Here is a 144,179-nt window from a genome sequence, read left to right on the forward strand (position 1 = left end):
GTGCTCGTTATCGCCTATCTGGTACCCGTGGTGTTGTACGTGGCTGGGGGGAAGAACATACCTTCAGTGAGATCACTGAGGACGAGGAACGGGACATGAGTAGCTCGGCATCCAACCTTGTGAAAATGGGGTCTTTCATGCTGTCGTGCCTGTTGATGGACCCTCGTATAAAAAGGCTGAAGGAGAACGACCTGTACTAGGAGTCCACGCTACTAGACCCCCGGTATAAGCAGAAAGTGCCTGAAATGTTACCGAATTACCGCAAGTCGGAAAGGATGCAGCAGTTCCAAAAGAAATTAAAAAGTATGCTTTACACAGCGTATAAGGGTGATGTCACAGCACATAGGGAATCTAACAGGGGAAGAGGTGAAAGTAATCCTCCTCCTCCCACGACCACGCCGGCAAGGACAGGACGCTTTACAGATGTTTTGTTGATGGAGGACATGCGGAGCTTTTTAACCCCTTAAGGACACATGTGTGACATGTCATGATTCCCTTTTATTCCAGAAGTTTGGTCCTTAAGGGGTTAAGTCCTACGCATCGCCACAGCCCTTCGGGGTCCACCCTCAGAGAACGACTCGACCGACAGGTAGCAGACTACCTCGCCTTAACTGCAGATATCGACACTCTGAGGAGCGATAAACCCCTTGACTACTGGGTGTGCAGGCTTGACCTGTGGCCTGAGCTATCCCAATTTGCGATAGAACTTCTGGCCTGGCCCGCTTCAAGTGTCCTGTCAGAAAGGACCTTCAGTGCAGCAGGAGGTATTGTCACTGAGAAGAGAAGTCACCTAGGTCAAAAAAGTCTAGATTACCTCACCTTTATTAAGATGAATGAGGGATGGATCCCGAAGGGACTGACAGTGGGCGATACATTCGACTAAAAAAGGCCTGATGAGGGGGACGTAACAGGGATTAAACTGATAAGAATAGTACTACTTAACACACCACTCCTATCTGGTGGCACATTAGATTGCATGCGCAGTGCCCCAAATTTGAAGTAGGAGGACCGACCAAGCATCTTTTTCCATCTCCCGCTTCCTAAAATCGATGCCTTATATACACGTCCCCTGATAGGGGACGTAACAGGGGTTAAACTGATAGGAATAGTACTACTTAACACACCTTATAATAACGCAGAGAGAGGCAACGCAGAGAGAGGAGTCTGAAGAAGAGGAGTCAGAGGAGGAAGGTGGCTTTGAGGAGGTGGAAGACCAAACACAGCAGGCGTCCCAGGGGGCTTGTTGTCACCTTTTGGGGACCCTTGGTGTTGTACGTGGCTGGGTGGAGGAAGAGACCTTCAATGACATCAGTGAGGACAAGGAACGGGACATGGCAAGCTTGGTATCCAACCTTGTGCAAATGGGGAGTTTGCAGTTGTGCAAATGGACTGTTTGCGGTTGTTTGCGGTGCGTTAAACTGGGAGTTTGGTCTGTCACTGTGAAGCGGGTGTAACCCTTACACTACCTGATCGATACAACATCATACCTGATGTTTTAAAGCAGGTTATTCCAAACAATTTAGGAATGTTAGGTGATTTATGCCCTTTATGGATTAAAACCAGACTCTGCATCAACTATGTAATTTTCCATGGGAGTTTTGCCATGGATCCCCCTCCGGCATGCCACAGTCCAGGTGTTAGTCCCCTTGAAACAACTTTTCCATCACTATTGTGGCCAGAAAGAGTCCCTGTGGGTTTTAAAATTCGCCTGCCCCTTGAAGTCTATGGCGGTTCGCAAACATTTGCGGAAGTTCGCGTTCGCCGTTCGCGAACCAAAAATTTAATGTCCGCGACATCACTAGTCTCAATATGTGCATATTAAATGTCTCCAATACTTTATTTGTACAGTGCCGTGGAATATGTTGGACCTATATGAATACAAAATCATATTAACAGGATCTGACCCATTTTCTATAATGTATAGGGTTATTGAATAAACATCTATATATAATGTAGATCTAGGACATTAAGCAGATGTAGATATTGGACGTTGTGTTTAATGACCAATTTTGGGGCAAAGTGTTAAATGTGAAAGAATCAGCAGTTACATTCCATGTAATTGTACATTTTTGGATGACATGAAGCTGTCATTGACTCACTAATCCACCTTAATAGGATATACAGCAAGGACAACCCAAATGAGGTAGAATCTTTATGGGCTGGAGAAGATTGTTTGCTCTGTATTGACGTAGGAAATTATTATTGAAGATTCTCATCCTGCATTGTGCCCATTTTGTCAGACCATTGGTGGAAAACATAAAACTAAGAAGGCTCCTTACTTTCTCTGCGTAATTTAAACTGAGTGCCAACATTTTTTTGACCTTTAATATAAGTATTTTCCCTCTTTCTAGTGACAGTTGAACTGTGCTTTGGACTGTGATCCCAGGTATAACATTGACTGGGACAGAGATAGATGTAGTATTACTTGGAGTAATAGGTTGTTTTTTTTTGTCATTAAGTCCAGTCTAGTGCAGACAGATACAAAATTTTAACCCTTACACCACCAAAAACACTTGGAGCAGGGTGCCTTTGTGACAGTTGCCATGTGTTTGTGGTACCCCTCGGTACTCGTAACTGTTCTCTACATCTCCTATTTGACCTTACGGTACTTTAACTCCTGATCTGATCATCCTGCCTCTTTTTGCTATCATACTCCCACACTTATCTAGTCCGAATGACATTCCTGTGTCCTTGCTGTATATCCTATTAAGGTGGATTAGCAAGAAAAGGTGGCTGATGATAGCTTCACTCTTGAACCTTTGTCTGTATCAACTCTTTCTGATCATCTGGCTTAGGGGGTTGAGGCCTATGCAGAACAGCATTGGCAATATTGTATTGGTACATGTCACATTTGATGTTTACTTGTGTTATTGTCCTGGAATTGGCTTCTAGAGTTGTTTTCCACTTGTCCATCGAGGTCTTGACGAAGGCTCTTAGTGTCTTGCTGACCTTGTATGGAGCCAAGTATTCCAGCATCCATGTGTGTGGCATTGTGTAAAATGCTTTCTTGTAGTCAATTCATGCTGTGCACAGACTGGTCTGTCTGGTCTTAGAGCCCTGTGTGGCTGTTGGCATTTTGGTCCTCTGGTGTTGTTTCCAATCCCGTTTTGAGTATTGCTCATGTACTGACTCATATACCCATCGATCTTGGAGGCTATAATGAATGACAGGACCTTCCATGTGTTGGAGAGGTAGGTGATTGGTCAGTAATTACATAGTGTTGTTCCCTTGTGATCATGACTTGCCTTGTGTTAGCCAGTCAAGGTGGGAGCCTGTTGCTAATAGCTGGTTCATTTGTGCTGCTAGTCTTTCATCAGCACTGTTAATTTATTTATCCAGAAGCTGGATCATGTCAGGTCCTTGGGCTGCCCAACAAATAGCCCATATTGCACTCCAGAGTTCAAATAATGATGCCCAGATGTCCCGTCAGTAAGTCCAACTTGGCCTCTGTCTTCTTTCCGACTACCTATAATGGCAAGACATAACCTCAGTTGTGTGGGTTCTCAATAATAAAAGGTAGACAGTACTGGATTGAACTGGTTTGCATGTCTGTTCAGTCTCATTTTCCCCCTTCTCACTCAGTATCCAGAGTTTTCAAAGACACTGTCACCACCTGTTCCATTCTGCGCATATGTCTGGCCTTGACTTCTGGTATCCAATACTCTTTTTTACAATTCTTGTTTAGTTTTTCTTGGTTTTTATGGTGTTCTATTATATGTTTGGTTTTCTTTATGCTGGGTTTTCTGGGTTCATTCCTTTATTCCGTTCCTGGAATTCCCAGTCTCCTGGATTCCTTTAAATGTCTTTCTGTTGCCACACCCATTCCTTTGCCATTAATCCTTTTTGTTTCAGTCTGTTCCTGCAGCCAGTGGTTTCATTTCATCTGCTCCTTTCCTTGCAGGTAAGTACTGTGTGTGTTTTATTGTTGTTTATTTAGTCATGCATATCTAGGCAGTAATGACCCACCGCAATTGCAGTACTTTGGCGCAGTGGTGGGCTGCATACATCTTGATCATTTATGTATGTCTAAATCTCCAATGTTTATTACACATATAGTACTTAGTTATGTCTCCTCTTGTTTTACCTTGTATCTCTTGTCTTGTTTTATTTTGTCTTATATTCCCAGTTCATGTACAGTCCTGTCCTGCCCATGTCGTGTTAATGTTTCCCTCAGGCATTGTGTACATGTTCTGGGTTCTGCTTTCTTTCCTGCTCAGGTTCTGGTTCTAGTCTTGTCTTATTATCTTGTGTGGTGCCTGTTCTAGTCTTACCCTGTTTCTAGTACTCGATACATATCTGCATAACATTCAGCTCCTGGCTTCTGCTAAGCTGCATCAGGGTTCTGGTATGTGGCCGCACAAATGTTGGTGCTCAGCACCAGGGGGCGTGTGGTTACCCTGCACCAGACCTTGATTGTCCACTTCCACGCTGAAACTCCTATCATCTACATCAGGAACTCGGGGGTCCAGGTCTTCGGACCGCCACCCGTGACAAACACAGAACTTGCCACTATTTAAGACAAAGCGGAGATAGAATGGGCTTGGGATTCTTTAGCAACATCTTCCTGGTGCAAAAGAAAGGAGGCCAAATTAGACTTAAATCGTTGGCCATGGGCATTTTTTCAGGTCCCTTGCCCCATCAGGCCTTAAACACCTGAAGATCGTGCATCTGCACAATGGAGCTTCTTAAGCAAATGTGGTGGTGCTAGATCACAAAACTAAGGACCAACTTCGTTTGTGGATCTTGTCAGCCCTCTTCCACTTACCTTATAGATCCGCCGACGCCCGGATCGGTCGGACCGCCGCTCCCACGCCGGGAGAGGCTCCACGCCTCAGGAACGCCAGCCCCTATGCACCCGCCCGTTTTAATGATACGGCGCATGCGTGCTGGTGTCATGAAGTCAGGAGAGCTCTATACAGCAGAGCTCAGCGCACACGGACCTTTTGGGGGCATGGCTATGCTAACCACTCCCCCAATCATATAAAAGCCCAGTCTGCCCTAAACACAGTGCCCTGTTGTGGTTCTTAGTGTGACTTGTGCCACTAGTGTCCATTTAGTGTGCTCTTGTAACCCATTTGTGATAGTTCTTTGGTTTTGACCCGGCTTGCTCTCGACTATTCTGATTTCTGGTTTCCCTGACTTGGCTTCGTTCCTCTTTTTGTGTATTTCTGGCTTCACTTGACCTTGACTTGTTTCTGACGCTTCTTGTAGTTATCTCTTTTATCTGACCATTCTAAGGACCGGCTTAGGGACTTTCTTTCTGTCTCTATTTCTACTGGTGGTTTTCACTCTGCGTGTTGGGTTAAGTATTACAGATCGACAACATGGCCACCCGGAATGGATGGGCTTTAATGCGGATTGGAACTCAAGGTATTTGTCAGACAACAGCGACTGGAAACTGGAGGTTGTGTTTCGGTTTTTTGTTTGATGGTGTCTCTTTGGGGTCCCTTCCAGATAGACCTCTTCACATTGAGATTCAATACTCAACTGCCCTGGTTCTTCAGCTGGTGTCCAGTCCAAAATACAGTGGATGCATGTCTCCAGGATGGTGTGGAAGTCTCCAGTCAATTCTGATTAATGACCTCTGGCTTTGGATTCCATCACAGAGCTCTTTGATGGTTTTACCATTGTAGCAAAGTATGCATTAGCATGAAATATCATAAGTCATGGAATTATTTGTTGTACCCTATAATTCTTTTGTCTCATATAGGCATTGCAGAAGGTTTTTCGATGTGAAATTTGACTAGATGTACATATTCAAGATGCTCTATCACTGGTCCTCTAATGCAAGTAAAAGTACACACTATTACTCACAATGGGTGCCCATTGATATGCGAAGCGCGTGAGCTGAGCCTTTTGTACCATCAAGTTGTGGTTGCTATAGTGACAACTTAGACGTGTGTACAGCATGCGTTTCTATGTTTTAGCAGCAAGTAGATAATCTTCAATTACTTATAGGGGCTTACATGATTTATTATTTTGTCATTTGGTTGAAGGACTCCTCATAAAGCCCTCCCTATTTTACAGCGATAGCCCTGTGAAGGCAATAGCGTAATAAAAGTTAAACATAAAGATATATAGTTCTTCAGAATACTTATTCCTGTCTTCATTTGTACCCTGATGTCAATAAAACTCAATAGCAGCTTAAATTATTAGTAGTATAACACTACGTAATCAGTGTAACTGATAACTAGTATGGCATTTCTGCAGAATTACCATTCCTTCCCTATTCAGAAGTTGTTACAAAGAACATCAGTTGCTAATTAACTTCAGTTATCTCGCTTATCTAAAAAGAGAAAGTTTATGAACTGCTATATAATACACTAAAAGTTTAGCCCATTAAGTATACACAGGTTCAGAAGCCCGTATTGCACTTAAACACAAGCAATTTTTTTATTTTTTTGCTGATTGTGTTAATTTGCAGTTTGTATTTTTCTTATTTATTGAACCAACATATATTATATACCTTTTTAAAACCTAATTTGATATATACATATATATATGAATAATTTATTGTAAAACAAAATGGTGAAAAAGGCAAAAAAAAATAAACATTTTGAAAATCCCCCATAATAATGTGTTGATAATATGTCCAGCTTAAGAATGGTTATTTAAAATCAATTAATGTATGTGTCCTGATTTACAGAGGACATAGTATGTCTAGGATTTCAGCTTGTTTTGAAACATACTGGTTACATACTGGAGTTAAATAAAATTTCAATGTGAAACAATTTGAGAAGTTGGTATATTTTTCTTGTAAGTTTAATAGCGATCACAGAAAACAAAATTGCCACACAAAAGTATATATTTATATAAAGTAGACATCATAGGCTATTTAAGGTTATTTTCACATTTTTGTACGTCGCCATTACACCACCAATCTCTGCAAAACAATGTAAACTTTTTTTTAATTCTTTATTTTTGTGTGCTGTTTAATATAGGGTAAAGTTACCACATGCAATAATGAACATTAAAATGTAAATATCAGCTTCAGAGTTTCAACGCATATGTTGTAATTTAGCACAATTTTTTTATTTTAGGAAACGTCGTAAGGCTTAGGAAGTGGGTTGGTATAATACTAGGTGTGGTGTTCTATTTGGTTTGTGAGCGTCCATTCCTAGGACCTAGATTAGTAAAGAAGGGGTGGTCCATATTGGGTGGTTTGTACCAAGTCAGCGTTAGGCTTGGAGTCGAGGATTTGTATGGAGGGAATGTCCCCTGAATGGATCTGTGGTTCTGGCAAGTGATCTGTGGTGACGGTCGGTTCGTCTTGGGAGTAGTTTGTCGAGAGGTTTCTGTTTGGTCTGTGTAAACTACTGTTGAGGTGTAGTAGCCCTAACCTAGGGGCTGTCGGGGGGGGGGGGGGAGGGTGTGTGCCTTGGTGCAGCACACATTCCTCTGGTGCACTAGCGTGCCGGCGCCATCCCTGGCGTGCTCTTAGGTCGTCACTAGAGTCGCGGTTCTTAAGTCGTGGAGAAATCAACAGAACGTTAACGTTAGAAGGTAAAAAGTAATAGGAGAAAAAGGAGAAAAACCATAGGTAAACAGCAAATTACAATATTTAGCCTGTGAGCAGGTTGGGGTAGGAGACTTCTCCCCCCCATCCTGTCAAGTGGCCTGAGTGTCCATTCTCTGTGTCCTCGGGATGAATGGTTCGATCGTCTCTGGGTCCCAAGCGGGAGAGGCGATCTGGGTGGTCTTGGTTGGTAGACCCAGTTTTGATAGTATCGCGGCAGCTTCGGCTCCGGAAGTGATTTTGTACGTGTGTCCTTGGTGTGTAACCAGGAGGTGGCGTGGGTTTCCCCATCGGTATGGTATTTCCACTGAGCGTAGCTGGCTGGTGAAGTCGTTGAGGGTTTTTCTCCATTGGAGAGTGGCTCTAGTTATGTCCTGGTAAAAAGTCAATTGGGACTCTTCAAAGTCGAGTGGCGTCTTGCCCTTGAGTGCCGACATTATGTGTCCCCTGTCTTGGGGAAGGGCGCAGCGGATTATAACATCTCCAGCGAGGAGTGTGGATGCCCGTGTTGGAGTGGGTAGTCGGTATATTCCGGCAAAGGTGAGTTTCCTTGCCACCCCGGGGGGAAGTATGGACTGCATGAGACGTCGCACATAGTGTGGTAGATCCTCCTTGGAGACTGATGCAGGGATACCACATATTTTGATGTTGTTGCTTCTGAGTTTGTCTTCTTGGGCTGCTATCTGTACCTCCAAGTTTCTTTGAGTATGTTGCATTTGGGAAAGGGATTCTTGCAGCGAGATGATTTCATTTTGGATCCCTTTTACTTCTCCCTCAGTGTGTAGTACTTTGTCAGTGATTTGTTGCATGCTGGTTTTGAGGGTGGGCAGATCTGCAGCCAGTAGGCTTTGTATTTCTTGCAGCATGTTTTGCATGTGCTGTAGGTCTTGTTTAGTGGCAAGTTCAGTGGTATCTTGCTGGGGTATGAGGTTTGACTGTTTAACCCCTTGAGGGCTATGTTCCACTGAGTGAGGCTCTGTAGGGGGAACAGGGCCTTGTACGGACGCCATTTTGGTGGGTGTTTGTTTTTGTAGCAGTGTGCTTATATCAGGCTGTGCTGTACCTGGTTGGGGTTTCTGCGATCTGCGCCCCATTCCGAAGGTTCCGTGATCGGAGTTGTGCTGGGACGTGTCCCACGCGTCGTCCAGGAAGTCCCCGTCAAACAAGTAATCCAGGCCGTGGTGGGCTGATGGGAGGTAGGCCTGGGCTCTAGATTTTGGCTTTGCCTGCTTCGGGGTGTACCGGAATGGCATCGGTCGGTTCCGGGGGTTCCCCTCCGTGCTATGGTGGTATTTGCGCTGGTGGATGGTGAGGGTGTTAGCCGATATTCGTTGGATTGAGCCCGTGGTTATCGGAGCTCGCGGCAATGGCGACCGGCCCGTTTTGCTGCCAGGCTCCGCCCCCCAGTTTGTTTGTTTTTTACATACATATAACAAGTTTTTTTAAGGGACATTAAAAGCATCAAAACAACTTTAGCTTAATGAAGCAGTTTCGGTGTATAGATCAGGCCTTGCAGTCCCACTGCTCAATTATCTGCCAACTAGTAGTTAAATCACTTTTGTTTCTGTTTATAAAGCCCTTGCCACACCTCCCCTGTTTTTGACTCACACAGCCTGCATTAAAAAATTGTTTAATTTTCAAAGAGATGCTAACTTGCTCTAAAAGATTTTATCTCTTGCTCTGTAAATCGAACTTTAATCACACACAGGAGACTTCTCCAGAGTCTAGAAGGCTATTAACATAGCAGGATATAAGGAATTCTAAATTAAACAGACTGTACAATAAAGAAAGTTTAAACATTAATGTATTTTTACAGGAAGTGTTTAGGAAAGCTGTGTGAGTCACATGCAGGGAGGTGTGACTAAGGTTGTGTAAACAAAGTGATTTAACTCCTAAATGGCAGATAATTGAGCAGAGAAACTGCAGTTGCATGATCTATACACCAAAACGACTTAATTAAGCTAAAGTTATTTTTGTGACTATAGTGTCCCTTGAATGTGTACTTCGAAAAACTGGTGTGTGCTATTCCTGTACAAAACCCCATATTGTGTTCTGCTGAATAATACCCCAATTGTATGCCTATGCCAATACGCTGTGAAGCTAATAATGTCATATAAGAGCCATGTTATTTCGTTTCTACGGTTAGAAATTTTCATAGATGGATTTGGTGGGCTTATGTCTCATTGTGGGGCATTATAGCCATGTGAGTGTTTAAATAACCCCAGGAAGGCCTAACATTTGTGAAAGTAGACACTCCAGGGTTTCTCATTTGGCATATACTGTGCTTTAACATGCTACTATTTTTTTCACCAATATATGTCAAAGTCTATGGTAAAAAAATATTTTTTGCATACGCATTACATATTTGCTAGGCATTTTTTATATTTGATATGTGCCACTATGATCAAACACCACAAATTATGCTCAGCTAACTTTTATGAGTAAAACACCCTCAATGTATGTCTTCGGCACTATTTCGTGAAGCTACAGTGTCAGGTAGGAGACCTTGACATTTCAATTTTCACAATAGAATTGTGATAAAATCCTCCAAATTATGCTCAGTTACATCTTCTGAGTTAATCAATATCCTCAATGTATGACCTGCACACTATTTTGTGATATTATAGTACTGCATGAAAGACCATTTCCGATTTTTAAGTGTGAATTTTCAAAGATGGTGGTGAGGGGTCCGTATTCCATTTTGGAGCATTTTAGAAGGTTGCTATTTGAAACTACCCCACAAAGACCTACCATTCCTTAAAGAAGACACTCCAGTGTATTTCAAAAGGCACATTTTGAACCTTAATGTGGGATAATTTTTTGCTAGTTTGTACCAAGTCTAGTAGTAATAAGCATTTTTTCTGCCTTTTTGACACACACTTTTACTGTATGTTTTGCAATCCTTATGTGTGCTACAACAGTATAACACTTCATATGTTGCTCAGTTATGTCGTCTGAGTAGATCAATACCATGTGTATTTTTGGCAGGTATATGTGGATGTTGACGGGGGAAATTTGAGACACGGCCATTTCAGTTTTTTCAAACTTTGAATTTTGACGCTGGTTCCATGTCCCATTTTGGAGCATTTTAGCAGGTTTCTAATTCAAACTACCCCGTAAAGGCTTACCATTTCTTAAAGAAGACACCTCAGGGTATTTCATAAGGCACATTTTGAACCTTGCTGTGGGATAATTTTTTCTCTAGTTTTCTCAGCTATGTCATTTGAGCACACCAATACTCACGAATTCAAGGGGCAAATGTGAGACACAGCCATTTCAGTTTTATTCAAACTTTGAATTTTGACGCTGGGTCCATGTCCCATTTTAGGACATTTTAGCAGATTGCTGTATAATCAGGCAAATATTAATCACTAAAAACAAGGGGGAAGGGTCAGCGCTAAATAACAAAATAATAAGCTTCCAGTATATTGGAATGACCACAAGTTGCTTAAAAACTAGATTAAGCAAACATTGCAGAATTATTAAAAATGGATACTTAAATCATTCCGTATCCAAATACTTTATTAATCACAACAAAGATCCAAAAATGTTGAAATGTATGGGGATAAAAAAATTATTTTACCTTGGAGAGGGGGCGATATAAAAAACGTACTAGGAAAAACAGAAATGGAATGGGTCTACAAGCTACAGACCCTCATAACCCAAGGTTTAAATGCAGACTTCGATCTGTACAATTACTGATTTCATGTAACCTTTTATTATTATTATTTTTACCATGCTGTATTTTAAAATGTCTAATTTTATGTGTATTTACTGTAAACAGCAAACCAATGCTCTAAAGTTATATATTTTTACTCTTAGGATATGCTTTTTAACATGCTATGTAATAATTAATATTACTCCCCTATTCTGTCTATAACTAGTTAGCTGCTTAATTCTCCTGTTCATATTCAATATGTTTTTATAGAATTTACATGTCTTTTAAATAGTGGATGGTCTTTTTAATAAGAGGATGATCCTTTTTTATATTCACCTATCTGCCCCATTTATTATCCCCCCTCCCCCCCCTCTATTTGGGCAGTATACAGAGCCCTTACTCTTCTCCCTATATGCAATTGCCCATTGACACTGACAGCACGAATATCACGTGCCGCCGTCAACCATCCCCATCCCATAGCGGCATAATCTATGTGTTCGCCGCTTCCCTCACAGCCCCTCCCCTTGTAAGTGCAGCTTACTATTATCGGCGAGAGCGAGCCGCTCACCACACCTCCACCCGCCCCCCTCTTGTTGGCTAAGCGCTGACCGAAGATACTACATTACTCAAGGAGCTTTGCTCCAAACAATGCCAGTCAATTGATGCCATGTTTCAACTAATACCTCATCATATAAGCTTTGTTTTAAAAATATAACTATATCACTTAGTCCATATTTGACTACTCTATCAAACTATGTAGGTATTATTTGTTTTGAATATGTTTTTTAAAATCCGTTTTCCATTGGCTGATCCAAGTTTTGGCGCCAATTTTAAATTTACATATCCTTATATGAACTCTCTATACCAGGAATAATGTAATATACCATTTTGAAAAAGCCTTAAAGGTGAAACGCGTTAATGGTTTTAAATTGTGTGGTTTTTTTTTATTTTATATTTTTATTGTGCAGGTAGGTACATGATATTTCCATACGCCACAACAGCGTTCATATAGATATACAGATTTATTCGTGGCATGAGTACGTGCACATTTTTTTTAAGTATAAACAAAGTCGATATAACAGGCTTAACATTAGTAAATAGTTACTGCACTGTAGTTTAGCATGCAAGTGAGTTAGGATTGAGTTGCTGTATACTACCGCAGTATAGTAAAAGCTTTAACATACAGGTCTGGGTGAAAACATGACTGAGGGATCATTCATAGGAAATGGCAGACATGTGAGTGGTAGTGAAAGATTAGGTAGGCAAGTGAGTAGTCAGGCGTTACTGAGTGGTTAATGTTACATGCTTATAATACAAGAGTGTAATAAAGGTTCTGTATCTCAAGATGGTGCCAGGCTGACAGGCTTATTAACATGAGAGTGGCATGTGGAAGGCCGTCAGGTGACATGACCCGTGTGTGTAGCACAGCATTACGTGAATGGAAGGGCATTGTTATACGGGCGCTGAGTCTAAAAGAAAAGGAGAAACATGCAGGCATTGTGGATGTTTGATGTGTATATAGGGTGAGATATTCATGGAGGTGTAGATAACTAGCAAATTAATAACAGGAGAAGAGAAGTGTCCGGCATACAGGGGTACACAAGCCTGACATTAGATTGCGGAGGCTGCAAGGGGGACTGGAAAGCGTCCGTTCTGGTGGGGGAGGGATATAAGCAAGTTCTGCTGGGCCTTCCCTGTCGCTGGGTTTCCCCTCAGCCTTTACCCAGCTGGGGAAATATCGGCATTATGTGGGCCTACAAGAGCTTTTCCAATAACACGCCCTAGCTCCCTGTGTTGCTTCTTGCCAGATATGGCTAAGCCTGTGTGGTTGCCAGACATGCTCTCCCAAATATGCCGTGTGGTGGCAGGTAAGTCTCAGAGTGTCATAGGTAGTCCAGCACATCTGAAGCTGTTCAAAGGGGGCTGCTGGTTTATCTTGGAGGGAATCCAGGGATGTTACCTGGGGGTCTGTGGCACGGGCACCCGGTTGTGGTCGTCTCGCCCTGCCATTACGCACGTGTCTGCGTGTTGTCGGCCATCTTAATAAGTGCTGCCTTCTCTGCACTTCACTGCTGGGCTGGTGCTTGGGCCTTGCGGTTTGTGCTGCTTTCGCCCGTGGGGACTGGGATATGCCCCCCAGTCCAGGGGGAGGGGAACAGGACCGGGTCTGCCATAATTTAAGGTGCCTGTCGGGTCACGTTTGGCAGGATAGTGGGGCAGTGGCCGTCTGCCCAACTCACCGCCGGATAGGGTCCCGCCTGAGTTAGCGGTAATCTCTCCCCCGAGGGACTAAAACTCCCTGAGCAAGCCTCTCCTCGGGTCCGGTGGCTCGTGGTCCTTGGTGGTCACGGCTGTAGGTTGTTAGATTTAGTATAAAACTGGTTTGTAAGCTTAATATGTTGAGAATTGCAGGAGCCGTTCTTTTCTGCGACCGTCCATCTTGGCGATCCGGCCCCGCCCCTAAAAAATTGTGTATTTTAACAATAAATGTCTTTTGGTAACCTTTTTTTTGGACCGATTTTCATTTTATTGGATTTTATTTGCACTTTTAATTTTTATTCTCCCTGGCATTATTATTGTATCCTGACTCAAGTAATCCTAGGTGGGGATCATTCCACCAACGCTGTATCGATAGAGCAGTACCTTCTGCTCTATACTTGTGAGTATATTTTATATATATATATATATATATTTTTTTTTTTTTCTTAATACATTTTTATTGAAACATTTTTCATAGTTACAAAAATTCAAAATACATACCAACACACAGAATATAATCGATTAATACAAGGGAAACATCCTCATGGGTGAGATAAACATCATATACAAACCAAATTCAATCGAATATATGGAAAGTAAAAAAAAAAAAAGAAGACATGGGCTCATCCACTCAAGGCCATTGGAGGTAACTAAAAGACCTCCATTTGTTTTAAAAATACATAGGGATAAAGGAGAGAGCGCAGGTAACTTGTTTTTCTTTGGTTTTTACTATATATTGGGGCTGATGTGTACTGTAGTCATTGCAGCCGCCCAGTAGTGATGGGAGTGAGCGCAGGACTTTTCTTTCTGCATTTATAAAAATTTATCAATATAGGTAAACGCACAGTTGTTTACAATCTATTATCCCTGGGCTATTTTCATCTAACCAGGAAAAAAGATATAAAGAAAATTAATAATTTCTATAGCCCTAATTAGTCTAAATGAATAAGACTGATAGGTTGACCATATAATTGAGATAATTTTTGAAGCCAGGTTGAGTACCGATCTCTTTTTTTTGACAAAACTGTCAATTTTTATGATTTATTTTATGATTATTTATGATATCTTTTTCCATTGTCAATTGGAATATAATTTGATTGATCAAGGAAGTTTTCTGAAATGGGTTAGAAGATTTCCACTGTCTGATTTTAACTGCAACAAAACAGTGGGTGGCTAAACAAATATATTTACGTGACTTAAACTGCCAATTCAGATGTATTTTATTGCTCATCCCTTATATACTGAGAGCACTATTGCTGTGTTTTATATACCATGGAGCACTGAACAAACCCGGCCGGAGTGATGGACGCACCTCTTCACTATATCCTCTAGCGGGGATTATACCGCTATACGCCCTCCACCCCAGAGCTGGTTAGAGCTCTCACAAATGTGAGTGTACTATCTTCCGTTTATCTATTTTACCATTGGATTTTACCATATCACACTATTGGCTGCCTGTCGTGTTCTCATTTTTGTCTTCGCATATACAGATATTTTAACAATCCGGACGTATCAACTCCCGAGGATTGTATCAGTGAGACTTTCATATGACTTTTTATTAATCTCCACATTATATATTTTATTATCCGGACGGATCCACCTTTATTTTTATTCTGTTGTCTTAAGTGAGACTTTTATTCTAAACAGTTTTTTATCATCTATATAGGCCTACTTGTTGTTGTTTATCCATTTAGACCATTTGGTCTGGTTTCTATTGTTATAGACTACTGCTACTAGCCCTTAGTGCAGCCCTTACACCCTTCACATCTTCTAAGTATTAATTACTGCATTAACCCTCATCAAAGTCCGAGGCATTGTTTGTCACCTCTGAGTCCCACTTTTAGAATTCACACTGAACTTCCTAAGCATGTTGAACTTTTTACACAAGAACTTGTTATAAACAATTGGATTTTTTTAAATGTATTTTGTCTTTTTATCCCTAACTAATGTAACACTAAACTCCCCACTCACTGAGTGTGCACTTCCTTTTAGTCCAGCTGGGTACAGGAAACAAAAGCTCCCTGTACCCGCGGCCCATACAGAGCTCGGCCACGCTACAACAGAGGTAGGGGAGGGGGGGAGGAAGAAATTGACAGGGGGGGGGGGATTGATGGGGGGAGGAAGAAATTGATGGGGGAGGAAGAAATTGATGGGGGAATTGATGGGGGGAGGAAGAAATTGATGGGGGAATTGATGGGGGAGGAAGAAATTGATGGGGAGAAATTGACAGGGGGGGGAAATTGATGGGGGGGAGAAATTGATAAGGAGAGAAATAAATTGACAGGGGGGGAGAAATTGATAAGGAGAGAAAGAAATTGACAGGGGGAGAAAGAAATTGACAGGGGGTGAGAGTGACTGGGGAGGGGAGAAGAGAGTGACAACGGGGGAGAAGAGAGGGGGGAGAAGAGAGTGACAAGGGAGGGAGGGAGAAGAGAGTGACAAGGGAGGGGGGAGAAGAGAGTGACAAGGGAGGGGGGAGAAGAGAGTGACAAGGGAGGGGGAGAGATTGACATCCATCACACACACACACAAACACACAATCACACACAATGCACCCCTTACACACAAAGACAATGCACCCCTTGCACACAGAAAAACACACAATGCATTATACACACAGACACACACACAACAGCAATGCAACCCTTACACACAATGCATCCCTTACACACACAGAAACACACAATGCATTCTTTACACACACTCAATGCACCCCTTACACACTTAATGCACCCCTTAGAGATGCACACACTGCATCCCGTACATACACAGAAACACACCTTGCAGCCCTTACACATACAAACACAGATTCACACAATGCATTCCTTACACACATATCAGGACATCCCCTACACACTCCACCCCCTGTGAACAAACTCATTGGTGGAACATGAAGGTGGACCCTGGGACCCAGACTTTGAGCTGTGTAAACGGCCCCCCAAAAAATGGAGCTGCTTCCCGTTCTCCCAGAACATTGATTTTTGTGACCACAGTTACAAACAGCCTCCAAAGAGCCTGTTCTACACCAGACCAGTGGAGCCAGACTGCAGCTAGAGCCCATCATCATCCTCATCTGGTTGTAAGTAGGCAATCTAGTATATTATTCGTGGCACTAATCTCTAATTTACCTTACATTAAAGAAAAAACAATTGTCCCCAGAACCACTGCAGCTAAATGTAGTGGTTCTGGTGTCTATAGCCTGTCCCTGCAGGCCTTTTAATGTAAACACGGCGGCACTGCAGCACTGGCGTTAGTTAACATGGCAGATCATATGGTTTGGGCATTGTAATGTCACATGGGGGGGGGGGGGGGGGGCGGCAAACTTTACTTTTGCCTAGGGCGGCAAAAATCCTTGCACCGGCCCTGGGTGCTGCTCTCCTCCTCCGTGACAGACGAAGTGGGACCAACTTTTTGCTGACCATTATCTTGGTAAGGCCTATAAGGAGAGGAGAATGAGCTTGTTGGCAAGTGGCTCCCCGATGTGGTCTGATCAGTCTCTGATTTCCCTCTTGTCATACCTCTTTCTGGGGCAGCATTTTTTGTACTTCCCCCCCTTTTTTCTCTCTTTTCTTGTAATATCGTTTATAAAAACAGTATACTTGTAAGATTTATAAGTTATAACATATGTGAACCAAATATTTCAACGTTTCTGATGTTGTTTATATAAATTATGTCTAAAATCTAATAAAGCTATATAAACTAAAAAATATAAATTTTCTGTTTACCTGGCCAACCACAGCAGCATCACTAATGGGTTAGATTCCCTATTACTGATGTTGCCGGGGAAATGACCAGGAAATTAAAATTCAGTTACGTATCAAATTTTCTATTATTGTCTCCTTGCACTTAATGGTTCCATAGTTCAAATGAAGATATGAAAACAAAAAACTGTTTTCTTGAGAACTCTAAATCTTTATTGTCACAGTAATCAAGAATTGGCTTTTGGGAAAACATCAGTAAATTGCTCAATGTGATGACATTACTGTTTTAAATAACACTAATATTTAAAGGGATGATATGAAAACAATAGGTGATCTTTGAAATGTAATAAGCGTTTGCTGTTCCAAGAAACCTCAAAGAAAAGATACAGCATTTTCAAAATTTATTATATGTAATATAATGCATGTCACAGGTGATTATAAAAAGTAAAATTTTTAATTTTAACCCACAGATTAGGGCAATGAGTAACTTTATTTTATCTCCTTCCAGACTACAAACAATAATATAATAAAGATATGGAACTATAGATGTTATTCGCATAGTTAGCACGAATTGACCTTTTGAAAAACAAAAGCAAGGGGCCCAATATGATGACGTTACAGTTTTTAATGAGAATGGTATAAAAGTGATGGGTGCACCTTCAAATGCAATCCATGTTTGCTGCTTCAAGACACTTCAGAGAGAAGGTAGAGAAGATCTTTCTATTTACATTTAATGCCAGCAGCTTCATTGTTCTATATTGTCTCGTGGGTTGCTTAAATACTTTGGGGTTTATTCAGTCAATAGTGAATTTCAATGTATTGAAAATCAAATTATTTATATATATTTTTTTCGAAATTCACCAGAATTCACTCTTTAGTGAATAGAATCTCCTGTATTGTTTATTTGTGTAAATAGTGCATATATTTAGTTATGTATGGAGGACAAGGGGTTTGGTTGTACTAAGTCCTTAATTCTAGGAGAAAGTGATATATTGCTTTGACAGTGCGTTTTTACCTGATAATGCCGCTGTCGGCACCATTTATTGTATCTAATTGTGAAGAATCACCCTCCATTCATTCGGTACTTTCCCTCCCTGCTACTTTATTCATGGATTTATTACTGTGACGAAGTGCCCTTCGCCACTTGTGCCTGGAGAGGATTGCTTGCCCGCATCTTGCCCTGTGACTATGGACCCTGGGAGATTTGGCCCGTTCAATTCAGTATGATAGGAGTTATGTATTTTTGTATCCTTTTGTGTTTTACTGGTAACATGTGCTCAATGGAGTCTGCCTCTATCCCTGGATATAATTGGATTATTTTCCCCATTGTCTCCAGGATAGAGGGTTCTGTAAAACCGGTTTGGGCCAGATAGCCATGCAGCCAGCCAGGCCCCAAAAGATACTTTACTAACTTCTGAACCCCTGGTCTGATTCATGCCATTTTTTGATATGTTGTTCCCCTGAATGGATTGGTCGTGAATATATAATTTATGTGAATGTGATGTATATTTGAGAAGTTATGAATATGCTGTAAAAACTGTATTTTTCCTGCCTGTGATAATTGCATCTTCTATAGTATAAGTGTCACGGTAATATACTCCAACACGCAAGAATAGTCCAGATAGTCTAGAGGCAGAAAACAAGATACGACTTACCGGACCTTAGAATGGCCGGACTTGACGAGGACAAGAAAAGAAAGAGTCCAGAACGAGCCGGGATCAAGGGGACAGAGAGACAGCGTAAACTAGAACAAGCCAAGGACTGTTGTTGTTGTTGTGTAGTGGATGATGTGTGTGTTTATGTGGTGGATGATGTGTATGGTTGTGTAGTGGATTATGTGTGTGTTTATGTAGTGGATGATGTGTATGGTTGTGTAGTGGATGATGTGGGATGGTTGTGTAGTGGATGCAGTTTGTCTGTTTGATGTATGTGTGTGGTGGATGTGTGACAAATGCTGCTGGGAGGTATTTTTTTTAATGTAGAATTTGTATAATAATTTTTTTTAAAAAATATGTATTCCCCCCTCCCTGCCTCTTCCCTGTAGCCAGGGAGGGGGTCACTGGATTCCCTGGTGGTCTGGTGGCTGTACTTGTTGGGCCAGCAAGGAGGAGCCCAGCAGACTCCCTCCATGTTCTCCCTCCTGCCAGCCACTGCTCTATGCGAGCCCAGCATGCATTGCGTGCAGCGGAGAGTTGTCATGACAACCTGCGGCAACGCTTTACTGCTGTGGCTCGCGAGAGTGTTGGAGGGGAAGGTAAGTATATCCTGGGCCCGCAGAGGCATATATACATAGCGGTACTTGCTATATATATATATGCAGATTGAAGGGCTGGGTGCCGGGCATGCAGAGGATTACCTGTGCAGTCCGGGCCCCCCAGGACCGCCAGGCCCGTGACAACCGTCATGGTTGTCACCACCTGATGGTGGCCCTGCTTCTAGGGGTACGCTTACAGGCATATCTGCCATGTCTTCTGGTTTTGGTCTGCTCCTGTCTCCCACTGGCAGTATATAGCAGCTGCATTTTGTGCGGTCTGGAAATCAACATGCCGCCGGCCCCTGGCACTTCATGGGCCTGTTACCTGCGCCCTTGGTTTTGGCTCTTTGCGACAAACAAGTCCTGCAGGAAGTGGTATGACCAGGTGTAGGGCTGTAGTCAGGGGCGGACTGAGAACCCTCAGGGCCCACGGGCAAAATAAATCAAGGGCCCCCTTACAGGCCCCACCCATGCTCCGCAGCAAGCCCCACCCTTGTCCCGCCTCCAGCCACACCCTACACAATCTTTAGACACAAGGAACAAAAGTGCAATAATCCCCTCGAGATTACACAAGGAACAAAAGTGCAATAATCCCCTAGAGACTACAATTGAGGGCTAATGGGCCATGGAGGGGGGTCTTTCTAGCAGAGGCTATCTCAGTGTCCTTTAGAGAGTGTGTTAGAAAGAATCCCCTCCAGGCCCCATTAGAGACTACAATGGAGTCTAATAGGCTTGGAAGGGGGTCTTTCTAGCAGAGGCCATCTCAGCGTCCATTAGATAGCCTCTGCTGGAAACAATCGCCTCCAGGCCCCAGTAGAGACTACAATTGAGGGCTAATGGGCCATGGAGGGGAGGTCTTTCTAGCAGAGGCTATCTCAGTGTCCTTTAGAGAGTGTTAGAAAGAATCTACTCCAGGCCCCATTAGAGACTACAATGGAGTGAGGACAGTGTGTGTGTATGGGGGGCAGTGTGTGAATGTGTATGGTGTGTGTGTGGGGGCAGTGAGTGAATGTGTATGGTGTGTGTGTGGGGGCAGTGTGTGTATGGGGCTAGAGTTCACTCTCACTACTGCGACCACCAGGAATCCCTGGTGGTCGCAGTGTTGAGAGTGAACTCTAGCCCGTAGCTCCAGGGCTAGAGTTCACTCTTGCGAGAGCCGGAGAGTGTGTCTCTCTCCTTTCTCCCTGTGTCTCTCGTCCCCTCTGTCTCTTTCTCCCCCCTCCCCTGTGTCTCTCTCTACCCCACATCTCTCTTCCCCTCTGTCTCTTTCTCCCCCCTCCACCATCTCTCTATTCCCCCTCTTTCTCCCCCTGTGTCTCACTCTTCCCCCTGTCTCTTTCTCCCTCCTTTCCCTGTGTCACTCTCTCCACCATCTCTTTCCTTCCCCTCCCCGTCTCTCTATTTCCCACTGTCTGTTTCTTCCCTCTTCCCCTGCCTCTATCTATTTCCCCCTCCCATTTACCAAGAGAAGACAGAGGGGGCCGGCCGCGGTACATGCTGGAGCCGGACTGGGTGGCAGCCTTGCCGGTCCGGCGGCACTCCTGTCACTAATGCTGAGGACGGAAGGAGGAGCATGTCTCTCTCTCATGCTCCCTTGCGGTTCCCACAATTCCCAGCACAGCATACTGTGCATCCTGTGCTGGGAATTGTGGGAACCGCAAGGGAGCATGAGAGAGAGACATGCTCCTCCCTCCTTCCGTCCTCAGCATTAGTGACAGGAGTGCCGCCGGACCGGCAAGGCTGCCACCCAGCCCGGCAGCTCCAGCATGTACCGCGGTCGGCCCCTCAGAGTGTGGCACCTACGTGCACAGTCCCCAGATGCCGCGGCCCCGGTGGGGGCCATGTCCGAAGTGCCCGACTGGTCAGTCCGCCCCTGGCCGTAGTGAAAGGGATTACCTCTGAGGGCCCCATGCCCAGGAAGGCAGCTACAGGTTCCAGCCCTGAACTGTGGGTAAGTGGGCAGGAGTTCAGAGGGGAGCCGTCACTTGTGTGTCACAGACAGGTATTTTCAGGATGCAGTCCTGTGGGCAGAGCTGCCTGCTTGTAGGCAAGGTTGTGTCACTCAGCATCAGTCATGTTGCCACCTTTTTGGCGCTCAGTCACGGAGTGCACAGTGCAAGGTAAGCCTGGTGATGGTAGGCGATGATTTCCCCCAGTGGGGACAGGGATAACCCCCCCCCCCCGGCCCAAGGGGGGGAACGGAACCCACGAGGCATGTCACAAGGTCACCGCATGGCAGCCAGGCTAACAAACAGTACGGCAACCAACTGCCCCGCTCTTCACCCTCACAGGCCGCAGGCCCCAAAGCCTTGTGTCGCCCCCAGGGGCTCTGAAACTCCCAATCTCTGGGACCGCAGTGCCACCGTCAGCTTCACCATTATACCCGGTGTCATTACAGTTTTACATGCTTAAAAATGGCTCACTATACACAATAGCAAATGCTCCAGGGTTTCTATTTCTACAGTTAAAGTGTAATTTGAATATGTGAGCTGCTAAAATGCCTCAGGATATTATAGAGACAAAAGATCGATTATGTTTGAAAACATTAAATGAACAGGCTGCTAATTTGGCCATGTATCTCCGCAAGTTTTGTCAAAGTTATACATGTGGGAGAGATGTAACTGAGCACAATTGTGTTTTCTCCCTTTTGGATTAACAGCAGTAATACACAGTAGAGGGATTCAGCTGGTTCACACCTATCACCCACTCAAACACAGTGTCATCCACTAAAACACACTGTTACCCACTCAAACACATTGTCATTCTCCCCACACACTTTCACTCTGCCACACACACAAATTCAACAGTATAAGAAGATAAAGTCAAGAAAAAACCCAAAATGAAAAGCAAAGATATATAATATTTGTAACTGCTAAGTCACCCGCAATTAACCTTTGTACTCATATTCCATAGAAATTTGGGATGTTTACACAAGTTATCTAAATGACTCTGGAATACATATGATACATATGAACAGATACTGGATTTGAGCAATTACACATTCTCCTTCCATGGGTTTGCCTATTTACAGCAATTGAGCCAAACGCCTTGTGTCTCTAGAAACACAGTTTAATAGAAAGAACTGTGTAAATATCCACTCCATCTTAATTTTGGGAACGCCAATTTTGGGTTATCATCCAAAAAGCATTTTATTCCAGATGAAAGTTGAGGGATTTTTTTTTTTGGGGGGGGGAGGGGGGTTTAGTGAAAAAGATTAATAAAAGATTTATGAAAATGCAATTGCACAATTACTTCACTCATAAAAGAAGCACTCTGGGCAACGTAGAAACTTAATCTTGGTTTTGTACCCCAAATACATATAGAGAGAACGAGAGGGAGAAAGAGTTGGAGTAGAGCTTACAGTTACCATATATACTCGAGTATAAGCCGACCCGAATATAAGCCGAGGCCCCTAATTTTACCCCAAAAAACTGGGAAAACTTATTGACTCGAGTATAAGACTAGGGTGGGAAATGCAGCAGCTACTGGTACATTTCTAAATAAAATTAGATCCTAAAAAAAATATATTAATTGAATATTTATTTACAGTGTGTGTATAATGAATGCAGTGTGTGTATAATGAATGCAGTGTGTGTATAATGAATGCAGTGTGTGTGTATGAGTGCAGCGTGTGTGTATGAGTGCAGCGTGTGTATGAGTGCAGCGTGTGTATGAGTGCAGTGTGTGTATGAATGCAGTGTGTGTGTATGAATGCAGTGTGTGTATGAATGCAGTGTGTGTATGAATGCAGTGTGTGTGTATGAATGCATTGTGTGTATGAGTGCAGTGTGTGTATGAGTGCAGTGTGTGTATGAATGCAGTGTGTGTGTGTATGAATGCAGTGTGTGTATGAATGCAGTGTGTGTATGAATGCAGTGTGTGTGTATGAATGCGGTGTGTGTATGAGTGCAGTGTGTGTGTATGAGTGCAGTGTGTGTATGAGTGTGTGTGTGTGTGTGTGTGTGTGTTGCAGAGCCTTGGTGGCGGGTGGGCAATTTTTTTTTTTTATTATTTTAATTTTTTTATTATTATTTATTATTATTTTTTTATTTAGTTTAATTATTATTATTTTTTTATTATTATTTATTATTTAATTTAATTATTATTATTTTTTTATTATTAATATATAATGTATTCGTCCCCCCTCCCTGCTTGATATATTGCATTGGTAGTTCAGTGGGGGAGAGGGGGGCTGTCAGAGCTGTAACTTACCTGTCCTGCAGCTCCTGTCAGCTCTCTCCTCCTCCGCGCCGTCCGGTCAGCTCTTCTGTCAGCTCACACTGTAAGTCTCGCGAGAGCTGCGGCTTTCGCGAGATTTACACTGGGAGCTGACCGAGGTGCTGAACGGACGGCGCGGAGGAGGAGAGAGCTGACAGGAGCTGCAGGACAGGTAAGTTACAGCTCTGACAGCCCCCACAGCCCCTGTCTGTATTATGGTAATGTAAATTGCCATAATCCAGACACTGACTCGAGTATAAGCCAAAAAATGTGCTGAAAAACTCGGCTTATACTCGAGTATATACGGTATATTAGTCCAGTGTTGCAGATGTCATATAACAGATGAAATGAGTATCTTGTAATACCTTTGACTTTTTTTATTGGACTAAGAGAACGTTGGAATGATAGGCTTTTATAAGATCCTCTCTTTCTCAAGTCTAAAGCATTTTCTAAAGGGAGGATCTCCGACATTCCCCACAAAAACAAGTATGTCACCTAAACATGCACACACAATCACTACATCCCCTATACACACCTTGTAGCCCATATACACGCACATTCATTACATCCCCTATACACACACTACATCCCCTATACACATACATACTACATACATACTACATACCCTATACACATACATACTACATACATACTATATCCCCTATACACATACATACTACATACATACTACATCCCCTATACACACCCTGCAGCCCATATACACACACATTCCTTACATCCCCTACACACACACTACATCCCCTACACACACACTACATCCCCTACACACATACATACCACATACATACTATATCCCCTATACACATACAACTTACATACATACTATATCCCCTATACACATACATGCTACATACATACTACATCCCCTATACACACCCTGCAGCCCATATACACACACATTAATTACATCCCCTATACACATACAACTTACATACATACTATATCCCCTATACACATACATGCTACATACATACTACATCCCCTATACACACACTACATCCCCTATACACATACATACTACATACATACTATATCCCCTATACACATACATGCTACATACATACTATATCCCATATACACATACATACTACATCCCCTATACACATACAATTTACATACATACTATATCCCCTATACACATACATGCTACATACATACTACATCCCCTATACACACACTACATCCCCTAGGCCTATACACATACATACTACATACATACTATATCCCCTATACACATACATGCTACATACATACTATATCCCCTATACACATACATACTACAAACATACTATATCCCCTATACACATACATACTACATACATACTATATCCCCTATACACATACATACTGCACACATACTTCATCCTCTAACACATCCCGCAGCCCATATACACACACACATTAATTACACCCCTATACACACACTACATGCCCTATACACATACATACTACATACATACTATATCCCCTATACACATACATACTACATACATACTATATCCCCTATACACATACATACTACATACATACTATATCCCCTATACACATACATACTATATCCCCTATACACATACATACTACATACATACTACATCCCCTATACTACATACATACTACATACATACATACTATATCCCCTATACACATACATACTACATACATACTATATCCCCTATACACATACATACTACATACATACTATATCCCCTATACACATACATACTACATCCCCTTTACACATACATACTACATACATACTACATTCCCTATACACATACATACTACATCCCCTATACACATACATACTACATCACCTATACACATACATACTACATACATACTATATCCCCTATACACATACATACTACATACATACTACACCCCCTATACTACATACATACTACATACATACATACATACTACATACATACTATATCCCCTATACACATACATACTACATACATACTATATCCCATATACACATACATACTACATACATACTATATCCCCTATACACATACATACTACATCCCCTTTACACATACATACTACATACATACTACATCCCCTATACTACATACATACTATATCCCCTATACACATACATACTACATCCCCTATACACATACATACTACATCACCTATACACATACATACTACATACATACTATATCCCCTATACACATACATACTACATACATACTACATCCCCTATACTACATACATACTACATACATACATACATACTACATACATACTATATCCCCTATACACATACATACTACATACATACTATATCCCCTATACACATACATACTACATCCCCTTTACACATACATACTACATACATACTACATCCCCTATACTACATACATACTATATCCCCTATACACATACATACTACATACATACTACATCCCCTATACACATACACACTACATACATACTATATCCCATATGCACATACATACTACATACATACTATATTCCCTATACACATACATACTACATCCCCTATACACATACATACTACATCACCTATACACATACATACTACATCCCCTATACACATACATACTACATCCCCTTTACACATACATACTACATACATACTACATCCCCTATACTACATACATACTATATCCCCTATACACATACATACTACATACATACTATATCCCCTATACACATACATACTACATCCCCTATACACATACATACTACATACATACTATATCCCCTATACACATACATACTACATACATACTATATCCCCTATACACATACATACTACATACATACCCCATCCCCCTATACACATAAGCTGCAATTTTACATGGTTGTTTAATTTTTTTCTTCTAAATTTCTAATTAAAATATGTGGGTGTGTTTTATATTTAAAAGATTTATATATATATAAATAAATATAATATATATATAATAAATTTACTATATATATATATATATAGATATATATATATTTATATTGTATAGAGAGAGAGATTAAATATTTATTAAAACTTCTAGATCATTTATCAAATCTCGTATTGGACTTTAGATGACATTAAAATGATGTGACTGAAAACCTGCACCTGCTATGTGGGGGCGCTAATCTCACAAGACCTGTCTGATATTGGTGGGAATTACATTTCTGGGCAGCAGTAACTATTGGCTTTTGCTGCCAATAATTAATTTCTTCTTGCATCGTATGATATGTTCATTATGTATCCAGAACCCTTAAGTGGGGTTATGCCCCCATAACAAAATGATGGCCTTTATGTATCCTCTCTCTCTCTCTCTCTCTGCTCTAAAATAATTTAAAAAATTAACAGGGACATCTGTGTATTTGTTGATAGTGTATGAATTTGTTTAATTAGATCAATATTTTCCCACAGGCCTTATCAGATACACTCTTTGTCACAAACACACACATCTACTTCTCTATTTATAAGTCAGCCTGTAGTCAAGAGGCCAGGATTAATGCAAATACAAAACAAGGAAGAAGGAAAAAGGAACTTAAAAAGATTTTAGAATTTTTGGTTTGAGATATGCTGATGCTGGCAGGACGTTTTCACTCATAGAATAATTAACCATGGTTAGAATTGTCTGTAATCTAAGTTAATTCCATATTTTAGACCAAGCTAACTCGAACTGGAAGCATAACTGACTTGACGAATACCTTTACATTTTAACTGTGTTGGCCTTAAATTTGAAATTCCCTTTGAATTCCTAATAATTCTCCCCTTGGTGAATACTTGTACGAGTGAAAACAAAAAGTGTTGCCAGAATCTTTACTGAATAACACTGCCAATAAATTATTTATCTCCCACTAACTCATCGTTGAATCTCAGTCCCCTGTGTTGATTCTATCTTGTCTTTCTCTGTACAGCATCACAACCAAGAGACACCAAACTGACTTGTATGTCAGTAATGAGTGCCACTTCCCCAGACAATGCGTGCATCATTCAGCTTCCATATTGAGACCCCGCTTTACCCCATCCTGGGACTGTGATTTATCTGTGTGTATACTTTATATAAACTGAGGGGTTTTCCGCTACCACATTACTTAGAAATGCATGTTAATCATTCAGCCGAGGGTTACTGTTTTAGTAAATAATTATCCAATTTTGATTGTCCTTCACGACATTACTGTAGTAATGTGCTATGGCTTAACTGGTTTAATTTATAACACATTTATTGAAGCCAATAATATAAAAATAAGAGTGATGACTGAAATGTAGGTATTTGATGTGAGGATATCAGTGAGCAGGTAGAAACCCTGTTGCTATAAAATATATTTATATAGATCAGGGGTAGGCGACATTTGGCACTCCAGATGTTGTGGACTACATATCCCATGATGCATTTCCATGATTATGGCTGTAGGACAATGCCAGATGTAGTCCACATCTGGAGTGCCAAAAGTTTCCTACTCCCGATATTGATGATGCATATTACTAGGAAAGAAATGCTATTGAGAGGTTCAAAATTTCCACTAATATATGTTTTATCCTGCTGTATGGTTTATATTAAATTTTTAGACTATGATTAGTGTGTTTAAAATTAGGGCTTGTGTTAGGACAGGGTTAGTGTTAGGTTAGTGGATGGGTTAAGAGTCAGGGCTAGTGTTAGCATAATGTAGAGGTTTAAGATTAGCAGGGGCGGACTGACCACTTATAGGGCCCTCGGTCAATAGGAGATCAAGGGCCCCCCTCCCGGTGCAAGGTCTTTGTGCAGCTGTCATACAGATATGTGCGCGCTACCCAGCATGGCTGTGTGAGTCATGGCGTCCCCCAAACAGGGCCAGGTATACTTTAAAGCAGGGCTCTCCAACCTGCGGCCCCCCAGATGTTGCTGAACTACAACTCCCAGTATTCTTTCAATTAAAAAGATAGCCAGGGAATCACGGGAGTTGTAGTTCAGCAACATCTGGGGAGCCGCAGGTTGGACAGCCCTGCTTTAAAGGGTTAATCCAACCAAACCCCCCCCCCCCCCCCCATTAAAATAAAGACATAAAGCAAATTTAATTAAACACTTCCTCTGTGTTTGTTGGTGACATCACAAGCAGCATCCCCCACATGTTCAACCATACAAGCAGCCTCCAAACACATGTGTTTGGAGGTTTGGAGGCTACTTGTGGTTGCATGTGTGGGATGCTGCTTGTGTTCCTATATGTCAACATGTTGAATTAGAATTAATTGTTTGACTTGTTTTACCTATTGTACTGCGCTGCAGAATATGTTGGTGCTATATAAGTAATTGTATTAATTGTGTTTGTATGTATGAGGAGGCTGTATGCAGTATTGCCATGCTGAGGATGCCTCTTGTGATGTTTGTGTAGGGAGGCTGCTTGTGGTATTGAATGTGTGGGAATGCTGTTTGTGGGATTACGTGTATACAGTGAGGTTCCTTGTGGGTTTGTGTGTGTGTATGGAGCTGTTTGCAGTGTTGTATGTTAGTGGAGAGGGCTGGTTGTGTTGCAGAGAGTGTGTGGCTAGGGGCTGTTGTGTGTGTGGGGGATAGGGGCTATAGTAGGCAGCTGGGGGATACTGGGACTGTAGTGTATGTTTGTATGATACTAGAGGCTCTACTGTGTGGGGGAGATACAGAGGCTACAGTATGTGTGTGGATAGTGACTGCAGTGCATGAAGGGGGATAGGGGCTATAGTAGGTGCAGGGGGCATACGGACGGTGGAGGGGATAGCGGCTGCAGTGGGAGCAGTGGGGGCTGTAGTGAGTGCAGGGAGGGATAGGGATGAGAGTGATGAAGACTGTAGTGGGTGCAGGAAGGCATAGAGGTGAGATGGTTACAGGGAGAGAGAGGCTGAGGAGTGTACAAAAAGGCACAGAGGCTGTGGTGGGTACAGGGAAGGATAGGAATGAGAGTGATAGGGCTGTAGTGGGTGAAGGGGGAGTGGGATCTGGGATGGTAAAGGGGCATAGGGGCTCAGATGGATAAAAAGGGCAGAGGGGCTATGAAAGGGGGCTCAGATGGATAAAGGGGCATAAAGACTGGGATGGGTGAAGGGGGCACAGGTGGTGTTATGGGTGAAGGGGGCACAGGGCCTGGGATGGGTAAAGGGCCTGGGATAGGAAAAGGGGGGCACAGGGGCTGGGATGGGAAAAGGTGGACACAGGGGCTGGGAGAGGAAAAGGTGGGTACAGGGGCTGGGATAGGAAAAGGTGGGTACAGGGGCTGGGATAGGAAAAGGTGGGTACAGGGGCTGGGATGGATAAAGGGGTACAGGGGCTGGGATGGATAAAGGGGTACATGGGCTGGGATGGGTGAAGGGGGCACAGGGGCTGGGATGGGTAAAGGGGCACAGGGACTGGGATGGGTGAAGGGGTACAGGGGCTGGGATGGGTGAATGGGTACAGGGGCTGGGATAGGAAAAGGGGGGCACAGGGCCTGGGATGGGTGATGGGGTACAGGGGCTGGGATAGGTAAAGGGAGCACAGGTACAGGGCTGGGTGAAGGGGCACAGGTACTGGGCTGGGTGAAGGGGCACATGTAATGGGGTGGGTGAAGCTGCACAGGTACTGGGATGCATGAAAGGGGGCACTGGAGCTGAGATGGGTTAAGGGGGTACTGAGATAGGTAAAGGGGGACTGGGGTTGGGATGGGTGAAAGGGGCACAGGGACTGGGATGGGTAAAGGGAGCACAGGGGCTGGAATGGATGAAGGGGGCAGAGGTGCTGGGCTGGGTGGGTAGGGCACTGGGGCTGGGATGGGTAAAGGGGCACACGGGCTGGGATGGGTAAAGGGGCACAGGGGCTGGGGTGGGTGAAAGGGGCACAGGGGCTGGGTGAAAGGGGCACAGGGGCTGGGATGGGTGAAAGGGGGCACAGGGGCTGGGATGGGTGAAAGGGGGCAGAGGGGCTGAGATGGGTGAAAGGGGCACAGGGGCTGGGATGGGTGAAGGGGTACAGGGGCTCGGATGGGTGAAGGGGTACAGGGGCTGGGATAGGAAAAGGGGGGCACAGGGCCTGGGATGGGTGAAGGGGTACAGGGGCTGGGATAGGTAAAGGGAGCACAGGTACAGGGCTGGGTGAAGGGGCACAGGTACTGGGCTGGGTGAAGGGGCACATGTAATGGGGTGGGTGAAGCTGCACAGGTACTGGGATGCATGAAAGGGGGCACTGGAGCTGAGATGGGTTAAGGGGGTACTGAGATAGGTAAAGGGGGACTGGGGTTGGGATGGGTGAAAGGGGCACAGGGACTGGGATGGGTAAAGGGAGCACAGGGGCTGGAATGGATGAAGGGGGCAGAGGTGCTGGGCTGGGTGGGTAGGGCACTGGGGCTGGGATGGGTAAAGGGGCACATGGGCTGGGATGGGTAAAGGGGCACAGGGGCTGGGGTGGGTGAAAGGGGCACAGGGGCTGGGTGAAAGGGGCACAGGGGCTGGGATGGGTGAAAGGGGGCACAGGGGCTGGGATGGGTGAAAGGGGGCAGAGGGGCTGAGATGGGTGAAAGGGGCACAGGGGCTGGGATGGGTGAAGGGGTACAGGGGCTCGGATGGGTGAAGGGGTACAGGGGCTGGGATAGGAAAAGGGGGGCACAGGGCCTGGGATGGGTGAAGGGGTACAGGGGCTGGGATAGGTAAAGGGAGCACAGGTACAGGGCTGGGTGAAGGGGCACAGGTACTGGGCTGGGTGAAGGGGCACATGTAATGGGGTGGGTGAAGCTGCACAGGTACTGGGATGCATGAAAGGGGGCACTGGAGCTGAGATGGGTTAAGGGGGCACTGAGATGGGTAAAGGGGCACTGGGGTTGGGATCGGTAAAAGGGGCACAGGGACTGGGATGGGTAAAGGGAGCACAAGGGCTGGTATGGATGAAGGGGGGCAGAGGTGCTGGGCTGGGTGGGTAGGGCACTGGGGCTGGGATGGGTAAAGGGGCACATGGGCTGGGATGGGTAAAGGGGCACATGGGATGGGTAAAGGGGCACAGGGACTGGGATGGGTGAAAGGGGCACAGGGGCTGGGATGGGTAAAGGGGGCACAGGGGCTGGGATGGGTGGAAGGGGGCACAGGGTCTGGGATGGGTGAAGGGGCACTGGAGCTGAGATGGGTGGAAGGGGACACAGGGTCTGGGATGGGTGAAAGGGGGCATAGGGTCTGGGATGGGTGAAAGGGGGTACAGGTGCTTTGATGGGTGAAGGGGGTACAGGGGCTGAGATGGGTGAACGGGGTACAGGGGCTGAGATGGGTGAAGGGGCACTGGAGCTGAGATGGGTGAAGGGGCACTGGAGCTGGGATGGGTGAAAGGGGGCACTGGGGCAAAAATGGGTGAAAGGGGGCACAAGGTCTGGGATGGGTGAAGGGGGAACTAGGGTGGGTTAAGGGGGTACAGGTGCTGGAATGGGTGAAGGGGGCACAGGACTGGGATGGGTGAAGGGGGCACAGGGGATGGGATGGGTGAAAGGGGGCACTGGTGCTGAGATGGTGAAGGGGCACTGGTGCTGAGATGGGTGAAGGGGGCACTGGTGCTGAGATGGTGAAGGGGCACTGGAGTGGGTTAAGGGGGTACAGGTGCTGGGGTGGGTAAGGGGGCACAGGGCTGGGATGGGTGAAGGGGGCACAGGGCTGAGTGAAGGGGGCACAGGGTCTGGGATGGGTGAAGGGGGCACAGGGCTGGGATGGGTGAAGGGGACAAGGGTCTGGGGTGGGTGAAGGGGGGCACAGGGTCTGGGATGGGTGAAGGGAGAACAGGTTCTGGGATGGGTGAAGGGGGGCACAGGGCTGGGATGGGTGAAGGGGGCACAGGGGCTGAGATGGGTGAAGGGGCTGGGCTGGGTAAGGGGGGATATTAGATTAAAAAAAAATATTTACTTACCTGCTGTTTGCCAGGGTTTAGCAGATTCTGCAGTAGAGGGCAGGACAGGAAGTGAGGTAACTTCCCCTCTTTCGGCCCCGCCTCTTCCCCTCACACGGAGCTCCGCAGACATTGCATGGAGGAGACCTGGCAGGAGCAGCAGGATCACTGCCAGGTCTCAGAAGGTGAGGGTGGAGGGGGGCAACAGAAAGAGATAGGTTGCAGGAGCAACCTATCCCTAGAATATGTTTGTTTCTGGCTGGGGAGAATCTGTGATCTGATCTCCCAGCCAGAGCATGGCTGTGCAACCTGCCGGGCCCCTGACTCCCTCGGGCCCTCGGTCCATGACCGATCTGCCCGAGTGGTCAGTCCGCCCCTGAAGATTAGGGATAGTGTAAGTGTTAGGGTAAAGCATGGATTAAGAAATTATGTGTGATCGATTGATCTGTCTGTTATATATTAGTATGTATTATGTTTGTATCATTAGTTGCATTATATATCACTATCATTTCATTGTGTAATTTTTCATTATGAATTTGAAATCACTCATATAATTTTTAAAGTGCAGAATAGATCTCTTTTGATTTATCCCATTCACTGCTGATTTCTTAGTTTTTACAAACCAGCATTTTATTGTACTGGTTTGATACCTGGGGTGAATAGACTGCTGTCTGTGAATAGTTGTAATTTGACATACTGTTCTATTTTCATTTATTTGTTTATGATTACAAGAGATAGTATGATAATCTAATTGTCTACAGATTATATGGTATTCCTTATTCTGTAATATTTTAGGCAGAGTCTAAACAGGGACAGGCAACCTTCAGCACCCCAGATGTTGAGGACTACATCTCCCTTGATGCTTTGCCAACATCATGGCAAAGCATTATGGGAGATGTAGTCCACAACATCTGGAGTGCAGAAGGTTGCCTTCCCCTGGTCTAAAATATTAGCAGCAATACAATTTGTTCACATCATTCCACTTTGTTCACATCATTCCAGCTACTCACTAGTGAGAATTGCAGGGAATTCAAAGTAAATTTTACATTTAAGGTTAAGATAGCTGAACCGGAAAAATTCTCCCAGTCAGTTCTGCTTCCAGTTCTGCTACTTTGGTCTTCAATTTGAAATTCCCTTTGAAATCACGAAAACGTCCCTGCCATTCTTACTTTAGTGAATAACTCTGTAAGATTGCAAGATGTACCGTGTTTTCCGAACCACAAATCAATTATTCAAGCTAATGGATAGTACAGGAAAAATGCTGCCCTAGACCATCTAGAATTCATACACTCAGGAATAAATGAATTGTAGCGGCGGTAACAGACAGCAAACAAAGTAGAACTTTTTATCTACAGCTGTTATAAAACCATAATGTTTTAACTCACTCAATAAGCTCAATCTATAGTAAACAATATATGTGTTTTAACTATAAGCTTATATTTGTTTTGATTTCATTATCATCTTGTAAATTTGCAAAAGAAGATAAAATAGTAGGGCGAGATAAACTTTAAAAGGCAGAAATCTTAAGATCAATGTAAAGGGACTTAGCAATATATTAAGGGTTTATTCATTAAACAGTAAATTGTGGGGAATTTGAAAAGAAATTGCTAAATTCATACTAATATAAAAAAGCTGTGACAAGAGGACATAGAAATATTTTGATATTTATGATTCACTACAACTCATTGTGTAGTAAGTAGGGCCACAATGTGTATTGTACATGTGAGCTTAAAGGGACACTCCAGGCACCCAGACCACTTCTGCCCATTGGAGTGGTCTGGGTGCCAACTCCCACTACCCTTAACCCTGCAAGTGTAATTATTGCAGTTTTTTATAAACTGCAATAATTATCTTGCAGGGTTAAGTCCTCCCCTAGTGGCTGTCTATTAGACAGCCACTAGAGGGAACTTCCTGGTCCCTAGCACAGATTATCTCTGCTAGAGCGTCGCTGGACGTCCTCACGCTGTGTGAGGACCTCCAGCGTCGCTCTATTCCCCATAGGGAAGCATTGAAATTCATTTTCAATGCTTTCCTATGGGGTGAGCCAATGCGCATGCGTGCCATTGCCGCGCATGCGCATTAGGTCTCCTCGGCCGGTGGGTGGGATCAGTCTCGCCCACCGGCCGACGGAGGAAGAAGGTGGAGCGGTGGGGGAGGAGCAGGCAGCGACGTGGGACATGTCGCTGCCTGAGGTAAGTGACTGAAGGGGTTTTCACCCCTTCAGCAACTGGGGATTGGGGGGTGGGAGGGAGAGGGACCCTCCAGTGCCAGTAAAACGGATCGTTTTCCTTGCACTGTAGATTCCCTTTAATGTGTTGCAAATCCTCTTCATATATACAGAATGTTTTATAGGTTGTTCTTTAAAGCAATACAAGTATTTTGTATCTTCAAAATCTAAAAAATATAATTGTTTCAGGGAAAATTTCCAGAATGGATGACGATCTTATAGCAATAGTGGGAATTGGCTGCAGTTTTCCTGGAGGTGAGTTTTTTCATTTCTTTTTTCAATTTGTATTTTATTGAAGGTTTTTTCATTGTATATTCGTTACATAGTTACAACTCTGTATATCTACAATTTGGTTACAAAATCATAGATACAGTATGATACTAAAACATGCAGAGTGAGTGAGAACTACATACAATTGGAGATTTTGGCTCTAGTGGAGGGACCACCAGAGTCTACTCCAAATACCTTCGAATGTTAATATGATAAAGCATAGAAAAGAAAAAAACAATGCATAGATAAAGGAAAATATAACGGTAACAAAAAGTGCAATCTAGTGGTCATGACATCCTATTTTTGGGTTGCGTCTCGACTCTGCACCCCATTGGTCATATCATAAAGTATGTTATCCCAACTATACAGGTCTTCTACATGAGCTCCAACACATGTTTCCCTATAGAATGTGTCTGTCTACTTTGCCCCATGCTTTCCCCCACCATGACCGTATAGTTGTTCCCACCTCTCCCACATCTGTTGGAACTTCTTCGTTGTGCGGGCAGAGTCTGTGGTCATACTTTCATAGACGTAGAATTGTTGGATTTTAACGGTAAGTTGCGAGAGAGACAGGCAATTATGTGATTTCCAGTTTAAGGCAATAAGGTTGCGCGCCGCCTGTATTATCAAGGCTATTAGTTGTTTGTTGCTATATTCTATTTTTGAAGGCAACAGTAGAAGGAGACAGGAGGCGACCAACATCTGGAAGTTTGAAATTCCCAGGGATTCCAATAGGTTCTGTACGTCTCCCCGCAACGGGCGGGTGCTGCTGCATGACCACCAAATGTGGAGCAGAGTCCTCTCACCTGACAAGCACCACCGACACTTAGGGGGCACGCTAGGAAAAAAAATTATGTAACCTATGTGGCGTCATATACCACCTGTACAACAATTTTCTGTGTGCTTCCACTTGTGAGTAGCATTTCGTCAACCTGTTTATCCCGTAACCAATCCTCATTGGACGATGTCACCCTACAGTCATCTTCCCAGTGAGTTCTGCAGACCAGGGTTCTATTCGGTACCAACTCCAACCAAGCTTTATAGCATAGAGATAGGGCCTTGAGCCTGGCTGGGGGCAACCAGCATCTAAGTGCTACTAATGGTGGGGATATGGCATCTGAGCTTGCTGGGGTGGGTGTAAATTGTATAAGGGAGGCAATTGTGTTTTTTAGCTGTAGGTATGGGAAAATGTCAAGTGCCGAGACATTCCATTTGTCCCTTAACTCCTGGAAGGGTAGGACGGTTTGTCTCTCACACAGTTGTTGAATGTGGGATATTCCTAGTTGTGTCGATCTGCTTATGGGAATTGTCATGTTTACTGCCCTAAGTGCTGTCAGTGGGGCTTTAGGATGAAATGTTGTCTTCCATCCTATAGAGGCCATGTAACCATCCCAGTGCTTTAAAGTTGCTGCTGTGGTGAGAAAAATGTTTTGCATTGGTTTACGAATGGAATGTGAAACGCGGCCGGCCCCCTCTGAGTGTGTGCCACTGGACCTGCCACCCGGTGGCACCTATATGCGCAGCCCCCAGATGCCGCGGCCCACTGGGAAATTTCCCGGTATCCCGGTGGGCCAGTCTGGCCCTGGCAACATGCCATCTGAGCTATGTGCGCTCTCACTCATATCAGAACAGGAGGCTGGGGATTCAGGCCTCTCAGTGCCATCTTGGTCCCTGTGTCTGATTTTCAGTGATGCTGTTAAATGCATTTGTAGCGTTTTTTGTCTTGGCTTTTTGCAGGTTTTTGCTGCCATCCCTACCTGTAGCCCGTCTGCAACTCGGGACATCGTGGGATTCAAATTAATCGCTGTTTCTTCACGCTGTGTACACCATAAGATGGGAGAGCTTGAGGCTCAGGCGACCGCTTCCATGTGCTAGGACACGCCCCCAATGAGTTTTTCTTTTTGTATTACAAAGTACAACAAAACATTTAATATCCATTATAAAAAATACATTTAGATAAGAGCTGCACCCATCTTTTTTTTTTTGAATAATCAGTTTTTATTGAGGTTCGTAGAGAATAAAGTTTAGGCTCGCAGGCCTGCATTAATAACAGAATGCAAGATTACAAAGTTAAAGCATCATATATCCAAACAGAAGATACATTCGGGCGGAGCCTGACAGCCAAGCAGCCCAGACGTGTTCAGTACAAGCTCCCACGTCTGGGGACGAAAAACGGGGTGTTTCACCCAGAAATTGGCACCTACGGGCCGCAGCTTATAAAGATTCAACCTGGGGGAGGCTGCTGCACCAGCCGGTACCTCTCCCGAACTTCTACCACACCGGACCGACCAAACGAGGCTTGCGGCCTACCAAGGGCTGAGTCCGGGAGAGGCGGCCGCTCTCCGGGATCTCAAGCAGAAGGTGGGCACCCTAAGCAACACACCCCCTCCCCCCACCCCGAACCGGCGGGTCATCCCGGTCCACATTCTTCAGCACAGGCACTCACCTTATGGACAACGGGCAGCCAAAACTGCGAGAGGCTGTCACACGGCATTCCTCCTCCAAAATGGTGGATACACCTTCCACAAGCGACACGAGGCAGGCCAAGCCAGACGGCTGCGCCACGATTGATCGCATGCTGCTACACCTCGACGGGATCTTCACCCGATTCTGGGAGCAGCTGGAACTACGCTCAGCACAGCTGACTGGGGGACAGAGGAGCGGACGGAGGCAATCGGGAGAAGGGGTACATGGGGCCCCGTCAGGCACAGCTGCACACCCAGCATCCAGCCTGCACACACATGGTCCGCCTGGGCAGAAAGCCAACAGGGAAACCATCCCGAAGCAACAACCGACGCACCGAAAAGCACCGCAGCAGCCGACAAAACACTCCCCTCTCAAGCGGAATATAACCCTGCAGCAGCAGCCCAAGGCCCCAGCACCGAGGAAGGCCCCAAAATGGCGGCGAGTAAAGAGGCATACTCCGCATCAGCAGCGGGCGCCACACGAGCGGGCATTTTCAAACTTTAGACCAGTCGACGCGCCAGAGGTAGGGGTGGAGGCATCGACCCCGGTGAGTGGCTTTCCCCTACAACCCACTCTGAAACCTGGAAGCGCAAGACATCTTTCCCAAAGACTGGACTGTGCTCTGCCCCTCGAGGGCATAGGCTAAGCTGAGCTGACAAGTGAAACTCACTGGGACTAATGACCAAATATTGTTTTTCTTTTAAGCTATGATTGTTTCCTATTATCTTTATTTTTCTTTTCAGTTGATTATCCCAGCAGTCCTGATAGCCGACATACTATTTTTCGGCTCTCAATTAATAATGCCTTTCTCTACCACCCCAAGGAGGTCTCCTAGGGGGATAATGCTGACAGACCAGCAATAAGTTTTATCGTTATCTTCATACACTGTTTCAATGTCCCAGCACTGCTTTAATGTGGTCATCTCACTGCAGCTCCAGACTACAGTGCTATATAAGCCCAAGAGTAACCTGCCCAGACACATTATGCTTTAGCCACATACAAGCCTAATTGAATGTATGACTCTCTACTGTAGTTATAACGCAAATTCCCTCATTTTACAGCACTCAAGCCTACACCAGTTTTATTAACCTCTCGCAACCGGTTTAGCCTGGGTTAGACCCGCAATTAGCTGTCCACCATTAAGTACCAGGATATATGCATGTCTCACTGTGAATGCCTCGGAATAAGCCAAGATCAACAGATACTACCCGCTACTAATCAAACTAATGTTGAACACGACTTCATCTCCTTACAAAAAATCTTAAACATCTAAGTTAGCATGTTACACAACACAACTATAACTACGTATTTATCTTGCAATACTTCTTGTTTAATTTGTGTTCCTACTCGACAAAAAAAAAAAAAGTGCAGCACCTCTTGACTATATAAACCAATTGTTTGCAATCATATTGTATACTAAACGTGTCACCGATTAAGCTTGTCATCATCTCTGCACTCAAAAATAAAGAATTAAAAAAAAAAAAAAAGAAGATACATTCGGAGACAGAATCAGTGACAGTTGCAATAACAGGTAACACGAGATCACAAGTATCAGTCACCACCGTGTTCCCTCTCAGGAGACTCATCGCTACGTCTCGTTAGGACCGTGGTTAACCAAACAAGTCCACCGAGGACTAGAGCGGTGCGGACAAATTAATATGCAGCAGTTCCTTAGAAATGCGTGTCAACTAATGGTTGGTGTCAAGATTTCTTGTCCAATAGTGTGAAAGTGTGATGTGATGTGTTGTGTTAGAGTATAGCATGACCCATAAGGGGTCCGGTGTTGGGTGGTGGTAGTAAAGTATGGCACTGGACAGCCATTGTAGATGGAAAGAGAAGAGAATGATACCGGTTCGATGAGGTCTCATTATAGTGTGAAAAAGTCCCTCCAGTGATATGAACTTCCAAACAGGTTGCCCTCATTTGTACCGTGGCTGCTCGTATTTGGCGTGATAGATCCAATGTAGGAAATCGCCGGGAGTGTCCCGTCGGGACCACCTCCCTCGCCTCCTCGTGGAGTTCCAAAGGGCCTAATTGGCTTTCTAACGACCGTGCTATGTCCCTTGTTGGTCTATGTGTTGTCAGGTTGTGCGTGTCGCAGATGGTGTGTGAAGAGAGCTGCTTAGCAGGTATCGTGCATTGGTGGAGGTGTGAGACTCATGCTGTCCAGGATTCCCCGTAGTATGAATAATGTCTCGTCGTTCGTGGGTAAGGCGTGTGGAGTTACGGGGTTCTTACATATGTTTGTCGGTGAGTTCAGCGTCACCCCTACTATCAAATGTTTTGTGTGTCCGATCAGTTCCCAGTCAGCCACTATTGTCCTATGTTGTATGGACAGAATCCCCACGGAGACTAGGCCAATTTGTCGGATGTCTAGCAACTGGCCGGGTGTGGATATCACGTAGTGTCAGGTCCGTCTCGGTTTGCCCCCTCCCATCCGTGAGGACAGTGGGAATCCGAAGTCCGCTACCTTTATCTGTGATGGCATGTGTCCCGTTACCTTAACGCGTAGCCTAAGTAGGGGCGGTGTTTGAGTTTATACTGGCTGATTAATTGTGTGTGTGTGTGTCCCCCGAGGGCATCTTTGTTAGTTTGAGCCATCCGTGGTAATGTCGTATCCAGTCGGGGTGGTGCGATCGGTTCGTGAGGTGTGGTGTCTGCGACCATTAGCGTCAAAGGGCGGTCATAGGTTGTAATGTATGAAATAGGTATGTCGCAAGGGCTGCACCGTCCCCCGGCCCCAAGCCCCCCCCCACCGGCACCCCCCTATGGCCTCGCGCGGAAGGTGAACCACGGCGCCCATGTATCCGCGTATTTTGCCTCTCTGCCCGTCAGTTCCGCTTGAAGCACCTCTGCCGCCCTGATATCCTCAACTCTATGAATCCACTCTTCCTTTGTGGGGATATCTGCTGTCTTCCAGTATACCGGAATGAGAGATTTGGCCGCGTTCAAGAGGTGGCGCAGGACAGATTTTTTGCATGCAGACAATGGTTGTGAGGAAATGTGTAGTAAGGCTAATTCTTCCGACCATTCGGTATCGTCACCGAGGATTAGGAGAACGTCTGATTTGATTTGATTCCAAAACGGTGCGATAAGCCTGCATTCCCACCAGATGTGCAATAGAGTCCCATTGTCTTCCTGGCATCTCCAGCACGTTGGTGGGGTAGTGGGGAAGATCCTGTGAAGTAATACTGGTGTTCTATACCACATGGAGATCAGTTTGTAATTTACCTCTTGATAGCGGGAGCTAGAGGAGCTTTTATGTTGCCATATCAGGGCTTTGTCCCATTGTGTCGGAGTGAATGTCTTGTCCATGGCCCATTCCCAGCGTCGCTGGAAGGTGTTGTTTTCCGATGTGGGATCGGTCAGCAGGTATTGATAGAGGTTCGAGATAGTTTTCCCAAGTGACGCGCCACGGGAGCAGAGGTCCTCAAACCACGTTAGTTCTCTCCGTAGTTTATCTTTATGAGGGAGAGAGTTGTAATAATGTTTTAGTTGCAAAACTACCATCGGAGACCGTGGTCGGTCCTCTAACAGCGTGTCTAGCGTCTTTAGAGTGCCTTCCCGGGTAACTTTGTATATTGTGATATATTCTGCGTCCAGGAATGTCCAGGCTTCCGCAGGCAGCCCGCCCCTTATACCGGGGTTGTGTGTAATCGGCAGCAAGGGGCTCGGGGCCGGGGAGACCCAAGGTGTCTCCCTGAGGCTCTCCCATGTGAGTAGTGTTTGTGCTACTGGGCCCTCAGCCTGTCTCCTGCTGTCCTTGGTTGCTCGCCTCCTCCACACCATCGCCTTTAGTTTTGCAGTGTCTCCGTCCCGGTCCAGAGTCACCCATTGCTTGCTTGTGTCTGTTTCATGCTATTCCAGAATTCGCTGTAGCGTCGCGGCTTGGTGATATTTTTTAAAGTCCGGCAGCGCTAAGCCCCCACGGTGCCTGGGCATGCATAATAAATCGTGGTGTATCCTGGATCTTTCCCCTCTCCATGTATATTGGATAACTGCCGTCTTGAGGGTCGAGAAAAATGTCATCGGCAGTGCTACCGGTATGGTCTGAAATAGGTAAAGAACCCTCGGGAGGATGTTCATTTTTTTTTTTTATATTCTTTATTTTATTCGTGCACAGGTTAGGCGAACAAAATTGTGCCGTCACAGCGGCTGGTACATGCTTAACATCAAATGGATTATAACAATTATGTGACATGAGGAACAGTGCACATTTTATATTTTTTGTGCATAAGATTACAAGCGTGGTTTTCATGAGTAAACTTGGCATGCAGATAACTTTCACGTTTTTTATATTGTGTATACCGCTTAAACTAGCTGGTCTAAGGAGTCTCCATGTGGAGGCTGACTCCGTATGTGTAGTACAGGTATAACTGTCTGTCGTGTGAGGGTAATTAACGTTTGATGCAGAGAGTGTAGGTCTCATTCCCGCTTCTATCTGACATGCAGTAGTTGAATGGCTTTGCCCAAGCGAAGCATACTAAGGGTACAGTGGTTGCCTAAATCCCGGCTATTCTTAGAGGGACTAGTACAGCGTATCAGGATAGTCTATCCGCTAATCATATTTCCCTGCATATTGGTGTATTATTTAGCTCTGCATGTCGGTATAACTTAAGCTAGACTGTAGATAGGCATGCTGTAGAGTAGGTGTGCCCCTGGTCGCATTATTATTAGCATGTTACATTGCAGCATCATAAGTTAGCATAAAGAGGGTCAGCAAAGATGAAAATCAAAATATAAAATACAGTATTTCAATAGTTTAGGTTCTCGTTTAAGTGGGTTAGCGAGGTGCACATGTCTGGTAAGGGTAAATAGAGGAGTGACATAGAGACAAATTATGACATGTGCAATCATTGATTGAACACGGCTTTACAATGTAGTATATGTTAGGTTGATTCTATCCTATCACTTGTCTGGCTAGGCTAGGAATAAGTGGTTGCATATTGCGCTAGACTTAAACCAGAAATAAACCTACATGAAGCATATAACAAGCATGTGTGAAGATACTACAGATGGTTATAGATTTGAGGTGTTCTAAGCAAGGGAAATAAAAATAAAAGTGGATGCATTCAAAGGTATAACATGTAAGCAAGGTAAAGCTGGCTGATACCCTGGCTACACTTGGTTTAGTATGATTCCACACAGGACATTTAGCCAATGCCACTTAGAGTCCAAGTCTGATGAGGTAGCTTGGTATCGGATTCTGCCCCACCTTCCTGCCCTTTCTGTACGCGGCGTCGAACCTGGAAAGATGGCGATCTCCATGGGCCGACATTCTTGTGTGCCAGGCAGCTTAAGGGGACTGCCTCTGGGTCATGCTGCTCCCGCTGAGGGAGTCCGGATCTCTGTGGTCGAGGTGGGTAGTAGCGTCCATGCTGCTGGGTTTGTCGGAGGAGCGGTGCCTGCCGCTGTGGCTTCTTGCGCCTTCTCGCTTTGTTAGCCGTGCAGGGGGGGTGGTGGTTGTGCATATGCTTGCCGCTTCGTTTAGTAGGATGACCCCCGGGAACCGCTTGGCTTTTAGCAGGCGTATAGTGAGACTCACTGGGTTGCTCTCCGTCCCGAGATTCATTTGGAGTCGCTTCAAGAAGAGCCTCCAGTTTGCCCCAGAAATCAGCAAAGGTTGCATCCAGTCGCTCCAGCACATACTCAGCCGCATCACCTCATGTCTCCATGGGCTGATGCAGACTCGGCTGGTGGAGCAGAGGCCCGGCCGCCATCTTGGGTAGGACAGCCGTGATCAGGCGTCGTGGTGTGATCGCTGTGTAGGGTCGACAGAGGTGCCAGCTAGTGGATACCGGGATAACCCCCGCCGGTCCAGAGGGGGGGGGAGAAGATAGCTTTGTTCACCGGGACCGCTTAGCAACTGACGGAGCTCTGAGAGCGGCCGTCTCTCCAGAGCTCAGGCTTGTGTATGCCGCTGGCCACTATCAGGCTGTACCGGGTCCAGAGAGGCTCACAACGAGTATCCTCCGGTGCACCGAAGGCCCCTTGGCAATATGAGTGCGTATTGCGGTCTGGTTGATGGGTGGCCCGGGTGTAAATCCTAATTTATTGGGGCCAGATGCAGGAGCTCTTGCAGAGCACGTCTGGCTTCCTTGGCAGTCAAGCTCCGCCCCCCGGGAGGATGTTCATTTTAAGTACCGCTATGCGGTTGTGCCACGTAATGTGCGGGTAGGCCCACCTTTTCAGATCTAATTTAATTTTCTGCAAGAGTGGTGCGAAGTTGAGCTGGTATATGTCTTGCGGGTTCGTGGAAATCCAGATGCCTAGATACTTCATCGCTCCTGCGCACCAACGAAATGGGAAGAGCGGGCCCAGGGTCTCGTATTCTACCGCGGGGACAGTGATATTCAGTGCCTCACATTTCGCCAGGTTTAGCTTAAACCCGGATATCTGCCCAAATTTGTCGATTTCTGAAAGTAGGCACGGTAGCGTGATCCGTGGCTGGGAAATAAAGAACAGGAGGTCGTCCGCATAAGCGGCCACCTTATGTTTCGTGCCTTGCCATGAATAACCGTGGATGTCTGGGCAATCCCGAATTGCTTGTAGGAGTGGCTCCAGGGAGAGAGCGAACAAGAGTGGCGACAGGGGACATCCCTGCATGGTGCCATTTGTGATTCCAAAGCTGGTAGTCAGAGCTCCATTAACACGTACCGACGCTCTCGGCGAGCTGTACAGGGCAGAGATCCACGCCATAGTCCTCTGTCCTATACCCATACACCGGAGCGTTTGGGTCATGTATGACCAATCAACCCGGTCAAATGCCTTTTCCACGTCTGTGGATAACAGCAGGAGGTGCTTCCGATATTTCCGTGCATGATGTTGTATAGAAAACAGGCGTAGCGTACTATCCCATGCTTCTCGGCTCGGGATAAATCCCGTCTGGTCCACATGAACTAGCCTCGGCAATATCCGTTGAAGTCTGGTCGCCAGAACTTTTGTCAGGAGCTTCGTGTCCACATTCAGTAGGGAAATCGGGCGGTAACTGCTGCATTGTTCCGGGTCCTTCCCGGGTTTGAGTATAACAGTTATAGTCGCTGTTAGGGATTCCACGCCAAATTGTCCCCCTTCCGTCACCCTGTTGACAGCTTTTGTCAGCCATGGTAGTAATATCTGGGCGAAGTGTTTGTAGTAGCCTGTGGAGAACCCGTCAGGTCCCGGAGCTTTCCCTGTTTTCGTGTTTTTAAGCGCTGCAGCGAGATCTTCAGTGGTAATCAGTTCGTCAAGCATAGACGCCGCCTCTGGGTTTACCCGCGTCCGTACAGTTTCTTGTAGGTACGTGCGCGTGTGTAGTGACGAGTCCCGCCTATGAGCCGGGTCCCCCGGTTGGCGAAGGTTATATAGGGAGTTATAGTATTCTCGGAATTCCCCTGCTATGTCCTCTGGGTACGGAGATATTCTGCCCGATGACAAGCGAATCTTTCGTACTTGTGTGCGCGTCATGTCTCCTCGGAGTAGGCGTGCGAGAAATTTCCCCCCCTTGTTCGCGTGTGTGTAGAAAATGTTTTTCGACCTTTGGAGCGAACGTAGGTGTCTTTGTGTGAGGAGGGCTGTCAAGTTACGCCTGGCTTCCAATAATTCGCCGTATATTTCGACTAGCTATGAGCGTTTGTGCTGGAGCTTGAGTCGCGATATGGTGCCGTATAATTCAGTCATCGTGTGGGTTGCTTCCTTTCTCTTGCGGGTCTCGATGCCAATAAGAGTGCCGCGTTTGACACTCTTGTGTGCTTCCCATACGGACACCGGGGATATTTCATCCGTCCCGTTTTCCTCAAAGTAGTGTTCCAGTGCTTGGGAGACCTTGCTCCTCACAGCGCGGTCTTGGAGCAGAAATTCGTTCAGGCACCAAGTCCAAGTTGCAGTTTTAAATAACAGGGATTCCAGTTCTATCTGGACCGAGCCATGGTCCGACCACGTTGCAGGCTCTATAGATGCCGTTCGAGATAGTCGTTCTTGTCTAATTAGCACATAGTCAATCCGGGAGTAACGATCATGTATTACTGAATAGTGCGTGTAGTCCCTGCTGGTGGGATGTATCGTCCTCCAGCTGTCAACTAGTGACAGCTCCCCCAGTGATTTGCGTATGGATCTAATGTGGTTTTGTGGGAGGCTGCTATAGCCAGTGGACGAGTCCAAAAGTGGGTCCAAAGGGGCGTTAAAGTCCCCTCCCACTATCAGTGCTCCCTCCGAGAATCCATGTAGTGTACATAATGCAACCCTTAGAAATTGTGCTTGTTTCGAATTGGGTACATAAATGGATGCGAGAGTGTTCACCCTGTCGGCTATCACCCTCTTGAGGAAGAGGTAACGTCCATGTTCGTCAGCCATCCTGTCCAGTTCCTGAAATCCTAAGTCTGCGGCAATCAGTATCGCAACTCCTGCTCGACGAGCCAGCGGGTGATTGTTGCAGTAACTTATAGGGTAGTAGGCATTACGGAGTTTGGGAGCTGCGCCTTCCCTAAAATGAGTCTCTTGTAGCATTGCTATCGATATGTGTTTCTGTCGCAGTACCCTCAGTAGTGAGTGCGGCGTTCCGGAATGTTCAGGCCTCTGCAATTGAGTGTCATGACGGTCATGGGAGTGCGGTGGTAAGCCATGGTCCAACCCGCAATGAGGTGTGTCCGTCCGCAGGAGGTACGCCCGCACGGTGCGAGGACCCGGGTCGACGGCGCAGCCCCGCGGATGCGTGCGTGTTATTTTGGTGTGTAGTTGCTCGTGTGTCCTATATAGGTCTATGTAGGATTAAGGAAGTTACAGGGTAACTCGTCCGTCGCCGTCCGTGGTCAGATGTGTATGGGGGTGTCACCCCTTGGTTCCAGTGCCAGGCCTAAGCGTGTGTGGCAGTAGCGGAGGGTGGTGTGTGTACGAATGAGTGTGTATGTGTGTGAGAGAGTGTATGGATGTAGAGTACGAGTATGGGGTAGGTAGTGTAGATAGAACAATTAAAATAAGGTTGGACAGGAAGAGCCCCCCTGCCGGGTGTTGTCCCCGTGTGGTAAAAGTTGGTATTACCCCGGGATCTCCTTCGAAAAGGAGGAGCACCTGCACCTCAGCAGGAGTGGCCAGGCGTCACCCCGATATCCAAATCGGTGTGTGAACGTGCCTGTGGCTCCGCCGAGAGTCTTGCGCAAGTGATTATGTAGAGCAGCGGTCGGTGTCTAAACGGGGAATAGTAAAGCGTATGTGTGTAGAATATAAGATATGGGACAGTCTGTCCCGCTCCAGCCCGGTCCTAGCCCAGGTGTGTTTGAACATGGGAGGTGCAAGTGTACCAGAAGTGAAGCATTACGACAACATGCAAAAAAGATTAAAGCATGAACAGAAATAACATCAATAACAGTAGGCAGTTATAAATCTCTCACTGTCCCCCTTTGCCCATCTCCGCCGCAGTTCTCCTCTTATTCCTATTCCCCATATTAGGTCCTGGTAGTTTATTCAACCTCCCACCATCCTTCCATTTGGTCTCTGAGACCTTACTGACTCATGGTGTTATGTGTAATCGGGCCAGTCACAGCAAGGAAGGGTAATAGCCCCATCCCCTTCACCCGCTCTCTCACTAGGGTGGGTTCTGGGTATGAGTGAGACCCAAGTATCACCTTATAGACGCGTCTCGGGGGTATAGGTCGTGACCTCCCGGTGACCACAGTAGTATTCTTTCTCATGTCGTGCGTCCCACGTATCACTAAAGTAATTTTAACGTTAATAATAATAATAGTAATAATTTTTTTTAATTATAAGCCCCCTTCTTCCTCCACTCCCCCCTTCCTCTCATAGCATATATACATGCCTGCCACCCCACCCCCCCTTCCTCAGCCCCTTCCCCCTGCTGTCATTCCATAGTGATCTGCAAGTCGTTACTAACATTCCTACCATGTCCCTTATCACGGTATGGCTGAATCTACTACACACCAATTGCTTCAACACTGTAATCAAATGCTATACATAACGATGACGTGTGATACTTATCGAGATGAGGGGATTCTAAGAGCTGAACTCCTTAGTGCAGTAGGCATCCAAAGTCTCGGTTTGCGGGTCAAAGGTTCTCATCCCATAGTGCTACTGCGTGCTCAGTTATAAGGGATCAGCCGTGTTCTCACGAGCGGTGAGGAGTGACAAGTCCACCGTATCCCTCAATCCCCCCCTCCCCAAGGTTTCAGCAGGGAGCCCCCTGTTGTGGATCAGAATGTTGATCTTTCTTATATTCAGAGGAAACCCAAAAATTGTTGTAACAAGTGCACTCGGAGAAGCAAGAATTAGACACCAGACACCTGTTGGTATTCAAAATAAGCCTCTGACGTTTTTTATTCATCAGCTGGGTTTTATACATTTAAAAAGTAAGTGCTTACGTGCAAATACTCTTAGAACAAAAATAGCAAGGGAATACAGGTAAGACATAGGAATAGGACATAGGATAAGACATAGGAATGAGCGCCATGTATACATAACAAATAAGTTTCTGAGTAAGAGAGAACAACAAGATTAGAGTAGAAACATCTTAGGTGGGGGCTCTCTGCTCCCGGGACTTAGACATATATGGTCTTAAGTGTTGTTCAAGCATCAAGCAATCAATCCTGATTCCAAGTTAGCCAATTTTAATATAGGATATCATTATATGACACCTATAAGCTTGAGCCTTGGAATCAAGATAAATTCTATCACAATCCCCTCTTTTGATCCAAGGGTCACCCAAATGTCCAAGGTATATCCAGGCCTGCTAGCCAAAGCCTGTGGGACTTTCATTTATTGCTTCACCACGGTTCCCTTGGACTGAGCGACCACCAGAATCAGCGGAGGAGAATTCCTTCATTTGTTAGGCGAGGTAACATCATAAAACCCTTCAGAAGTCGGAGCTGGAATGTAAGTTAAGGTACGACCAACAGTAGGTTTGCTTTTACATAGAGAGGTTAGTAGACATGAAAAAAATCTAAAGGTTAGAAAAATAGCCATAATGACAAATATAGCTAATAGCAAAAAGTACAAAATTTTCTTAATTAGTAAAGTCAACCATGTTCCTAGCCCAAATGTCCAATCCCAATCCTCAAAGAAGCCGTTATCTTGTTTGATATCCTGTACTAAGTCATGTAAATCTTTTATATGTTTATGGATCATAGTGCCATGGTCAGATAGGTTAAAACAGCACATACCTTCAATAGCTTCACATCCTAAGTCATGTTTCATTAGTAAGTAGTCAATGGCTGCTCTATTCTCAAGGATTGCCTTCTTATTTGCCTGGTTGTCCATAAGTAGCTCTTCTAGGGCCTGTGAAGTGGCATTTAAACCTTTTGCAAGGGAACAGGCTACAGCATTAACTACTCGGGTATTATACAGTGCTAAGCCTGGGACTCCTACCAAGGTGTACGCTAGGGCAGAGTATTCGGCTTTGGATAAGAGAGTGATTTCAGAGTTACAATCAGAAGTAAGGGTGTTTTTAACATCTCTCCTGTCTCTCAGCAGTTTGTGTAGCTGGGTAGTTTTAGTGATCAGGTCAGATTTGGAAAACATGGTCATGGTTAGTCGAGAAATTGCACAGGGACCTCCTGTAATGTTACCTGGGACATAAGCATAAGTAATATTTCCACAGGAGAAAGTCCATCCTTTAGGAAGATAGACATTGTAGTGGTAACTCATAACTTGGTGAGTTTTGGTACAATTCATAGTGGTGCTCAGGGCTCTACAATTCGTGATATTTTTCCACCATGTGGGGCAAAACAGGGATTCAGTATTAGGGTCTCTTGAACAATTACATGAAAAAGACCAACATAGTTCAGCGCCTGTCACATTAATTGTCTTCAGGGATAGGGGGGGCATGCCTATCAGTGGTTTGAAGGCATAAGAATATAGTTGTAGAGATTTATGGGGTCTATGGGTATGTAGGTACTTCCTCAACAGTGAGATTGGTGTGGGGACAGCTATAAGACAAGATTCTATGGCGTTTTCAGTACTAAGGAGAGGGTTGAGGCAAAAGGAGGTTAAATTGAAAGCCTTTGCTATCTGCAACCATATATTTTCCTGCCATGCATTATTATTTTCTGGTCTCAAGTCAGAGTAGCATATCTGAACAGAGCATAAAATGGTAAAGGATATGAACAGCTTCATGTTGGTGGATCAGTCGGAGAGACTTGTTTACAGTGACTGGCGTGTATCCACGTGGCTTTTCCTTCTAGTTTTACCGAGGTAGCCGTAGTCAAGAGCATTTGGAATGGACCGTCAAAGCGTGGTTCAAGTCCTTTCCTCACATGCCTCTTTATCACCACCCAATCACCAGGCTGCAGTTTGTGAGTTGCAGAGTCAGAGTCTGGATTCGCTGTGACCTTTGTTGTGGCTTTCGACACTGGGTAGGCCTCTGGCCAACCTTTCCTCCACATTTTGTCATCATCAGGTTCTGCATCTTGTTTCCTCCAGAGGTCATGTTCTTCCTTGCTTGCCTGTCTTTGTAAGCTCAACAGTATATTGTAGTCAACGGCGTCATCTGTAAGAACAACTTGTAGGAAGGTTTTACCTTTAGAGGGATGAACTTGAATTGCTGCTTGCTTGGCAGCTTCGTCTGCTCTGTGGTTTCCTCTTGAAATTTCATCTGTGATCTTCACGTGAGCTGCCACCTTGATGATGCCTACTTGAGTGGGTAACAGGATAGCGTCCATAAGTGCACTCACGGCTTCAGAGTTCTTGATTGGAGTTCCTGCTGAGGTGAGAAAATCACGAGCCCGCCAAATAGGGCCAAAATCATGGGCTATACCAAAAGCATAGCGAGAGTCTGTAAAAATATTAGCAGTCTTACCAGAAGCCATTTTACATGCTTCAGCGAGTGCCTTCAGCTCAGCCTCCTGTGCAGAGCAGTGAGGAGCGAGTGGTTCAGCTTTTATTATCTCATGTGCAGAGACTACAGCATATCCAGTGTGGAAATTACCCTTCTCATCAGCATATCTGGAACCATCTACAAAATAACTCAAAATCTGCATTAGATAATGGAGAATCAATTACATGCAAAAAACTGCTGTTTCTTGTGCCATTAGTGCTGCACAATCATGGGGTACCTGGGCATCAGCTAACTCATCTGGTGAAAGTGAATTTACAAAAAGATCAGAAGTACAAGTACCATTCCCACTCCCCTCTTTTAAATCCAGGGGAAGTAATGTAGATGGTTTTTTTACCATACACCTTTTAAGAGTAACATTAGGTGGCATAAGCAAGGCACATTGCATTCTGAGATGCCTTGCTGTATGTATGTGTTTTGGTTGAACTTGTATCAGTGGCTTTGTCCAGGAGGGCAGTAACAGCCGCCACTGCCCTAACACATGAGGGGGCACCCCTGGCAACAGGGTCCAATCTGGTGGAGTAGTAAGCTATTGGTCTTTGTTTACCACCATGGTCCTGTGTAAGGACAGATGTAGCATAACCTGATTGCTCAGTACAGAACAGGTTAAAATTCTTTCTGTAATCTGGGAGACCCAGTGCTGGAGCTGACGTTACCAGTATCTTAAGTGTATAGAAGGCATTTTCTGCCGCATGGTTTAATTTAAATGGTTTGTTTTCGTTGGCAAGACAATCATACAGTGGTTGCATGTAGATAGCTACTGAACGCAGCCAAGGACGACAGTAAGATATCAAACCGAGATACGTGCGAAGCTGGGCTAGGCTGCGGGGGGGTTTAATATTTTGAACTGCAGTCTTTCTACTCTCTGTGAGATGTTTTATGCCCTGGGAAATGCAATGTCCTAGGAAAATAACTTTCTCTACACAAGCTTGCAGTTTCGTTTTTGACGCTTTACAGCCTGCTTTTGCCAGGAATTTCAGCAAGGAGAGTGTATTATCGCAACATAGAAGTAGGTCATCGATATACTGCAATAAAATTACATTATTTGGCCTTTTCCATTCTTCAAGAATCTGGGCCATTGCCATGCTGTACATAGTGGGTGAGTTTTGTGCGCCCTGTGGCAATACTGTCCAAGTGTACTGTTTGTGTTTATGTGTAAATGCAAATAAAAACTGACTGTCGGGATCCAGGGGGACACTGAAAAATGCATTTGCCAAGTCACTAACAGTAAATACCTTAGAGGAAGGTGGTATTTGTGCCAACAAGGAGTGTGGGTTGGGAACATTAGGGGCAATCAGTTCAGTTACAGCATTAATTGCCCTCAAATCATGTACCATACAGTATACCACAGGTTTACCTTTCTCTTGCTTTTTCTTAATTGGGTACAATGGTGTGTTACAAGGGGAGGTGGTCTGGACAACTACCCCTGCCTGCAGAAACTCTTGCACAGATTGCGAAATAGCATCTTCCTGTGCTGGGCTTAGGGGGTATTGTTTTTGGTATGGAGGTTTGGCTCCGGGCAGGAGATTCACCTTGACTGGGGGCACAGAGAGTCTGCCTGTATCTGTCTTCCCTGTAGCCCATAAGGAATCAGGGACTGAGGACAAGTCAATGGTAGGTTCTGGCACATGGCTGGGCATAGTGAGAGTTGCCAGAACATTTGAAAGAGATATCATTTGTTTGTCCTCTAAAGGCACAGACAATGTTACTTTTCCAGTGGGGCTATACTGGATATTTGCACTAAGAGCAGACAGTATATCACTGCCTAGTAGATTAACAGGGGCATTAGGGCTGACAAGTAGCCTTGTCACAAGGGCAGTAGAGTCGTGTAGCTTCAATTTCAGCTTGTGGGTAAGGGGAATGTCATTTTTGATACCATCCACCCCTACACATGATAATACATCATTAGATTTCTCATACGGGAACACATATTTTTCCTGTAACATCGATTTAGCAGCGCCAGTGTCCAACAGGAAAGGGACTATTCGGCCCCCAGGTAGTGTAACATCGAAAATGGGTGAGGGTCCTGCAGAGTCAGGGATATTTATAATATGTAGGGACACTGGTTTGCCAATTTCCTATTGGGGAGGGGGAGGTGGTGGAGGTGGTTGGCTGTCTTGGGAGTTATCATTAGAATCCTGGGGTTTTCTATTTTTAGGAGGACACTTGCAGTTACGTTTAATGTGTCCTTTCCTGCCACAATTCCAGCATTCTACCTGCCTTCTGTCTCCGTCAGCTCTAGGGACAGTTACAGCCATTAGAGGTGTGCTCCTCTTTCTAGTATTTAGGTTAGCTTCCACTCCCCTAGCCACCTTCACCAGATCACCATAGGTTAAACTTCTCCACTCAGGTCTAGCATTTTGGAGACCAGTCCTTATGGGTATGTGGATACCATCCATGAAGCAGTTAATAAGCAGTCTGGTCGAAGTGGTTTCAATATCTGTGTAACCCAATGCCTCCCAAGCCATCTGTAGTCTGGTGAAAAATGTTTCTACAGGTTCATCTTTCCCTTGTAATATATCTCCTAATTTATGGGCTAGTTCCTCTGTCTTTACCTTAGCCCATTCTCTTATTGCAGTGACATAGCATGCTCCAGATGCAGACTTGGTTCTAAACCATTCATCTGTTTGCATGTTGCTTTTTCTGAGGTTATCTTCATGGGCATCAGTATATTTAGCAATTATTCTAGCCCAAATGGGGCCAGCTTTTAGTGCCACAATCTGTTTTAAATCCATCCAAGTACACTGGTAAGTAGCTTGAATTGTGGATAGAGACTGAACTAGAGCTAAGGGGGCCTTTTCAACATCTGCCAGCTGCTGTATTATTGCCAGTTGTTCACTGGGTGTCCAGGGCTTATTTTCTTCCCAGTATTGGATACTTGAGCTCGGCTGTCTGTTCTCATGGTACAAGCTCTCGACTTTTGGTATAATTGGAGTAGAAAATTGCTGAGCTAATGGCCCCACTGGGGTGTCTATGGGGGCAACTAGGGGTTCCTTTAAGTCTGGACTATCTGCCTGCTCTAATTAACCCATAGGTCTTACAGGGGCTGCTAGGGGACCATATGAAGTCCCACTGCGTAATATAACTGGAAAGAGAGGTTTTGATCTCCGTAAAAGGGAAAGCGCCTGGCCTTTAGGGACCAAAGGAGTCCCTGCATTATCCTGGTAAAGGGGTGGGTTTACAAGATTTTTCCCAGGATCCTGCCTACTCTGGGACCCTAGAGGTCCAAAACATTGATACTATGGTACACCTTTCCTGGTGGTTTCTCTACAACCACATTTAGTTAATTCAACAGCAGTATCATGCCATTTTTGTGCAACTTCTACTAAGTTATTATCTTCTAACCAACCTCTGTAATTTGCCATAAATTCACTCCATATATGTGGGTCTAGAGTGCCCTCTGAGGGCATGCCAGCTTTCTTAAGTAACCTCTTAACATTCTTAATTGCTCCTTGTCCTTTGTGATGCTTGACAATACTGGGTACTTTCAGAGCTACCCATCTTAAAACTTGTAAGGGTTAATTACTTCCTTACCAAGACAAACTGTACAAAAACAGTGTATTAAACACTTAGGACCGCTGCAGTGGAATTTTCACAGTTCTGTCTTCTAAACACAGATCAGGAGATCTGCCCTTGGAGGATTCTAACTCAAATTATAAAACAAATGACAAGGCAAACAATAAAAATAACTTACAACCCACAGTTCTATTCCACTATCTCAAGATTCCTTTCACAAGACATAACACAACCTCCACCTGAATATAACCATAATTCCACAGAAAACAAGTTCTTTAGATCAGACATTTTTAAAATCCTTACCCACCCGGACCGGGGTCTCAAAGAGCACCAGAGAGTCTAAATCATTTATAGGTAGAAAAATAAAAGCTTTTTCTTACCCGCTGCAGCTGATTAACCGTCTGGGCTCCGAGCCAACCCTTCTGGGTCCGGATGAACTGGATTCGTCTGATCCCGGGTTTCGGCACCAAATTGTTGTGGATCAGAATGTTGATCTTTCTTATATTCAGAGGAAACCCAAAAATTGTTGTAACAAGTGCACTCGGAGAAGCAAGAATTAGACACCAGACACCTGTTGGTATTCAAAATAAGCCTCTGACGTTTTTTATTCATCAGCTGGGTTTTATACATTTAAAAAGTAAGTGCTTACGTGCAAATACTCTTAGAACAAAAATAGCAAGGGAATACAGATAAGACATAGGAATAGGACATAGGATAAGACATAGGAATGAGCGCCATGTATACATAACAAATAAGTTTCTGAGTAAGAGAGAACAACAAGATTAGAGTAGAGACATCTTAGGTGGGGGCTCTCTGCTCCCGGGACTTAGACATATATGGTCTTAAGTGTTGTTCAAGCATCAAGCAATCAATCCTGATTCCAAGTTAGCCAATTTTAATATAGGATATCATTATATGACACCTATAAGCTTGAGCCTTGGAATCAAGATAAATTCTATCACACCCCTAGCGGACGTCTGGGGGAGGATTTTGCAACCAAAATAAAAAAAAAAAGAAAAATCAACAAGAAAAAATAAAAAGTGAAAGAGGTGGGTAGCAGCAGTCATCCATATCAATAGAGGAGCAGTACGTCCCGGTCTGTCCACTTCTTATGAGCGCTCCAAGCGTGCGTGTGGTATCTCGTCGTGGAACCCGGATAGCGGAAAGGGGTGTTGCAGTGCACCCGGTGTTGTTCCCAAGTTCCATACGCCCTGTACTCCCCCCTGTCCTGGCAGCCGCGTGAGACAAGGTTGGGGAATACTTCGGTCCAATAGAGATGATGGGTCAGTGTCAGGTCCCAAGCTGTTATGGGGTGGTGAGGACAGTACCTTGGTGGTGGGGACAGTACTTTGCTGGTGTGTCAGCAGCATCAGGGTGACGGTCACTAGTCTTGACCTTCTCGTGTCTCGCGGGGCGGGGGGCAGGTCCCGGTGGTGATCGTCCTCTGCGTCGGCGAGGTGCGCGTTGCAGCCTCTGGCCAGCCCCCAATGGCCCCAGGATCCAGTCTGGTATTGGTACAGGAGGGAACCCTAATTCTTCCAGGAAGCCGGGGGCCTCCTCCGGGCCGCGGAGCGACACCCATCCGTTCCGGTGTCTTGCCGATAAGGCGAACGGAAAGCCCCATTTGTAGGGAATGTTGCGGTCCCTGAGTAGAGTTGTGATAGGCCGCAATGCCCTCCTAGCTTCCAGGGTGGTTGGGGACAGGTCACTGTATAGCGAGACCTGCGCTCCACGGTAGTCCCATGTAGGTTGGGGCCTGGCTGCTTTCATGATGGCATCCTTCGTTCCAAATGAATGGATGCAGCAAATTATGTCTCTTGGGCCTTCCTCGAGTGATCGAGGTCGCAGGGCCCTGTGCGCTCTGTCATACCGGAGTGCCAGCTGGGTGTCGCTGGGCAAGATCAGGTGGAATAGTGCTGTCAGGATTTATTCTATGTCCTCCTCGCCTTCCGCCTTCGGCATGCCGCGGACCCTGATGCTGCACCTACGGCCGCGGTTGTCGAGGTCTTCGACCGACCTCCTTAGCTGCAGTAGTAAGTCACCTTGCCGCGCTAAAGCTGTGTCGGTTGCCGCCAACCTGGCCGTGTGGGCCTCGTGGGAGTGTTTGAGCTCCTGTACGCGGGTACCTTCTGCCGCCACCTCCGTTCGGATTCCGGCCATTTCTGCCCTCAATGCGTCCTGGATGGTGGTGGTAAGGACCAGGAGGTCTGCCTTCGTGGCCATAGAGGCCGCTATTGTACGGAGTTCTTCTCCGATTCCTTCTAACGTAGAGGCAGGGGTGTCTCCGGGCGCTGAGGAGTGTACCGCCATCTTGGGGCCTCCAGCCTTGTCGCGTGCGTCTGCCGGCATCTGCAGAAAGCCGTCCTTTGGACCGAAGGATTGGCTGGATTGGGATCCCCTGGGGGTCTCAGGGGGATCACCCCGTCGGTTCCGTCCCATGGATGTTAGTATTAGCTGAATATTAGGGCTTTTGAGGGACAGGCGGAACGGAGCACACGGCTTAAGCTTCCATCCCGGTCGACGTCCATGCCACGCCTCCCGAGCTGCACCCATCTTACACATATATATAGAATGCAATATATTTTTGAGCAAGCAATATGTGTGTTGGCAGAAGTCATTTTTCAGTATAGCCAAGGTGCTAGTATCAGCTTCATATACAGCCCATTTCAAAATACAGAAAACTTACTAATGATTTCGCACACTTAAATAATAAAAAAATAAATGTATTTGAGAAAAATATTCAAAATTTATAACCAAAATTACACCAAATTGCAAAAAAATATAAAAACAATTAGGGACTCAGTAATATAGGACTGCTCTCCTACATATTATCTACATGTGCATACAAAATGACAAAAGAATATATTTATTGAACTAGTACAGTTCCTTATGAATATCAAATTGTTTGGAAATGCATTGGACAATCCTTTGTAAAGGTTCCCAACAGAAAGGCAGAGAGTCTGCCATTTGCAGAGTATCCAACAACTGAAACTGCGAATATAGCTCCAAAAAAATGTATTACACACTATTGCTTTGCAGTAATTATATAGCAATTAGCCAGATTCCATTGTTTTCCCAGCTCCAAAAATAGAATAATGTAATAAATTAATTAATTAAAATAAAGAAATATAATAAAGATACTGATTTTGAAAACCACTATGGAAGCTTATTAATAAATGTTTCTAGATTAAAAAAAAAATAATAATAATAATAAGTTGCGCTTTGTTTCTCCATGTGGTTGTAAGCTATACTTTAGATATATTACATATAGCATATTTACCTCTCGTCTCTCGTCTGTAATTGCACAGAGCTGCAGAATATGTTGTAGCTATATAAATGCTAATAATAATACGAATTTCCCATATCATCTAAATAACGTTACTTATATTGAACAGGTGAAGGCATTGATAATTTCTGGAAAGTCATTGTCGAAGGAAGAAACTGTACAGTAGACATCCCCAGTGATAGGTTTGATAAAAAAAAATGGTATGATCCAGATTATAATAAAGCAGGAAAAACGTGGACCTGTCGAGCAGCCCTCATTGAAGGGTAAGTGTCTTATTGCACTCATCTATGTATTTAACATTTTTTCCTTTAGCGATATTAATTATGGCACTTCTGGGAAACTTGCAAAGATGCACAGGTAAGGGGTACAGTGAATTATACAGAGGAGTACTAAGTAGGGGCGGTCCACCACTGGTGACAAGCAACAGATGGTGCACAGCGCATCCCCACCCACCAGAATAGGCACTTGTCTACCCGTATGTTCCTTGTGTGGGTGCCATGTGGCAGGTGCCTACAGTGCCACTAACTTGGAGCTGGATGCGGTGCTGGCACCAATGGAGCTGCTGTAATCTTTCTGTACTGATTTCTCAGCTCACTTTGTATTGTTGCTGGAGCCAGGATATGGTGTCAATATGGTGTAAGAACAGAGAGGCTGGGTGGACAACAGCGTGTTTATATCCAAAAATACTTCATTTTTATTTTAATAATTGTGAGTGAGTATATGAATGTCTGTGTTCGTGTATTCATGGATGTACATGAATGTAAGTATGTGTGAATATTAATTGTGGGGATAATTGTGGAGCAGTATATGAATGCGTTTATGAATTACTTTTGTTTAATTTTATTTATTCATAAAATATTTTACCAAGAAGGATACTTTGAGATTTCTCTAGTTTTCAAGTATGTCCTATATTATGAATATATTATTATAATTTCCCTAGCAAAAGGGGGTTGGGGTTACAGAGGGAGACAACATTTTTTTTGTTTTTTACGGTGCGGGGCCACTGTACTGAATGTAGGTATTATATAGTTTTATTTTTACAATCTATGTAGACTGAAATAATTTGATAACAAGAGGTAGACACAAATTGTTTTTTTTTTTTTTACGGTGCGGGGGCACTGTACTGATAGCATTTATTATATAAGTTTATTTTTACAATCTATGTAGACTGGATGAATTTGATAACAAGCTCTTTGGAATTTCCAATTCGGAGACTGTGAACATGGATCCACAGCACAAATTACTTCTTGAATGTACCTATCGTGCATTGGAAGACGCAGGCTATCCAATGGAGAGTGTCAGTGGAAGCAACACTGGGGTCTTTATAGGTAAAATGATCATGACTGTAATAAATATAATATTTAGAAGTGTGCCCATTGCAGGGCCATTGCAAGGCAGCAAACAGACTAGGGGCTTCAACTGTTTTGGCTGCGTCTACGAATATCAATTTAAGGCCATCTTATAAACCCACCCTACTCTACTCCCCATGCACAACACTAAACCCTAAGGTGTTTATTCACTGAAATACAAATTATAACAAATTTAAATTGGAATGGCAAAATCCAGGCACAAATATAGCCAAGGTGGAGAATATAGCCAAAGAAATATAGCCAAGGTGGAGAATATAGCCAAAGAAATATAGCCAAGGTGGAGAATATAGCCAAAGAAATATAGCCAAGGTGGAGAATATTTCCAAATCTGAGATTTTGGCCAAAATTTTGCCATTCCAATTCACTAAGAAGCTTCCAGTGGCTGATATGTGCCTTGGTACCTTCTAGTTGGCCTTTTGTTCCCATCATGCTGTTTGTTGTATATTTCCCATTTTTGGAAGTGGCAACTTCTACACTTTGATTCAAAATACTGCAATCCACACTGCAGACAACGGCCTTGGACCTATGAACAAGTATGCCAACGTGTTTCCTGTGTGGCAGTAGAAATAGAGGGATAGAGGGACACATTGACCAGTGTGAATATCCCATTATTCTAAATTGTTTTCTTAATGCAATTTATAAAAGAAAATAGCAGGGCAACATGCATCGTGATTCCTAAACGTTGTTCCCTAAGCTTTACTTCTTGTCAATAAACTGATTGATTGTCTTACTTCAGGAATCAGGATTCCCGCTCTTTTTACAAACACAGTGTTCGCAGAGAACTTACTGTACATTATGTACTGTTCTAGAGCTAAAAACATGTTTCTCCATTTTGCTACAATTAACTTAGTGGCAATTATTTTCCATCACAAAGTGTTATGTGAATTTAGACGTGGATGGTTTATTACTCTGTATTTTTTAAAACTATTTTTCTTTTTGTAGGTCTCATGAACAGAGATTGTGAATCAATATTTAACGCTTATCCGGCCGGAATCAATCATTTTAATGGCACAGGAACATCAACAAGTTTAGCAGCAAACAGGATATCTTACTGCTTCAATCTGACGGGACCATCCCTGGCAATAGACACTGCATGCTCATCCTCCCTTGTAGCTCTGCATTACGCCTGTCAAGCCATCAAGCAAGGTACAGTTGTTATAGTAGTATACTGAACTTATAAATGGTATAGTTGTTTAGCTCAGCAGAATTCTGCCTTTTATTCCCCAAACGTCCATGCTAGTCCACACACTATTTTGTTTGAATTTTTGGGTAATGATTTTGCTCCTTAGATGGGCTACTTTCCATGTCCAAATAGCCTACCAGCATGGAAATAGATGGTTTTAACAGCAAGTCGCTAATCTCAACAATGGCTTTTCTCAATCCAATTCCTGTCACTATCTCCTGCATCTATCTTTAGCATTTGAAGTGCACATGTGCAGGGCGAGCCATCATAGCATCCAGATGTGGTTGATAGGTTGATGAATTAAAAAATATTCAATTTACTTTTCACATTCAAGTTGCTGATAGGTGAACACTGTGAAAGGGATGGATATAATGCCAGCGCAACAAGCAGTCAGAGCCCCCCAAAACCCCGTAGGCCGTCGCTCCAACATCAGGGTTAGCGGGGTGCCCGAGCCCGATGGTAGGGAGAATGTGGAGACAACCCTTACAGGGATTTTCCGCCTGATATTAGGAGATGACGGCAACTTCATACACATATTACCCATAGATATTTCAGGTCTATACAGAGATCGAAAGCCTTCTTCTATCAACACGCTAACAAGGGAGGGAAGCTACTAGCAAGGATGCTCAAGGGTCCCCAAACTCTAGCCCAAGTACACAAGTTGCGGACTTCGAACGGTACGGTTACCCAGTTCCCAGACAAGATTGCTGCGGAGTTTCACTCCTTCTACTCTACTCTACTCTACAATATCCCACAACCAACTTGGCCAGAAGACGCAAAAAGCAGGGTAGATAAGGTGTGACGCTACCTCGACAAATATGTGGCCAAGAGACTGCGACCAGAGGAAAATGAGGCCCTGGACAGGCTGATCACAAAAGAGGAAGTTGCGGGTGCAATCAAGTCCGCTAAAACTGGGCGGGTCCCGGGACCGAGGGCTTCACCTTCGACTATTATAAAAAGTTCAGGCATATCCTGCTGCCGAGGCTTACTCAAGCATTTAACGCTATCATAATGGATTCTCACTTTCACTCTGAGCTGCGAGCGACCACAATCACTGTCCTCTCGAAGTCGGGTAGGGACCCCGAACTATGTGGCAGCTACTGGCCGATCTCCCTACTCAATGTGGACATCAAGCTACTGACAAAGATACTGTCCAACAAAATCTGCGTGTTGCTGCCAAGGATAGCAGACATAAAGAATTGGGCTGACTCAATCCTACTCTGCCACTTCTGGCCTGCTCCCTTACACAGGAGGTCCTGGATACCCTACCCGCCATGTAGATCAATCCTGAGCACTTCGTAAGCCACAAACTCCCGGCACCTGGGCTGGCTCTTGACTTCTTTTTTCCCCCCTCACCCTCCTCCGCACTTCTCTTTTTTTTTCTTCCAGTCTCACTTTATCTTCTTTCACTCTTCATCACTTTACCAGATGCAATTTCATTATTTATCAGTACCCCCTGGTAAGATCATACTACCGCCTCCAGCAAAGACATTTGAGCTAGGACTCTTAACTTACGGACCGATTGTAACAGTCACCTGGGGACTTATGTAACAGTTTACCAGGAGTTGGAGCCCAGTTGCAGGATATGGCACAGGAAGGAGGCAAAACCAAAAATGCAGTACAGATTAAGGGGAAATCCAAAGGCAGGGTCAGACGAGAAGCAGAAGTCAGGGATGGCAGCGGAGTAACGTAGTTGGTTAAACAGGCAGAGGTCAGAGTCCAGGAAATCAATCAGTAGTGAAGCAGAGCTCCAGCAGGAAACACCAAACAGGCAAAATGACCAGATGCTAGGTTTCAGGATGGGCTGGCTTTTACAGGCTGCTAATTAGATGCAGATTACTCTAATTGGAAAAGGGCTGCAGGTGGATCAGCACTGCTTGATCCAGGCAAGGGGTCAGGAAGCAGAATAATGCATACAGATACTGAAGCCCCGTGGTGGATATCATGGCAGAAAACCTGACTGGGATGCTGGAGCTGTGAGTTCAAACCCAGCCAGGTCTCTTAAAGGGACGGCCACGCCTTGCTTTCTGCAGGGCTCAGGCTGTGCCGTGACACTGATGGCTAGCAGATACTCCACACACTTACTGATGCATTATGCCTATATTGATTGCGCTAGACCGATTAGGTGGTACCTATTGTTTTTTGTCGGATAGAATATGTGCAACGAAATGGTCTATCGATACCAAATGTTATTTCCGATACCACTTTGGTCCCCATACAGTTACAATATACGTTTCGCCAATTCCAGGTTCGTACTAAAGACATATAAACGGGGGAATAACACTGTATAACTCGATTGTACTAATACTGATATTCGGACCTGCGTGTCCAGATTGCTTGACACATCTATATCGCTTGTATTACCTCATGTTTGCAATGCTCAATTAAAAGCTTTTGAAACCCATAATTTAAATAAAACTGTTCCTAAATATTTGTGTGTCTTCAAATATCACATGATTATAGGGATAGTGTAAGTAGTAGGTAGGAACATGGGCGTCCGCAGGGGGCACTTGCCCCCCCCCCCCCCCCCCCCCCCCCCCCGGATTTTCAGCTTGTTTTGCCAATTTTCGTGTAAGATTTAAAATGAACTGCAATACCGGCGCCATCTATCCCTGCTTCTCTCTGACTGACTGAAACCGCAGGGGAGCAACACATGCAGGCAGAGACAGCCTACAGATCAGGTAAGTGAGGGATGGGGGGTTTAAAATAGCCTATAGATTAGTGGAGTGAGGGATGAGGGGAGATAGCCTATATATTAGGGGAGTAGGGCATGGGGGGGTCAGCCTATATATTAGGGGAGTAGGGCATGGGGGGGTCAGCCTATATATTAGGGGAGTAGGGCATGGGGGGGTCAGCCTATATATTAGGGGAGTAGGGCATGGGGGGGTCAGCCTATATATTAGGGGAGTAGGGCATGGGGGGTCAGCCTATATATTAGGGGAGTAGGGCATGGGGGGGTCAGCCTATATATTAGGGGAGTAGGGCATGGGGGGTCAGCCTATATATTAGGGGAGTAGGGCATGGGGGGGTCAGCCTATATATTAGGGGAGTAGGGCATGGGGGGGGTCAGCCTATATATTAGGGGAGTAGGGCATTGGGGGGTCAGCCTATATATTAGGGGAGTAGGGCATGGGGGGGTCAGCCTATATATTAGGGGAGTAGGGCATGGGGGGGTCAGCCTATATATTAGGGGAGTAGGGCATGGGGGGTCAGCCTATATATTAGGGGAGTAGGGCATGGGGGGGTCAGCCTATATATTAGGGGAGTAGGGCATGGGGGGGTCAGCCTATATATTAGGGGAGTAGGGCATGGGGGGGTCAGCCTATATATTAGGGGAGTAGGGCATGGGGGGGTCAGCCTATATATTAGGGGAGTAGGGCATGGGGGGGTCAGCCTATATATTAGGGGAGTAGTGCATGGGGGGGTCAGCCTATATATTAGGGGAGTAGGGCATGGGGGGGTCAGCCTATATATTAGGGGAGTAGGGCATGGGGGGGTCAGCCTATATATTAGGGGAGTAGGGCATGGGGGGTCAGCCTATATATTAGGGGAGTAGGGCATGGGGGGGTCAGCCTATATATTAGGGGAGTAGGGCATGGGGGGTCAGCCTATATATTAGGGGAGTAGGGCATGGGGGGTCAGCCTATATATTAGGGGAGTAGGGCATGGGGGGTCAGCCTATATATTAGGGGAGTAGGGCATGGGGGGGTCAGCCTATATATTAGGGGAGTAGGGCATGGGGGAGTCAGCCTATATATTAGGGGAGTAGGGCATGGGGGGGTCAGCCTATATATTAGGGGAGTAGGGCATGGGGGGGTCAGCCTATATATTAGGGGAGTAGGGCATGGGGGGGTCAGCCTATATATTAGGGGAGTAGGGCATGGGGGGGTCAGCCTATATATTAGGGGAGTAGGGCATGGGGGGTCAGCCTATATATTAGGGGAGTAGGGCATGAAGGGGTCAGCCTATATATTAGGGGAGTAGGGCATGGAGGGGTCAGCCTATATATTAGGGGAGTAGGGCATGGGGGGTCAGCCTATATATTAGGGGAGTAGGGCATGGGGGCGGGCAGCCTATATATTAGGGGAGTAAGGCATGGGGGGCAGCCTATATATTAGGGGAGTAAGGCATGGGGGGGCAGCCTATATATTAGGGGAGTAAGGAATGGGGGGGCAGCCTATATATTAGGGGAGTAAGGAATGGGGGGGCAGCCTATATATTAGGGGAGTAAGGCATGGGGGGCGCCTATATATTAGGGGAGTAAGGCATGGGGGGGCAGCCTATATATTAGGGGAGTAAGGCATTGGGGGGGCAGCCTATAGATTAGGCCAGTGAGGCATGGGGGGCAGCCTATAGATTAGGCCAGTGAGGCATGGGGGGAGACTATAGATTAGGCCAGTGAGGCATGGGGGGGCAGCCTATAGATTAGGCCAGTGAGGCATGGGGGGGCAGCCTATAGATTAGGCCAGTGAGGCATGGGGGGGAGGCTATAGATTAGGCAAGTGAGGCATGTGGGGTATAGATTAGGCAAGTGAGGCATGGGGGGGCAGCCTACAGATTAGGCAAGTGAGGCATGGGGGTGGGGGGGCCTAAATGAAGAGTTAGCAAGGAGCCGGAAGGGTCTGCAAGGAGCAGGGGCAGCAAGGAGCAGGAAGGGTCTGCAAGGAGCAGGGGCAGCAAGGAGCAGGAAGGGTATGCAAGGAGCAGGGGCAGAAAGGGACAGAATGAGCACAAAGGTAAAGGAGCAGAAAGAATCAGAAGGAGCACAAAGGTAAAGTTGAAGAAGGAGCAGAAAGGGACAGCAAGGAGCACAAACCTAAAGTAGGAGAAGGAGCAGAAAGGGTCTGCAAGGAGCAGAAAGGGCCTGCAAGGAGCAGAAAGGAATCAGAATGAGAAAGGAGCAGAAGGGCGCAAAATAAGCAGAAAGGTAAAGGAGCAGAAGGAGCCAAATATAGAAGTGAACCCTCCGGTTTATTCCGGACACCACATCATAAGGCTTTGGTACCTGGGCCTGGCAGGGAAACTCTGGACCTTCTCATCTCCCCAGGTAAAAAAAATATCAGTGTTAATGTGTTCACTTTTATTTACTGAGTGTCAGGAAGCACAGAGTGCCGCTGGGTAGGGGTGTTGCTGATTGGCTAGAGCAGTCAGCTGGCACTCTAAGCCAATCAGTAGCTCCCCATTCATAAAAAAGTCCAAAAAAATATGAACCGGGAACTAGCGATTGGCTTAGAGCGTCAACTGTCAACTCTAGCCAATCAGCGGCACCCATGCCTGACGTAAGTCTGCACTTCCTGACACTCCGTTTCAGATGCCGAATACCACTGAGGGACCTAGAGCTGGAGGAAGCCTTTGGGGTTAAACCATTTGAGAGCGGTTTAACCCCTTAAAGAAAAGAGCACCCAGGGGCTTCCTGGCATCATAGCATTTTCATTTAGATGAAGTTGTTATGGTGACCAGAATGTTCCTTTAATTTGCTTAAAGGAACACTATAGTGTCAGGAATACAAACATGTATTCCTGACACCATAGTTGTGAAAACGCTATTCACCCTGGCTTTATGTGATAATGACTATGCTCCTCCCCTTCATGACACTGTCAAAAAGGGGCCAAGCATAGATGTCATTACAATTATGCCCCCCCCCCCCCTGGAAAAATTTCTGTGGACGCCCATGGGTAGGAACAATGTAAAGGGAGGATTGCTATGATCTTGGGGACCCCTAACTGGGGGAGAAAGGTGGACCTTAATTCAAGGAGGACTCAACAATGGCATCTGGCACTCATGGTATTGTTAATCTGTTTGGAATCTGGTCATTGTCACTGAATTTTGACTATCCACACAAACATTGGTGTTTAGTGAATAAAAACCTCTGTAAACCTTTTAATTAAGCTTGCTGAAGAGTAGGGTTTGGCCGATTACCAGTCCGGCCAATATTCCAGAATTTGGCAAATATTGGTATCGCCACTATTGATACCGATATTGCCTATAATGTGAGAGGCAGCTGTGGCCCACCACACACAGGGCCAGCGCGTCCATAAGGCAGCACACTGAGTTAAAAGTAGAGGCTGGTGCCTTTTAATACTTATCAATAAACTATAGTTCTCAATTAGAAGCTTCTCATTGGTCAATGTGCAGCTATTGCAAGAAAACATGAAAAAAATAATACATGCATGTTTTCTTCAAATGAAATACAATTTGAAAATATTGTGTTTTAATATAAATATTTTCCACTGTTTCAAACAGGAGACTGTGAGATGGTGGTATGCGGAGGTGTGAACTCTATCATGGAACCTCGTATATTTATTGCTCTTTCCAAAGCAAAAATGATCTCTCCTGATGGAACCAGCAAACCGTTTTCAAAAAATGCAAATGGATATGGAAGAGGGGAAGGATGTGGAATCGTTGTTCTAAAAAAACTGAAGAAGGTAGATTCTTAACAATTTTTTATTTTAATTTTCTAAATGCTATATTGTGGCAAATTGACAAATAAACTGGACATTTTAGGCCAAAATTAGTGGGTTAAGAAAGTACCTTTGGAGAATTTTTGCATTCCTTATATCTACAAGTTATTTGTTGAAGATAGATATTCCAGCACTTTTCCCCAGCTCAGTTACTAGAGCAATCCACAATTGTGTGGCCTTTCTCCTGCCCAAACTACCACACTACAACCTATAATGACTTATAGAGTCAGGTTAGCTACATTGCCGGACACTCTTCAAACATCTCAATATTTACTTTAGATTGATTTCTCTATCATTTAGGATTAAACTTCAAATCTTAATTCTCATTAACAGTGCTCTTACACATCATTAATGAAAATACAACCCCTCTGAGTCCTTGTGTTCATCCAGTGACCATTTCCTGACATGTCTTTCCATCTTCAGCTCCAAATCTTGCTACATGACTTCCTTCGGAATACTTATGGAATGCTGTAGCTCACCTCATCCGATTTTCCACTAAAATTCAGACCTTTAAAAGATCCCTAGAAAGTCCATCATTACAGTTAAACAGCATCTGATCAACACATACACTACTCCCCAACTTTTGGGTGCAGTGGCCCTTTAGTTTTAACCCTGCAATATTAAACATTGGCGTTTAGTAGATACAGCAAAGTTTCCACTGCAGGACTAAATACACCACTAGTGCTGTCTTCTTGACAGCCACTAGAGTGTGCTTCTGCTATGAGAACCAAATCAAAATCTGTTCTCAGACGTCCCGTCCTCTGAATGCTTGTCATAGGGAGCATTTAATAGGAGGAGCTTGGTGCTTCTCATTCCCATTGCTCCTCTATGAGTCGCATTGGATTGGATGAGAAGACAAAGAAGTGAGTCAGCCGAATTACAATATAGAAGGAGGCGTGGGTAGTTGAAAAAAAGGTAAATGAAAACCTTTTTTTCCCTTTATTTTAACTATAAAATATCTGTATTGTAAACGCAATAGTGTTCCTTTAATTCTTACTCTACAACAACCTAAAGTATCTTATAACTTTTAAAAAATAGTTTACTCAGACACACACTTCACACCTGGCCATTTGTCCAAATTCAATGTCACAATTAGCCAAACTAGACCCATTGCTGATTTAGAGAATTTTTCTGGCTTTGCTAATTTGTTCTTAAATTTGAAATTCTCTTTGAATTCTCACTCTAGCGAATGACTCTGCTAATTTGAGCAGGGCACTCTTCATGTCTTGTGCCAGTGATCTACATTTGTCTTTCCCAGTTATCTATTAATGGTATAAACATATCAAAAATAGCAACCATTTATTGCATATTAAAATACCAGTTCACACAATTCAATAACACTATTCTATTACATATTGTAGGCAAAAGAAGATGGCAGCAAGATTTGGGGAGTTATATGTGCCAGTGCGGTAAATCAGGATGGAAAATCAGTGACACCAATAACCAGACCATCCCAAGACTTGCAGGAGGCTTTGCTGAAAACAATCTATTCTATCATTGACCCATCTACAGTGCAGTATGTGGAAGCTCATGGCACTGGAACCCCTGTTGGAGATCCTGTGGAAGCAGCCAGCATTGGAAAAATTATTGGGAAAAAACGTCCTACTGGATCACTTCTAAAGATCGGCTCAGTTAAAGGAAATATCGGTCACACAGAGTCTGCTTCTGGAATGGCTGGTTTAATTAAAGTTCTCCTAATGATGCACCATGAAGTGATTCCTCCATCATTGCATTATTCCAAAGAAACAGGTATTGCACAGGTGGAAGAATCCAACTTAACAATTCCAATAACTCCAGAGACATGGAAGGAAGATAGGAAACTTGGTAGAATAGCCAGCATTAACAGCTTTGGATTTGGAGGAACAAATGTTCATGCTGTGATTAAGCAAGTAAAACAACACAGATTAAATGACTTTAAACATTTATCTCAAAGGCCTGTTGAAATTTTTGTTGTATCTGCAGCTTCCAGTAAATCCCTTCAACTCACTATTGAAGACACAAAACAGCAGTTAAACAAAGTGGACTCTTTGTCTTTTGAGAACTTGGTCTACACATCTACCTGTAGAAGAAGCCACAAAAACTTCAAATTTAGAAAAACATTTCTGGCATCATCCTTAAAAGATTTACAAGAACAACTTGCATCGGCAAACACTGAATCATCTCCTGCACAAAAAAGCCCTGAAATTGTGTTCGTGTTCTGTGGTAATGGACTTCTATATAAAGGGATGTGCAAGATGTTACTGAGATCAGAACCGGTATTTAGAAAGAAATGCATTGAGATAGATGAGTTACTTCAGGTATATACATCTCTTTCCATGGTGAAGTTACTAGAGAATGAGTTTGATGATTTCTCCAGACCAGACATTGCACAGTTACTGCTCTTTACCATTCAGACTTCATTAGTGGCTCTACTGAGACATTGGGGAGTCAAACCAGACACTATCGTTGGACACTCAGTTGGAGAAGTTGCTGCCGCCCATTGTTCTGGACTTCTTTCACTTCAGGATGCTGTGAAAGTGATTTATTACAGGAGCACATTGCAATCCAAAGTCACTGGAGGGAAAATGCTGGTAGTGAGCAATATACCTGTGACCGAAATATCAAAAGATATCAGGTCATACGGACAAATAATAAACATGGCCGCTTATAACAGTCCTACCTCATGCACAGTGTCTGGCGATGCAGAATTAATAGTAAAGCTCCATGATCAATTAAACCAACAGTACAGCAAAAGGAACATATTTCTACATCAACTTGATGTTCCTGCTGCATATCACAGCCACATGATGGATCCTATTTTAGCGGAGATAGAAGACAAACTGCAAGATTTGGAAGCACAAACACTTGAAACTGACATTATCTCCACAGTGACTGGAGTGAAAGCTTCTAAAGGGGATTTTACAACTGGAGGATACTGGGCTAGAAATATCCGTGAACCAGTTGCTTTTGAGCAAGCAATAAAGTCTTCAATTACTGGCAAACAAAATGCAGTGTTTATTGAAATAGGGCCAAAGAGAGCTTTACAACGGAACATCACTGATGTTTTGGGTGAGAAAAATATCATTTTGCCTGCAGTTCATCCTAGTAAGGAATATGAGACAATATTTGCTGTCCTGGTTAAACTGTTCACAGAGGGATACAATCCTGACTGGTGTAGTATTTATGAAACATATAAATCTCCACCAGCTGTTCTTCCCAGGTATCAGTTTGACCATGTTAAACAAGGTGTGGATTTTGGCAAAATACAAGAAGGAAATAAGACCATTGCAACATCCAGTCATCCTTTGATCCACAATGTTAGTCAAGACTTCACAGACTTTCAATGCACTATTTCTAAAGAAAACACACCTTATGTCTATGAGCACAAATATAATGAAACTACACTTGTCCCTGGCACTTTTTATATAGAGCTTGGTTTGGCAGCTGCTATGACCAGATTGAAATCTAAAATGCCCTTGAGTTCCCTAAGTATCAGTGTAAACTTCTCTAGTCCCTGTGTTGTTAATCAAGACTCTCTAAACCTGAATATTAAACTTGAACATGGAAATATATTGACAGACTTTTCTATCCAGTCTTCACATGTTTATGCGACAGGCCAAATTCAGAAAAGCGGTGGAATTTTAGAGGAGAAAAAAATCTCCTTCCAGCACATCCTGAAACGGTGTAATTTAGTTTTGACCCAGGAAAAAGTTTACGAGTCACTGTCAAGGTTTGGATTTCAGTATGGGAAAGCATTCAGACAACTATCGGACATACATTACGGGGGAGAATTAATGGAAGGAATTGCTAGAGTCACAGTGAGTGAAGAGATTATAGAAACAATGTATGAATATAATGTGCATCCTGTTGTTCTAGATTGCTTTTTTCAAATGGGAGTCATTGCTGGGATAGAATTCATACAATCCTCGGCTCTTTTCCCTTCTCAGATAGGAAATATGACTGTATTCAGACCACTTCAAAAACAAATGTTCATCTATTTAAAAACAGTCCAGAAAGCAGAGAACCATGTCGTTCTCTGTGGATGTTTTACTGATGAAAATGGCTGTGTTTTAATTGAAATCAATCAAGCTAAAATATCATTTATACAGCAAGTAATAAGCAAGCAGAAAAACATTTTCTTCCACAATAACTGGGTGACATTGCCACCACAGTCACACAAAGGACTCCGCGTACCCAACATCTTAGTGTTTGCTGACAACTCTGGAATTGGACAAGAGTTATCTAAATACACTAATGATACTTTAAAATATGTGATGTTTAACAACTGGGAATTAGACATAGACTTAACTAAAATATTTAACAGTAAGTTTACAGAGATTTGGTTCATGTGGGGAATTCATACTCCAAGTGAAGAGTATCCAAACAATCTCCCACATTACTTAGCTAAGTGCTGTGAGATGTATCGACGAGTGATCTTGGCTGTGAGACAACTAAATTCTGGAGCTTCCATAAGAACAGTCACCTTCCGAACAGCTGAACCCACCGTGGATCACATTAACCCTGGATTTGCCCTGACTGGCATGACTAGAACTTGTGCAACTGAGATGCCTGACATTACATTTCAACTCATTGACATAAGTTCTTCAAACGTAGAAGACGTGAAAGCTCTAGCACGTGTTGCTTATCATTATACACCTAGGACCCATCCAGAAGTTTGGATACATAAGGGAGAAATATATACAAGTGAAGTCACTCCTACTGAAATAGACTTTGTAGAACAAAGGCATCATGCGGTAGCATTAAAAAAGTCCGACAATTTCACTTTGTATACTGCCAATCCATACATAATAACTGAACTGTCTGCTGAACTAGACCATTCTAAAGCCACCAAACTCACAGATAAATGTGTTGAGGTTCAAATTGATCAGATATGTTCACATACTGACGATTTCTTTCCTGTTAGTGCCTCAGGTTGGAAGTTCGGAAATACTCTGTACTGGAGCACATTGTCCACAGAAATACATAAACTCCTTGCTCTGGATTTCACTGGTACTGTAACAGCTGTTGGAAAACATGTAAAGAAGCTTAAAGTGGGGGATCGGGTTGCTACATGTTATCCAACACTTGCGTCATCCAAAGTGGGGCTCCCTGAGACTGTTTGCTGTTTAATACAGAAGGTCCCAATTCTAAAGAAGCTGCCTTGCATTTCCCAATTTATTTTAGCGTGGGAAGTTTTACATCATCTGCTTCCACCAGCAAAAAATAAGCCCAAGCTCATCATCATCTCTACTGAAAAAAAAACAGTTCTAAGTATGATCCTTGTGAGTGCAGCAAAAGGTAGAGGCTGGGAACCAATGGTATCTCCAGTAATTGATATAAATGCCAAACAGTGCAGCGCCATGATTATTCTGCCTCCATCCAAAAACATCTTAGAGGTAGACTTTTTGCAATTATCCCTACTTAAGGATTTAATTATAATAGCTGACCAGAAAAATCCAGAAAGTTTCCAATACCTGACCGAGCATTGTAGCGAGAATACACACATTCACTTACTTAATCCCGTTACCCTTTTCCAGAAAGCACATTTAAAAAAGTTTGCCAAAGACATATACAAGTGGCTGCAGTCAACACACGTAGACTTGTCGGTAAATCATTCAAAGTCCATGACCATGTCTGCCAGCAGGCATTGCCTTAATGATACAGAACCCAGTTACTTTACCATGCAAAATGTACCACTTATTGAAATTGAGAACAGCAACATTACATTTCCTGTCAAAGAGGAAACTCTTTTCAAGCATGACGCTATTTACATAGTTGCAGGTGGGCTGACTGGCCTTGGATTTGAAACAGTAAAGTTCATTGCTCAAAATGGTGGTGGGAATATCGTGATTTTGTCCAGGAGACGCCCCACCCCTGAAATGCAAGAAGATATAAAAAAGATTCAGAATGAACAGGTGAATATAAAAATAATGGCCATTCCATGTGATATAACCAGTTACTCGGAGGTAATAAAGACAGTGAATTCCATTCTGAAAATCTTTTCTAACATTCCAATTAAAGGTGTTTTTCACAGTGCTGTAGTTTTGCATGATGGGATCCTAGAGAGCCTAAACTTATCACTGTTTGAGAAGGTACTGAGTCCAAAGGTAGATGGAGCAGTGAACCTACACCGTGCTACAATTAAACAGGAGCTGGATTATTTTGTATGTTATTCATCTGTTGCCTCATTTTTGGGAAATGCAGGACAATCAAATTACGCAGCTGCCAACTCATTTCTAGATGTCTTCTGTCAATACAGGAGGAATATGGGACTTTCTGGACAATCGATCAGCTGGGGTGCCCTCAAATTAGGGGTTTTACAGGATCAAGACAACATACATGAAATTCTGAATGCAAAAGGAATACTTCTTTTTGACCCAGAGGAGATACACAGACATCTTAAAAAAGCTCTAAGACTTAATAAATCCCTACAAGCTGTTATCAAATTTGATTTTAAAGCCTTGTATGAAAAACTTTTGTCTCGAATTCCCACACTGAAGAAACGGCTAATTCAGGTGATAACTGAAGAATCCAAGCATCTTAATGGCAAAATCCAAGTTGACGAACCTTCCAAACATACTAACATGAAATCAACCGATTATGTGAAGATGTTGATTAGTGAACTGACAAGTGCCAGTGCAAGTGAAATTACAATGAATACTTTCTTAAGTTCTTTGGGAATTGACTCAATGTTGGGCATGAGCTTACAGAGTCGCATCTTGCACGAAAAGAACGTGAACATACCTGTTGTACAACTACTTGATCCCAGCACAACAATCTCAGTGGTTGTATCTCTGTTGAATGAAAACACTTCTGAAGGAGAAGATGTCACAACAAATGTGCAAGAGGAAACTCAGTTCTAGGTATCTGTGGCTACTATACCAGTTACTTGCAGGCGTAATTTGCAGTTTGTTATACAAATTACTTCTATAGAAGCACCTTTTCCTGAAAAACTACAAAACATCTGAACAAATAATATCTAAGGAAAATTGCAAAAACTTGTATGTAAGTAGTGTCGTGGACCACATGTTGTGCATGTCTCAAAGACTTTCCTGCGATATACTTTCATTAGTGGATCACATGCATCAGAGTCCTGATTTTCCATTGTTCTTGAATGTTCTGTCATCCCACACTCTTGACAACTGTATGACACCTATATATTGCACAACAACCCCCCTCGCCTATATTGGCTGCAATTGACGTTAGAGGCATATAAATCGGCACCTTCAGTAAACACACCACTCACACTGCACTCACTATACAATTAATTTTGCTCAGTTGTCCAGCAATGTGATTATAGAACCCATGTGCAAAACAAAAAAACTAGATTGGCTAATAATCGAATTGAGATGTATCTTACTCACTTACCTTGACTGATTCATAATCACTTTTCTAGCAAGCTTCCACACTATATAAAGAACCTGTTCATATCAACACTCAACAGACGCTAAAATGTAAGGTTCTCTTCTAGCACCTTATTTTGCAGTGTTTTCATATAGACCCATTAGAAGACATTAAATATTCCGCAAGCCAACAGTCTCTGAAAATGATGCTCTCGGCCCCGTAAAAACTGCTCCTTGATATCTAATTTTTTGTTTTGTGCAAAACAGATTGTATCGATTGCACATTCAGGACATATTTGAAAACAAGAGAAAGCTCAATGTATTTTCTTGCAGGTAAAACACTTTCTGAATAAAATCTCTACTTCTTTTTTAAGAGATTGGAAGGATAATAAATGTGTATGCGCCAACAGGTGATTCTCTTAGTTTATTTTTTTCATATTACATTTGTGCTCTTAAAAGCACTTGATAATTAGAGATTTTTGCTCCCTGAAAAGGTGATTTTATACAGATTGGCAATAGCTAAAACTAGCAGTGAACACTATTGATATATGTTATTACATTGTTGGATACGGGACCAAAAAGATTGATATTTTGTTATGTTTGCATCACCTGCTGCTAGAATGGGAAAGTTATAAGCATTATACTGTTGAAATAATTTAGCCATAAACAAATGCATGTATCTTTCTCAATGTTCAATGCAATTTTGTAAATAATAATGATATATCAACGCAGTGTATGTTATGCAAAAAACTATAAAAAATGTATAAATTGTAAAGCAGAATGAGAAAATAAAATCATTCATATGAATTGCTTGTGCAAAGTTATTTTCAAATTATATATCTGATATTAATATTCATCATTTGTGTCTGTAATACTCTATGGGTTTTTTTTGCCTAACAAAAATTAAATTAAGAGAAATCTACTTTATGGAGGGGATTCCCAGGCTAGTGTTGCTCAATTATAACAATGCTACATGTCAATACTCATATATAATAAGACACCTCTCAGTATAAAAGGAAGCTAAGTGTATACAATAATCTACAAACACCCTTATTGAATTACATATGTGTCTCTGAACACAGTAGAAATAAGCATATTGCTTTCTCAGGATTAATTGTGCACTGCCTCTATAGGAAAAATCACTGGTATGATTTTACATATACAACTACATAGGCGATGCCTCTCAGTGACCTGCCTATCAAGCTCAGCCAGAACGTGTAATATAGTCCTGAATATTTATAGGTATAATGTTTACACCAATTCTAAATATTTATAGCGCAGGATTTTTCATGGGTTTAGCCCCTTTCCAGTTCTACTGCTGGAATAACCAGGCACTTCAGATATACAGATTTATATACCTGTATGTATGTAATTTTGCATAATATTGCACATATATCAGTTTAAACAGAGCAGGGCTTTAGTGCATTGAACAGTAAATTGGACTGCCTGCTACTAAATGGATACGAATTAGCAAATGCTATCAGACTGTTATACAACTGCGACCTCTAGTGGATTATTTGTGTGATACTTTTGGGGAAATCTGCAATTTTTGAGAGTTTTATACATCTTTGACTTTTCTGCTATTAAAGTAAAACTTCCCAAAAACTTTTAAAAACTAACAACTAGATACATTAATAATCTGTTAAAAAATGCAAAATGTTTAAAAAAAAAATAAAGTTCATAAGTCCTACAATTGCAGCAATTATTAGCAATTAGTCTAAAGCAGGGCTCACAAATTCCACAAAACCCTTGCCCTAGCAAGTAGAAATTCTCCTGTTGTGAGTGAGACATTGACCCTACAGGTTGGCAGTGGCTTCTAATGTTTAGGCCTGGCCTATGAATTAAACGTTTCACCAGAACCTGCAGCATCCTGATATTTTGGAGGGTTTTTAGCACCCCCACAAATGTAAATTGCATGACACTTTTTTAGATAACAAAGACCACAAACTTGAGGTGAACCAAACACTACAGGAGACATCTGTGAGAATCAGGGCTCTGTCAATGCTAGCACAGCAATACACTGCAATACATATATCCAAAGTCACACATGTACAGTTAAAGGAACACTATAGTGTTAGGAATACAAAAGTGTATTCCTAACGCTATAGTGTCCACATGCATTAAAATGATTGTCAGCCCCTCTACCCAGTGTTGGAAGTTTTAAAAAACTGCTGATGCCTATCGGCATTGGCTCGTTCTCCGCATCCTCCAACATCTGAAAACAGGGTAGGGGGGACCTAATGTGTATTGCTTATAAGACCTTCTCCATGGAAGATTTCAACACATTGGATGTCTTCCTGCAAAGCGTGAGGACTTCCAGCGTTGTTTTCCAGAGTTAAAGCAGCACTGTCATGGCCAAATCCCGTTTTTTTTTTTAACCCCCCTCCCGCCTCCACTACATCTAACTGACCCCCTAGTCACCCCCAAATGCCCCTAAGCCCTCCATATTACCTATTTTCTGCCCCGATCTTTATTCAGGGCGCCGCCATCTTTGTGTGGGTAGAGGAAGTACAAGGAGGGAGCTACAGGTGTTCTATAATTGTGCTATATATAGCACAGTGATAGAAAACCGTCTTGCAGCTCCCTCCTTGTAATATGTACAGATAGAAGCGGCAGGGAGCAGTGCTCCCCGCCACTTCATAAGCCCCCCCAGGTCCCCCCCTCACTCTATGGGGGTCAATATGATCCCCATAATAGCACAAGGGAGATTAAAATCTCCCGAATGCCCCTACTCGCTATACCGCGAGTAGGGGCATGTCCACTAAACAGTGAGCAGCCTGTGGTTGCTCACTTTTTAAAAAATAACCTACTAAATAACAATAAGTTGGGGAGGACCTGAGCGGTGGGTGGGGGCCCTAAAAAACTAAAAACTAAAAAGTGGGTGGGGGCCCTATGTAAGAATGGGGGGGGGAACTACTGTCCTGCCCCCCCCCCCCTGGCCCCCACCCCTAAGCGGTGGGTGGGGGCCCTTAAAAACAATAAAGGGGGGGGACCTAGTAAACAATAAGGGGGGGGGACCTACTGTCCTCCCCCCCGGCCCCCACCCGTGAGCGGTGGGTGGGGGCCCTAGAAAAACAATAAGGGGGGGGACCTACTGTCCTTCCCCCCTGGCCCCCACCCCTGAGCGGTGGGTGGGGGCCCTAAAAAACAATAAGGGGCAAGTGCCAGTGCAAGTGAAATTACAATGAATACTTTCTTAAGTTCTTTGGGAATTGACTCAATGTTGGGCATGAGCTTACAGAGTCGCATCTTGCACGAAAAGAACGTGAACATACCTGTTGTACAACTACTTGATCCCAGCACAACAATCTCAACAATTTTTTTTTTTTTTTTTTTTACACAAAAAACATGCTCACAAGAAAGTATGATAGAAGCATTGGACAATTTATATTGTAAGATAAAACAAGACCTCCAAGCAACATCAATTGAACTAAAAAATGAAGTAATAGAAATAAAAGAGAAATTAGAAAACCAAAATCAAAACTTCATAAAATTACAAAATGAAATACAAACGCTCCAGGTACAAAATAATTTAATGAAATCTAAAATACTAACTCTCGAACAAAAACTAACGGAAATAGAGGATAGATCGAGAAGAAATAATATCCGTATAAAAGGTATACCAGAAAACATTAATCATGATGATCTGGAAAAATATCTGAAAGAATTTGTCGGTCAATTTCTCGATAATCAACATGAAATCATCATCCTTTTGAAAAGATGGCACAGGTTACCAAAACCAACGGGAATTAACCCCTCTGAACCTAGGGACGTTATTGTCCGATTTATGAACTGCCTCACAAAAGATAAGTTGCTACAGAAAATTAGATACCAGAGACCACATGATGAAAAATTTACACACGTATGTCTAGGAAAAAATTCCAAGAAATAACACTACAACTACAAAAAAATAATATTCATTACAGATGGGGTTTTCCTGTAAAATTAATTATTCTTCACAAAGGGAAAACTATAATTATTTTAGATCCACTAGAGGATGTGGGTAAACTGGGACTATTCTAAACGGAAACGCCACCATCAAATATATGGAAAAAGAGATGTAAAGGGGACTAGGTAGAGGAGAAGGAATTATTAGTTATTTTTTTTTTTTTTTTTTTTTGTCTTATCAATTATGGTCTATTTAGAAAGGATAAAATAATAGAAATGTCAACACAATATAGGAAATAACACTAGTAAGACTTCAAAGAAAGATGTGGAATATGATGAATGGTCGAACGTATACATATATTTTTAAAATCTACTCAAAGTAAATGTAAGTGAGTGTAAGTGTTTAATAGAGATTGTCAGGGTTTCCACATTCTTATAAAAAACATTTTTGGCACCTCTAATAGATACACATGTATAACACTGAAACTATGTTTAGGGAAAATTAATAATTAAAGGGGAGTATCTTTAAAGAAATTTGATTTAGTAGATATCCCAATGAAATGGGGTTATAATTTATATGGAATCTAGATTTAAAACACATATCACTTGATCCAAATAACAGACAATTTAAATCCACAATAGGATATCGACAATGGTGAATACTGTGAATTAGAGATATATTATCAAAATAAAAACGATGGTGAATCCCTAAGTAATCAATATAGAAGTAATTATATAAATCAAAGGGATTTGGATGGGATAGGTTTATTTAGGTATATATATGTATTTGTATGTGTTTTTTTATTTTTTTTATTTTAATCTTCTTCCCCCTCCCCCCTTTCCTTTCCCCACTTCCACACAACCACGTCAGCAACTGCGAACTAGCTAGTAGCTCAAATTAGAGTAGCTAGACAATGTATAATCCAGTGGAATACTACCCAGGGATTATTGTAAATTGGAGATCTTGTTTTTCTCAGAGGGACACAGACTCATTTGTTTGTATGAATGCGTGCATCAGGGGCATATGGAGAAGGAACTGGAGGGATGTTTCCAAAACTACTAATATAGACCATAAAGGACCAGTAAAGATCTATGAATATGGTTAGGATATTATCTATTAATGCCCAGGGTTTGAATACCCCTCAAAAAAGAGGATATTTATATGATACAATTAGAAAGAATAAAATAGATCTATGTTTCGTCCAGGAGACACATTGGCACAAACAGAATACCAATTACTGGAAATTTTCTAAATTTCCAGTAATTTTCACATCAGATTATAATAAAAAGAAGAGAGGAGTTGCAATAATAATCTCAGCATATACTAAATTCGAACTTATTATGGAAAAAAAAGACAATCAAGGTAGAAGTTTGATCCTGATCTGTAAATTAAATGAAGAATTATATACATTAGTAAACGTATACGCACCAAATATATATTCTAGTAAATTTTTTAAATCGCTGTTTAAAGAAATTGAGAAAATTAAAAAAGGAACTCTATTAATAGCTGGAGATATGAATGTTACACCAGATGTAAAAATGAATAGAACATTAACTAATAAGACCAATCATTATACTAGAAAAATAATTAATAATGCTAGATCATTTAGTAATACCATGATAGAACATGACCTTTATGATATCTGGAGGGTTCACCACTCTAATAACAGGGACTATTCGTATTTTTCTCATGTACATAAAACCTATTCTAGAATAGATATTTATTTAACAAATTCGTATAGTCTACAGAAGTTTGAGAATTCTAATATCGATAATATATCCTGGTCAGATCACGCACCGATAATAACCAACATTAAACAAAAAAATGACATCGACGTAACTATACCTTGGAGGATGAAGGATGAAATTCTAGACTCAGTGTAACAGATCCCTACCAACCTCTGGTGGATGTGAAGCAAACAAGGGAATTACAACTTACACATCCATTCGTTTCATTCCTCTGTTCGTCTGGTTCCGTGCGAATTTCGTGTGTAATATATAGGTGGCCGCCATTTCGGGACTTTGCACGTGTTCGCGGCCATCTTGTGTGCGAACAGCGGTGTTTGCCTGTAACCGCATGGAACTGAAAACGGATACGCAAACAGGCGAACACCGCTGAGTCCTCCAGACCTCCATAAGTTCGTACGGAAACTACCGAACGTCCCACCATTCGGTAGTTATACTCAATCATCTATGGGGATTCCAGCGAACCCCGCGATTCGAATGGATGGCAAGATTTTCGTACCTTTTTACCGTGCGAACGGAGACCGACCGCAAGGCCAAAACTCATGGAACTAATTTCGGCTAGTTGGTCTGTGCGGTCGGTCAAAACTTTGGAACGTTGTATCTCCCGAACTATACATCCGAATGGGTTGATTTTTGGATATATTGTCCCCCTGAAGGAGAGCTATCCAGCGCTACCGGATTTAAAGCTGTACCCCCTGTTTTTGGGGTACATCCAGAACTTGTGGAAAAATGTGGACATTTTAATTGTGTTATGTAGTTATCTGAGGGGAGGAGACGTGGGGGTGTTACCATCTGTATTATTGGTTGTTTTCATCCTCCCCCTGGGAGTGTTCTGTATGTATCTGTTTCTAATAAAAAGCAGGCTGGGTGTTCCAGTCCTCAGTTCATCTTGACCCTTCAAAACGTAGCCTCGTCTCGTTCTTGGAAGGGGATTATTTGGGAATATTATTCTGCTCCTGTTTACAGCTGAACCTGCCTCTCTCTCTGGATATCGTGGATGGGATTACACCAGCTCTACTTCTCCACAGCAGCCTGCCCCAAAAAGGACGTCTCCAACGGCTGATACCCTCTCTCTCACTGGGTAGCCGTTACATTGGTGGCAGCGGTGGGATGGTCCTTTTATCCAAGGAGCAAGTGCTGAATGGAGTCTCAGTATGCCAAGCTGAAAAGACCCACACTGAAAGATCTATTGGAGAATCGTGGTAGGAGTGCCAGTAACAGACCAAGGAGAGAGCTGATAGCTGACCTACTGGAGCTGGACGAAATGGATAGGTCCATGGAGGTAACTGAACCTATTGCACCGGTCAGCGAGGACGATGTACTCACTGCTATTGTACAGCGAAGATTAGCATTATATCCAGAAAAGACCACGGAGCTAATAGACAGACTGTTCAAGAACGCAAAAGAGGAGATCGAGACTAAGAGGAGGCAAGAAACGGAACATGTATTAGCTCAACAAGCCAGTACACATATAGTTCCTACTCCTCCTCCCGCTGCTGCAGGGAAGAAAATACCATTTACTGCATTTAAAGCTTTTGCAGAAAATGAGGAAGAAATTGATGGATATTTGGCAGATTTTGAGCGGCAGTGCTCACTGCACCAGGTACCCCCAGACCAATGGGTTACTATTCTGGCTGGAAAACTTTCCGGAAAAGCAAATGAGGCTTTTCGGGCACTCACGGCCGAAGATATAACACAGTATCAACGGGTGAAAGCCGCACTACTCACCCGATACGCAGTCACCCCAGAGGCGTATCGCCGTCGCTTCCGGGAGTCCAAAAAGAAGGCAGCGGACTCCCACATGGAATGGGCAAACAAGCTACAAAGGGTGGCATCACATTGGATGCAAGGGTGCAATGCTAACACCGGAGAAGAAGTGCTACAGTTGTTCTTGATGGAACATTTCTTCCAAGATTTGGCTGCGGATACACAGGATTGGGTGAGAGATCGCCGCCCAGCCAACTTAAATGAGGCAGCACGACTAGCGGACGAATATGTGGAAACAAGAAAAGTGAGCCAAGGTACTACACGACCAGCACCTAGAACAGAGGCCCGCACCCCAACCTACGCTGCACGCACAGAATTCCGGGCCCCAGTACCCCCAGGGCCTCCACGTCCTCAGGGGTCTAACAACCAGCCCCGGGAATCCTACAAAGGGACGTGTCATCGCTGCGGCAACCTGGGACATATTGCCCGTGTTTGCCCGTTGGGATCAGCCAATAATAACTGGAGGCGCACATCTAACACCGAAAGCCCATCTTCACGCCCCGCTGCTGCTCACTGCCTGGAAATTGAAGGGAGTCCTGAGGAATGCCTGGGAATATTATATGAGGCCAACCCCATACAAGCGGCTTCCCCAGATAATCGCCAGCACCACCGTCAGGAGGTGCGTGTAAATGGACAGATAGCACAAGGCCTAAGGGACACTGGCGCTACCATCACTTTAATACAAAAACATCTTGTGAAACCAGAACTTGTGTCTAATCGTACTGTTGCTGTTCGTGTCGCAGGGGGGGCTGTCTTTCGCTTACCCACCGCCCGGGTACACTTGGATTGGGGAGTCGGGTCAGGAAAGACCACGGTGGGCATTATGGACAATCTACCTGCTGAGGTCGTGTTGGGCAACGATATTGGCCCTCTAGCCTCGGCCTTTTTACCCACTACTGCTGCTGCTTGCCCCGTGACCACCCGCTCACAGACCCGTATCGAGGACGATCTTCCAACAGGTCGGGAGACCCAGGTAAGCCACCGACAGACACCTAGCAATAACACTACAGAGAGACCGCTAGCTTGGGACACCCCAGAAGAGTTTGGGAGGGAAACTAGACAGGACCCCACCCTCCGAAAGTACCGAGAACTAGCTGACAGTAGAGGGGATGAGCGGGAACGTTTTATATGGGAGGGGGACCGATTATACAGATTAACCGAAGGCAGGAAGAGAGGCTGTGCTCCTTCGCAGAAGCGCCAATTAGTGGTACCCAGAAAGTACCGGTTGGAGCTTCTCCGAATTGGCCACGACATTCCGTTAGCAGGACATCTAGGGGGTAACCGCACAACCTACAGGATCACTCAGACCTTCTTTTGGCCAGGAATCTCGAAGGACGTGCGCCGTTACTGCAGCACTTGTGATGTATGCCAGAGGGTGGGGAAGAGAGGGGATCATCCGAAAGCTCGACTGTCCCCTATGCCTGTGATCGAGGAACCATTTAGCAGGGTTGCAGTCGATCTAGTAGGACCCCTACCTAACCCCAGTCCCTCTGGTAAGAAATACATTCTTACAGTTGTGGACTATGCCACCAGCTACCCAGAAGCCGTCGCTCTGACGAATATCCAGGCTGACACTGTCGCCAGTGCTCTAGTCGGGATATTCACCAGAGTAGGATTTCCCCAGGAAATCTTGTCGGACAGAGGGACCCAGTTTACCGCAGACCTAACCCAGCAGTTGTGGAAGGTCTGTGGTATTAAGCCCTTGCTTAGTTCACCGTACCACCCCCAGACTAACGGTCTCTGTGAACGCTTTAATGGTACCCTAAAGCAATTGCTACGGACCTTTACGGCGGAATACAGAGACTGGGAGCGATTTTTGCCACACCTCCTGTTTGCTTACCGGGAGGTACCGCAGGAGTCCACCGGGTTCTCTCCCTTTGAACTGCTCTATGGACGGAGGGTACGAGGCCCTCTCGACCTCATCCGAGAGCACTGGGAGGGAGAGACAGAACACGAAGGTGTCCCCATCGTACCATATGTGCTAGAAATGCGGGACCATATGGAACAGTTAGCCCGGATGGCACGGGATCATCTCCATGCGGCACAGGGTCGGCAGAAACATTGGTACGATCGGAACGCTAGGCTGACAACATTCAAGGTAGGACAGAAAGTTCTAGTACTTAAACCCGTTCGAGGAAATAAATTACAGACCTCCTGGCAAGGTCCCTACAAAGTAGTAGCACAGGTCTGTGACACCACCTATGTAATTGCCAGTAGCAAGGACGAAAAGATACAGAAGTCCTTTCATATAAACCTATTAAAGGAATACCAAGAACGGCCCGAAGACATAGCAGCCATATGCATCCCCGCCACTGAGGACCCTGACAGTCTCCCCATCCCTGATCTGTTGGCCAACCCCGAGTCCAAAACTCTGCTTAATACAGTACAGCTAGGGGAGCGATTAACTCCCACAGAACGAGAACAACTCCAGCAACTACTAGTTGAAAAGAGATTGACCTTTTCCCAGGAGCCAGGTTACACACCTGTAGCGACACATTACGTAGAAACCCCAGGACAAGCCCCGCTCCGACAAACTCCCTATAGAATCCCCGAGGCTGTAAAAGAAGAGATGAGGAAGGAGATTCAGGAGATGTTAAAACTAGGAGTTATAGAGCCATCCGACAGTCCCTGGGCATCTCCCGTCGTCCTAGTCCCCAAAAAGGACGGGACGACCCGGTTCTGTGTCGATTACCGACGCCTCAACGACCGAACCGTGACAGACGCATACCCCATGCCCCGAGTAGACGAGCTATTGGATCGCATTGCCAGGGGACGCTATCTGACCACCATTGACTTGTGCAAAGGGTACTGGCAGATTCCCCTGGCCAAGGACGCTATCCCTAAGTCGGCGTTTGTCACCCCGTTTGGCCTGTACCAGTTTAAGGTCATGCCCTTCGGGATGAAAAACGCCCCAGCTACTTTTCAGCGCTTAGTGGACCGCCTCCTTGATGGCTTCCAGGACTTCGCTTGCGCATACCTGGATGACATTGCGATCTATAGCGAGACTTGGGGGGAACACCTACAACACATAGAGACTGTGTTGGATCAGATTAGGGCCGCCGGCCTAACTCTGAAGCCGGAGAAGTGTAACTTTGGCATGGCTGAAGTCCAGTATTTGGGACACAGGGTGGGGTGTGGGAAACAACGACCAGAACCCGCTAAAGTAGAGGCCGTAGCCAATTGGCCCACACCCCACACTAAGACACAAGTGTTAGCATTTCTAGGGACAGCAGGGTACTACAGGAGATTTGTCCCTGACTACAGCGCCATCACCAAACCCCTGACAGATTTAACAAAGAAAAATTTACCTAGGGTAGTCCTGTGGTCTCCCGCCTGTGAAACAGCATTCCAAACCCTGAAACAAGCCTTGATCAATGCACCTGTTTTGTCTGCCCCCGTCCCTAACAAAAGATTTGTCGTCCACACAGATGCGTCCATGTACGGACTGGGGGCAGTGCTAAGCCAGGTCGGCGAAGATGGGGGCGAACACCCTGTCGCGTATCTCAGCAGAAAACTGTTACCTAGAGAAGTGAGTTACGCGGCAGTGGAAAAAGAGTGCTTAGCCCTGGTCTGGGCCCTAAAGAAATTAACCCCATATCTGTATGGTCAAGAATTCACCTTAATTACTGATCATAATCCCCTTGTATGGCTGAACAGAGTAGCTGGAGATAATGGACGCTTACTGAGATGGAGTCTCGCACTACAGCCATACAATTTCTCCATCCAATACCGTCCTGGCAAGTTTAATGGGAACGCGGATGGTCTGTCCAGGCAAACAGAACTATTGCCCTAACAAAGGACCGGACAGCCCCAAGTTGACCCGAAAAGGATCAATCCGGGTCTGCCGGAGTGTTCCACAAAAGGGGAGCAGTGTAACAGATCCCTACCAACCTCTGGTGGATGTGAAGCAAACAAGGGAATTACAACTTACACATCCATTCGTTTCATTCCTCTGTTCGTCTGGTTCCGTGCGAATTTCGTGTGTAATATATAGGTGGCCGCCATTTCGGGACTTTGCACGTGTTCGCGGCCATCTTGTGTGCGAACAGCGGTGTTTGCCTGTAACCGCATGGAACTGAAAACGGATACGCAAACAGGCGAACACCGCTGAGTCCTCCAGACCTCCATAAGTTCGTACGGAAACTACCGAACGTCCCACCATTCGGTAGTTATACTCAATCATCTATGGGGATTCCAGCGAACCCCGCGATTCGAATGGATGGCAAGATTTTCGTACCTTTTTACCGTGCGAACGGAGACCGACCGCAAGGCCAAAACTCATGGAACTAATTTCGGCTAGTTGGTCTGTGCGGTCGGTCAAAACTTTGGAACGTTGTATCTCCCGAACTATACATCCGAATGGGTTGATTTTTGGATATATTGTCCCCCTGAAGGAGAGCTATCCAGCGCTACCGGATTTAAAGCTGTACCCCCTGTTTTTGGGGTACATCCAGAACTTGTGGAAAAATGTGGACATTTTAATTGTGTTATGTAGTTATCTGAGGGGAGGAGACGTGGGGGTGTTACCATCTGTATTATTGGTTGTTTTCATCCTCCCCCTGGGAGTGTTCTGTATGTATCTGTTTCTAATAAAAAGCAGGCTGGGTGTTCCAGTCCTCAGTTCATCTTGACCCTTCAAAACGTAGCCTCATCTCGTTCTTGGAAGGGGATTATTTGGGAATATTATTCTGCTCCTGTTTACAGCTGAACCTGCCTCTCTCTCTGGATATCGTGGATGGGATTACACCAGCTCTACTTCTCCACAGCAGCCTGCCCCAAAAAGGACGTCTCCAACGGCTGATACCCTCTCTCTCACTGGGTAGCCGTTACACTCAGTATCTGGCCTAAAATATTTGAAAGACCAAGCAGAAGAATTTATAAGATTCAATGATAACAAAGAAGTATCTAATAGCACTCTTTGGTGTACATATAAATGTTTTATGAGGGGAAACTTTAGAAAAATTGGAGCAAAACTGAAAAAAGATCGGGGGAAAAATTTAGCAGATCTTTATATAGAATTAGCCATATTGGAAAATACCAGCACAACAATCTCAGTGGTTGTATCTCTGTTGAATGAAAACACTTCTGAAGGAGAAGATATCACAACAAATGTGCAAGAGGAAACTCAGTTCTAGGTATCTGTGGCTACTATACCAGTTACTTGTAGCCGTAATTTGCAGTTTGTTATACAAATTACTTTTATAGAAGCACCTTTTCCTGAAAAACTACAAAACATCTGAGCAAATAAAATCTAAGGAAAATTGCAAAAACTTGTATGTAAGTAGTGTCAGATTTTAAAAGTATTAACTAGCCTGGAGCATTTGCCGTGGACCACATGTTGTGCATGTCTCAAAGACTTTCCTGCAATATACTTTCATTAGTGGATCACATGCATCAGAGTCCTGATATTCCATTGTTCTCGAATGTTCTGTCATCCCACACTCTTGACAACTGTATGACACCTATATATTGCACAACAACCCCCCTCGCCTATATTGGCTGCCATTGACGTTAGAGGCATATAAATCGGCACTTTCAGTAAACACACCACTCACACTGCACTCACAATACAATTAATTTTGCTCAGTTGTCCAGCAATGTGATTATAGAACCCATGATTGTGCAAAACAAAAAACTAGATTGGCTAATAATCGAATTGAGATGTAAGAATGGGGGGGGAACTACTGTCCTGCCCCCCCCCCCTGGCCCCCACCCCTAAGCGGTGGGTGGGGGCCCTTAAAAACAATAAAGGGGGGGACCTAGTAAACAATAAGGGGGGGACCTACTGTCCTCCCCCCCGGCCCCCACCCGTGAGCGGTGGGTGGGGGCCCTAGAAAAACAATAAGGGAGGGGACCTACTGTCCTCCCCCCCTGGCCCCCACCCCTGAGCGGTGGGTGGGGTCCCTAAAAAACAATAAGGGGGGGGACCTACTGTCCTCCCCCCGGCCCCCACCCCTGAGCGGCGGGTGGGGGCCCTAATAAACAATAAGGGGGGGGACCTACTGTCCTGCCCCCCCTGGTCCCACCCCTAAGCGGTGGGTGGGGGCCCTTAAAATCAACAAAAGGGGGGGGACCTTCTGTCCTCCCCCCTGGCCCCCACCCCTGAGCTGTGGTTGGGGGCCCTAAAAAACAATAAGTGGGGGGACCTACTGTCCTCCCCCCGACCCCCACCCCTGAGCGGTGGGTGGGTACCCTAATAAACAATAAGGGGGGGACCTACTGTCCTCCCCCCGGCCCCCACCCCTGAGCGATGGGTGGGGTCCCTAAAAAACAATCAGGGGGGGGACCTACTGTCCTCCCCCCGGCTCCCACCCCTGAGCGGCGGGTGGGGGCCCTAATAAACAATAAGGGGGGGGACCTACTGTCCTGCCCCCCCTGGTCCCACCCCTAAGCGGTGGGTGGGGGCCCTTAAAAACAACAAAAGGGGGGGGACCTTCTGTCCTCCCCCCCTGGCCCCCACCCCTGAGCTGTGGTTGGGGGCCCTAAAAAACAATAAGTGGGGGGACCTACTGTCCTCCCCCCGACACCCACCCCTGAGCGGTGGGTGGGGACTCTAATAAACAATAAGGGGGGGACCTACTGTCCTCCCCCCACGGCCCCCACCCCTGAGCGGTGGGTGGGGGCCCTAAAAAACAATAAGGGGGGGGACCTACTGTCCTCCCCCCGGCCCCCACCCCTGAGCGGTGGGTGAGGGCCCTAAAAAAAACAATTGGGGGGGACCTACTGTCCCCCCCCCCGGAGCGGCGGGTGGGGGCCCCAAATAAAAATCCCCCCCCGATCAAGGTGACTAGGGGTCCCAAGCCCCTAGTCACAACCCCCCACCCAAATAAAACTATCCCCTACCTACTCCCCTCACCCTAAAAATAATGAGGGGGTAATAAAATAACTAACCAAAAATTAAACTTACCATTTGGCGTCTTCTTTTTTCTAAAATCTTAATTTTTCAGCCCCAAAAAAGGGCAAATAAAAAGCCATCATACCCGTCGAACTTAAAATAAAATAAAAAACCTGAGCGCAAAAAAAAAATCCTGCCGCTAAAAAAATTTATCCATCTTCACCCATGGAGGGCTCCGTGCAGACTGAGCTCTGCAGGGCGGGGGAAAATGTGTAAAATGACAAAGAGCACTCTGATTGGTGGGCTTGAAATCCATCCAATCACAGTGCTCTGTGTCATTTTACACAGCGTGGGAAAGTTCTTTGGAATTTTCCAACGCTGTGTAAAATGACACAGAGCACTGTGATTGGTTAGATTCCAAGCCCACCAATCAGAGTGCTCTTTGTCATTTTACACAGCGTGGGAAAATTCCAAAGAACTTTCCCACGCTGTGTAAAATGACACAGAGCACTGTGATTGGATGGATTTCAAGCCACCCAATCAGAGTGCTCTGTGTCATTTTACACAGCGTGGGAAAATTCTTTGGAATTTTTCCACGCTCTGTAAAATGACAAAGAGCACTCTGATTGGCTTAAACCAACCAATCAGAGTGTTCTTAGCCTAATTGCAGGGCGGGGCAAGGCTTTATAAGCCTTCCCCCGCCCTGCAGAGCTCAGTCTGCGCGGAGACCTCCATGGGTGAAGATGGATTAATTTTTTTAGCGTCGTTTTTTTGTTTTTTTTGACGGGATTTTTTTGGGGCGCTCGGGTTTTTTATTTTATTTTAAGTTTGACGGGTATGATGGCTTTTTATTTGGCCTTTTTTGGGACTGAAAAATAAAGATTTTAGAAAAAAGAAGACGCCAAATGGTAAGTTTAATTTATGTTGACAGGTTAGTTATTTTATCCCCCCCCTCATTATTTTTAGGGTGAAGGGGGTAGGTAGGGGATAGTTTTATTTGGGTGGGGGGTGGTGACTAGGGGCTTGGGACCCCTAGTCACCTTGATTGGGGGTGGATTTTTATTTAGGGCCCCCACCCGCCGCTCAGGGGTGGGGGCCGGGGGGGGGGGGACAGTAGGTCCCCCTCCCTAATTGTCTTTTTTAGGGCCCCCACCCACCGCTCAGGGGTGGGGGCCGGGGGGAGGACATTAGGTCCCCCCCTTATTGTTTATTAGGGCCCCCACCCACCGCTCAGTGGTGGGGGCCGGGGGGAGGACAGTAGCCCCCCCCCTTATTGTTTATTAGGGCCCCCACCCACCGCTCAGGGGTGTGGGCCGGGGGGAGGACAGTAGGTCCCCCCCTTATTGTTTTTTAGGGCCCCCACCCACCGCTCAGGGGTGGGGGCCAGGGGGGGAGGACAGTTGGTCCCCCCTTTATTGTTTTTCTAGGGCCCCCACCCACCGCTCAGGGGTGGGGCCAGGGGGGGAGGACAGTAGGTCCCCCCCTTATTGTTTTTTAGGGCCCCCACCCACCGCTCAGGGGTGGGGGTCATGGGGGGAGGACAGTAGGCCCCCCCTTATTGTTTTTCTAGGGCCCCCACCCACCGCTCAGGGGTGGGGCCGGGGGGGGAGGACAGTAGGTCCCCCCCCTTATTGTTTTTTAGGGCCCCCACCCTCCGCTCAGGGGTGGGGGCCAGGGGGGAGGACAGTAGGTCCCCCCCTTTATTGTTTTTTAGGGCCCCCACCCACTGCTCAGGGGTGGGGGCCGGGGGGGAGGAAAGTAGGTCCCCCCCTTATTGGTTTTTAGGGCCCCCACCCACCGCTCAGGGGTGGGGGTGGGGGGTGGACAATAGGTCCCCCCCATTGTGATTTATAGCCCCCACCCACTGCGCAGGGGTGGGGCCCGGGGGTGGGGAGGACAGTAGCCCCCCTCATTGTCATTGTCATTTAGAGCCCCCACCCATCGCGTAGAGGGGGAGGGGGGGTGGTTAGTAGTTTTTTTTTTTTTTTTTTAAACAGTGAGCAGCCACAGGCTGCTCACTGTTTAATAGACATGCCCCTACTCGCGGTATAGCGAGTAGGGGCTGAATTTACTAATACTAAGTAATCTTTACTTAGCATTAGTAAATGTGGCTGAAAGACCAATTTAGGTCTTTCAGCCTTTTAATAGATAACTCCCTGATACCGTGGGAATTAGGGAGTTGTCTACTAAGCGGCTGCAAGATGCAGCCACAGCAATGAATAGGATCGGAGTTTCATTAATTCGAATGAAATTCTGATCCGAACAAAGTCCCGAATTGCGTCCTAACACGAATGGAGAAACTCTTCTCATTCTGTTAGGATGCAATTCGTCAGTTTTGCCAGTTCTGCTGGTCTAATCTGAGGTCTGAGACGGAGGTATGTGGGGTGCCTGTTATTTCCGTTAGTTATGTGGAGCTAACAGAAGAAGGGATCAAACCGCCCTTTCTGTTTGATTGACAGCAGGGATGAGGTGGGGGGTCATTATTTAATAATAAAATTGCCAATTTTTTCCTAGATATTAGTACTTCTATAATGTGTCTTTTAAACGGTATACTCCCCACCCATATAGCACTAAATTGCAAAAATAATAATTATCAAGAAGTGTGTACAGTTGAGATGAAGACCTTTTTAAAAACAACACATGTTGCTTAAAGTTTGCAATTAAGGAGTACATTTTTTTGTGAATAACTGGACTCTCTGGCAGTGGCAGATCCAGAGCCTGATCTCGGGAGGGGCACTTGTAGATTATTTAAAAAAAATAATCCTAGCACAATAACCACTACAGCTCAGTGTAGTAGTTATGGTGCCAGTAGTGCCAGGATCCCACCCCGGAGTAAGTAGTCATACCGTTTAAGAACAGTTTGACAACTTACCTGGGGTCTGCTGGGATATAGGGCATAGGAGAAGTGGTGTGTGTTAGGGGTGAAGTGTGTGTGAAAGGTGCAGTGTGTGTGTGAGCGGTGAAGTGAGTGTGAGTGCGTAAGGGTGGCAGTGTGTGTGTTAGGGGGCAGTGTGTGTATGGGGGCACTGTATGTCTGTGTGGGGCAGTGTGTGTATGGGGGGGCACTGTATGTATGTGTGGGGCAGTGTGTGTATGGGGGGCACTGTGTGTATGGGGGGGTCGTGTGTGTGTGTTTGGGGCAATGTGTGTATGGGGGGGGCAGCAGGGTGTGTAGGGCACTGTGTGTGTATAGGTGTGCAGTGTGTGCGGGGCAGTATGTGTATGGGGCAGTGTTTGTGGGGCAGTGTGTATGGGGACAGTGTTTGTGGGACAGTGTTGTATGGGGACAGTGTTTGTGGGACAGTGTTGTATGGGGACAGTGTTTGTGGGGCAGTGTGTGTATGGAGGCAGTGTTTGTGGGGGCAGTGTGTGTATGGGGGCAGTGTGTGTATGGGGTCAGTGTGTGTAGTGTTTGTATGTGGGGCAGTGTTTGTGGGTCAGTGTGTGTATGGGGTCAGTGTGTGTAAGGGGGAAGTGTGTGTATGGGGCAGTGTTTGTGGGGCAGTGTGTGTGTGGGGCAGTGTGTGTATGGGGACAGTGTGTGTATGGGGACAGTGTGTGTATGGGGACAGTGTGTGTATGGGGACAGTGTGTATATGGGGACAGTGTGTATATGGGGACAGTGTGTGTATGGGGGCAGTGTGTGTATGGGGACAGTGTGTGTATGGGGGCAGTGTGTGTATGGGGGCAGTGTGTGTAGTGTGTGTATGGGGTCAGTGTGTGTATGGGGGCAGTGTATGTTGGGCAGTGTGTATGGGGGCAGTGTATGTGGGGCAGTGTATATGGGGGCAGTGTGTATGGGGGGAGGGGAGGAGGGAAGGGAGGCTTTTTAATAAAAAAAAAAAAAAAAATGTATTTAATAAAATATATTATGTCCCCCCTCCCTTCTTACCTTTATTGAGGAGGAGGGGGGACATTTCTGGATCCCTGGTGGTCCCAGTGGGGAATCCCTGGTGGTCCAGTGGTTCCAGTGAACTCTAGCCCGCGCTCCAGGGCTAGAGTTCACTCTCGCGAGATTTGGAGCGTTGCCGTGGTAACCGCGGCAACGCTCCAAATCTCGCGAGAGGAGGACCCGGAGGAGCTGCTGGTAACAGCTCCCGGGTCCTCTCTCCCTCCCCTTCCGGTCGGCTGTCAGTAATGTGCCTGCGGACCGGGGAGGGAGATCACTGATCTCCCTCCCCGGTCCGCAGGCACATTGCAGGGCTGGCGCTTGGGCAATGCCAGCCCTGCACTAGCCGGCAGGGGAGAATCTCGGGGGGGGCAATTGCCCCGTTGCCCCCCCCCTGGATCCGCCAATGCTCTCTGGGCAGAGTTGCTCCCCCTCGGATCAGTGAATGAGAGAGGCAGGCAGGGAGATTCTAAAACTTCCTATCCCTGTCTCTCTCCAGACACACAGCGCCGGTTTTGCATCTAATCTCAGTTTATTCTGAGACTAAAACAATTCAGATAACTGAAATGGGACTAAAACTCAAATGTTTTTTTTAAGCCGATAGACTATGATTAAAACTATATTTAAATTTGCTGTCAAAATTAATACTGCAACATCCTGTGGAACTTCTGTTCCTGCTCCGTTAGACTCTCACCCAGTCTCAATTCCTTCAAAAAAATCATTAAAACCTCACTTATTTAGAAAAGCGTATCAACTAAACTGTTAATAACTTTCCCTCATTGGTATCCCTCCCTGATTCCTCTCCTGCAACTGGGTCATCCAAAAACAATCCCTTCATTGTAAACTATTCTTATATATATAACACTGGCCAAAGTTAGCGTTCAATTAAGTTTTTTGCATTTTTCACACACAAACAAATATGAACGCTAACTTTGGCCAGTGTTTGTGACTAAGTGGCTACTAGAAAAGACTGGACATACCCCATTTGCAATACATTGGGTTGTCTACTTTTGCAAATGGTATGCCATCATCAGGGTAATTCTTATTCCTGGGCTACCATACGGTCTCAAATGCAACATAACCAGTCTGGCAAATTTCAATGTGAAAAAAATGAAAAATTTAACATGCTATATTTGACCCTGTAACTTCCCAAAACACCATAAAATCTGTACATAGGGGGTACTGTTTTACACGTGAGACTTTGCTGAATACAAATATGTGTATTTTATTGCAGTAAAAGCAAACAGTATTATGACATTGGCAGTTAAAATGTCACATAGAACTAAAATAATTTAAAAAAATCTTATTTTCTCCCATTTTTTTATATTAAATTATGTTTCATTGCTAAATATTTTAAATGAAAGCCTGTTTCCCCTGAATAACATAATATATTATAAGAAGGGGTGCATTTAATATAAAAGGGGGGAATTACGGTTAAACAGACATATAGCGCAAATGCTAGGTTTTGTTTACGTTGGCTCAGACATTAAAGGGAAACTCCAGTGCCAGAAAAACAATCCGTTTTTCTGGCACTGGAGGGTCCCTCTCCCTCCCACCCCCCAACCCCCGGTTACTGAAGGGGTGAAAACCCCTTCAGTGACTTACCTGGGACAGCGGCGATGTCCCTCGCCGCTGTCTCCGCCTCCGCGACGCTCCTCCTTGTGATTACGTCGGCCGGTGGGCGAGACTAATCTCGCCCACCGGCCGAGAAGACCTAATGCGCATGCGCGGAAATGCCGTGCATGCGCATTAAGTCTCCCCATAGGAAAGCATTGAAAAATCATTTCAATGCTTTCCTATGGGGTTTTGAGCGACGCTGGAGGTCCTCACACAGCGTGAGGACGTCCAGCGACGCTCTAGCACAGGTTTCTAGTAGACAGCCACTAGAGGTGGAGTTAACCCTGCAAGGTAATTATTGCAGTTTATGAAAAACTGCAATAATTACACTTGCAGGGTTAAAGGACCACTCTAGGCACCCAGACCACTTCAGCTTAATGAAGTGGTCTGGGTGCCAGGTCCAGCTAGGGTTAACTATTTTTTTTATAAACATAGCAGTTTCAGAGAAACTGCTATGTTTATCAATTAGTTAAGCCTTCCCCTATTTCCTCTAGTGGCTGTCTCACTGACAGCCGCTAGAGGCGCTTGCGTGATTCTCACTGTGAAAATCACAGTGAGAGCACGCAAGCGTCCATAGGAAAGCATTATGAATGCTTTCCTATGTGACCGGCTGAATGCGCGCGCAGCTCTTGCCGCGCGTGCGCATTCAGCCGACGGGGAGGAACGGAGGCGGAGAGGAGGAGGAGAGCTCCCCGCCCAGCGCTGGAAAAAGGTAAGATTTAACCCCTTTCCCCTTTCCAGAGCCGGGCGGGAGGGGGTCCCTGAGGGTGGGGGCACCCTCAGGGCACTCTAGTGCCAGGAAAACGAGTATGCTTTCCTGGCACTAGAGTGGTCCTTTAAGGGTAGTGGGAGTTGGCACCCAGACCACTCCAATGAGCAGAAGTGGTCTGGGTGCCTGGAGTGCCCTTTAAGGGGTTAATTCCTGCCCATTCACACTTAGAGTCTAAACAGACTGTATTCAGCCTCACGGTTTGCACCCTCAGACAAAGCATTGTGCTCAGCTCTCGAGCGCCATCTAGCGGCAGACACTGCGCCAGCGTCCCTCACCGGATGTGTCCGTGTTCTACGCACAAGCCGAGCGCGCGCACGCGCACCCGGAAGCCGGAAGCTCTCCCTCAGCGTGCGCGCCCCCGTTGTTTTGATTCTGCAGGCCGAGCCGGGTACGATTAGGGTTGACGGGTCGCGGGAGCGCGCAGTGTCGGGCTGCGCACGAGCCCGAGTGGCGGCTGAAGAATGGAGGAAGATATTCTGACCACACTCAAGATCCTGATTATCGGGGAGAGCGGGGTCGGCAAGTCCAGGTGAGCAGTTAGTAAATGGAGTGCGTGTCCTCTCCAGGGGCCTAGTGACCGGGCTTCATCCACTCACAGACAGACAGCTGTCCTGCAATAGCTCCCCCCCCCCCACTGTATTATATTATGGCCTGCCCCCCCCCCCACTGTATTATATTATGGCCTGCCCCCCCACTGTATTATATTATGGCCTGCCCCCCCCACTGTATTATATTATGGCCTGCCCCCCCCCACACTGTATTATATTATGTCCTGTCCCCCCCACACTTTATTATATTATGTCCTGTCCCCCCCACACTGTATTATATTATGCCCTGTCCCCCACCACACTGTATTATATTATGTCCTGTCCCACCCCCCACTGTATTATATTATGTCCTGTCCCACTGTATTATATTATGTCCTGTCCCCCCCCACACTGTATTATATTATGGCCTCCCCCCCCCCACAATGTATTATAGTATGGCCTCCCCCCCAACACACACTGTATTATATTATGGCCTGCCCCCCCCACACTGTATTATATTATGGCCTGTCCCCCCCCCCCACACACTGTATTATATTATGGCCTGTCCGTCCGTCCCCACACACACACTGTATTATATTATGTCCTGTCCCCCCCACACTGTATTATATTATGTCCTGTCCCCCCCACACTGTATTATATTATGTCCTGTCCCCCCCACACTGTATTATATTATGTCCTGTCCCCCCACACTGTATTATATTATGCCCTGTCCCCCACCACACTGTATTATATTATGCCCTGTCCCCCACCACACTGTATTATATTATGCCCTGTCCCCCACCACACTGTATTATATTATGTCCTGTCCCACCCCACTGTATTATATTATGTCCTGTCCCACCCACACTGTGTCATATTATGTCCTGCCCCCCCCCCCCCCCACACTGTTTTATATTATATTATATTATGGCCTGTCCCCCCACACTGTTATATTATGTCTGCCCCCCCTGTATTATATTATGTCTGTCCCCCCACACTGTATTATATTATGTCCTGTCCCCCCAACTGTATTATACTATGTCCTGTAATAGATCCCCCCTATTATATTATGTCCTATAATAGCCCCCCTATTATATTATGTCCTATAATAGCCCCCCCTATTATATTATGTCCTATAATAGCCCCCCTATTATATTATGTCCTATAATAGCCCCCCCTATTATATTATGTCCTATAATAGCCCCCCCTATTATATTATGTCCTATAATAGCCTCCCCTATTATATTATGTCCTGGAATAGACTCTCCCCTCCCCCCCCAACTGTTTTATATTATGTCCTGGAATAGCTCCCCCCCACACTGTATTATATTATGTTATTATGTCCTATAATAGCTCCCCCCCATATTGTATTTGGTCCTGGAAACGATCCCCCCCCCCCCCCAACTGTATTATACTATGTCCTGTAATAGATCTCCCCTATTATATTATGTCCTATAATAGCCCCCCCTATTATATTATGTCCTATAATAGCCCCCCCTATTATATTATGTCCTATAATAGCCCCCCTATTATATTATGTCCTATAATAGCCCTCCCCCTCCATATTATATTATGTCCTGGTATAGCCCCACTACCACTACCACACTGTATTGTATTATGTCCTGGAATAGTCCCCACCCCTCCCCCCACCATACTGTATTGTATTTTGTCCTGGAATAGATCCCCTCCTCTCTCCCCCCAATTGTATTATGCCCTGGAATAGATCCCCCAACCCCGTGTATTATACTATGTCCTGGAATAGCTGCCCCTCCCCCCCACACTGTATTATATTATAGTATGTCCCACCCCCCATATCTATCCCCTTTTATATAAATGCACAGCCCAGTGATATCTACCCCTATTATCTAAATGGACAGCCCAGTGATATCTTCCCCTATTATCTAAATGGACAGCCCAGTGATATCTTCCCCTATTTTTAAATGGATAGCCCAGTGATATCTTCCCCTATTATATAAATGGACAGCCCAGTGATATCTACCCCTATTATCTAAATGGATAGCCCAGTGATATCTACCCCTATTATCTAAATGGACAGCCCAGTGATATCTTCCCCTATTATATAAATGGACAGCTCAGTGATATCTACCCCTATTATCTAAATGGACAGCCAAGTGATATCTACCCCTATTATCTAAATGGATAGCCCAGTGATATCTACCCATATTATCTAAATGGATAGCCCAGTGATATCTTCCCCTATTATCTAAATGGACAGCCCAGTGATATCTACCCTTATTATATAAATGGATAGCCCAGTGATATCTACCCCTATTATCTAAATGGATAGCCCAGTGATATCTACCCCTATTATCTAAATGGATAGCCCAGTTATATCTACCCCTATTATCTAAATGGATAGCCCAGTGATCTCTACCCCTATTGTCTAAATGGATAGCCCAGTGATATCTACCCCTATTATATAAATGAACAGCCCAGTGATATCTTCCTCCTATTATCTAAATTTATATTAAACAACATCATAATGCTTTATACATTCATATGAAGTCCCATAGTATCTAACTATCTAAAGTCACTCGTCATTGTTTGATGCTGTATAGACAGAGGTGGCTGAGAATCTTAAGAAACATAACCCACAATGATGGATTGGGTTTGTTGACAAAGGAAGAGTGTTCCTTTGAAGCACCCTGAAGCGTGTCCCCCCCTTGTTGCTGCTTAGGTCACGACCAGGTTTTACGTCCAGATTACCTGACAATTCTGGACTCCACTGCCAGGTCTGGGGCAGGTTGCTGAACAGCTCTAGCACTTTTCTTCCCCAATAACCACTTCATATTCCAGTTGTTGCTGACCTATAGCTCACATCATTCTCATCTGTTTGATTGTTACAATCCAATAATAACTGTATACTATAATTTGTTCTTCTCAATCTTTTATCTGGCAACTTGTTGCCTTTTGTCTTTTCCCCACATCTTATCAGTAGAGATCAGTGATTGCTAACCTTTGACGCTCAAATGTTTGAGGCCTACAGGCCCTATTATTATAGGGACCATAGTCCAAAAATAGTTGGAGTGCTAAAGGTTAGTCATCATTGCCCTTGATGTGAAACTCAATGGCATTCGTCTGTGAAACCGTTGGCACAATGTCCTACTGTCTTCTGTACAGAAAGGCAGGAACTAAACATACCACTGTTATATAGCATGGTTGGTCTATCTCTGCTAAACATCACACAGCTTTAGTAATTGGATTTTGTATGTACGCGTGTAGACTAGCCTTGTTTTATGTATGGATAATAACATATAATACACAGGTAGGCATTTTAATAACCTAGTACCATTAATGTACATTATTCCATTGTGATACACACTTTAGAGCTAATGTCCTTACAGAGCAGTATTTTGTCATTTTTACTTTGCTACAAACAATCTTTTATGTTTTTTTTTTCTCCTTCCTAAGTTCTAAGAATATTTCTTCCCATTCTCTCATCTCTGCTGATGTGGCAGTTTAGTAAAGTACTCTGGGTGGCAAAAGACATCTAAGTTTTATGTTAAACATCCTTTCTGTTCACGTTATTCACACTACAGAGCATGTATAGTTCACCCACAGAAATGAATAGAACTACTGTAAATGAAAAATCCATTTAAAGAGTCTATATGTTCACATGGGTAGAACATGTTTTTTCCGTAATATTTTGTAACGGGGGGGTGGGGGGGACTCCTTATCTGGCCTGCATGCTAACATAACTATTTGGGCGTGGATAGTGCTATGTAATGTTCTTTAATTCCCAGCAGCACTTGCTCATCTGTCAGTTATGCATACTGTCTTTTGAACAAAGGATAATTTATTAAATGGTTTGACCTAGGCAGGGAATGAGCTGTACTGTTAAGTGAGTGTATCAGTGATTCATATCTATAACTTAAATGGGGATAGCAACTGGGTTTTGTTTTTTGGGTTTTGTCCAGCGCAGTTATTGTAGGCTTGAAACGCCACTGAGGTTATTATAACACTTGAATTTTGAGGCATCTTACTTACGTTTTATAAGACATGGTGTATTGTCCATTGGTGGAGATACTGAATTGCTATGGTGACGCATCCCTATTTTAGACTTAATGAAAAAGTGGAGACAAATGTACAGCACTTTGATTATATGGTTTCCGTAAACATCTGTTTAAAAATAAACGCTCAAAGTTAATAGGATGCAGTTAAGCAGGGTTACATAATAGTAGCATTTTCATTTAGCAAGAAATACCGGTATCTCAGCTTTCCAAAGATAAGAAGAGGTTTTGTTCATCTCTAGAATTGGTCTGTGTATTTGCTTGTATCACATGAACACATTATAAGTGTTTTTTTTTTTTTAAATAACACTATTGATTATTGTTTTGGATTGCTGGTTACTTTTCACGTGTTATAATTACACAGGCATGTAATAACGTAAAAAAATATTTAACAACCGCCTTTGTCCTGCAGTAAAATACAATCCTTGTGATTTACTGCTACCATAAATCAATATCCCTCTTACTCTTCTAAAATTAAACTAAGAATGCTGTCAATGTATTTGGTTTTACCTTTCCAATAGGTAAAAAGCCAGCTTAAAAAGTTGATCCCTGTTCGCTGGAATGGGTACTTGAGATCTTTCAATTATTTCAGCTGACATTTTAATCTGAAGTCTGTTCTAAATATAGAACGTTTTGGAAGAGCGAGGTGATTTAGCAATAACCTTCTGATTACTTTGTGGTGTTGGAAATGCTTTCAACACTGTGTTGTTCATGCAAATATGTTTAAAAATACTATTCTAAGATTGCAGGAGTTTTTTGAAAGTATTGATCCATTGATACTTTTCCATGGATTTTCTAGACTAGTACAATTCACAGAACTGAGACAGCACCTGATCTATATACGGTAATTTAATGATCAGTTTATAACCTGTTATGCTTTTAAATGACTTGTAGATTGAAAGTGCCCAATAACTAAGCTATGCTATTCATCTTCAATTCAGAAATAGGTCAACTGTCAGAATTTTTCTGCAAAACAACAATGCGTTAATTATTACTCTATATCGAACAATAACATCATCTGTATCGCCTAAAAGTAATCCCTCAAACATGGTGATAGGCAACATTATGGTAAAAGTTCAAACTCAATAAAAAAACATGTTTTGCCAATTAATTAGCACTGAATTCAGATAAGTAGCAGAAGGGGTTTTAACCCCTTCGGCGACATTGGAGGGAGGAGGGCACTCCAGGATTCTCTAGTGGCATGAAAACTGGTTTGTTTTCCTGGCACTGGAGAATCCCTTCAATGTAGTTGTTCTGGTGAGCATAATCATTACATTCAGGTGCTTAATCACTTTTCTTTGTGAACTCTAGAGAATGTATCATGTGAATATCCTATGAGGATTACTGGGTCATAGAGAAATAGAAACCATTTTAGATCAGTTATTTTCTGTATTCTTTTTTTGTTTTGTTTTTTGGGGGAGTGGGGCAAATAACAAATAGGTATCTGGGCCGTAAACGCCCTGTAACTAAAGGGTGTATTAATCAAGTTGTCATGGAGTGCAGTATTATATGCAGATCCACTACAGCTTAATGTTGTGGTTGTGGGTCCCTGCAGTCTCAGCAGTGTAAACACTCCATTTTATGAGAAATGTCACTGTTTACAAAGTTGCCTAAAGTCACCTCTAGTAGTTGTCTTTCAAACAGCCACCAGAGGAGTTTCCAAGTTGCGGTAATGCAGTTCCTTTAAGGTTTTCTCGACTGGAAATAATTCTAATGATGTTGCAAAAGTTTGTGCTCTTAAATTCATCCCTGTAACAATTTAGTAATATATCTTTTGAAATGTGTCTGGGAAAGTCATGACTGTGTTACCCAGTTTTTTGTTGAATTGGAATGCAAAGGAAAAATTCCTGTGGCAGAGTATGATGCCAGTTGCAGTAAAAAAAGGTAAGAACAAAACTACAAATAATACAGTTGAAAAAAGGCCTTGTCTATGGAGGCTCTCGTGGGATCCTCCATAAGCTTGAGCGAGTGTACAGCACTGTTAAAGGGCTCCTGGCACATGAAGCGCCAGAAGCTGCAGTGGAAACCGTGGAAGACAGGTTCAGGTAAGTAAAACCTACCTTTTCCCTGTGCCCATTGTACTGCAAGCATTATATTCTGAGGTCTTTTAAAAAGATGCAAATACCCCAGAAGCTGGCAAAGCAGCTTCAAATATAAAGAAAAGTAAACATAAAATTAAAACTCCTTGAAGTGACAGTGCCTCTGTTTCTGGCAAGCAAAGACATGTGATTCATACATTGTGCATGGTGGTATTAACAGTTCGTAATTAAAGTGGCACTGTCATGCCAAACTTACCTCTTCCCAATCGCTTTCTCTTCCACTCCCAGAATCTGTTCTTCTTTTCTTTATTTCTGATCTAGCTTTCTTTAAAATGTAAGACAAAGTAGGGACTGTAATTTTCCTACGCTTGACTTTCTTTGACACAAGGAGGAGTTTAAGTCCGCTCCATTTCCTGTGTCACAGTTTTCCCATAATACTCACCCATCCTCTTGTGTTGCTTCCTTTCACGATTTCTGAACCTCCTGTCATGTAGACGAGGCCACCGCCGATATGAACGAATTGCATGCAAACAGAATGTCGACAGTTTGTCCATTCGTGTTCAAATGAAATTCGGTATTATTTTTGGTTTACTATTTCATTTGGAAGATTTTTACCAAGTAAATATCCTTAGTATTTGTAATAAGAGAGGTTAAAATCTCCCTCCTGCCCCTACTCGCTATGCCGCATGTACGGGCGTGTCTACTAAACAGTGAGCAGCCAGTGGTGCTTTATCAGAGACGTGAAGGTTTCTTAAGGTAAAGGTAGGAGAAAACATGAAAGGGACACTCTAAGTGCCAAAAAAATACTTTAACCCCATTAGAAAGGAGGCAATATCCAACTTCTGAACCATAACAAAACCGTTGGTTCTCTGCATAAAGCAAGAAATATAGCCCGGTGCACCAAAACTAACAGCATTATAGTTAAAACTCACTATTTTCAGGACAGCATGGAACGCCCCGGTGACAGGAAGTAGTTAATTAAGCAGTTTTGGTTTATAGTAGGGATGCACCGAAACGGAAAATAACCTCCACGTTCCCCCAGCTATTTCAAAATTCATATCTAATTTTGCTACATCCATTTTTAAATTAAAAAAAAAAATACACTTTTAATGAATAACTCGACTAAACCTATTTTTCCAACCTGGATTTTATAACTTTCAGCTGTTCTTTTTTGTTTTTATTTACCAGATTGGTAATTGTGGAGCCTGGGTGAGGAATTCCAAAACACAGTCTATAGCACTAGTTAGTGAATTGTTCAAAGACACCAAACAACATTTTTAACTGGGTGAAGAATTGGCAATCACAATATGTCCGTCGACTTCCTTGCCAGCCAGGACTCTCCAACCATAACTCCAGCCAGGGCTTTGATCCAATGCCGCAGCGAGTGAACACTCCAGGCACCCAGACCACTTCTGCCCATTGGAGTGGTCTGGGTGCCAACTCCCACTACCCTTAACCCTGCAAGTGTAATTATTGCAGGTTTTTTTTTTTATAAACTGCAATAATTACCTTGCAGGGTTAACTCCACCTCCTCCTCTAGTGACTGTCTACTAGACAGCCACTAGAGGGCACTTCCTGGTCCATAGCACAGAAAACCTGTGCTATAGCGTCGCTGGACGTCCTCACACTGCGGCGAGCAGAAACCAGTGCCGAGGGACATCGGCGGGGGTCTCAGGTAAGTGACTGAAGGGGTTTTCACCCCTTCAGCAACCGGGGATGGGGGTTGGGAGGGAGAGGGGACCTGCAGTGCCAGGAAAACGGATTGTTTTCCTTGCACTGGAGTGTCCCTTTAAGTCATGTGGAAGAAGAGTCGCCACACTTTTAATACATGGTGCTTTATTGCATAGCTGCCCTGTAGGAAGCCCAGTCCTGAATAGTCTACACCAGCGGTTCCCAAAGTGTGGGTCGCGACCCACTGGTGGGTCGCAGGGCGATTCCCAGTGGGTCGCGCTGACCCACACATCCAGGGCCGCCGGGGAGTCAGGTAAGCAGACTGACACCAGGAGGGATCCCGGCAGTTTGCCCTCTATGCCGCCGGGCTCCCTCCAGTCAGTCTGCCCAGCAGCTCCGGTCTGCAGCTCCGCCGGGTGCAGAGCTGCAGACTGTGTGATAGAAGTCTCGCGAGCTCCCAGAGCGTTACCATGGCAACACTCAGGGAGCTCGCAAGATTTTTATTACACTGTCTGCAGCTCTGCACCCGGCGGAGAGGTAACCCACCGGACCACCAGGGAATTTATTACAGGTAGGACACAGCCCCAGACCATGTCCTCCCTCCCCCCATGTAACCCCTTCACCCCCTGCCCCCCCATGTAACCCCTTCACCCCCTGCCCCCCCTTGTAACCCCTTCACCCCCTGCCCTCCCCCCATGTAACCCCTTCACCCCCTGCCCTCCCCCATGTAACCCCTTCACCCCCTGCCCTCCCCCCATGTAACCCCTTCACCCCCTGCCCTCCCCCCATGTAACCCCTTCACCCCCTGCCCTCCCCCCATGTAACCCCTTCACCCCCTGCCCTCCCCCCATGTAACCCCTTCACCCCCTGCCCCCCCATGTAACCCCTTCACCCCCTGCCCCATGTAACCCCTTCACCCCCTGCCCCCCCATGTAACCACTTCACCCCCTGCCCTCCCCCCCATGTAACCACTTCACCCCCTGCCCTCCCCCCCATGTAACCCCTTCACCCCCTGCCCCCCCATGTAACCACTTCACCCCCTGCCCTTCCCATGTAACCCCTTCATCCCCTGCAACCCCTGCCCTCCCCATGTAACCCCTTCACCCCCTGCAACCCCTGCCCTCCCCATGTAACCCCTTCACCCCCTGCCCCCCATGTAACCCCTTCACCCCCTACCCCCCATGTAACCCCTTCACTCCCTGCCCTCCCCATGTAACCCCTTCACCCCCTACCCCCCCATGTAACCCCTTCACTCCCTGCCCTCCCCCATGTAACCCCTTCACCCCCTGCCCTCCCCATGTAACCCCTTCACCCCCTGCCCTCCCCATGTAACCCCTTCACCCCCTGCCCTCCCCATGTAACCCTTTCACTCCCTGCCCTCCCCATGTAACCCCTTCACTCCCTGCCCTCCCCATGTAACCCCTTCACTCCCTGCCTTCCCCTATGTGTCACCCCTTCACTCCCTGCCTTCCCCTATGTGTCACCCCTTCACCCCCTGCCCTCCCCATGTAACCCCTTCACCCCCTGCCCTCCCCATTTAACCCCTTCACTCCCTGCCTTCCCCTATGTGTCACCCCTTCACTCCCTGCCCTCCCCCATGTAACCCCTTCACCCCCTGCCCTCCCCATGTAACCCCTTCACTCCCTGCCCTCCCCATGTAACCCTTTCACTCCCTGCCCTCCCCGTGTAACCCCTTCACTCCCTGCCCTCCCCATGTAACCCCTTCACTCCCTGCCCTCCCCCATGTCACCCCCTTCACCCCCGCCCCCGTAAACTTTTCTCCCCCTGCCACTGTAGCCTTTTCTCCCCCTGGCCCCCACACTGTAACCCTTTCCCCCCGCCTGTGCCATCCCTTCTCCCCCTGCCCGCCCACTGTAATCCTTTCTCACTTTGCCCTCACACTGCCCCCCACACTGTTACCAGCACACACACTCCCTCCCACACTGTCACCCTCACCTCTCCCACACACTGTCACACTCACCTCCTGTCTCTGCGTGTATATGTATCTGTGTGTCCTTTTGTGTCATTGTGTGTGTATTGTGTATCTGTGTATCTGTGTACATGAGTGTCTGTTTATCTAGGTGTGGGAAACTAGGTGTCATTGTGTGTATTGCTGTCAGGGTGTGTATTTGTGTGTCTGTGTGTGTCTCTGTATGTGTGTGTATATGTGTAAACACTTCACACATACTCCATACAAAAAAAAATGCTTACATTCAAACACACATTGTGTATATGTATATTTTATAAACAATACACACACTGCATCCACTACACACACACACACACACACACGTACTGCAAACGCAAACATTACATACAAACACACCCCGGCAAATTATCTACAAACACCCCTTCATTCAAACACCAACACTCGAAAAGCACACCTGCATTTCAAGTCCGACACTACATACAAACACCCTTGCATTCAGACGCAAACATTACAAACAAGTACACCACTACATTCCAATGGCAACAGTACATACAAATACACCCATACATGCACACAAAGTTTCTGCCTCTAAAACTGCCATAATATCCCAGAAATATGCCTCTAAAACTGCCATGGAGTGCCAATTGTATGCATCTAAAACTGATTGCCATGGTGTGCCAATTTTATGCTTTTAAAACTGATTGCCATGGTGTGCCAATTTTATGCATCTGACTGTTTGCCATGGTATGCCAATCATATGCCTCTGAAGCTGATTGCCATGATATGCCAAGTTTATGTATTTAAAGCTTATTGCCATGCTGTGCCAAGTTTATGCATCTAAAAGTGATTACCACGATATGCCAAGTTTATGCATCTAAAGCTTATTGCCATGCTGTGCCAAGTTTATGTATTTAAAGCTGCCATGATGTTCCAATTTTATGCATCTAAAACTGATTGCCACGATGTTCTGAATTTATGCCTCTAAAGCTGGTTGCCAAGGTGTGCCAATTGTAAGCCTCTAAAACTGATTGCCATGGTGCGCCAATTGTATGCACTTAAAGTTGCCATGATGTGCCAAGTTTATACATCTACAACTGATTGCCATGATGTACCAATTTTATGCATCTAAAGCTGATTGCCATGGTATGCCAGTTGTATGCATCTAAAGCGGATTGCTATAGTGTGCCAATTTTATGCATCTAAAGCTGACATAATGTTCCAATTGTATGCCTGTAAAGCTGATTGCCACGGTGTGCCAATTGTATGCATCTAAAGCGGATAGTGTGCCAATTGTATGCATCTAAAGCGGATTGCAATGGTATGCCAATTGTATGCCTCTAAAGCGGATTGCTATGGTGTGCCAATTGTATTCCTCTAAAGCGGATTGCTATGGTGTGCCAATTGTATGCCTCTAAAGCGGATTGCTATGGTGTGCCAATTGTATGCCTCTAAAGCGGATTGCTATGGTGTGCCAATTGTATGCCTCTAAAGTGGATTGCTATGGTATGCCAATTGTATGCCTCTAAAGCGGATTGCTATGGTATGCCAATTGTATGCCTCTAAAGCGGATTGCTATGGTGTGCCAATTGTATGCCTCTAAAGCGGATTGCTATGGTGTGCCAATTGTATGCCTCTAAAGCGGATTGATATGGTGTGCCAATTGTATGCCTCTAAAGCGGATTGCTATGGTGTTCACTTTTTAAAATATGCATTAAAAGCAAGTGGGTCTCGAAAAATTACCATTTTGAAAAGTGGGTCTCGGCCCATAAAAGTTTGGGAAGCCCTGGTCTACACCAAGCATGTCAAACTTGCCCACAATGGATATATTTGCGGCCCACCTGCCCTGGGGCCACTTTGTGTTGTGGTTGCAACCAGCCGCAAGACAGGAAAGATATTTCCTGTCTGATTCATGTCTTCTCTCCCGCGGCCGATTGCGTGCTCCTGCCTACTCCAGGCCAGCCACTCCTCCTTCCCTCCTGCACGCAGTGCCAGAGGAGTGTCTGACCTGCTTGAGCAGAGAAGAGCAGGGCTGGAACTGGGGGACATGCGGCTCATCTTAAGGTTGGGGATGATGGGCTTGGGGAATCTTTGTGTGGTGTGTAAAATTGGATAGGGGGACATTGTATTCATTGGGGGGGGGGGGGGGGCAGTGTGTTCATTTGAGGGAGGATGTATTGTATTAATTGGAGGGGCCAGTGTATTAAATTGAGGAAGGGGCAGTGTCTTAATTTGAGGGAGGCAGTGTATTAAATTGGAGGAGGGAGTGGGGCAGTGTATTTGAGTGGTGGGGGGAGGCATTATATTAATTAGGAGGAGGGAGAAAGGGCAGTGTATTGATTTGGAGGAGGGAGGCAGTGTATTAGAGTGGTGGGAGCAGGGGCAGTGTGTTAAATTAGGGGGAGGGCAGTGTATTAATTTAGAGGAAGTAGGGGGCAGTGTGTTAAATTGGGGGGAAGGCAGTGTATTCAATTAGAGTGGAGGGGAAGTGTATTAATTTAGAGTGGAGGGAGGGGCAGTGTATTGGATTTGGGGGCAATATATTAGATTTGTGTGCAGTGTATTAAATTGGGTTTGCATGGAGTGGCTGAATGCTCCCCAAGGAGATGCTGATTGGCCGCTCAGCTTTTTGCCACACTTGCTCAATAGCCTCCCAATGCTTTACTATGGGAAAGCATTGGATTGGCTGAAATCAAGTTTGATGAAAGCATTGGATTGGCTGAAATCAAGTTTGATGATCTTAGCCAAAGTGAACAACACACTTATAGGACTTCAAAATCAACAAGAAAGGCATTTGTTTTTTACAGCTGTACAACAGCATGCATTCACCGTTTCAGTCCCATTACCAAACTTTTCTTAATATGTCAAGGTAGTTGGGCTGAAATACATACACTTCTCCTTAAAATAAATTAACTCTTTTGTTTACTTTGAAGCCCTACGAGTGTGAGGAATGCCCAGTGTCAGGCAACTTTTTTAATACTGTATTTCCCGAAATAAACCTACATTTCTATGAAAACTTAAGTTTTTGTATTTTGCAGCCCACATAAACTTAAACCTTGTTTATTTGGCCTGTGTTAGCCATTGAGTTTGACATGGTTGGTCTACACATTGTGGCAAATGTGTTTATCAATGTGAAACAGAATAGTCATGTTGTGTATTTGGTTCACTGATTGTTTAGATTTTGAAGCAGACAATGCCTGTATCACAATGAAAATATGATTGTATTGCTAAATCACTGTTTATTTTAGATGTTAACATTGTTTTATAAATATTTTTCAGCCTTCTACTAAGGTTCACAGATGATACATTTGACCCAGAACTTGCAGCAACAATTGGTGAGCTATTTTTTTTTTGTTTGTTTTTGGGAGGATGGGGGAGTTGAGTTTTTGTATGGCTGTGTGTTGCTGTATTTTTTTTTTTGTGCCTGAAACAAATCTATAGTTTTAAAATACAGACATTTTCATTATGCACATTTTCATAAATGTCTTGGATATTAGGTGTAACTCTTTCTATGTTTATGTATAATGTAAATACATAACATTCCATGCCGGAGTTTTGGTGCCTGGAGTGCCCCTTTAAGATATGGAAAGTTTTAATGACTGTTGTACTTTAAATAGCTTTTCCTCCTATTCTATAATTTTCTCGCAATTCTGATAGAATTGTATGCTGTATAAAATGAGCATAACTTATATTTACTATGACAGGTGCACTTTAAATCTGTTAGCTTAGTTATACTTTGCAGAAAGCGTTATTGTGTGTCCTGATTACACATACAATAGTGTTATGGGACACCGCAGGTTTGGAAGGAAGGGCAGAAAGGGAGCTACGGGCTTAAGATGCAGAATGCTACAAAACATCTATACAACACTAAATATGCAACAACAAAAAAAAGTTTATATAGTCTAAAGAAGCAAAACTGTTTGTTGCTGCCTGGTAGGTCCCTTTATTTCTTTTCTTTTTTTTTTTTTTTATAAATATTTTTATCATCAACCATGGAGATTCTAATAGTACAGAAATTTGCCTATGCAACATTGATTTGGTTTGTTCTGTTGACAAATTGGATATTGGTTTAAAAACCACAGTTAAAGCAGTGATGTTACCCTGTTACGTGCACGTTACAAGCGTTCTCTGATTAAACGTATGTGATTATTTTAAAAGAGAAAAAAAAATACACATATCATCATCAAACTTGTTACTAAGTTGACAATCTGAAACTCTTTCCTATATTGGTGATACAAGCTTTAAACATTTAGCTGGCCACTCCAAAGTATTGCGTTCTAGTTTATTTATTTAAAGTGTAGCATTTTGTATAGTGTGTATAGTGTGTTACCCTGCAAACTTATCATGGTTAAAGCTTTCAAGGTTTTTGTTTACACCTTTTCTGACTTTTTTTGATGATAGTACTGGAAATACAGATATTGTCACTCACACATGAAAAATCTGCACATATACATTTAATATACTGTATTACAAGATCTGTATAAACAAAATAACATTTTAAATCCGATGATTAATATTTTAGTTATTTTAATTTTATTGTAGGTGTTGATTTTAAGGTGAAGACCATTGCTGTTGATGGAAATAGAGCAAAACTTGCTATATGGGTAAGCTACACACTGCTGTTTACTGCGAATTTGACTGTACCGGTATACCGGGGAACTGCCTGGGCTTCACTCAGTGTAAATAGTGTTTATTCCAGACTGTTTATCCAAGATACAATTTGGAGCAATTCATATTCTATAGTATGTTTCAATACTATACAATTGATATAATGAGCAGTTATTTAGAATAAACATATTGGGAAGATTTATCAAATCCCTTTTAAGCATACATTACTTTGAGGGTTTTGTGTTGTAAATGAGATATGTGTGAGAGGCAACATCCACATCATGAAACCATATTAAGTGTAGTAGTTTACTTTTTGTGTATGTGTGTTTACGGTATTGAGTTTTTCATTAATTTTCTTTGCTTATAGATCTTTATCATAGGGATCGCATCAGTACATGTCTCTGGGTTTTGCCCCTGCTCCTTTCAGGGCTTTAAAGGGCCTGAGTCCACCCCAAAACCATCACACTTCTGTAGCGTGAAATCAGGAGACATGACAAACATATAAATAAACTAACCAAATTGCCGAACAGCGTAGAGTCAGTGTGTGAGAAACCCAGAGGTGTATTTGTACCAAGTGCAGTAACTTCCTTCCCCCGTTTACTTGAATTAGCCTTCCCACATTGTCACTATCCTCACCCTTCTCTACAGGTTGCCCAGCCTATCTCCGCGTTGTTTTAATATTTGCTTCAAGTGTTGATTTAATTGCTTGTGAACATAAACAACGTGTTTAACCTTTGCACAAAGGAAATGGAAGCTGTTACGCCATCTGATGTCTAGGTCTAATTATCTGACTGTTTAGATTATTTCAAGCTAATGTGCAAACAAAAAGAAAAAAAAACTCGGTGACTCACCAAGGTTTGTCTTCATTTATCTATTAAGCTGCATCAAATGGCACATTAAGTGAATGACATCATTGTTTGTTCTTACTGCAATATGGCTGCAGGGGTCAGTGATGGCCATGTAAAATGGGCAGTGTCTTGGTGTGTCACATGATTTTTAAATACGCACTGTTCTATTTTTTTTTTATATATATATATATATTTTTTGTATGCTGCTAATTCTGTGTCTTACAATAATTATGTGCAAAGCAGACTTTATGCTTGTCTTGGTTACAGCTCATTCACATTTGTCAATTGGTTGTTGTGAGCAGGAAAGCGTAATAAAAATGGTTCCAGTGGAAATGTTCTCACGTCTGTTCTTTTTGACTTTACGTATTACACCAGGTTTTAACATTTTATTGAGGCCTGCTTACATTTTACAGTCTTTACTCCCGACAGAATGTAACCCCTCCTTTTTGAATGTTTTATACAGATAATAGTGTCTGTCTGCTAAGCCTCATAATGTTTTAAGTCTTTAAAGAAAAATATGTTTAGTCATTTTACTTTTTTCATTAATCTCACAGACAAATGATCCTTTTTAACCTGTTGGCCTGTTTTATTTTGTTTATATCTAACTCATAACGCAATGTCTGATCCCTCTGATCTATATAGAAAAGAGATGGTGTATTCCTTATAAAATAGTTTCAGAAGAGTTTTTTTTTTGTTTTGTTTTTTTGTATTATCTCTTGGTGACTGTGCGAATACATACATATATACCAAAAGTGTGTATGAAAACCTCTTCCTCCTGAAGTAAGTGGATAGTTAAAAGCAAGTCTTATTGCTTGACTGGTGTGTATTTGTGTTTAGCAATGTATTAACTATCCACTTACTTCAGGTGGAAGGGGTTTTCATCCACATTTTTTTCAGTTGTCCATGAGTGGTTCACTGGCTTTGCTCCTCCTCCTGGGTTGTTTCAAAGCTGTTGTATACAGCGGACACATACTCTAAGGAATCCATGTATAAAGTAGAATTATGAGTAAAAAATGTGGTTCTTTGTTGAGCTCATTTGTATATGCCTACCCAGAATCCCTTGCAGTAGTGAGAGCACTGTTAAAGTGAGATTTATGTGGGAAACGCAAGTCTTATGGCTTGACTGGTGTGTGTATTGTTTAATGTATTAAATATATATATATATATATATATATATATATATATTGCTTCAGACCTGAGGAAGAGAGGATACTCTTGAAAGCTTATCTTTGAAATATTATGTTAGTCCAATAAAAAAGGTATCATTGCATACTGCAATATTCTGGTATTTTGGCTATATATATATATATATATTTTGTATATTTTACAGTGTTGGGAAAAGTTGTAGTAAAGCGTTATGAGCAGCCTGATTGCATTAAAATTCCACATTAAAGCAGCACTTTTTTCATATTGATAGAATCTGATTTATACTACATTGTAATTCCTGTTCAATGAAAATAAATTCTCTGTTAAAGTAAATACTATCGTCCTGTGCACAAGCCATTTTTTTTTTTTTTTTTTTTTTTATAAATGTGGCAAAGGCTAAAGCCTCAAGCAGCACAATACTAGTATCTGTATCACAATCCTATGGATATGGCAGCTTATATCTTTCAGGCTTATCCTTGCACATACAAAGATATGTGCACTGTTCTAGGCTGCCTAATGTAAATTCTGTGCAAAAATTGCATTTTTGTGAGCACGTACTGCGTGCTGGCGATAGATGTAATTGGCTTTGACTCTTGCAGGAAAGGCTATGAGAACTACAGCAAATGGAATCTTCTATGTCCCATCCCTTCCTTGCTCGTGTGCTCTCTCTCCACCCCTCTCTGCCTTATTTTTATTTTAATTTAATTTATTTAAAGAATCCCTTTTTTTCTCAGTCCACTTCCTGTCCATCCCTCCCCTCCTTGGCTCAGAATGTGCACATGCACTCTGAGCCTGGAGATTGGTCCAATCAAATGCTTCTCTATGAGAAGCATTTGGTTGGTCCTCGGAGAGGAAAGTAGTTATGTCGGACAGTGTGGAAGGCAGCAAGGAGAGCTTCACTGAGCACTGGATTCCTCGTAAGTCTAGGCTTATTTATGATGTTTTTAATGAAATATAAGGGATAAACAAGTTAAATATAAGGGATAAACAAGTTACTTATACCCAATAGGACATTCTAAGTAAAAAATAAATAAATAAAAGGGTTTCAGTAACAGTTTAACCAGTTTCATTTGACAAAACCTCTATATTCAACATGAAGTGAACCTCTCTGGCTTTTTGACAGCCACAGGGGCATTTCATATTCTGTTGATAAAAGTGCCAATTTTTCAAAGACACCAGCAGTTTTATAAACTGGGATACTCCATACACATTTAGGACTTCGGCTTGCTGATAGTTTATAAAAGTGGTTTTCCATAGAGGTAACAGATGTGCCAATGTGTCAATTCCATCATAGCCAAGGAGCACGTGAACCCTTATTGAACATATTCATCACTGTACTTCCTTTATTAGTTGACATTTTCTCTTGTGGCACAGGATTGTAATATATACGCTTAGCAGCGGAGTTAATAGTGGAACAACTTCCAGCATTGAAAAGGAAAGACAAACTGTTAACTAACCTAGCAATAAATTAAAATTAAATGGTCTTCGAAAAATCCATTGTTGCAGTAATTTAGGCTGTGTATTACGGTCATCAAGTGTGGAGTTATCGTGTGACTGTTCTTCTACTGTTCTTGCGATTGTTGTAAGCAAGTGTTGTGTGAGTCATATCCAGCACGGGTTTTGGTACAAAATTAAACTAAATGGACAGTTAGTCTTCATTTAACCAACCACAACCGCATACAATAACCGAAGTCTTCATTTTACCAAATACTTCAAAATTATTTTTGATTATTTAGATGCCTCCAACATTTTTTTTTTTTTAATCTGGATTTCGCGATTTGACTTTATCTAAACTAAATGTAAAAAAAAAGCACTTCCAAAAATGTTAATGATGAACGTCACACCTCCTCATTAACAGCTTTGCTGGGGGCGGCACATCTTACAGGTTAAGAACCCTTGCATTAAGACGTGTTTAATTTACACTGTAAAGTTTATATGTATTCTGTCCAGCAGATGGTGCTGTTGCACAGTGTAACACAGTACTATGTTCAAACATCATTTAGCATGAAACACATTGTAAGATACTCTTTAACTATAGAATTGTTTTATAATTGACATATAGGACACTGCCGGACAGGAACGTTTCCGGACCTTAACCCCAAGCTATTACAGAGGTGCACAAGGAGTTATTTTGGGTAAGATTATATTTTATAATTGCACTCTATACTTTAACTGCATGCAGACAACCATTCCGTCAAATACTAGGCACATGCGTATTAATTACTTGAATGTTGTTTAAATATTTCATTATAAAAGAACATACATCTATACAAAGGTAACAGGCATGAGGTGATTATTACACATTTGTATTTTCACATATTTATTTTCTGGTCGGTGCCAGTACAGGAACCACATCTATATTCCTATATCTAGCTCCAAGGTTCCAATCACAGTATTTTATTTTATCACTGGTTTTATTTAATTTATTCACTAAATGGTAAAAAGATTAATTGCTAAACTAAAGCCATGTTAACTGTTTAAATAAGTTTCCAAATGATATGCTAACTCTAATTTGACCTCAGATTTGCCAGCAGGTTTTTAATTCACAGTTTGCTGTTTAATGAATGATCTCCTAAGAGTATTCCATTGGCAAATAAGCCTTCTTGTGTTTCTTAAAGGACATCGGTTATATGCCCATGCTTGTTAGATTGAGCCTAACATTCTATCTATACAAGCAAATGTGTAGATTAGGAGGAAAACTTATTTAAAAATAGGCTTTTCTTGCAGCTGTCAGTCAATATCTTGTTGCACTGACGATGCGTCCCAAACAGGGTAAGTCAAAGAAGACTTCAGGCGGATCGCTAGCAGAGGATGGCCAGGAGGTGGGTGTAACAGGAAGAGTAACACCCACTAAGCATGATGGTGGCGACGCTGGAACGGGGGAAAAGTTATTAAATCTCTCTATTTTACATTGAATACACCATGTATCTTTGTGATATGGTGTATTCCATGTATATGGGAGACATTTCAGGTAACTTGTTTTTTTCATTACAGGTTCACTTTAACTAGTGACGCTCAAAGTGCTAATGAAATATTGCGTACGCTAAAACAGGCGTTTCATTACACTTTATCATCTTGTTTACTACTATTGATTTGATGCCATTTAAATAGCCATTAGACATGGCCACCACTCTACATGTCCTAATTACACATATTCTTGCCCCAAAAAAGTATGCATTTTAATTGTATTTGGTGTATAAACAGAGTGCTTTTTTTTTCTTCCCAAAATGAAACTCTTTAACTGTACAATATAGAACATGGCGAAGTATGCTTTAATTATTTGTTACTCTTACTGTTTTAGAGTACCTGCATATTTAAGTATACAGGTAGTCGACTTTGGTTTTTTCTTATCCGTGTATATATTGGTCACTGACCTGATTTCACTTGCAGCTAGTTTTTGATTGGGGCTAATATCCAACCATAATACAACTTTCATTTAAAATAAGTCAGATTGTTTTGTATTTCTCAGTTTTGCTCTGCTGCTCTCAATAGCTGCTTCCACTAATATCCAAGGTTTTTTGCTTTATACTTAGACACTAATGTTATTTTAAGCAGCTAATTTTTCAATTCTTATTTTAGATTAATATTTTTATTGTTGGTGATATTCTGTGTTTAGACATACTAATATATGATGAGTTCAAAATACAGCATTTAGTGTCGCTGAGATATAAATGCTGAAATATTAATGATATATATACTCTAATAAAAGCTTGGGATTAAACAAAACTACCTATGTGATATATACAGTTTTGAAATATAATGTTTTCACGCACTGGTTATGTCTTTCAGTTTATGATGTCACACGGCGGGATACTTTTGTAAAACTAGACAACTGGTTAAATGAGCTGGAGACCTATTGCACAAGAAATGACATAGTGAAGATGCTGGTTGGAAACAAGATAGACAAGGTGAGCTGCAGCCTAAAACACTCCTTAAAAGGGCACTACAGGCACCAAAACAACTTCATCTAAATTAAGTTGTTACGGTGCTAGGAGGCCCCTGGAGGCACTCTTAACTCGAGCTGCCTCCAGCGCCTTTCTGCTGGCATCCAGCTTCAGAATTTTCACTTACAGGAAGCATGTAGTGCCACCGGGCAGGGGTGCCGCTGACTGCTCTCAGCCAATCGGGGACTCCCCATTCTCTAAACTGGCTGGGAAAGAATCATACCTTTCTCAAGCCAGTTTAGTGAATGGTGAGTCACTGATTGGCTTAGAGGGTCAGCTGACTGCTCTCCACCAAACAGCGCAGCCGCTGCCAGGCAGCACTCTGCACTTCCTGTAAGTGAAAATTCTGAAGCCGGCTTAGCTGAGACTGGCGCTGGAGGCAGCTTTGGGGTTAAACCCCTTGAGGTATGAATGCATCCAGGGGCCTTCTGGCACCAAAACAACTAATTTAGATTAAGTTGTTTTGGTGCATGGAGTTACTCTTTAATGGCATTTGGTGCACATAAACACTGTTACGTTATTTTCATGTTATTTGTTCTGTGTACCAGAACGTTTGTGGTCATTGGTTCTCCTCATTCCCTATCCCTCTATATATCTTTTTTCCAACATGTTTTCCTTTGTAATTTTGCATTATGTAATGTTCTGCTTTTGTATCTGCATTTTAAAATAATTACAGTGGTACCTCGGTTTTACGAATTTAATGCGTTCTCCGAGACATTTTGTATTGCGAAAAATTTGTAAACCGAAACGTGGTTTCCCATGGAAATGCATTGAAAACCAATTAGTCCGTTTTGGAGGTCAGAAAAAAAGTCAAAATGAGCTGGCATGGAAACCAACCCACAATGCAGAACACTCGATAAAAGGCATGCAAACGACGCAGCTCAGCTCCCTACCTTTCCACCACTTGAGAAATGCACTAAAAAAGTCCCCAAAACCACAGCAAAAAAATTCCAAAAAACGCTCCAACACCTCCACACTCGACGCCACGTGCTACCCACAGACTCCAGCATGCACAGGGGTGCGCTATAAACCTCCCAGGCACAATGCATCTTGGGGAAACTTGCTTCGTATTGCGAAAAGAATTCGTAAACCGAGGCATTATCTTCAGTGATTTTCATTTGTAAACTGGAAATTGTGTTAACTGAGGCGTTTGCAAACCGAGGTACCACTGTATATAGAAATGTTTGTATTTGCTCAATTGTGGTCTGAGTTACATTTGTTGTGTTGTGTGAATTACATTTTTTTTGTCATCGTCGTCCTTACCTCCTCCTCCGCCCACAAAAAAAGCAAAAGCCCTGAAAACGTTTATGTTAAAAAAATAAAATTAAAAATAAAATTAAAAAATTCTTTACCTTTAAATTATCTTTTTTTTTTCTTCTTCTTCTTCTGATGAGAATATTCATTTTGTTAAGGGTTTGTGGGTCTTTGAAATAAAATAATAATAATAATAACAAAGTATTTAACCAGGAAAGGTACATTCAGATGCCTTAATAGTGACTTTTTAAACAGATTGTTTTTCTAATTTTCTTTTTTTTGTTTTGTTCTTTAGTATAAATAAATGATACACAACATATTTTTATTTGAGTCCCCAACAATGTTTTTGTTTGACGTGATGTATAATTCTATAATGGTTGCATTTACATTTATTATTTTAAGGAAAACCGTGAAGTAGACCGAAATGAAGGCCTTAAATTTGCAAGAAAGCATTCTATGCTATTCATAGGTAAGAGTTATCTTTTGTTAGAAGACATGCATTGGAGTAAAAATGCTGTGGGGTTACCTATATATATCTATTATTAGATATGTTGATGGAAAAATCTGTAAAATGTTTGTGCTATTCTATTCCAGAAAATGCAATTATTTCCCAAGTTTATAATGACAAAAAAAAAAAAACTTCTAACTTGAAATATGTACATTCTTGGGGGTGTATTGTTTTTCACAGTTTTATTAATTCACAAGTAGGCATGGATATTAATTAATACATCACTGTTGGCCTATAACCCTGCCAATCAATGTTTTCCAGGTTAGACAAATTTGGCATTAGTAATACGACAAAGTAATTCAAGATGTGGGCAACTGGTCACTGTAAGGCTTGATATTAGTGCAGGGTCAGTCTGGCAGGATAACCACAACAATGAGCTGTAATTTAATGTTTACATCTTCTGTACCTAATGCCATTGATTTATTTGTCCTTATCAATTGATTGCTTGACATAATCATGTAGCCTCATCTACATTTGCCACCATTTTGCTAATCAATCATTTGAGTATTCATAGCACACTAGATTAAAGGTTAAAAGTAAAAAAGGTAAGCAAAAAAATACACAAAGTTATGCACAACAGAAAGTTGGTCTTGCATATAGTTTTAAGTAATTTAAAAAACTATATATTTTTTATTCACTACATAATTTATAGTTACAAATGATTTTATCCAAGCCTAGCTTTGACCCTGTATTGCTTCACCTCTTACCACATCCGAAGAAGTTAAAATCTGGTGTTCATTCTCCTGTTTATAATATTCGTATCCTGTAAATGCTGTTATAGTGTTTAAGATTTTCTTGGAGATCATGTTTGTGCAAAAAATAATTTTGACACTTTGCTACACCACCTGATCCAAAATCTTAATCTGTTCCTGACATATTTGTTTGCTTGGTTTCTTCTGCCCCAAAGCTGTGCTGGCCGTAGCTCCCATGGTTGTCATTTGTAGTTGGATGAGATTTTTCTTTTATTATTCATTCCAGTCTTGTAATGTTCTATTTATTGGTCAATAGCAATAAATCACGTCTGATCGTGTATCAGAGTAGCTTATTGTTCTGTTACTGTAGGGGAAAAACCCAAGCAACCAAACTGACCATTGTCCTATCAATAGGTCATATCTCTTGCGTGATTTCATTATATCTGCTCCAATTCTATACATTCCTGCAATTATAAATGTGGGCCCTTTACTCTGTAAAATAGCATCCCCTGGTCATACAAATATTGTGATTAATGTTCATGTCCTCGAATCCTAAGCAGCTTGTATGCACTTTTTTTTATATTTTTGGGAGAGCCTTTATGAATGAAGCAATCTGGTAAGAGTGGTCTTTATTGTTTTGTTTTTTTATTCCATTAGATTGTTTTATTCATAGCGTTTTCGGGAAATTGCAAACTAATAACCCTAAGCAATGGGCAGACCTTCATGAGAAATGCAAAGCTCTCCCATTGAAATAAACGGGGTCACCAAGGCTAGCTGGGAAATTTCATTTTCATGGGCTTGAGTCCAATCCTGCCAACTTGAAGAAACATCATGGGAGAATAGTTATGGATGCAGTGAGCACGTTGAAGAATTATTGCTCTTGTCCTCTATGGAAAGCATAGTGAATTACTTTTTGACATAGAAAACTGTTACCTGTGAAATAAATACTGATGAATATGGTAGAATTAAACATGTAAATAATAACCTGCGCCCAGTGGTAAAGCACCATTATATTGGACATCCTAAAATAATTTATTTGACTGGTGCAGTACTTGTTAAACGTATTGCCTATATAATATCTTGTATGATTTATTATCCATAAATATAAGAAAACTACAATGCTAATAAAGGGGAAACAAATAAAATAGCTATGGAAATAAAATCTAAAGACAATACCAAAACTGTAAAAATATACATTACCTAATGCTGACATACTACATTATACTTTTTATGTCACAAGGTTACGTACATGACAAAATATTATCATACAAGCTGTAATTAATTTATTATATTGAATTAATGTATTATGTTAAAATATATTTGAATTGTAGCAGTATTTTATTGCTTTCTTTCTTTTTTTTTTTTTTTTTTTCTCCTCCTCAAACATTTTAAAAGCCAGAAATAGATATGTGGCAGCCAACTTTATCATTCAAAGGTCCAGAATAGTTCTATCGAAAGTCCAGCATGACACTTTTATAGTATAATACACCTGATTTATTGCTGCGTGTGATGCCATTCGTGTTCGTATCTTCTCTGTAATGCTGTGCATAATTTTGGAATGTGCTATTTTTTGCCTAATTTGGTTTGGATTAAAGCCGTTAACCTGCACTGCTTTCAGCATTATTTCGCTAATAGGTTTTAGCAAAGATACCTGGAACCAAATCTATATCAAATTTTCCTCTGGCAAGTATTGTCCAAAGAAGAATTCACTCTGAAAACATACATCTGTTCTCTTGGAATAAATTTATAGGTGTTACATTGACGATAGAGGTTGTGTTGGGTGGAAAACATTATCAGAAAAATAATACAATAAAATATATTCTGGCCAAGGAGCATCAATATATTACACTTTTTCAAGCAATCTACTTCAAAAGTTGCTTTGTCTATTTAATGTGCAATGCAACTTTCTGCTGGCATGGTTACCTAAAATATGGATCTTTTAATTACAGAGGCTAGTGCGAAAACCCGGGACGGTGTACAGTGTGCCTTTGAAGAACTCGTTGAAAAGATTATACAAACTCCTGGATTGTGGGAAAGCGAATCAAACAGCAAAGGTGTCCGACTGTCCAGTGAAGAAGTGGGCAGAGGAGGTGCTTGTGGAGGATACTGCTCGATGCTATAAAATAATTGTACTATCTTCCTATTTAATCAAATAGTGATAAACGATTTCTGTATATAAAATCATTTCCTCCTAATATAGGGACCTTTCAATTTTGCATATATTTGTTTGTATCATGAGAACAGATATTTGTAGAATTCTGTTAATCGGCTTTCCAGTTAGAAAAAGCATGAAACTGTATTTTTTTTTCGTTACTGGCATGAAGATTACGGACTTGGCGAAGTGCATCAGCTATGATGCCATTGGTTCATGCACTTTTTAACCTATTCTAACTTGACAGTGTTAAAACTGTGTGTTTGATGTCCCTTTCATACCATTTAAATACACATTTTGTCTTACCTGTTAACATTCTTGATTGTTATATGATTGCAGCTCACTGATTGATATAGACTAATCTTCACTTGTCTCTTAAAGGCAAGTCAAAGCATGGCTAAGCACCCTGCTATGGCAGAGCTGTCTCATTGCTTTGCAAAAACACATTGTTGTCCAATAGGACATTCTATCTCCTCATGGCTGTCCCTGTCCCCGTAAGTCTCCTTTAAGTATTAGTGAAGATATCCAGAATGGCCACAAAGTGTTTCTCTGAAATAAGGGTATTTAAGTCTTCCTTCATTTTCTGCTGTCAGGGCAACTAGATATGAGGAAAAGGGTCACCTTATGTCCCTTAAGACTAGCCCTGTTTTGACTGACGGTCTGGTAATCATCTGTTGAGATGGGAATTGTCCAACATTTAAATCTGGCATTCTAATTATTAGATCTTAAAGGAGCACGATGTCCTAACAGAACGTGTTGTATGTATCTGACTACCATATTGCACGCAAGCTCTCATTATTCGTAATTGACTTTGTAGCACTCCTTTCTTGCTGGACATTGAAGCCTCGCTGTAACTGGTTTTTGAGCTGAATGATGTCTCCCCAGTGCATGTTGTGTCAAGCAACTGGTCTATACAGTTTTATAATCAATAAGCAAAATGTAACTGCAAATCTTTTTACATTTTGCCCCTGGGGCACACCGATCTGTTAATGTTGAAGATGGTTTGAAATTTGTGATTGCCTAATTTTTATCTTTACGTTCACTCTTCCAAATATTATATTGTAGCTGAATCTTTACTAATTAACATACCCAGTAAAAAGTAATATGAATGGTCATTCATAATGAACTTATTGTAAAAAAAAAAAAAAGACATGTACACAATGCATTATTTTATAATTTATTTGCACAAGTTACAGTGGAGTCTCTTCCGTAATGCTTTTAGTCATATCGTGCAGTCTATTGTACATTGCTATACTTGGTAGCATTGGAACATATATTTCAATGAAGTGACATTGCTGCCAAGGACTGTTTGCTGGTTTGCATAAAAAGGGTAGTTCTCAGTAGAGAACTTAGATAAACAGTCTGAATTTTCCCTGTTCAGGTATGAGTTGCGTAGCACCAAAACTGACAACCTACTTTGTAGTCAAGCACTTCCTGTTGAATAAAAATAAGTATAATTAAATAACACATTTTGGAAAGAATCTGGATGTTATATGTTTCATAGCCATTCCATTTTTTTGTGTGCTGTTGTGATATTGTAATAAGGTTTTATTTTGTTTTTTACTTGTGACCGTAACCGTGCCCAGCTTGACCAAAGCCAGAAGATGAAACACACACTATTTGATTTGTATTCAGTATGGAAGGGAACTCCCAACATCAGTCAAAAACATTCTTTATATAAATCTGAAAATATATTGGGTTTTTTAATTCTTCTTTTAACTGTTAAAATTGGTCATGGTATATTTGTAATATTAACTGCTATATCCAATGCATGTGAGGTGCACAGTATAAACAAATCCACTGAATGATCTCCTTCGACCAATAAGCATCTGGTGAACTGTAATGGAGCATCAATAATGACCTTTAAATGATCACTATACATGAAAGCACAAGTAAAGACTTTTGGATTCAGTCACTAAACTGGGAATTGTGGAGAGTTGCAAATGGGCCGTAATGGTAAAATTGGATGTAAAGAAAAATCGGTTACTTTTCCTGCTCTGCAATTTTTTACTAAAATGTGCAGTCTCTTGTCACATCTCCATCATTTAGTGAAAACTCCCAACAAAAGGATTTTATCATTATCCAATGTGATGTATTTTTAGTTTAACAGTTAATCAAACATCTGGAAGATTATGGTCTTCAGTGACAAGACAATGAAATCACACCCATCACTTGCTTCTTAAATTTCAGTGCTTACCTGTAAACTCAGAGAATTAAACTTACAACAACTGACACGTCACGTTTTTTTTTTCTGTTTTGGAATATAATTTGTAAAATAAACCTATGAAACTATTTTGTTTGTAGAATTTTCATGAACTTTTTAAACTTAGTATCTTCTAAAGTAAAAAAAAAAAATCTCAGCTCCAATTTGAAGTGGCAGTTGACTGTCCATGTAGGAAAAAATTAGAACACGTGACGGACCGCCTGGTACCCCAACCGACTACCTCCGCCAATTGCTGCTTCCTAGTACTTGCAAGCAACATAAGCACTGCACTGGAACACCATAACCACTGCAAACCCCACAAACCGCCGCAGCTTAGTTGGGGTCTTGCTGTCCTCCGCCCACCCAAGACCAGGATCCAGCTTCCAGTGGGTACACCTCTCCTAGTCCAGAGAGCGAAGCACACTGCTCTTACAAGAGCTTTCGTTGTGATTCAAGGGAGTATAGTGATTATAGCAATCCCCCGAGTGAATATAGCTCTTCAATCCCCCAAACATGAGCCTAGACTTCCTGAAGGGTAAAACAAATCTCTTTAATGGCAGCCACAACTGGCCTTCTATGCAGTTCCCCTTGGACCTGAGAGTAGACTACAGTAAAGACATTGACACAATTACATTGGCTCTCAGGTCCAGGACACTCCCATACAAAATAGGTCAATCCCTCCCCTGTGCCTGGGAGATAATTGAGTCAGCACTGTATTAAACTCAATTATCTCCAAGCACAGAAAACATACATTTTTACAAAACCCCAAAAATACCTTAAAACACACAAAATCCCCACAAAAGTTACATCCAATGATAGCCCTGATCTGGGTGACCAACATATCCAAAAATCATTTAGATTGGTTCAGGAATTTCCTGGAAGTCATAATTTGAACGACCGCACGCATGGTCCCATGCCCAAAACCGTTCCAGAGAATCAGGGCTCACGGTCGGTCTAGTTTGGTAGTTTAAAAACGAACAAACTACTGAACATAGTCAAAAATCTTACTCTTGAGCTTGTTCCTATTGTTCGTGGGAATGTTTCCACTGAACAGTGTCTTCCTAAGTGCTATAAAACTGAACACAGGCAATCATTGAAGTCCAGCGGTGTTCGGGAGTTCGTGTCCGAAAATAGTTCCATGAATTTGACAACCAAATACCGCTGCCTGTTTTCATGCGAACAAGATGGCCGACACCTCATGGACGTCCATAGGAATTGCGGCCACCCAGACGAACACTTAGAACACTGCGGTGGAAATTGCTACAACGTAGCAATTAGACTTAAGCTCCAGGGTGGTTTCTGGTTTGCACAGCTGTTCGATTCCCAAAGCAAATATAAAGTCCCACGAACCAAGTCTGTTCACATCGTTTTTTGGTAAGAGGCTGGCCAGCAGACCCCTCCAAGAACACGTCACGAGGCTCAGTTTGTCACAACTATACTTACTGTATCTTCTTGAAATCATCGCAACATTAACTTATGGGTAGCTCCTCCACTCAGCAGAAAGGGCAGGAATCAGTACTGTGACAATATAAATACTATTATAATATAAATATAAGTACTGGATACTTCTTATCAGTCAATGTGTGTAACTAGCTCCATAACCGTTGTGGAACAACGATGATAATGTTTAGTTAAGAAAATAAACATTTGGTAAGTTTAGTACTAAAGACAGAGACTATGAGAACTCTTAAGAACAGATATAAGCTTAGAGGAACTCAATAGCTTGTCCTTCAATTAGACCCCGCTCAGGTCTCAAAATCGTTTTTGTTCACTTGTTCCATTACAGCGTAAACCTTTACCATTTCCTGGTTTGGTTAGCTCCATGAAGCTAAACTCAAGAGACAGGCAATTGCTTAGATCATCTGCCTTGCCAAAACTTCTCATTGAGATGCATTAGGAAGTCTGACTGGACAGCCACAGAAAGTCTGGGCGAGGTTAGAAGAGAAGGTCTCATAAAAGCTGCAGACAAGAGATCTACAGCTTTTTCAAGCGTTTATTTTAGATATAACTCCAATAAAAATTTATAATTGAATGCATTCATGTTTTAATTGGAGTATATCTGCTAAACATTGATTTTTATTTTGGAAGTGGATTGTCCCTTTAATACATGGGGTTGTGATGGAAAAAGACCTGTGTTTCTGATCTAGCTCAGGAAGAAGGAAAAGATGAGGATTTTGTGGTTTGTTGTGGGTGAATTTATGGGGGCTTTATGGCCGAAGATGAAAGGAGGAAAGGTGAAATCATTATCTCAGAATTGGGAGAAGACTTTGACCATGACTAAATGCAGGAAAAAATATCTTGGGGGTGAGGGAGTGGGGGTTGCATGTACTTGGCCAGGCCTAGGGCAACATAGTTTCTAGATACATCACTGGTAAGATTATCACAACCACATGCAAGCCTTAGCTCAGTGGCTGAATTACATCTGAGAGCTTTTTTGGATTGGTTTAAACATAAAGTTTTGAATAATACCATAACCTGCTCTAAAGAAATACTACCTACAAAACATTTTGAAATGAAAACCATATTTGTTAATAATAACATCTTTCTGAAAACGATAACTAGAAGTACATTTTGGCTTCTCTGCAAATTGAAATTTTACAGGAACTTGATGAAGGCATCTGGATAAAGTCAATCCAATAAAATCCCTTATAAATCAGATTATACGTCCACATCCAGTAACGTTGTGGGAGGACATGCGTACATCAGGAAGTGATCAATGATGGAAGGCTCTGATAGACGCAAGACTATATTTTTGAGAGGTGTAACTATCTGGGGACTTCTGTCTCCGCTGACGGGTTTTATACCCCACCTACTCTAGACTGTAAAATTATAGTAGAGTAGGGTCCTCTTCAACCTACTGTTTCTGTACTTTTTTGTAATTGTCTCATTTATTGTTAAATCTCCCCCATTGATAATATTGTAAAGCGCTGCGAAAATGCAAGTTAAAGCCTGGCCAGCACTCAATACCTGTAATATTTTTATTAACTAAGCACTACAATTTGGTCAAAATTATGTTAAACTAACCGAAATTTCACATGGGCATGCAAATGTGCCCACAAGTGCAATACACATTTTTATGTAACATGATATTACATGGAAATCTATATCAATATCAGGAGATTAACTGAATTAATGGAAACACACTATAGTAGAGACAATGTTTGGAGTGTTCCTTTCAGAACACGCAATGCCAATAGCAGCTGCTGTCCAGTATAGTAACTCACAGCAATCCTGGGCAGGCCAGGACATGTAAGATTATGAGTGACACATTATATGCAAACATTTCTCCCAATCATCTGACAGCCATATTTTGTCACATAGTTTTTGAAACAACTAATATCAACTTCCACATATAAGTATCTGTGCTCTTTGTAGGAAGGCTTTCATAAGAAGTCCTCAAGTGAGGCATTAGACAGACTGATTAGCACTGCCATCTGTGACCAGTGATCTGTGTCGTGTGCTTCTCTCCTCTACCGAAATTGTACCCCATTGAATGACACAACAGCAAACCTGCAATTATCAACTAAGGAAGTTAAAATGTTACTCCAACCACCATGACCACTTTAGTGATTTGAAGTGGTCATGGTTGTAGAAGTATGTATGTGTGGAGTTCTTTTTAATTGTGTGCCAGGGCGAGTTGCACCCACAGCACATGTGAGAATGGCAGCCCGGAAATTACATCTGTTGTCAGCACGCACTGAACGCTGCCAACAGACATGAGAATCTTCCCCTTGGAGGTAGAACGCCTGCAAGGGGAAGCTAGCTCTCCACTCCCTCCCTTAGGGTGCTTGCTCTGTGCTCCCTCCATTGCTGACAGTTCTTTTCTTAAAAAGTACACGCGCTCCAAGCCTGCAGATGGTATCACGGACTTCTCTATGAGAAGCCTTTGATTGGAACGCGCATGGTGCCTGTGGTGTCAGGAGGAGGCATGCAAGTCAACACTGGGAGCTTCGCACTAGTGCTGGAATCAAGGTGAGTAAAAAATATTAATTTGGCAGGTTTTAGAGCGATCGGAGCAGAGGACCTCCTCCATAGTGCCCAGTAGGGCATTTTACATAGAAAAGGTCCCCCTGCTCCAAAGAGTTAAATAACCCTTTAACAGAGTGTTTGACTTTACTAAAGCCTGCTCATTTACAGAGATACAAACATTTTATTCCCCACATCATGAAAATAAATTCAGATTTTATCACACATACATGCCTTTAGACCCTTAACCCCTTAAGGACCAAACTTCTGGAATAAAAGGGAATCATGACATGTCACACATGTCATGTGTCCTTAAGGGGTTAAAGCATTAGCTGAGTGCCAAATTTCTCTCCCCATTACGTCACTTGCTGTAACATCAACTCAAAAATTGTTTATCATACATAACATTGAAGCATATCAAAATGCTATCATTTAGGGCTCCAGAGACATTTATAAACCTCCAGTCTTGTGGTTTATTGTGTTTCCAGAACCCCTCAAGGGTATTTACTCATAATGCACAATTAAGCGTTGTATGTCCTCTCTCTCTATGTATGCATACATATGCTATCATACTGTAAACTTAAAAAGATTTGTTGACTTCAGTCAAGGTCGGAGAAGATATAAAGGATAACCCTAGAAAGAGTGTTCCAGGCACACCGTTCAACTTCAATCACGGAGGACTCATTTAGGTTCACTCTTCCTATGAAGCTTAGCTTCTCTCTGTCTTTCTCTACCCACATCTAAATAGAAACTTTCCCAACTCCAATCAGAATCTCGGACTTAAAAGCCAGTAAATCTCTCTCCTGGGCACACAGATACATTCTTCTTCATTTTAAGTTATCCGTTTCCATCAGTGGTAGCTACGTAGACTGAGTAGTAATCTGGAGGGAACCTCAGACCTCTTGTTGGCCCTATTTCTGCTCCTTGCTGCTATTTCATCTCTTTCATGTGAAATCAGAAAATGTTCTCATAGTTAAATAAATTACAAATACAGTATTGAATGTGACTGACTGCTTTCTGCACCCAGACACCAGCCAACTAGGAAAAAGTATCCTTATTTATGACTTTTCTCCTTTCACGTGCCTAGGAATGATTACTTAATGATGCCTAGAGTTGGCAGAAGAATATTGTCAATTTCCAGGATATTATTTCAATATCCAGCCAAATAAACTACCAAACTATAAATAATACTAAAATGGGAAACGTACCATCAAGGAAAGATACTTCAAAGAGCAAAGATTTAATTTTAAGGCATAAAAAAAATCTGGTGGAAGTTCAATTAGAAATAATTTGAACAACGGCTTCAGATACATGCATATACGCTTATATATTATTTATGTTTGTGTATTCCATCTGCTCAGTGCCCAGTAATATTCTGAGATGGAACATTGTTTTAAAGCCATTATTTGATGTAATGAAATACTATTCCTTTGAGACCCGCTGGTCAAGAACGATTTAGGAGAACATTCTTATGAGGACACCAGAAATGGGTGGAGTTTGTTCACCGCATTATTAGAAGTGCCCAGACAAATATTTAATTGAGCGTGATTTATTTTTCTTTGTGTTCTCAATTGCTCTGATTTATTTCCTTATTGAAAAACAAGATTTCTTATTCTGTTATTGCATTGATATTAACGATAGGATACATCATTTCTTATTTGGGTAATTTATTTTTTGGGGCACAAATCATGGTGCTCTACATAGTTGGCTTGAGAAAGAAGTAGATAAGCTGGTTTCTATTGACCAGCTTTGTTGGGACGTATGATCAGTTTTTGGAATAAGCCACCTGGTTGTAAGACCGAGAAAACCATCAAAGCCAGACATTTTGTGAAACTAGAGATTTTTCATTTTTTTTTAATTGTTACTCATTCATGCTCATAACATAAAATGGATCTTCCAAACTACTGTAATTGTTAAAAGAACACTCCAGACCCATAAAGTAATTTAGTTTGCTGAAGAGCTTTATGTGTGAAGAGTGTGTCCTCTTTTTTTTTTCTTTTTATAAAAAGTGCAAATTTCAATAGAAACTGGCTTATTTTATTATATAAACCATGTTACACCCCTTTGGTTTCCAATCATTTATCAAGTCCCGTTACTTCTTTTTTGTTTAGTTTAAGTTAGTGAAGGTAAGCTCAAGAGGCAGACAATTGCCCAGAAACGTCAACTTGAGCTGCATTGGGTAGTCTGTGATTAGACAGCTGGGTTAGAAGGTTAGATATTGCAAAGGCTGCAGACAAGATATCTGCAGCTTTTGCAAGTTATTTTTAGATATATCCCCAATACCAAAAATGCAGATGTGTTTTGTGAATGATAGTAATTCACTGCTCTCTCTTAGATGACAAGGTTTTAAATTACCAATCATAATTTTGCTGTTAATTCCCGCAATCTCTGTTCCTTCTGTTCAAATACAATCAATCAATCAGACTCTGCTATTACTCGAGATTTACAGTGTTGGCATATGCTTAATAAATTCAGAATAGGGTCATATGTTTGTGTCAGTGCCAAAGCCGGGTATATTTTATCAAAAATCACGTATGCAGATTTGCGGTAGCAATGGAAAATGTCACAACAATCTGACTGCAATTCGTAAAAGTAGCCTTTGGTAAGCTTACTGTGTCCGCAAAATGCTTTCTCTGATGTTACATCGCATTCCTCTTTGAAGCTGAGCAACAGGTTGACTGGTATCTTGTGCATCGATCTGAGCATTGACTGTTGGAGACATCACTGCGCCAATACACATGCAACAGAAGTCTCTTGCAGGTGATAAAAACAGTTCATTGGACAAAATAGACACCAGCCAATGTTTTCTGCATTCACATCTATCATCTGCAAATGACACTCATGATAGATTTACCTTTGGGTTGGTATTGGTTTGTATATATTGAAAAAAAATACTTTTCTGGAGTGCAAAGGGGTATACATCCTTTGGCCCACCATATGTTGTGAACTACATCTCCATTAATTCGCTTAAAGCCATAATTATGGCAAAGCATCAGGCGAGATGTAGTTCACAACATCTGGAGTACCAAAGGTTTCTTACCCCTGTCCTAGCATCCAAGAATCAGTAAGTGGCCGTGCGTGATGTTGAACCACCCAAAATCTTATGTCACTCCACAATACATAGCTTATGGGTTCACACAAGGAGCCGTAGGATGCCAATATGCCATTAGAAGACAGTGCGACTTGAAATAACATTCATTAATAAATTTACCAGTAATTTGTATAAAATATTGTATAACTTACATGGTATTCTCTATAGGACACATCCAGTTTTTATTGTCATGAAAGGTTCACTTTAAAGAATGAAAATGACTTTGGAGAGAACCAGAAGGTGTGAGATAACACGTTGAACAAGATAAAGATTTAAAATGGTAGGTATTTGCTTCATACTTAACCTTCATACATAATTCATATATGATTTATATTGTATCATAAAAGCAATAGGCCTAAAGAACAAGCCATGTAACCACTGTTTGATTCTAACTCTGGAGAGAAAAGATTAAAACAAAGTGGTTCGTAAATTGAGTTTAAGGTAAAGAATACAACGATTAGCCCAAATTATGGTAGTTATTATTTATATAGCGCCATCAGATTCCGTAGCGCTGTACAATGGATACAATAGTTATAGCAAATTAGTTGCTTGTTAGAATGCAAGGTAAGGTACATCATAATACTATTTTCGCCGGTATTTTCAGAATTATTTGGGATCTCGGCACATAATTAAACCAACTCTCTTGGTTTTGAAGATAATAGTCCATTGATTGATACCAGTTCAAGTTTACAAATTGAATCTTTACACATTCTCACTATTTCTCTCATTTCCTATTGAGCTTCCTGTTGTTTCTCGTAGCTCAGAATCAAATTAATTTTGGCCACCATTGTGCAAACTACCATGAGAAGAGTTTGAGGAGGAATTCAATTTCCATTTGCTGAGAACATTTTAATATGCTGATAGATTCTTCATTCACCAGATAAAAAAAGAGTTGTAGAATTGTAGGATGGCTTTGTAGTGAATCTGAATCCCCACGCCACTCCGTGACCCACAAGCACAGCGGTACGCCAACAGGAGCACCTCTCGTTCTCTATAGCTCTTTGTGGATGTTACTGTATGAAAGAACGTAGAATCTCCAAATAGAACGAATTCTTAACGTCTGGGAGGGATGTGGAATGGGATCTTTTATTTGAAGTCGTACTTTGTAATGAACAATTCAATTTTTGCATGTTTCAAATTTAACAGTGTACAAAAATAGAAATGTCTTAATTGTTGTCACTGATTAAACTATTTTATTGGGGATTTACTTTGTATTTAACACCCACATGTAGTGTGTGCTAAGGAGAAAATGTTACCAACCTATGGCATATAGTTTGATTTCCATCAAATTTAAATTGTCCCCTTTTTTCTTTTGTCTCATCTTTTCCTGACACTTTTAACCTATAATTATGCATGGTATCTCATAAAGCACTCTAAGGAAACTTGGTTTAAACTCTAGGTTAGAATATAGGCTCTTCTTATTCTTTGTATAGGTTTATTTGAAGTCAGTATTCTGTAGCGCTGTGCACTGCTACAGTACTAGTGCTTAAATAGAATATATATATATATATATATATATATATAAATATATATATATATATATATATATATATATATATTACTAAATAAACATTTAGCTGCACTTTTCCTACAAAGGCTCCATAGAACTTAGAGATGATGGGGCAGGATATAAGAAATTCTAAATTAAACAGACTGTGCAGTAAGGGAACCTAAAATATAAATTTTTAGGAAGAGTTTAGGAAAGCTGTACAAGTCACATGCAGGGAGGTGTAAGCAGAGCTGTAGCATTTGAAAATTGGTTTGGGGCCTCTAGTGTCCATTTAAACAAAATAATGTGGTTGCCTGCATCTGTTTAAAGAGTGCACATTTCGGTGTATATTTCAGTTAGTAGTAGAATACATGTATATATTGTAAAAAGCATCACCAATTGACTAGTAGGGACAATTTAGTGGTCACTAGTAAGTCCGCACTTAAAATAATGTGTCCTGTATAGGAGACCATGGCTTCTAGTGGATACAAAACCTGTGTCTTCTAGATCTCCGTCTGCAGACTCCCTTCACATGTACTGTGCTTAGTTCTTGACGTCAAGACTTTAAAAACACATAACCTACTAACAATACATAATCAGGAATAGTTTTGAAACTATAACCGGTACATTTGGACAAAAGAAGAATAAAAGTTTTTTTTAAAAAAATTGAAAGTTGGAAAACAAAAGAGAAATGTTAGGAAATGCCGAAAAAGGTCATATCTGGCCATCTTACTATTATCATTATTATTAATAATTATCATGAACGCATTAGTTCTTGACTGGTTAATTGTTGGTTATGTATCAGGAAAAGATAAACCAGCAAACATTTCAGTAGTTACTTGAAAACAGCAGCCAGCTCTCTGGATTTAGAGGAGGGAGATAGAGCAAAACAATGCAGACAGGAATCTGAACTAAACAGCGCCATCTACAGCTCAAGTGCTATTCATACATATGGTACAGTACATACTGTTGTACTTCCCAACACTACTGTCAATTCCGTGCAAAGTTGAATGCACCGTGTGCCATTGATTGTCTGAGAGGTGTCAGTTGAGCATTGGCTTACAGCTTTGAGCTTTGAAGCTTTGTTACCAGCGAGACGAGACCAAGAACCCGGCGGGGACCAAGGTAAGAGGGCTAACAGTTTATAAATGGTTTGCCCTATTATGGGTGAACCAGCATGTATGTACGTAGTGGGGAATTGCGATGCAGCCTAGAACAAAATCTAACCCCATTAAACACCCCCAATAACGACAGACCACTTAGTATGGATGAAACAGGCCACAGCATTTATTATCACAACTAAATTACTGCATAACACATCCATAACTTTATTTATTAAATCTCTTCTTTTCTGTAACCAAAACATTAGACATAAATAAGCATAAATTAACATATATACATATATAACTCCACCCATAGTGTTATACAGTGACCCAACCGTCCTTGCCAATAAAAACATGGAGTGGTTCCTAATCACCACTCCCTCTCACCTCCCCCCTCGTCATAAAAATCCTTCCAATGCCTGCCATCAGCCGACCTTATCCACGCTCGATGGGCACGAGACCTCAGGCAACCTAAAGTTAAAACCTTTAGAGCAGGGGAGGTTTGAGACCTTAAAAAACTTGTTCATCTCATTCCATCTACTTAAACGTAACCTCAAACTCAATTGGCAAGGACATACCCCCGGCTAGCTGCGACAAATTATAGTAGAGGGTGGGCGGGAGGGAAACTGTTTGCTGGCCCGAATCCCAAGTGGCACTGAGGTAAGACCTCCCCCACACTGTCTTAAACAAAACATAATCACACCCACAGATTCTTCACAACCAATCCCATGCATCTATCCCCACACTCCTACATGTGCCCTTGTCCGCTTAGCTGCGCTATCTCCCCAGGGCCTTGTATGTACGTAGTGGGGAATTGCGATGCAGCCTAGAACAAAATCTAACCCCATTAAACACCCCCAATAACGACAGACCACTTAGTATGGATGAAACAGGCCACAGCATTTATTATCACAACTAAATTACTGCATAACACATCCATAACTTTATTTATTAAATCTCTTCTTTTCTGTAACCAAAACATTAGACATAAATGTCAGGATCGGGACAGGGATCCAACACGCAGAGTACAAAGAGTGGAAAGGTACGTATACCGGGCCTTAGAATGGCCGGACTAACGTACCGAGAGTAAAGAATAGTCAGAGGCAAGCCGAGGTCGAGGGAACGAGAAGACAGATAAGCGAGAGACAAGCCGGGTCAAGGGATAACAGAGAAACAGGGTAGTACAACGAGCCGAGTCAAAACCAATGGAGCAAACTAGAATACCAGAGCACTGAGTGACTAGACAAGCTAGAACCACGACAGGGCAATGAGCTGAAGTAAGGAGTAAGCTTAAATACCCTGGCTCTGGATGGAAATCACGCCTCTGACAAGTACCGATTGGATATCGGACACTTGAGTGACAGATTGCTCGTGCTAGCGTCATGACGTCACGTATTGAGCGTCCTGCTAGAAAAGGACGTGGATTCCTCGCGGCCGGTGTTTAAGTGACTGGATGATCCGCGAGGAACGGAGGAAACAGCTCGCCTGGACGGATACACCACCAAGTCTCTACCTCCCTTAGAGGTAGAGGCCTCAGGTACCCTGACAGTACCCCCCCTCTCAGATACGCCCACCGGGCGGAATGAACCGGGGCGAGATGGGAAGCGAAGGTGAAATGCTCTGCGAAGGCGAGAAGCATGGACGTCCTCCTGAGGTACCCAACTCCTCTCCTCAGGACCATATCCCTTCCAGTTGACCAGATATTGCAATTTTCCCCTTGAAATTCTGGAGTCAATGATGGAGTTGACCTCGTACTCCTCCCGACCCTCCACCTGAACAGGACGAGGCGAGGAGACCTTAGAGGAGAATTTGTTGCAAATGAGGGGTTTCAACAAGGAGACATGAAAAGAGTTAGGAATGCGTAAGGCAGGTGGCAGAGCAAGGCGATACGCAACCGGATTGATACGAGTGAGAACCCTGTAAGGGCCTATGTAACGAGGAGCAAATTTCATGGACGGAACTTTTAGGCGAATATTCTTAGTACTCAACCATACCCTATCCCCAGGAACAAAAACAGGAGCCGCTCTTCTATGTTTGTCAGCGTGTTTCTTGAACAGCGAGGAACTATGTAATAGAATTTGTCGAGTCTGGTCCCATAATTTCTTCAGGTTGGCGACATGATCATCAACCGACGGTATCCCCTGAGAAGAGGAAACCGAAGGAAAAATCGAAGGATGAAAGCCATAGTTCATGAAGAAAGGGCTAGAGCGAGTTGAATCGCAAACAAGGTTATTGTGTGCGAACTCCGCCCAAGGAATCAGACCGACCCAATCGTCCTGGTGTTCGGAAACAAAGCAACGCAGATACTGTTCGATTTTTTGATTAGTACGTTCAGCAGCTCCGTTAGACTGAGGGTGATAGGCAGAGGAAAAGTTCAATTTGATGCCCATTTGAGAACAAAAGGATCTCCAGAAACGTGAGACAAATTGAGAACCTCTATCAGAAACAATCTCTGAAGGGATCCCATGTAGACGAAAAACTTCTCTCGCAAAAATCTCCGCCAATTCAGGAGAAGTCGGAAGTTTAGGTAGTGGCACGAAATGGGCCATCTTGGTAAATCTATCCACCACCGTGAGGATAACAGTCTGTCTTTTGGAAGCAGGCAAATCAACGATAAAGTCAATGGACAAACAGGACCAAGGTTTCTCAGGAATGTCCAAGGGGTGTAACAGGCCACATGGGGATGCATGAGATAGTTTAGTCTTGGCACAAGTCTCACAAGCTGCAACGAACTCCTCAATATCCTTACGAAGTGAAGGCCACCAGAAATCCTTGGATATCAGAGAGTACGTCTTGCGAATACCAGGATGACCAGCTATTTTACTTTCATGAAAACATTGTAAGAGCTCCAGTTGAAGTTCAGGGGGAACAAAGTTTCTTCCCTCAGGAGTGTTTCCGGGAGCTAGATGTTGTGACTTCAAGATCTGGTCAAGTAGCGGGGAATGAATTTTGAGACTGGTATTAGCAATAATATTGCATTTGGGTACAATGGAAGACAAAAGTGGTTCAACTGAAGCAGAGGGTTCATATTGGCGAGATAGCGCATCGGCTTTAGAATTCTTTGACCCAGGTCTGTAAGTCAGAACGTAATTGAAATGGGTAAGAAACAACGACCAACGAGCCTGCCTGGAGGACAGACGCTTGGCCTCTCCGATATAGGACAAGTTTTTGTGGTCAGTCAGGATGGTAACAGGATGTAATGTACCTTCCAATAAATGTCTCCATTCTTTCAAAGCCTTGATAACCGCTAGTAATTCTCTGTCACCAATGTCATACCTGCTTTCAGTACCGGTCAATTTTTTAGAGAAAAATCCACATGGATGTAATGGTTTATCAACACCCAACCTTTGAGATAGAACAGCACCTAAACCAGTCTCTGATGCGTCTACCTCGAGCAAAAATGGCAGAGAAGTGTCAGGGTGAACTAAAATTGGAGCGGAAGCGAAAAGCTCCTTGAGAGTCTTGAACGCAAGGAGAGCTTCAGTAGTCCAATTCTTAGTGTCAGCCCCTTGTTTGGTCATGTTAGTGATGGGTGCAATAATGGAAGAATAGCCCTTAATAAAGCGCCTATAATAATTGGAAAAACCAATAAATCTCTGTATGGCTTTAAGACCTGTGGGTAAAGGCCACTCTAGAATGGATTGGAGCTTATCCGGATCCATCTTAAATCCCTCCCCAGAGATCACATAGCCGAGAAAGGTTACCTGGGTTTGATCAAAGCTACATTTCTCCAACTTGCAGTACAAGCCATGCTGGAGAAGCTTGTGCAAAACCCTCCTGACTTGTTTGTGATGAATCTCAATGTCACTAGAATGAATGAGTATATCATCTAGGTATACAATGACGCACTCTTGCTGAAATTCCCTAAGAACCTCATTAATCAGATCTTGGAATACTGCTGGCGCATTGCATAACCCAAAAGGCATGACAGTATATTCATAGTGGCCATATCGAGTATTGAATGCCGTCATCCACTCATGTCCCTGCTGGATTCTCACCAAGTTATATGCCCCTCTGAGGTCTAACTTGGTGAAAATTGTAGAGCCCTTCAAACGATCGAAGAGTTCGGTGATCAAGGGAATCGGGTAGGCATTTTTAATGGTTATCTTATTCAAGCCTCGATAATCAATACAAGGTCTCAAAGAACCATCTTTCTTTTTAACAAAAAAAAATCCAGCCCCGGCAGGGGAGGAGGACCTCCTGATGAATCCCTTGTCTAAATTTTCGTGAATATATTCCTCTAGGACTGAGTTCTCCTTTATAGATAATGGGTATACATGACCTCTGGGAGGCATGGTACCAGGGAGTAGGTTAATTTTGCAATCAAAGGACCTGTGTGGGGGTAAGGTATCGGCTTTCTTTTTGTCAAATACTGCCTTTAAATCTAGATACTGAGACGGAATTTGTGTCTCTGTAGGATTGTCAGAGGTATTCGATGTATTAGTTAATCCAAGAGGTAAGACCTTCCGCAAGCATTTTTCTTGACAATTCTCTCCCCACGAAACTATCTCCCCTGATTCCCAATTAATAATAGGGTTGTGTCTCCTCAGCCAGGAGTACCCCAGAACTATGGGAATAGACGGAGAAGAAATGAGCATCAAGGATATATCCTCTTTATGCAGGATGCCAACAGTCAAGTTAATCGGTATGGTCTCATGAAAAATAACAGGCTCAAGTAACGGTCTACCATCGATGGCCTCAACAGCCAGAGGTGTCTCTTTTAACTGGGATGGAATAGCATGCTTGGCAGCAAAACCCTGATCTATAAAGCTCTCAGCAGCTCCAGAATCGATTAGTGCCATAGTCTTAACTACTCCCTTCTCCCACTTTAAAGAAACGGGTAACACAAGCCTGAGCTCCTTGTAGTTGTGAATAGAGGACAAAGTAGAAACACCCAAGGCCTGTCCTCTAGAGGAACTTAGGTGCGAGCGTTTCCCGAACGATTGGGACAATTTAGGCGTAAATGACCCCTGACTCCACAATACATACATAAACCCTCCCTTCTCCTGTACTGTTTCTCCCTTTCAGTGAGATGAGTACTGCCTATCTGCATAGGTTCAGGAATACGTAAGTCTTCGAACTCAGAGATTTGAAAGGTAGGCGCTAGTTTAAAGGAGGGTCTACGGTTCCTATCTCGAGTGTTCTGCCTCTCTCTTAAGCGTTCATCAATACGAGATATAAAAGAAATTAAATCCTCCAAATTTTCAGGGAGTTCTCTAGTAGCGACCTCGTCAAGAATTACATCTGATAACCCATTCAGAAACACATCTATATAAGCCTGTTCGTTCCACTTAACTTCTGCCGCCAAGGATCTGAACTCTAGTGCATAATCCACAAGTGTTCGATTGTCCTGTTTAAGGCGCAACATTAATCTAGCTGCATTGACCTTTCTGCCAGGAGGGTCAAAAGTTCTTCTAAACGCAGCTACAAAGGCATTATAATTATAGACGAGTGGATTATCATTCTCCCATAAAGGATTGGCCCATCTCAAAGCTTTTTCAATGAGCAGAGTAATAATAAATCCAACCTTTGCTCTATCTGTAGGATAAGAGCGGGGTTGTAGTTCGAAATGGATGCTAATCTGGTTTAGAAAGCCACGACACTTCTCCGGTGACCCGCCATAACGTACTGGTGGGGTAATACGGGAAGAAGCACCTACAGTGGCTACCTCTAGACCTGAGACTGCAGGAGAGATAGAAGGAGTACGTGTCTCCTCAGGTGGATTACTAGCAGGAGACAAAAGTGCCTGTAGTGCCAAAGCCATCTGATCCATCCTATGTTCCATGGCGTCAAACCTGGGATCCGAAGAACCAAGCTGACTGTTTGTACCTGCAGGATCCATTGGCCCTGTCGTAATGTCAGGATCGGGACAGGGATCCAACACGCAGAGTACAAAGAGTGGAAAGGTACGTATACCGGGCCTTAGAATGGCCGGACTAACGTACCGAGAGTAAAGAATAGTCAGAGGCAAGCCGAGGTCGAGGGAACGAGAAGACAGATAAGCGAGAGACAAGCCGGGTCAAGGGATAACAGAGAAACAGGGTAGTACAACGAGCCGAGTCAAAACCAATGGAGCAAACTAGAATACCAGAGCACTGAGTGACTAGACAAGCTAGAACCACGACAGGGCAATGAGCTGAAGTAAGGAGTAAGCTTAAATACCCTGGCTCTGGATGGAAATCACGCCTCTGACAAGTACCGATTGGATATCGGACACTTGAGTGACAGATTGCTCGTGCTAGCGTCATGACGTCACGTATTGAGCGTCCTGCTAGAAAAGGACGTGGATTCCTCGCGGCCGGTGTTTAAGTGACTGGATGATCCGCGAGGAACGGAGGAAACAGCTCGCCTGGACGGATACACCACCAAGTCTCTACCTCCCTTAGAGGTAGAGGCCTCAGGTACCCTGACAATAAATAAGCATAAATTAACATATATACATATATAACTCCACCCATAGTGTTATACAGTGACCCAACCGTCCTTGCCAATAAAAACATGGAGTGGTTCCTAATCACCACTCCCTCTCACCTCCCCCCTCGTCATAAAAATCCTTCCAATGCCTGCCATCAGCCGACCTTATCCACGCTCGATGGGCACGAGACCTCAGGCAACCTAAAGTTAAAACCTTTAGAGCAGGGGAGGTTTGAGACCTTAAAAAACTTGTTCATCTCATTCCATCTACTTAAACGTAACCTCAAACTCAATTGGCAAGGACATACCCCCGCCACAACCCCGCTGTTTTACGCCTAAATCAGCGGGGGACCCCATCACAACCAGCCATGGCCTGTTCCACCACTTCACGCAGCGCTAGAGTAACAGAGGTCAAGTCCGACCTCCAGCAAGCGCACCCCTCCCTTCGAGATACCCAGGCCACCTTTGGCCAAACCCAAAATGCGAACCGGAAGTGTTCATGTTTTAGTTATTCATTTTGTCCGTCATACGTTTAGTCATTTTGTTATGGCCATGACAAACCTAGAAACCCATCTATTCTGATGACCGACGGCAGCTCACCAGGGCACTCACATTGCGGAGTGCACTGCCAACAGGAAAGGGCGATAGGCGCAGCCTAGCCCCTGGGAACCTCAGGGAAGAAACAGAATGCGTAACATGTCCCGACCGAAGAGCACCCAAGTCCTAAACCACCACCGACCCACGTCATTCCACCCCCGGGAGGACAAAACCCCTGGTACCCCATGAGGCGGGGCAGCTGACCCCGTATGAGGAGGAGCCACACTCCCTTCACGTAGCCGGAGCCAGACCACCGAACCTCCGCCATTCGAGCCCTCCGAACCATCGGCGCAGGCACGCCCAGCCTGGCGGCGTCTGTAGCCGCCCCCAACCAAATAAATGCCCTTTGAATTCCCCACCATCCTTATCCAGGAAGTCGAGCCCCCAAGAGGAAGAACCCCAACTAGATGGACGCGGGGTTGAAAAACCCACCTCCGAGAAACAAACCGGGGAGGAGGCCGAACAATCCCAGGGACGGAACAGTACTCCCAACGAAAACAGGCAAATGACGGAACCCTGCACCGCCCCCGATCGGAACGGTATATTACAGACCATCCTGGAAACCCATTACAGCTTGCTAGGACAAAATACAAAACAGTATATCTACATATGATACCTCCAAATTAGTGACAATGGCATCTAGATACACCCACACTTATCTGGTGCAGTTACAACAGCCTCTCAAGGTCGTGGCCCAGTTCCCGACCTTTACAACATATACATAGACACAGAGGGGAATGAGATACGGCTGTACATAATCTAAAACAGGAACAGAAAAAAAAAAATAAATAAATAAATAAATAAAAATTACCTAGTGTAATACCGCAAAAGAAAAGATAATGCGCTGATACAAGATTGCACTCACAAGATCAAAGTGAATAAATCACCAGAACAAGTGCCTGCCCGGATAAGCTTGGGCGGCTGGACGTCTCCACTCTCCACTGGAACTCCAAGCGGACCAAAATGGAATGAGACTTCAATAGAGGTAGGTAGAGACTTCCACAGCTTGGTAGGAGCCCAACCATCACCCCGTGCATCCCACCTACCCCAGGAGGGTGCAGAAAGTCAACCCTGCAACATCCAAGAATTGTACAGATTCTATCGATGAAACAGCCAACCTCAACCAACGTACCCTTCCCGACGACAACAGACATCGAGCTGCGAAACCTGAAGGAAGTCCATTCCAACGCTTACTCAACGGAACCAAACATGTATATGAGCAGTCAAATCCCGGAACCCAAAAAGAAACGTACCCATCTGTCCCGAACCCTCCAACCTTACTAGAGCGGGCCCCACGCCGCCCCAGAGATTGCCTACAGACCAGCTTCAGCAGACCGCTGGACCAAGTGACCACACCTCCACTGCCATAAAAATCGACCCCGTGACACCTCCACCCGAGTACGCTCTATAATGAACAAGACAGAGCATCGGCCATCGTATCGGTAACCACCGGACAAACCCTGACCAGCCGCCCCTAGACTCAAACAGCACCGATCCAGAGTACCAGAGTACCTCCGGGGTATAGGGTACTGTAACATGTGAAGACAGCCAGCATCACCCCACGATGGTCCCCAAGGAAAACCCACCCCCTTGTTCGTGAGCTGGGTACCACATGCCTACCATGCCACCAGAAAGGGGGACCTCCAAGAACACCAGAGTCCGTCAGAGCCAGCGTATTGGGCAAGAGGCAGCACACCACCGAGACCCAAATCCCCAAAACCTACTGCGGCGGCAAAACAGTTGGAAGCCAGTGGAAAGGACTCAGGGGCCAGATTGCACAAGCCAGCGTTAAAAGAGGCCCCTGCAGGAACCCCATACAGTCCCAAGGGCAACCCCAACAGGCAAAGCCCAGCTTTCCCAGGAGAGACCATGAGTAGCGCGGCCGAAACCCACAACGCCCCTCCAAACCACCGACGCCTCCTGCCCGATGCCCCATACCGCAGCCAGGGGCACCGACGTTCCCCTTACAGGAATTGATCCCACTATCCAGAGACAAGAGCACACATCCCGACCCACGGATAAGGCCCGGGCCACGGAACTCCGAAACTCCAATCCCAAGAAAACACTGTAGCAGTAGAGCGCGTACATGCACCACTGACGGTCCCACACAAGCGACATCGGGAGCAACTCACGTGGAGGCACATAGCCACCTAATCCTGACCGTCAGAAAAACACAGCCCGAAACCACAACTCGACGGGCATACCGGCAGCAGCCGGAAAACCGATTCCACAGCCGCCTTCGTCAGCCCTACCCACGCAGACCGCTGTGGTGAGCCACCAACTCAAAACCCAGCCCCGGAGAGAAACGACAACTGAGTAAATAATGAATCAGGCTACATCAACCCCGTTCCTCCATGGGCACCACATCCCCCAGGGGGGACCCGCAAAGTGGACCCCAGGGGCCCACTAAACGATCGGGAAGTAAGTGTCAGGGTACCTGAGGCCTCTACCTCTAAGGGAGGTAGAGACTTGGTGGTGTATCCGTCCAGGCGAGCTGTTTCCTCCGTTCCTCGCGGTTCATCCAGTCACTTAAACACCGGCCGCGAGGAATCCACGTCCTTTTCTAGCAGGACGCTCAATACGTGACGTCATGACGCTAGCACGAGCAATCTGTCACTCAAGTGTCCGATATCCAATCGGTACTTGTCAGAGGCGTGATTTCCATCCAGAGCCAGGGTATTTAAGCTTACTTCTTACTTCAGCTCATTGCCCTGTCGTGGTTCTAGCTTGTCTAGTCACTCAGTGCTCTGGTATTCTAGTTTGCTCCATTGGTTTTGACTCGGCTCGTTGTACTACCCTGTTTCTCTGTTATCCCTTGACCCGGCTTGTCTCTCGCTTATCTGTCTTCTCGTTCCCTCGACCTCGGCTTGCCTCTGACTATTCTTTACTCTCGGTACGTTAGTCCGGCCATTCTAAGGCCCGGTATACGTACCTTTCCACTCTTTGTACTCTGCGTGTTGGATCCCTGTCCCGATCCTGACATTACGACAGGGCCAATGGATCCTGCAGGTACAAACAGTCAGCTTGGTTCTTCGGATCCCAGGTTTGACGCCATGGAACATAGGATGGATCAGATGGCTTTGGCACTACAGGCACTTTTGTCTCGTGCTAGTAATCCACCTGAGGAGACACGTACTCCTTCTATCTCTCCTGCAGTCTCAGGTCTAGAGGTAGCCACTGTAGGTGCTTCTTCCCGTATTACCCCACCAGTACGTTATGGCGGGTCACCGGAGAAGTGTCGTGGCTTTCTAAACCAGATTAGCATCCATTTCGAACTACAACCCCGCTCTTATCCTACAGATAGAGCAAAGGTTGGATTTATTATTACTCTGCTCATTGAAAAAGCTTTGAGATGGGCCAATCCTTTATGGGAGAATGATAATCCACTCGTCTATAATTATAATGCCTTTGTAGCTGCGTTTAGAAGAACTTTTGACCCTCCTGGCAGAAAGGTCAATGCAGCTAGATTAATGTTGCGCCTTAAACAGGACAATCGAACACTTGTGGATTATGCACTAGAGTTCAGATCCTTGGCGGCAGAAGTTAAGTGGAACGAACAGGCTTATATAGATGTGTTTCTGAATGGGTTATCAGATGTAATTCTTGACGAGGTCGCTACTAGAGAACTCCCTGAAAATTTGGAGGATTTAATTTCTTTTATATCTCGTATTGATGAACGCTTAAGAGAGAGGCAGAACACTCGAGATAGGACCCGTAGACCCTCCTTTAAACTAGCGCCTACCTTTCAAATCTCTGAGTTCGAAGACTTACGTATTCCTGAACCTATGCAGATAGGCAGTACTCATCTCACTGAAAGGGAGAAACAGTACAGGAGAAGGGAGGGTTTATGTATGTATTGTGGAGTCAGGGGTCATTTACGCCTAAATTGTCCCAATCGTTCGGGAAACGCTCGCACCTAAGTTCCTCTAGAGGACAGGCCTTGGGTGTTTCTACTTTGTCCTCTATTCACAACTACAAGGAGCTCAGGCTTGTGTTACCCGTTTCTTTAAAGTGGGAGAAGGGAGTAGTTAAGACTATGGCACTAATCGATTCTGGAGCTGCTGAGAGCTTTATAGATCAGGGTTTTGCTGCCAAGCATGCTATTCCATCCCAGTTAAAAGAGACACCTCTGGCTGTTGAGGCCATCGATGGTAGACCGTTACTTGAGCCTGTTATTTTTCATGAGACCATACCGATTAACTTGACTGTTGGCATCCTGCATAAAGAGGATATATCCTTGATGCTCATTTCTTCTCCGTCTATTCCCATAGTTCTGGGGTACTCCTGGCTGAGGAGACACAACCCTATTATTAATTGGGAATCAGGGGAGATAGTTTCGTGGGGAGAGAATTGTCAAGAAAAATGCTTGCGGAAGGTCTTACCTCTTGGATTAACTAATACATCGAATACCTCTGACAACCCTACAGAGACACAAATTCCGTCTCAGTATCTAGATTTAAAGGCAGTATTTGACAAAAAGAAAGCCGATACCTTACCCCCACACAGGTCCTTTGATTGCAAAATTAACCTACTCCCTGGTACCATGCCTCCCAGAGGTCATGTATACCCATTATCTATAAAGGAGAACTCAGTCCTAGAGGAATATATTCACGAAAATTTAGACAAGGGATTCATCAGGAGGTCCTCCTCCCCTGCCGGGGCTGGATTTTTTTTTGTTAAAAAGAAAGATGGTTCTTTGAGACCTTGTATTGATTATCGAGGCTTGAATAAGATAACCATTAAAAATGCCTACCCGATTCCCTTGATCACCGAACTCTTCGATCGTTTGAAGGGCTCTACAATTTTCACCAAGTTAGACCTCAGAGGGGCATATAACTTGGTGAGAATCCAGCAGGGACATGAGTGGATGACGGCATTCAATACTCGATATGGCCACTATGAATATACTGTCATGCCTTTTGGGTTATGCAATGCGCCAGCAGTATTCCAAGATCTGATTAATGAGGTTCTTAGGGAATTTCAGCAAGAGTGCGTCATTGTATACCTAGATGATATACTCATTCATTCTAGTGACATTGAGATTCATCACAAACAAGTCAGGAGGGTTTTGCACAAGCTTCTCCAGCATGGCTTGTACTGCAAGTTGGAGAAATGTAGCTTTGATCAAACCCAGGTAACCTTTCTCGGCTATGTGATCTCTGGGGAGGGATTTAAGATGGATCCGGATAAGCTCCAATCCATTCTAGAGTGGCCTTTACCCACAGGTCTTAAAGCCATACAGAGATTTATTGGTTTTTCCAATTATTATAGGCGCTTTATTAAGGGCTATTCTTCCATTATTGCACCCATCACTAACATGACCAAACAGGGGGCTGACACTAAGAATTGGACTACTGAAGCTCTCCTTGCGTTCAAGACTCTCAAGGAGCTTTTCGCTTCCGCTCCAATTTTAGTTCACCCTGACACTTCTCTGCCATTTTTGCTCGAGGTAGACGCATCAGAGACTGGTTTAGGTGCTGTTCTATCTCAAAGGTTGGGTGTTGATAAACCATTACATCCATGTGGATTTTTCTCTAAAAAATTGACCGGTACTGAAAGCAGGTATGACATTGGTGACAGAGAATTACTAGCGGTTATCAAGGCTTTGAAAGAATGGAGACATTTATTGGAAGGTACATTACATCCTGTTACCATCCTGACTGACCACAAAAACTTGTCCTATATCGGAGAGGCCAAGCGTCTGTCCTCCAGGCAGGCTCGTTGGTCGTTGTTTCTTACCCATTTCAATTACGTTCTGACTTACAGACCTGGGTCAAAGAATTCTAAAGCCGATGCGCTATCTCGCCAATATGAACCCTCTGCTTCAGTTGAACCACTTTTGTCTTCCATTGTACCCAAATGCAATATTATTGCTAATACCAGTCTCAAAATTCATTCCCCGCTACTTGACCAGATCTTGAAGTCACAACATCTAGCTCCCGGAAACACTCCTGAGGGAAGAAACTTTGTTCCCCCTGAACTTCAACTGGAGCTCTTACAATGTTTTCATGAAAGTAAAATAGCTGGTCATCCTGGTATTCGCAAGACGTACTCTCTGATATCCAAGGATTTCTGGTGGCCTTCACTTCGTAAGGAT

At 43.6% G+C, this 144,179-nt stretch overlaps 2 protein-coding genes across 2 annotated transcripts; both read left to right on the forward strand.

Annotated features, from left to right (window-relative positions):
• Nucleotides 1-17,822: 17,822 nt before the first annotated feature.
• LOC134609489 (phthioceranic/hydroxyphthioceranic acid synthase-like) lies at nucleotides 17,823-72,895 on the forward strand. Its single transcript, XM_063453153.1, has 7 exons — nucleotides 17,823-17,839; nucleotides 34,857-34,922; nucleotides 57,132-57,285; nucleotides 58,190-58,350; nucleotides 59,335-59,538; nucleotides 65,819-66,000; nucleotides 67,398-72,895. The coding sequence occupies exons 2-7, from the start codon at nucleotides 34,871-34,873 to the stop codon at nucleotides 72,876-72,878; spliced, it is 6,234 nt and encodes a 2,077-aa protein (XP_063309223.1). The 5' UTR covers nucleotides 17,823-17,839; nucleotides 34,857-34,870; the 3' UTR covers nucleotides 72,879-72,895.
• Nucleotides 72,896-94,218: 21,323 nt separating this feature from the next.
• Nucleotides 94,219-121,509, forward strand: RAB18 (RAB18, member RAS oncogene family). Its single transcript, XM_063452594.1, has 7 exons — nucleotides 94,219-94,401; nucleotides 107,347-107,402; nucleotides 108,610-108,671; nucleotides 112,732-112,804; nucleotides 114,459-114,577; nucleotides 116,270-116,336; nucleotides 119,017-121,509. The coding sequence occupies exons 1-7, from the start codon at nucleotides 94,334-94,336 to the stop codon at nucleotides 119,187-119,189; spliced, it is 618 nt and encodes a 205-aa protein (XP_063308664.1). The 5' UTR covers nucleotides 94,219-94,333; the 3' UTR covers nucleotides 119,190-121,509.
• The last annotated feature ends 22,670 nt before the right edge of the window (nucleotides 121,510-144,179 follow it).

The sequence above is a fragment of the Pelobates fuscus genome, chromosome 4 (genome assembly GCF_036172605.1).
Source record: "Pelobates fuscus isolate aPelFus1 chromosome 4, aPelFus1.pri, whole genome shotgun sequence".
Lineage (NCBI taxonomy): Eukaryota > Metazoa > Chordata > Amphibia > Anura > Pelobatidae > Pelobates > Pelobates fuscus.

What these genes read in the sequence shown, in the direction of transcription:
- LOC134609489 (XM_063453153.1), top strand. Translation starts at nt 34,871, where the DNA reads ATGGATGACGATCTTATAGCAATAGTGGGAATTGGCTGCAGTTTTCCT. An exon ending in CTGTCAAGCCATCAAGCAAG is followed by an intron (nt 59,539 to 65,818) that starts GTACAGTTGTTA and finishes TGTTTCAAACAG; the next exon opens with GAGACTGTGAGATGGTGGTA. An exon ending in TTCTAAAAAAACTGAAGAAG is followed by an intron (nt 66,001 to 67,397) that starts GTAGATTCTTAA and finishes TACATATTGTAG; the next exon opens with GCAAAAGAAGATGGCAGCAA.
- RAB18 (XM_063452594.1), top strand. Translation starts at nt 94,334, where the DNA reads ATGGAGGAAGATATTCTGACCACACTCAAGATCCTGATTATCGGGGAG. An exon ending in AGCGGGGTCGGCAAGTCCAG is followed by an intron (nt 94,402 to 107,346) that starts GTGAGCAGTTAG and finishes AATATTTTTCAG; the next exon opens with CCTTCTACTAAGGTTCACAG. An exon ending in GCATTCTATGCTATTCATAG is followed by an intron (nt 116,337 to 119,016) that starts GTAAGAGTTATC and finishes TTTTAATTACAG; the next exon opens with AGGCTAGTGCGAAAACCCGG.